At 38.3% G+C, this 133,929-nt stretch overlaps 3 protein-coding genes across 7 annotated transcripts; 1 reads left to right on the top strand and 2 right to left on the bottom strand.

Annotated features, from left to right (window-relative positions):
* Positions 1-17,708: 17,708 nt before the first annotated feature.
* GNB4 (G protein subunit beta 4) lies at positions 17,709-76,985 on the top strand. The gene is made up of 10 exons (XM_038583418.1): positions 17,709-17,837; positions 45,479-45,576; positions 53,019-53,057; positions 53,708-53,814; positions 54,968-55,031; positions 56,768-56,930; positions 58,080-58,146; positions 58,250-58,451; positions 70,535-70,751; positions 72,722-76,985. Exons 2-10 carry the CDS (start codon positions 45,520-45,522, stop codon positions 72,826-72,828), a joined length of 1,023 nt encoding a protein of 340 aa, XP_038439346.1. The 5' UTR covers positions 17,709-17,837; positions 45,479-45,519; the 3' UTR covers positions 72,829-76,985.
* Positions 76,986-77,205: 220 nt separating this feature from the next.
* MFN1 (mitofusin 1) lies at positions 77,206-109,490 on the bottom strand. 3 transcript variants are annotated; one of them, XM_038583415.1, is made up of 18 exons: positions 109,332-109,490; positions 107,750-107,866; positions 106,638-106,773; positions 105,111-105,273; positions 102,593-102,717; positions 101,122-101,230; positions 99,516-99,623; positions 96,910-97,063; positions 96,736-96,803; positions 89,605-89,726; positions 88,129-88,255; positions 87,762-87,866; positions 87,174-87,276; positions 86,810-87,039; positions 84,691-84,843; positions 83,639-83,835; positions 81,257-81,391; positions 77,206-79,251 (listed from the first exon to the last, which is right to left on the bottom strand). In XM_038583415.1, the coding sequence occupies exons 2-18, from the start codon at positions 107,859-107,861 to the stop codon at positions 79,170-79,172; spliced, it is 2,229 nt and encodes a 742-aa protein (XP_038439343.1). In that variant the 5' UTR covers positions 107,862-107,866; positions 109,332-109,490; the 3' UTR covers positions 77,206-79,169. The 3 variants fall into 3 exon arrangements, with proteins under 3 accessions (XP_038439343.1, XP_038439345.1, XP_038439344.1); XM_038583417.1 differs by lacking the exon at positions 109,332-109,490 and adding an exon at positions 109,015-109,033; XM_038583416.1 differs by lacking the exon at positions 109,332-109,490 and adding an exon at positions 108,364-108,610.
* Positions 109,491-117,617: 8,127 nt separating this feature from the next.
* ZNF639 (zinc finger protein 639) lies at positions 117,618-128,704 on the bottom strand. Of its 3 annotated transcripts, XM_038583411.1 has the most exons (7): positions 128,625-128,642; positions 128,010-128,060; positions 125,244-125,315; positions 124,542-124,610; positions 123,207-123,317; positions 120,778-120,912; positions 117,618-120,643 (listed from the first exon to the last, which is right to left on the bottom strand). In XM_038583411.1, exons 4-7 carry the CDS (start codon positions 124,597-124,599, stop codon positions 119,490-119,492), a joined length of 1,458 nt encoding a protein of 485 aa, XP_038439339.1. In that variant the 5' UTR covers positions 124,600-124,610; positions 125,244-125,315; positions 128,010-128,060; positions 128,625-128,642; the 3' UTR covers positions 117,618-119,489. The 3 variants fall into 3 exon arrangements, with proteins under 3 accessions (XP_038439339.1, XP_038439340.1, XP_038439342.1); XM_038583412.1 differs by lacking the exon at positions 128,010-128,060 and having other exon boundaries at positions 128,625-128,704; XM_038583414.1 differs by lacking the exons at positions 128,010-128,060; positions 128,625-128,642 and adding an exon at positions 127,486-127,846.
* Between the last annotated feature and the right edge of the window lie 5,225 nt (positions 128,705-133,929).

Below are 133,929 nucleotides of genomic sequence, written 5' to 3'. Positions count from 1 at the left end.
GTACCTTTAAGTGAGTCATTTCCATAGGGGACCCCTATTATTCTTTTGTGAAATGAAGAGTTGGGCTACATAATCCTTAGGATTTCTTATTGTGCCAAATTCTGTAATTCTATGACCTAAGAATATGCAGTATTTCTAAGGGATGCTAGAGCACGTCAGAACATTTGAAAACTATAATAATCTTGATACTTTCTATTTAAGAAGAGATTGTAACTGGGTTTTTTTTCTAGTGTGTACTCATACATTTGGCATTTAACTGTTTCTTCTACTTTTAATTGAACTGATTAACTCACAAGATGCCTTTATGTGGATTAGGAAAATGCTCCTCCATTAGCTTGGCAAAAATGACAGGAATTTTTTTGCAACATAGGCACTCCTTCCATCAGATAGCCAAAGCTAAATTATCTCTGTTTCGGGCTCTTGACCTGGAAAGCTGTGGCCCTATGGTCAATAATCTCATTTGATTTTCTCCCAAGTAACTTCTCAGCATCTACATGAAGTGAACATAAAAAGATTAAAAAGTCTGAGTAGTTATGTGACACAAACACAAGTCTTAGACCAGAAATCGGGCCAGCTAGGCACTTGGACATGTGTGTTGAGAGAACTCCAGCCATCTAAAAACAAGTTGACACCAGAGATTGTATAGAATCATTTGCTAGAATCTAAAACTGAAGTGTTGGGGATCCCCGGGTGGCTCAGCAATTTAGCGCCTGCCTTTGGCCCAGAGCATGATTCTGGAGTCCGGGATCAAGTCCCGTGTCGGGCTCCCTGCATGGAGCCTGCTTCTCCCTCTGCCTGTGTCTCTACCTTTCTCTCTCTCTCTGTGTGTGTGTGTGTGTGTGTGTGTGTGTGTGTGTGTGTGTCTCATGAATAAATAAATAAAATCTTAAAAAATAAAATATAAAATTGAAGTGTATCTTGATGTCTCATAAATTGACAGTATCATGGTACATATCCAACTTTATAATAGTTTTAAAGATTTCTTTATTCCTAGAAACATACAAACTACCAAGACCAAATCATGAAGAAATAGAAATTTTGAACAGATTGATTACTAATAAGTAGATTGAATCAATAATCAAACACCTCCCCCCAAAAACGTCCAGGATCATGGGGCTTCACTGGTGAATTTTACCAAACATTTAAAGAATTAATACAATCCTTCTCAAACTCTTTAAAAAAAAATTGTATCCTGAATTATGTGAGTAAGATGGTTAGGAATCTCAAAGAATGTAAGTTAGCTGCTTATGATTTCTGCAACAGAAACAATACCTCTTGAGTGCCTGCTAAGGACCAGGCAGATAAATTGAGGAATGGGAAGTTGTCCAGAAGGATGCCTGGGTGGCTACCCTGGATGATTCAGTGCTTGAGCATCTGCCTTTGGCTCAGCTCATGATCCCAGAGTCCTGGGATCAAGTCCTGCATCAGGCTCCCCACTGGAAGCCTGCTTCTTCCTCTGCCTGTGTCTCTCTCTCTGTGTGTCTCTCATGAATAAATAAATAAAATCTTTTAAAAAAATGTTGCCCAGAGCCACACAGCTCATAAGTGGCACAACCACGATTTAAATCTAGGCAATGTGACTCCAGAGTGACACCTCTGTACTGTGGTGCTTTTACCATCAGCAATTTGGCAAGAGAAACAGTCAGGTTTTGTCTTTTTGTTTTGTTTTAATCTCATAATCAAGCAGATATCATTGAAGAGTATTATTTTTTCAATTCTCAATGTTTTAAGTTTATGTTGAAACCTCAGCACATTAAAAACAACAGAGAAATTTATATCAATCAAGAGGCTCTTTTCCGCCCTCTTTCTCCTCACCCTTTCATCAGCTATGCTGAGCAGAGGATGTACCAGTACCTGGTCATTCTGTACAAAGGCAGACACTCCTTGCAAGATGCACTCTTGAACTGAAACTGCAACTAAGTGGTTACATTACGCTTTCATATGGTAAAACAAAGCATACAATATAACAGGCTGAGATTTCCTTTCAAGCATCTGACTCACTGGCAATGGTGGGTAATTAGGAAAAAAAATTATTGCCCTGTTTTCAAAATACAGAAACCAAAGGGACTGGATTTGCCTTTACAACTTACAACACTGCTGCTCAGCATGAATCTCACTCATACTGTTAGAATAAAGAAATTAAATCCCCCAGATAATTCATGTTTAAAAGTTGCATCAAGAAGAAATTGGGTGAAGGGCACAACGGATCTCTCTGTATTATCTTTGCAACTTCCTATAAATCTATAATTACTCCAAAATAAATTTTTAAAAGTTCCTTCAGTATGGGAAATGGACTTTTAACCTTGGAAAATTGCTGTTACATTGTTGAATTTAGCAGAAGAATAAGGAGAGGGATGTCTGCATTCAGACCTTTGTCATTTTCAGTAAGTATATTTGTGTCTGTCCATGGAGGGTCCCTTCTTCAAATGAGAGGCAGCACATAGAAAAAAGCAATAGAATATTCCATCAAAAAAATACTCCTTCCTTTTCCAACTCAAAGCTTGAAATCAGAAGCAGATTTCAAGGAGTACCAACTATATATTTTGTTTTTATTTAAAAATTTCCCCTAATGATAGAAATAATACATGTTCATTACAAAAATATGGCAAATATTGAAAGTCATAAATAAATTGATTAAAATTTCCCACAACTTAAAAATGGACAGTAATTACTACTGATATTTTGATTTTTTTTTCATGTAAATAGTTCTGTATAAAATTTGGGTCATTCTCCATTTTTATTTGGTGAGTTTACCTTTACATTTGGCATATTATGAACTTTTCCCGAATCAAAAATAAGTATTTTTATTGGCTGCATATTATGCTACTATGTGGCTAAATCATAATCTAGTTTATCATTTATTATATTGAATATTTATTTATAATTTCTCACTAATATAAATAGCATATAAAATTTTTTACTCATCAATCTTTCTGTGCATCTTTGTGCATTTTACATAAATTCTTAGAATTGGTATCAACAGGTCAAAGAGTTTAGTGTTCTTAAACATATTGCCAAATTCTCCTACAGAAAGGCTATAGTAACAAATACCTACATGAACTTGAAATTCTGCTAGCAATGGCCTCTCCCTTTGACCTCCTCAAAGTTTATTTTACCTGTCCAATCCACAGCTTTTTCATATGGGACTAATACCAATTCACCCTAAATAAAAGTCAGCTATAGTGACCAGGAAAGAACTTTTAATTATAGGCTGACATTCCTCATCCTCAGTACAGTGCAAGTGGGAAATATGCCATCATTTCCAGAACCTTCTTACAACCATATCACATTAGTATGTTTTTGCATTTTTCAAACCCCATGTTAGTCCAAATTATTACTGGACACTAAAGAATCTCAAATGATGAAGACTGAGGTGGAAAGAGAGAAGGAAAAATGATTTCCTAATGTTAAGGATCTTAGAATCCTCAGGGAAAGGACTTTATTGATCAATGCTTCTCAAATTTTAACGTACTTGTGAAATACCTGGGATCATTTTCTTAACTGAGGTATAGGTGACATATATATTTTTTTAAGATTTTACTTATTTATTCATGATAGTCACACAGAGAGAGACAGAGAGGCAGAGACACAGGCAGAGGGAGAAGCAGGCTCCATGCAGGGAGCCCGACGTGGGATTTGATCCCGGGTCTCCAGGATCGCACCCCGGGCCAAAGGCAGGCGCCAAACCACTGCGCCCCCCAGGGTTCCCTAGGTGACATACATTAAATTAGATGTATAACATAGTGATTCAATATTTGTATATATTGTGAAATGATCACCACAATAAGTTTAGTTACCATCCATCACCATACACAGAAATTTTTTCTTGTGATGAGAACTTTTAAGATCTAGTCTCTTAGCAACCTTCAAATATGCAACATAGTATTATTGGCTATAGTTGCCATACTGTACATTGCATCTGCATGATTTATTTATTTTATAACTGGAAGTTTGTATTATCTCACCCATTTCGCCAGCCCCCTCTTCCCTGTTTCTGCCAATTTGCTCTATTTACGGGCTTGGTTTGTTTGCTTGTCTTTGAAGGTTCTACATATAAGTGAGATTATAAAGTATTTGTCTTTCTCTATCTGACTTCTTTCATTTAGCATAAAGTCCTCAAGTTCCATTCATGTTGTTGCAAATGGTGAGATGTGAGATCTCACTCTTTTTTATGGCTAAATAATATTGCAATGTATATATATGCACCATATCTTCTTTATCTGTTCATCTACTGATGGACACTTAGGTTGTTTCCGTATCTTGGCTACTGTAAATAATGCTGCAGTAAACATGGCAGTGCATGTATCTTTTTGAGTTAGTGTTTTCATTTTCTTCCAATAAATACTGAGAAATGGAATTGCTGGTATTTCTATTTTTAATTTTTTGAGAAACTTACTTAGTGTTTTCCATTGTGGCTGTACCAATTTACATTCTTACTGACAGCACACAAGTGTTTCCTTTTCTTTCATATCTTTGCCAACATTTATTATTTCTTGTCTTTTTGATAGTAGTCATTCTAACAGATGCAAGGTGATTTCTTGTGGTTTTGATTTGCATTTCCCCGATGATTAGTGATGTGGAGCACATTTTCATATACCTATTGGCCATTTGGACATCTTCTATGGAAAAGTGTATATTTCGATCTGCTGCCCATGTTTCAATCAGATAGTTTGGAGTATTTTTCCTATTGTGTTATATGATTTCTTTATGTATTTTGTATACTAATCCTTATCAGATATATGATTTGCAAATATTTTATCCTATTCAGTAAGTTACCTTTTCATTTTGTGGATGATTTCCTAGGTATCTTTAAACAATTTTTTTGTAATATTTTCTTTTTTAAAAAAGATTTTATTTTTAGGTAATCTCTACACCCAGTGTGGGGTTCAAACTCATGACCCTGAGATCAAGAGTTGGGATAGTCATTTGGGTCTCTAATTTTGACCTGAGGAAATACAAACTTGGTCTTGTGCTTGGAGAAGCATAAAAAACTATTTTGTAGAAGGAATAAAAACAAATAGAAAGAGAAAAACCAGACAGATAGAGAAAGAATACTACCAATTTTCAGCTTCTGGTTTCTTCCTGAGGTAGTAGTATTTCTGCCTTTTGGTTCTGACTGAGCCAGTCAGATACCCCTTCTAGGTATCCTTCTAAAATGTAGATCCTATATTGTAGGTTTAGGGGACAAGGACTACAACCCTGAATGTGTAACAAACTCCATGGACCACTCTGAGTACAAAGTTATTTGGCTATTAAATATTTGGGGCACCTGGGTGGCTCAGTCAGTTAAGCGACTGACTCTTGGTTTTGGCTCAGGTTATGATCTTAGGGGCCTGGGATCCAGTCCCACATTAGGCTTGGCATTCAGCATGGAGTCTGCTTGAGATTCTTTCCCCCTTCTTCACTTTCTGCCCTGCTCCTGCCCTGCCCCCTCACACTCTCTCTCTCTTAAATAAATAAAATCTTAAAACAAAAAAAGATCATATGTTTGGGTATCAATTATTTAAGTTTATAGTAACCACGTGACAAATGGCTACGGTTATTTTCATTGTTATTACTAATGGGCACATTAATTCTTTCCCTCTCCTGCAGAAGCAATGGCAAATTTATTTTAGGAAATTGTCCTTGAAAAATATGAAAAATTTCCTCTGTTTAGAAGAGTAATATCCCACCATATGCTGGATGGCATTGTTTCTTTTCACTGTCTTATTTCCAAAAGACAGCACAGGATGGACAGATTCAGAAAGAAGTGAGCTTGGCTTCTATTTGATTTCCAGGGATGTCATTGTTTTGAATGACTACAGGCATTGCTCCCGGACTCTGTGAATGTACTATCCACTAATAAAACTCCTTCAAGAAATTAAAAAAAAAAAAAAAAAGATCTGTTCTTCCATTCAGTTAAATACCATTAACTCGTCATTTTTCTGCAAACCTTAGAATTTCAGTACAAGCTTTCTGTCTCTTTTCATTCATTGGTCTCTGTTTAATTCCATCTTTTTTTTTAATTTTTATTTATTTATGATAGTCACAGAGAGAGAGAGAGAGGCAGAGACACAGGCAGAGGGAGAAGCAGGCTCCATGCACCCGGAGCCCAATGTGGGATTCCATCCCGGGTCTCCAGGATCGCGCCCTGGGCCAAAGGCAGGCGCCAAACCGCTGCGCCACCCAGGGATCCCTGTTTAATTCCATCTTGATCTTTTTTTTTTTTCAGTATTTACAAGTGGGATTGGGTTTGGTAGGAGTCTTCTTTTTATTTACAATAGTTCTATGTACAAGAGAGAGGAAGTGAATCAATTTCTTTTACATAGATTTGGGAGAAAAAAAAAAAACTCAGAAAGGTACGAAACTCACACAGCTCATAAGTGAGAGGCACTATCTGAACTTAGTTTTCCAACCTCATACTTAAACTCATGTTCTTTCAAGCATGCCATGCTAAATCTCACATCAGAAAGATAAAAGAAACACACACAGATTATTATAATTTAAGCCAAAGTGAGTAGTAGTGATATAAGTACACAAGAGTGGTATAAACTGGGACGGACGCCTGGCTGGCTCAGCAGTTTAGAACCTGCTTTCAGCTCAGGGTGTGATCCTGGAGTCCCGGGATCGAGTCCCACATCGGACTCCCTGCGTGGAGCCTGCTTCTCCCTCTGGCTGTGTCTCTGCCTCTCTCTTTCTCTGCCTCTCATGAATAAATAAATAAAATCTTTAAAAGAAAAAAAAAAAAAAGAATGGTATAAACTGGAACACCTGGGTGGCTCAGTCAGTTTTAGTTGGGCATCTCCCCTCAGCTCAGGTCATGATCCCAGAATCCTGAGATCTAGCCCTATGTCAGGCTTCCTGCTCAGCGGGGAGCCTGCTTCTTCCTCTTTTTCTGCCTGCCTCTCCCCCCTGCTTGTGTGCTTTCTCTCTGTCAAATAATTAAATAATTAAATAAAATATTTTTAAAAAATGGTATAAACCAGGTCCTGCAAAGATCAGAAATAAGGGAATTTTTTTTTTTTTCAATTGGTAAGATAAGGTGTGGCTTTGTGGATGGGCCTCTGTGTGAGGTGAGGTACTTCAGTTGGTGAGAAAGCACAAGAAAAATGGGAAATCCCAGGACCTTTTCTTAGAAGTAGGAAGAGCCCAGTTTCAATGGAAAATAACAAGGAGATAAGGTTACACATACCAGTGATGCAGGAGTGTATAGTTCAGTAAATAACTTGAAATTGTTATAGATTCTTATCCAAGAAGTTACTTAAGCAGAGCTAGACTTTAGGAAAATAAATTTGATAGTAGTATATTGGATAGATTGGGGCAGTAAAAGTCAGAAAACTCTTTTTGGTGCCATGAAGGATACAAAGATGGTTCAGACTTGGTTTATTATCCTTACAACTCTTCTTACACAATCACTTTTTACAGAATTACACAAATTTCAATAAGAGGCAGAATTTAATAATGGTATTGAAATATACAAAATGCCATGGTAATTGTAGGTTGAGGAAAAGAAGATCTGGGAAGCTATTATATTTTTAGTTGGTCTTGGATTTTTAGACAATCATTGTCAGTAAGGATTAAAAAAAAACTACTCAGATTTCATGGAAAACATTTCAATTGAGGACATTTAACTTCCTTGAAATTTATATTTCAGCTCACATGTGGACCCAACCAATTAGCACACCATCCCCAAACCAAGCAATTACTTCCAAATATTAATACTCAAAGTCCTTTTTAAAAATTATATATTGGGATCCCTGGGTGGCGCAGCGGTTTGGCGCCTGCCTTTGGCCCAGGGCACGATCCTGGAGACCCGGGATCGAATCCCACGTCGGGCTCCCGGTGCATGGAGCCTGCTTCTCCCTCTGCCTGTGTCTCTGCCTCTCTCTCTCTCTCTGTATGACTATCATAAATAAATAAAAATAAAAAAAATAAAAATAAAAATTATATATTAATTAGGTCTGCAAAAAGACAAAGTTAAGAGTTTGGTTTTTAACATAAAAGAAAAAAGAACAAATTTACAGAAAGTTTTATTTTAGAGCTACTGCTTTATCAACTAAACCAAGATTAAACAGTTACTCATTAGATGACAAAGTTCTTTTTTTCTCCTTAAATTCATTTCTGAGCTAATACAAATCTGACTCATTGTCCCCAAAGAAGAGGAACCTTCTTGCAGAGACTTGTGCGGCTGCCCCATGGTCATTCTCTACAGAAAATATACTTATTTTCAAGTAATGCTAATAATGTAAATACTAGTTAATTGAATTCTGGGTTTGATTGTAACTAAATTAGATTTTCTAAAAAATTGATAAGTTAGACTAGAATTTTCTTTGAAAAAAAATGAGATTTTAAAAAATGAGGCAATCAATCTTGTTACTTGAGAAGATGCAAATTCCAAAACAGTGACTCATTTGCAATGAGAAAGTCCATGAAATTCTCAGAAAGTAAGATGGAGCAGTATAAATATCCGTAATGAGCAATAATGTCACTTTGCAGCAAAGGTAGGATTAATGTCATTCTTATTCAAAGCTTTTAAGCTAGGAAATCTATCTGACAGAAGGGATAAGAGCTCAAGTTTATTTCAGTTAAAGCAAAACAGGAAGAGCAATAAGTAGCTAATCCTGATAAGGGAGGGCCAAAAAGGAGTAGCAAAGAAGTTGATGTTCCCAAATCAAAAGAATTTGTGAAGTCTCTGAGATTTGGGTAAGTGTTGGAACAAGTTGGATGAGGGTGGAGTGGTTAAATTCTCCACCTGCCAGGTTTTTATTTATGTGCTACAATTGAAAAGAAGAAAAACTTCTGAAGCATTCATTAGCAGAAGTTTTGCCCTGATTTATTTAGAAGGAAATAGAATATTCAAAATGAAAGCAGTTGCATTACTGCTTGAGGGTAGGCTCCTAAAAGCATGGACAGGAACATACCTAAGAATTAAGTCAGAAAATTCTGACTCCATATGTCAGTGCTGCCATTAATTGGATGTTTGATTGATATATAGGAGGGTCTCAGAGGCTGGGGTTTTGCAGGAGGGACATGTTTAGAAGCTATATTTGTATAATATCTGCATAAACCTTTTGTTTTAGATTGCACAGTTACTGGGGTAGCTTTAAGGGCTATTGGAGATGGGGTTGAGGGAGGGAGAAGAAGCATGCCCAAGCCTTCAGGACCTTCCGCAAGAGTCCACCCTCTCTGAGCCTCCTTTGCAGAATGAGAATAACAGTATTTCCTCACAAATCAGTCGTCATTAGTCAATGAGGTAAATAATGTGACGTGTTGCCTCCTGAATACTCACTAAATGTGTATAAACCTAAAAGATATCAAAGGAGAAATGATGGATTATGATATCTGTTCCAAAGACCATTGTTTCTATTAGGAAAAGTCTTCACCCTGCCTTGTTCCTAGAGCATTTTAGACATTTATTTTCAATATTCTGCTCCAGTTGTTGATTTGCCCCTGCAAGGTACTTTAAAGAAGAGAAAAGCAATTTTGTTTGAACCATCAATACCCTGCTAATATTTTGGCTTAAATCAAAGGGCTTGGCTTTCCCACACAGCACTTAAAATCAGGTGATGATATCACACCCATTAGTGCACTCAGCACAGGCCATGAGAACAGAAGCTGGCTTCTGTCCAGTAGTTTTCTCCCATGCTTGGTCCCTGAGGAGAGTGAATTGCTCCAGAAACCCTTATTAGCTACTGTCATTAGGATGGCAAAGTATTAGAGCAGCCCTCCTGCCCCTCCCTACATCACGTTATGAACTATAATGACACCAAAAAGACATGTAAGCTGTGAAGGTAGCTTCATGCTCATATGTGACCTCAGAGTGAAGGAAAAGTGTAAACGGTTCCAAGCCCTAGAACTTGTTTCTTACTTCCACCCCAACTTGACCACCTCACCTGTCAGGAGAAGACTCCAGCTCCTAGAAGCATTAATGTCAAATCAAGCTTTTTGTTAGCCTGATTCTATTCATCCCTTAAGAGCTATGAAGATACCTTTTCATCTGAATGAAAGTATTCATCATTGAATACTTACAAATGAGTGAATGACCTTTCCAGTGACCTCTCCTTAGCACTTTGATTCATTCCTTCATTCATTGATCAAGGAGATGTGCAGATGCTATGCTAAGACTAGGGATATCATGGTAAGATAGGAATCCTCCAGGGATGCCTGGGTGGCTCAGAGGTTGAGCATCTGCCTTCAGTTAAGGGTGTGATCTCGGGGTTCTGGGATCAAGTCCCACATCAGACTCCCTGCATGGAGCCTGCTTCTCCCTCTGCCTATGTCTCTGCCTCTCTCTCTGGGTGTGTCTCTCATGAATAAATAAGATCTTAAAAAAAAAAAAAAAAAGATAGGAATCCTCCAGGAACAAGATTTTGGCATAAAATAGTCATGCAATTGCAAACCTCTAGATCATACAAAAGAATATATTATGCTCCAGTTGGTGTAATTATGGGCATAATAATTATACAAGGAGGAAGCTATGTAAATGTAACTTGAACACATCATACACTTGACCTGAACTGAATTTCCTATCATTAACAATTTCACTTGATTTCCTTAGAATTTATATAGGCTGGTCGAAACATGATTTGGATACTCTGGTCCACTTAGGATAGTTAAGGAAGCTGGAATTAATAACTCCATTTTAAGCAGAGCAAGTTCAGAGTCATTCCCTCAATCTTAGAGATTTGTTCTAAAGAACAGGTTCATTAATGATTGTTGTTACAGATACTGAAAATGATGTTTGTACCATGAAATAAAAATGTTCAGAGCAAAACTTGATTTATATATCTCCTTTTTAAAATATTTTATTTATTTACTTGTCAGAGACAGAAAGAGCTCAGCAGAGGGAGAAGCAGACTACCTGCTGAGCAAGCAGCCCAATGCAGGGCGTGATCCCGGGACCCTAGGATCATGACCTATACCAAAGGCAGATGCTTAACCAACTGAGCTACTCGGGTACCCCCACTTATCTCCTTCTCATTTTTTTTTAACCTCCTAAGCAAAGTCTGAAGTCCAGGCAAAGTGACTTGGTATCAGACCAAAGCAACTGTTTCCAGTAGAAAATTATTAATGTTATTAAGTTATTCTTTCTCAGCTTCCAGTGCAAAGGGAAGTGACATAATTGTTGACAGCTATCAGAACTCTTCATACTTTATTGGAAAGTCACTTGAAAAATTACCATATCATTAAACTCAAATCTCAAAAATATTTCAAAAATCTCTCCGAGAACTTCTAAGACAGACATCATATCATTACTATATATTCACTCTTTGCCTTCTAATGTTCAGACATAGGTAAAAGGGGAGAATGGGTTTGGGGAAGGAAATGTCTTAAGGTGAATACAGCATCAGGAAGAGAGATTAACCACCAACCTTGTTTTTTCTCCCCTCTCCACGGGAGAGGTGCCCAATAGAATCACTTGGAAAGTTATTGGTCTCTATAAGCAAAGGAGCCCCATTCCCTAGCTGGATGCCTGCCCAGTCCTGGATTTGCTCATTTGCCCAAGAGGGTCCTCTAAGAGCCTGGGCAGACTGTGGAGAGAGACCGCATGGCATTGCATAGTGGTATTCCAGGCACAGAAAGGGCAGGACAGTTTTCTTACATTCTTGGTTCTTGAAAGATAACAGAAGGAAGAATGGAAAAGCCAGTTTGGGGAATAGCACTGAGCAAGATCAAAAAGCAAAGAACCTATTCTCTGAAGAGTAAAACTGCGGAGTGGACTGAACAATCGAGCAGAGTAGTAAAAATATGGGCTTGGAGAGGTAGTTTGGAGCCAAATAAGTAAGACCTTGCATGCCAGGGCAAGGAAGGTATATTCAGTTCAGTAAATAATTGGAAACCATTGCACGTTCTTTGAGCCAAAGGGATCTAATCAGTGCTCTGATTCAGGAAAATTAATTTGACAGAAATGCATGGAATGGAGCTGGGCAGGAAAAGGCAGGAAATAACATGCATATGTGATGCTGAAGAAGATACAAAAATAAAGCACTGCTATGAGATATTGCTACATAGTTATTTGAGTGGCAAAATTTTAAAAAATATAAACTGATAATATCAAGTGCTAGCAAGGACTCAAGAGCATCTGGAACTCCCATACATAGCTGGTAAGAATGAAGAATGAACCATCCACTTGGGAAAATGATTTTGCAATTTCTCATAAGGTTAAACATATACTAACCATATACCCAATAATCCCACTCATGGTTATCTACCCTAGAGAAATGAAAACATGTGTTAATATAAAAACCTGTACATGAGTGTTTATAGAAACTATTCATAATTATGAAATAAGCATTATGAATCCCTCAAGATGGAAAATGTCCTGAATATTCTTGAGTAGGTGAATGAATAAATAAACTGTCATAGCTTCATACCATGGAATGAACTCGGCAACAAGAAGGAACAGGGCATTATAGTGAATGAAAGAAGTCAGTCAGGCAGCCCCGGTGGACCAGCGGTTTAGCTGCCGCCTTCAGCCCAGGGTGTGATCCTGGAGACCTGGGATCCAGTTCCGCCATGGGCTCCCTGCATGGAGTCTGCTTCTCCCTCTGCCTGTGTCTCTGCCTCTCTCTCTCTGTCTCTTTCTCTCTCTGTGTCTGTCATGAATGAATAAATAAAATCTTAAAAAAAAAAGTCAGTCTTGAAAGTTTTCATACAGCATGACTCCATTCACATAATATTCTTGAGAAAACAAAACTATAGGGATGGAGGACAGATCAACGATTGCTGGGGGTTAGAGGAGGGAGGTGAGCTAGTAATAACAATAACGACAATAATAATAACGGGATAACATGAGGAGGTTTTTTGGGGGTGATGAAACTATTTTGTATACTGATTGTAGAGGTGGTTACATGAATCTGCAGTGGTGTTTAAAATCATAGAACCATAAAAAAAATCATAGAACCATATACCAAGAGAATGAGGTCAATTTTGCATTATGTTAATTTCAAAAATTAAGAAAAGAAAGCAAAGCCAAACAAATTAGCAAGGAAAGCAAGCTATTTTCCTTTGTTTGAAATATCTATTGGGTAGAGCACATTAGCATAAGTAAGCAAAGTCAATGCTAAATGGGAGGAAGGAATGGAGAAATAGATTCTTAGATTGTGAGACTCATAGATTGATCCAGGGTTAGCAAATACGCTTGTTTGTGGAAGTCTGTATTTCAAAAAAAGCCTGTAACATTATGTGTCAGGCTACCTTGCTATTCCTCCATCAAGAAGTCTGTGTTCCTATCATTTGATTTGAGATTGCATACACCAAGAGAGTATGGTGAAAGCTGCCGTATGTGCTTCCTAAGGCTAAGTCATAAAAATGCCATGCACTTCCTCCTTGTTCCCTTAGAACACCTGCTCTTAGAACCCAGCCAGTGTATTGTGAGGAGTTCCAAGGAGCCCACGGAAAGACTTACGTGAAGAGAAATGGAGATATTTGTCCACAGCCCTGGCTCATCTTCCAACCAAAAGCCAGCACCAACTGCCAGCCATATGAAAGCCATCTTGAAAGTTAAACTAGGTGAACTGCCTAAAGCAGAGCCAAGTCCTGCCTAAATTGGCTACTCATGAGCAAAGTAAATGATTGTTGTTGTTCTAATCCACCATATTTTGGGACAGCTTTTTACACAGCAGTAGATAGCTAATAGAATATTTTTACCATCAACACCAATAGATGACACCTTCCTGGCATTCCTGGGATAGGTGAGCTTAGAGGAGAAAATACATGACTGATCAGTGAGGTTGTACATTGGGCACAGTACTGATGCTGGCACCAGTGCTATGTGCCTGTCCTGTCAGATCCAGCACTCTCATTTTATATTTGAAATTAAAGACAGAGTGCAGGTCAGTTGTGATCTGCTCAAAATCACACAGACATTTTGTACCAGAGCCAAAACTCTGAATCAAGTCTTCTGACATGCAGTTTAGTGTTCTTTTCATTCTCCCTGTCCCTTCCCAATAACAGATTCCAGAGGCCTGAACCACAGGATCTAGGGCAATAATATATGCCAGGTGCTTCTCCTTACCCTTTTCATGCCTGTTAGTTAAGTACAGCGCTCTCCTAAGGTCACTGATGAGTGTGGAGATTATAGACTCAAATTGCCATTAGAGAACCTGAGTACAAAGATGCAGGAGTTATAACTGATTTGTATCAAGAGTGTCAGAAGAATACAGTAAATGCAATCACAAAATTTAAGCTGTAAAATGATCTGATATGGAAATGCATCATGAATGAGAAAAAGAAAAGTATTTAGACATAACCACTTGGGATCAAGGATGTTTGAAATGACACATAAGCTTCTTACAGATTTGACTAAGGAATCACTTCCTACATCCATCCTTGAGGAAACTGTGGTAGATTTTATTAGACAATTTTCATTTAATATTTTAAAACTTATTTTGTAGGGTGTCTGGGTGGCTCAGTTGGTTGAGTGTCTGACTCTTGATTTCAGCTCAGGTCATGATCTCAAGGTAATGGGACCCAGCCCTGAGTCAGGCTCCATGCTCAGTGGGGAGTCTGCTTGGGATTCTCTCCCTCTCCTCCTGCACCCCCACTCTAAAATAAATAAATCTTAAAAAAAATACTTAATTTGTTGTTGGAAGAAAACCTGTTACTTTATTCTATCAAGTATATTGTATATATAAAATCTGGCCTCATCTGAATACAATAGAACTGGAATGCATACAACACATTCAACAGAGCAGTATGAGTGTATTGTACACATTGATGATTCTGTTCTTCATAATGCACTTGTCATTGAGAACAAAGCAGGCTCAGAAAAAAATATATGATTTCTAGGGTACAATCTAAAAGCAGAGGTTATAAAGACAGGGTACTGAGAATTTTAGGATAGCTCACTGAGGACCAGATTCTCAGATTCATTCAACATAGGACCAAGAGCAGAGCTTCGCTGAACTGGATCATAAGAAAACAAAACACCCTGCAGAAGCAACTGCAACCAAACTCCCAGAAAAATAATGATCACTCTCTCCCTTTCTGTGATTCTGAGTAGGGCATGGGGGTGGGGTTAGGTACGGAGATTATTTGAGTAAACCAAAATGGCCAAGTTCCTTCATTAATTCATTTGTTCACTGAGTACCTACTACGTGCAAGGTATTCTGTTAAACACTACTTGGAATACAAGGATGAAACGGGCTTTATCTTCAAAGGTTTTCTAGCCGGGACCCCATCCTCCTCTTTTAATAGAGTAAGATTTGAGAACATGAGCCTAATGAATTAGAAATCTAAGCATCAGCCAGTAGCACCCAAACATAAGAAAACTGGGTTTAAGCTTAGAAGCGGGATACATCACTACAATTGTCTATACAAATTAGCAGGCTTCAAAAATATTAACCCTTTTTTTCTTTGTTTCTTTCTTTCTGTCTTTCTTTTCTTTTTCTTTCTTTCCTTCCTCTCTTTCCCTTTCTGTCTCTTTCAACATGGATTACATTATCATTTGCAATATTACTAATTGCTGGATCACTTAGATGCATTACTGTGTTCTTAGGAAATTATTCCTGGTAATGAAATTCTTTTCATCAGTTCCACTTTCAGATTTGCAACACAGGCTTGTCCTTAACAAGTAAGTGTTCTTTTCAGAAAAACATGCAGCAGATGTGGCAAAACAGAAATATAATATTCTTGGAAGTGGGCTAGATTGGATAACAATTAAACTTTCATATTTGGACTTTATTCTTCCGGTAATTTCTCTGTCCACATCACATTTTCAGAAAGGTCGAAGTCATCCTTTTGTGTAACTTATTCTCAAATCTCCAAGCAAAGGTCAGTAAAAGTCTTGTTATAGCTTTTCAGATTTTTGTAGTAAGGAACTGTTGATTTATATTCCTCCATTCTTTTCTGGAATAGAATATCTCAGTACTCTCCACCAGGTTTTCATAAATACCAGCATCTTGTTTTTCAACTAATAAACTTAACCCGATGACTTCTTAAAGGCCTATAATATCTATTAAGATCCAGTGCACAAGAACAAAGAAAATATCTAAAGAGAGTGGGTTTTGAAGTCCATCTAATCTGGGTTCCATGCAGGCTCTGCTATTCCCTGTGTGACTTGAGGCAAATTCCTTAATCTCACGGAACTTCAGTTTTCTTATCTGTAAAATGGGGGTAAAGCGCACATCGCAAGGTCATTATGAGAACTGAGGACAATACAAGAAAGCAGAAAGCCTGGTGTCTAACAGGAGTTCCTTAAATAATCATTTCCCTTCGATTCCTTTTAAAAAATGACAGTGCAAACGTTCAGGATTTAATCATTAAAACACACAGGGACAGACGCAAACCAGTCAAGTCTCAGTCAACTTTTCTGACACTTTTGGGATGTCGAACATTTGACATTTCTTCTCTTTCTTCCTAATGGAAAAAGCACCCCACATAAGGGAAAATGAAAAAAAAAAATTTTTTTTGGGGGGGGGTAGAACGCCTACAATTTTACCCTCCTAGCGCTAGGATAGTTTCCATTTTTGTCACAGTCTGGCTTTTACACAAAACGGCCACATTTCCTGCACAGTCGCAATCAGACCGTGCTTCGCATGGCATCATCTCTTTTAAGGGACTAGGAAATTTATTCCAGGTGATAGTGGGAAGCTGCCGAAGAGGAAGGAATGCAGCGCTGCGGAGGTGTTAAAGTTCTCTTACATTGTTCAAACCTTTCTCCAGCACAGAACTCCACAAAGAACTCCTCTGCAGCGTTCATTACCCAGGGCGGTTTCTTTAAATTGTTTGACGTCAGAGGAGGAATGCTATAGCAACAGTCTGTCAAACTGGAATTAACTCAGAAGAAAGATGGGGGTGGGGAGAGGAAGGAAAACTGCTCCCGGGCGGCACCGACTTCAGAGGAAGCAAATTGGGTAGTTGCATTCATTTTATGACATTTAAAAACATAAAACACCCTGAGAAATGTGGAGAAAGGAGAAGAAAAAAAAAAAAAAGTCTGTTGAGACGTGTATGATGTTTTAACTCCTGCAGAGATGAGCGACTTGCCAGGGTTATCTGAGAGGCGACGACAGTAACAAGGACTTCCAAGTGGAGGTCATTTCTTCCCAGGCAGGCAGGCTCTGTGCAAACGGCGTCTCGGCTCACACTTTAGCACCTCTGGGAGGCAGGTGTCGTCGTCCCTGTTTTGCCCGTGACCAAGCGCAGTCCCTGAGACGTACGCGGTCACCCAAGCAAGCGACGCTAGCAGAGCTGGGATTGCAAGGCGATTCCGCGGGACTCTGGGCTGCCTCCGGTTTACTTTCTGACACGTAGAATTCCGGACTGTTCAACCTACGCGGGACCCCGGGGTCTCCCCCACCAGCCTCCCCCACCCCTCCCCTCCCCCACCCCACCCCACCCCACCCCACCCCTCCTCCTTGCCCGCGAGCAAACCGAGGCTTCCGCGGGGCCAGGAAGGAAACCGGCCACACCACTGGGGCGCAACTCAGAAGTGTGTGCTCCGGCGTCCAGGCGCCGCAACGACAAGAAAACGAAACTGCCTGGGAATTCGTGTTTTTCTTCTCCTTCTAGCAGGAAACGAGAGAGAAAATAGGAAGCAGAAGCGGCGCGCGCCCCCCGCCCCGCGCCCCGCGCCCCCCGCCCCGCGCCCTGGCGGCGCGCGCTCCAGGCTGCGCGCGTGTCCGCGGCGCGTCCCCGGCCGGGCCCGCGCGCCTCGTGCCTCGCGCCTCGCGCCTCGAGCCACGTCCCCGCCCCGGGCCCGGCGCGCCGCGGAGTCGGCTGCTGGGCGGCGCGGGCCTGGGTGTGGCCGGCGGCTGTCGGCGGCGCTGGTCTCGGCGGGGCGCTGCGCTCCGGGGGCTGCTGAGCTCTCCGCCGACTCGCGCCGCGGCCGGTCGACGCGGGCCCGGCTCCTCCAGGTGGGCGGCGGCTCGTCGGGGCGCCCCGCGGGGCGTGGGGGGCGCCGGGGCTCCCCGCTGCGGGGCGTGGGGGGCGTGGGGGGCGCCTCGGGGCCGCCCCGCCGGAACCCGCCCGGCGGCGGCGTGGGGACGGCCGGGCCGGGCGCCCTGGGCTGCGGAGCCTGCCCGGAGGCTCGGTGGACGGGGCGGGCGCGGGGCGGGCGCGGGGCGGGCGCGGCTGGGCGCTCCCTGGGCGGCTCGGAGCGCTGGCCCCGGGGGGCGCGGGGGCGGCCTGCGGGCCCCCGGCCGGTGCCTGCGCCCCGAGGCCTCGCGGGGGCACTCGGGGCTGGCGCTCGCGGTTGCCCCGAAAAGCGCGGTCCTGCGGGGCCGCCCAGCGGGGTTCCTGGGAGGGGAGCTCTGGGAAGCCTCGTAAAAGTTTTCCGCTGAGCGCTAAAAACCAGACTAGTGGTTTCGTGTGAAATTTGCTTTGGAAACGATATGCCCACTGTTGGGGGTGGGGGGTGGTAATGGATTACGAATTCTTGTAAATTCGGTACATGGTAAAATGTTTTCCACGTCTCCCCGCCTCCTTTTTCTGCTTCAAAGCAAATGATTTCCTTCTGTTTTGATACTTGTCGCTCTACGGTAAGGGAGGACTGAATCTCCAAAACTTCACGAACCAGACCCTCGTTTGTTTATAGAAGCGGTGCTTTGTTACTTTGCATCTCTCCCTGTGTGTGTGTGTGTCTCTTCCCTTTTCTCGCCCTCCTCCCCTTTCTTTCCTGGTAGGGGACGTGGATGCATCTTTCTCTCTTTCGGCCGCCGGCGGAATAGGCTCGGCGAGCGGATTAGCTCCCTGCGGGGAAGTTTTCTTGAGACGTTGGAGATTTAATGGTTGATCAGGACGCTTTATGATCATTCCTTCTTAGTGTTGCAAACTGAGATTGTGACCTTTGAGTACATCTTCTAGAACACAGGGCACACACTGCTTATTTAAGATGAAAGGGAGGTCTTTTCTAGTCCTGCAGGAAAAGAACGGTTTGGAGACCTAAAATTGTATGCTTGGAGTCTCTTTGCCATTGTACGTTTTAAGACTCTAAGGTGTGGGGCTTTTCGGTTATTACTGATCTGAGGCTCCGAAAGTTTATTGTGCATTTCAGGTATTTGGCCAGAGATCATTTTAGGATTTTCCATGTTGCATTTTGGTTTGTAGATGAATTTGAAACTGAAATAGAAACTTTTAAAATATCGTTTTATTGAACGAGGTTAACTGTTCTTGTGTATACATGTTTATAAAATTAGTTAATGTGGCTTGCAGGCTTTTAATACATTCAAGGTAATCTCTGAGCCATCGGCACCGGTTAGGAGGTTGTTCTGAGTCATTGGTCTTTTGCGTTAACCTGTAGCATCACTGCTTTATTGAGATGTAATTGACAAAATAACATGATAGAAATGTAAAGTATACAACAACGTGATGACTTGATATTCACATATATTGCAGAATGATGACCGTGGTAAGGTTGGTTAACACATTCATCACCTCACATAATTACCTGTGCATGTGCGGGCATGTGTGTGCGTGTATTTAGCAACTTTCAAGTGTAGGATACTAATCGTAGTAACCGTGCTGTACTTGACATCCCTGGAGCTTACTTACTCTCTTATAACCAGAAGTTTGCACCATTTGATCAGCATCTCCCCAGAATTGTTTCTTTTAAGTCATTGGTGCTTTAGTATGTCAGCACATATTTTTACACTTTAAAAATAGATTCTGGGACATTTTGAAAATTGAGAATTGGAACAAAGTATCGGACATTTTTCTGCCCTTACCAAGTACTGCCTGAGATGGTGTGATTTCTCTGATTTTTTTTCAGGCGTGTTACTAAAGTACACTTTGTTACTAGTTCTTTACCTTGCTGACTGGTTTACCCTGAATCTGTTATAGGAACTAATTATTAGACATTTGTTCTGGGCCAAGGGTGATGCTATATGTTATTCTATTTATATCCTTGGCAAAGGAGACATTATCCAGTTCTATAGGTAAGGAAACTATGCCCCTGAGATCTTAAATAACTTGCCTATGATCATGTAGCTGTTCAGTCATTCAGCGGGGATTCAAGGCCAGACCTCTCTGAATCTGAAGTCCACTTTCTCTCCTCTGTGCGGCATTGACTTTGGGCCAGGACCTGAGGAATGACCCTCTATTTCTTGTAAATTTTCCAACACGTGCCAGAGATGTGGATTTATTTTTCCAGCATGATCGTTACTGTCCATCTATGTTATTGCCACTCTCGTCTTACCTCTCTGTTCCTGGTTCAATGTCTGGCCCCAAGTTTAAGATCGCCCTCTTAGGAGGGCAGATTTTCTTCTGTTGACATTAATAGGTAGTGAAAGTATGATTATCCTTCCAAAATAATAACCCCATTTTAATGTGGGTTTTCTGGAACCATATAGATACAACTATTTTGGAATGGCAGTCTTATTTTGGAATATGGGAACCCTCTGATATTCCTCAAATTAAATCAGAAGATATTTTGAGGGATCCCTGGGTGGCGCAGCGGTTTGACACCTGCCTTTGGCCCAGGGCGCGATCCTGGAGACCCGGGATCGAATCCCACGTCGGGCTCCCAGTGTATGGAGCCTGCTTCTCCCTCTGCCTGTGTCTCTGCCTCTCTCTCTCTCTCTCTCTCTGAGTGACTATCATAAATTAAAAAAAAAAAAAAGTAGAAGATATTTTGATATTTTCCCTACTCTAAGGATAGATTATCCTGTCTCTACTATAATTTCAATTCAGTTTCTACAGAATCATCTACATTATTATACATTCTATTATGTCTCCCATCTTAAAATTATTTTCTTGATCTAGTATCCTGCGCCACTTCTCTCCACATTAAGACTTTTTTTGAGAAAACATACTTTTTTGATAGAATAAAAAATAAATACAAGAGAGGATAACCAGAAACTCATTAGTTACCTACAGGGAAGGCATAGTGGAGGAAACGGCACTGCTGTGATTATATCTTTTTTATAGTTTTGAGTTTTGAAAACTTGTTTGTTTTATATGTTCAAAAATAAAACTAACAAGGTTGAAAGAAAAACCCTGCAAAACTGAATGCAAACAGCAGCAAATGAGCCAACTGTATTTCAGTGAATAACATGAACTCTCTGAAGAAAAGAAATATCCAAGTAAGTTTTTAACACAGTACTTTGGCTATCTACCTTTAATCTAAAGATAGAAAGGACTGCAAATCCACCCCCCCCAAAAAAAAACCTTGAACCCTTGTAGTAAACTGGTTTTTTATAGTCCTAGAGATAAAGCAATTCTTGAACCGTTTTGTATGTATCATAGGAATGAGCATGAGTAAATTCATTGATATTTTTTGAGATAAGGTTTTCACTGTGGAGAAGGGAAATAAAGATATGAAATGGAAGAAGGCACTCTCTGGTGTTGGATTAGAATGAGAGTTATATATTTCCTAGCTTTGTCTGATGGAAAATTCTAGAAGCGATGACACCCCTCGGGGCAGTGAGCACAGGTAATGCCCAGATCTAAATGTCTGGAGGGCAAGGAAAGTAGATTAGCCTAGAACGCAAGGTAAGTGTTATCCAAAATAGTGATAGCACATCCAAAAGATGTAGGAACTAACCTGAACAGCCAAATCTGGGAAAATTTGAGCCTCGAATGAATAATGATAGTAATGGATTATAACCCATTGAATAAAATAAGAATCCACAAGTTCATAATGAAAAAGGAGAATGAATTCTCTAGTAGATTGCCAATAAAAATGTAGAAGGATCAGTAGAATTAGAAAAGTGACTAGCTTGCCACCATTATGGTCATGTTGATCGATGCAAGTGTTGCTAATGGAGAAACTTTGGTGGGGAACAGAGTACTAATATAGGTTCCAATGGTCTTTCCAGAGATTACTGACCACAGGGAAAAGGAATAACTTCACAGTGCAGAAATCTAGCAGACACCATCTCAACCAAGTGATCAAAGTTAACATCAGCAATAGCAGGATAAACAGGTTCCTCTTGATGTGCTTGAACTGGGCACATCATTGCTTTTCTGTGGTTTTTCTAAAATGCATAAACAAAATCTACATAGAGGAAACAATTGAGGGACCTTAACTGAGGATTGTTCTACAAAGTAATTGGTTTGTTCTTTTCCAGTACGTTAACATCGTGAAAGACAAAGGCAAAGGAAGTGTTTTACATTAAAGGGAGTTTAAAATACCTGACAAAATGCAACACAGATCCTGATTGGAAAATCTTACTGACCTAAGACATTTATCCGGACACTAGCAAAATATGAATATGCACTGAAAATATTGAATAATAATATTGCATCAGTGTTAGGTTTCCTGAAATTGATCACTGTACTATGGTTATTTAAGACAATACCCTTGTTAGAATATACACAGTGAATTATTTAGGAGTAAATGGTCAAAATATCTTCAACTTGCCCTCAAATGGGCAAACAATAATAATTATGACATATGAAGAGAGACTGATAGAGCAAACCTGGCAAATATTAACAATTAGTGAATCTGAGAGTATTTATTCACTGTTCTACTTTTTTCAACTTTAAGTTTGAATTTTTAAAAAATGAAATGTTAAAACTTCAAAAAATAATAAAGCTACTTTGTGTCCATAAACAACAGCAAAAATCCTTGCAAGAGTCTGTGTAGGCTACATCTACTTCTCAACTCCCAATCTCCCCTCTTCTGAACCCACTCCAGAGAGACTTTATTCTTCCTGTGGTATGAAAAAAACTGTTCTCAAGATCGCCAGTGACATCAGTCTTGTCACATTAGATTTCTCTTAGCCACATTTCACACAGGTGATAGATAACTCCTTTGTATTGAAACATTTTTCCTTGGTTTCTGGGACTCTGATTTTCATCCTACTTCACTGGCTATAGCTGCTGCTTCTCCTCAGTAGACGGTGTTATCATCCATCCGGTTGCTCAAGCTAAAAATCCTGAGAGTTATCTTTAATTCTGTTTCACTCACCCTACATCCATTCCCCCATTGGCAACTGTAATGGGTTCTAACATTATTTTTCCAAATTTGGCTATTTTTTATTTCTATTGACACTACCCCTGCATCAAACCACCATCTTCCTGGGCCTGGACTACAGCAGTAGCTCCTAACTGGTCTTTCAGCTTCCAGTCTCAGGCAATAGAACTCATTACTGTTAGATAAAATCTGAAGTTTTTACTGTGGTCAGGAGGCCCTCTTGATTATGTGGTTGGGCTCCTTCCTACCCCCTCTAATCTCTTCTGTTTTGCTCATTCCCCTCTAGCCTCACTATCCTCTCTGCTGTTGATTCATCATGCCAGGTTAGAGTTTCTGCCTCAGGACTTTTGCATTACTGTTTATTCTTCCTGGAATGCTCTTTTCCCATTTAAGGCATGGATCATTCGATCATTTCATTCAGGCTTTACAGATTAATTTATTTAAAAATAGTCTTCCTGGGGCAGCCCCGGTGGCTCAGCAGTTTAGCGCCGCCTTCAGCCCAGGGTGTGATCCTGGAGGCCTGGGATCGAGTCCCATGTCGGGCTCCCTGCATGGAGCCTGCTTCTCCCTCTGCCTGTGTCTCTGCCTCTCTCTCTCTGTGTGTCTCTCATGAATAAATAAATAAAGAGTAAAAAAAAAAAAAAAAAAAAAAGTCTTCCTTGCTGCTGACTTCTTGCAGGTTTTTTCTCCTGCATAGTACTTATCTGTACTTGAAACTGTTGTTTATTTATGTGCTTTATTATCTGTCTCCTAGACAGATATATAGAGTAAAGCTCCATGACAACAGGGCCTTTTGTTTGTTTTGTTTACTGCTAAATCCCTAGAGCCTGGAATGTGCATGGCATGTGGTCGTAACTTAGGTATTTGTTGAAGGAATGAATAAGTGCATGAATTAATGGTTGCCAGCTTTTTTGCTGTATTTTATCTAATACTATTTCCAATGGAGAAGACTGTCTCAGAGAATCCTTTAATGATAGTCCTGTTTAAAGTTTCTTGGTGATATTGCTAATGCTTCTCTGGAAGCTAACAAAGTTGTTAATTTTGTTTCCCAGCTTCGTCTTCCTTTTGTCTGCCCTCTGGTGGAGGTAATACTACCGAGCAGCAGATGAATACAGTAGGTCACTAGGAAGAAACAAAAAGAACATTGATCACAAACTGGAAAATTAATTTTAAAATTACAAAGATTAAAAATTTTAATTTTTGGTAAGCTTCTAAATTAACCATATTAATATTGGAAAGAATGACAAGAAAAAGGACAATATTTAGATTTAAAGAGATCTGGTTTAGGATGGAAAAAACCCTACTTCGCTCCAAAATGTTTTGATTATTTAAAATAATTCCTGCTTAAGTATACTTCTTTCTCTTAAAATATTTTAATATTTTTCCATTTTTAGTTTATAGACACTTTTTCCTCAACTGTAATATTAATTTCATTTAATCTTTTGACTTTTCAATATGTCAGTTAACATATGCCAGTGTAGAAGCCAGTATCCAAACCCCAGCAATTGGGTAGTAGAGGCAGCACTCTTAATTATTATGCTACACTACAGCCTTGCTACTGTCCTAGGGATGGTAGAGGTACCAGAGAATTTCCTTTGGTGCCATAATGATGAACAAAAAATGCTTGATAAATTTCAGATACATGTTCCTCAATACCATTTTTCCAGTATGCAATATAGAGAGCCTTCTAGAATTACTGAACATTATGTCTCATTTAAATTGTTTTGAAGTAGCCATCACATTAAATGGTTTTAACACTCATGTGCTACTGACTTGGTAAAATGATATAAACTTAAAGTTTCTCTTAATGCCCACCTTTAATATTTAAAGCTTAAATTAGCAGTATACAGCTTAAATTAGCCCCTTCTCCCATCTAGTTTTGGCCTTAACAGGGTTGTTTCCTGTGCTGTTTGGTTATTACCAAGGAAACTTAGTATATACCTTGCTGGGTAAGGTCATACTTCCACCAAAATGCGTATTTTATAGTTGGAACCCCAAAGGGAGCATTTGTAGGGGTGTCATTAGTGCTGGCATCTTTGCAGGTATTTAGAGCTCTGCGGTTGTCATCTTTACAGCTACATAATATTTTGTTGTATGGATGTACCGTATCTTCTCTCCTGTTGATTTATGTTTCTAATTTTTTGTTACATAAACAATTGAATAGTGACTATCCTTAAACATTCATTCTTATTAAAAAATACTGTTTTCAGAAGTCTTACTGTTTCTTCTTCATCATGTAACTTGTAATACATTTTTAGCTACCGAGAAATGGATAGAATTAATACAGTAGAGAGAGAATACTACTTTGGAATAGACAAAGATGAGGACAGTGGTCCCTGTGTTCAAAGAGCTATTAGTCCCTGGGCTTGTATGTAAGGATGTTTGATATATTTGTTATGGTAACATTTAGCAATCACTTGACTCATTTTTTTTCCTTCAATTTTTATGAGTTCCCCACCTACACACCATTACCCTGAAATTGTTTAAAGAGTGAAAATTGGGCTTTAACTATTTGGTAATGTGAAATTAAAAACTCAGTAATACACCTTAAGCTGAAATGAGACTTTGTTTAACTGGCGTGCAACATAGATTATACATTGTATTTAAGATAGTTAAGAAGGGGGATCCCTAGGTGGCGCAGCGGTTTGGCGCCTGCCTTTGGCCCAGGGCACGATCCTGGAGACCTGGGATCGAATTCCACATCGGGCTCCCAGGATCGAATCCCACGTCGGGCTCCGGGTGCATGGAGCCTGCTTCTCCCTCTGCCTGTGTCTCTGCCTCTCTCTCTGTGTGACTATCATAAATAAAAATAAATAAATAAATAAAATATTTTTAAAAAGTTAGTTAACAAGGCTTATAGTGACCAGGTTCTAATAAAGAAGTAATTTAAACTTAAAAAAAATTTTTTTTTAGACTTCTGTAAATTAAATTATGTACTTAGTAGAAAAATGGACAGCTAATTAAGGAAACTGAAATTGGTCAACAAGGGATCTTCATTATGTGCATTACTCGTGAAATAGGTCTCTGGAGAAGCTGTAGTGGAAGAAGGAATAAACTTTTTGAAAAATGTGTCCTTAGGGCACCTGTCTGGCTTAGTCAGAAGAACATGTGACTCCTGATTTTGAGGTCATGAGTTTCAGCTCCACGTTGGGTATAGAGATTACTTAAATAAATTAACATTGAAAAAAAAGAAAAATGTGATTTTTCTTGTCATATGATATAAAAAGCAAAAGCAGTTGATATCTAAAAATTTTTAAACATAGATTTTAGTTTTCATGGTTATATGTTTACCTTTATGGGAACTAAAATTTACCATGGGATTTCATTATTTAATTATTAATACGCTACTAGGGAAGATTTTGGCAGAAAAATATTTAAAAACACACCCAGAAATACTCCTGCATGATTTAGGATATAAAGAAGGGGAGAAATGTTGCTATCTAAATTTCACCTGTGGTTATGTGCTAATTTTCAGTGAGGAAACATCTTTGTACAGTTTTTAGAGGTGATGGTGGGACACGTGGAAGAGGGAGTGAAGCATCAGGAGTAATGTGTGTTTCCTCAGCAGTGCTGAAGAGTGATATTGGTGTATGGGATAGTGAGTGTTGCTGAAACCCTGTTTAAGCCACCTGGGAGAGAGAAGACCCTTTGGATTGATGGATTTTGAGAACATTAGTGGTGGAGGAAGGAGTTGAGGATGGAGTGGAATCACAAATAGCTAGTGTGGGTTATTAGCTGTTAGTCTGAACCCAAGAAAACAATTATATGATATTTTGGTAAATCAAGTGTGATCCTAAAGTAGCATTGGTGAAGATCTGTTCCTCTCAGACCAATACTGCAGAGGTGAGTTTGCCTTCTAATTAGTAAAATCTCCGAAGTTTTACCTTCTGCTTCAGTATTATGACTTTATGTTAGGGAGAAGGAGATCTGTACTGGGGGAAAGACACTGGGTGCTGCACTCTATTTCTACTTATTATTGGTAACTTTAAGATAATTTTCCTTTTTTTTTTTTTTTAAAGACAATTTGCTTTCATTAAAGCTGTGAACACAAAATTGTAGCTACCTCTCCATGAATATGTTAATTGCATGTCACATTTTGTCCTGCAAAGCCAAATTAGCAAATAAGCTAGATCATGATGCCTGTTGGGCATTTATTTATTTATTTTAAAGATTTTATTCATTTATTCATGAGAGACACAGAGAGAGTGGCAGAGACACAGGCAGAGGGAGAAGCAGGCTCCATGCAGGGAGCCCAACGCAGGACTGGATCCCAGGCCTCCAGGATCACACCCTGGGCTGAAGGCGGTGCTAAACCGCTGAGCCACCCGGGCTGCCCCTGTTGGGCATTTATAGACCTTTGTTGAATGAAATTCTGATAGCTACAGTTGTCATATTCTCATCCTTTAGTGGTGGTGTTCATTTAAGCATTTTTTAGATATAATCAAGAGTAATATGTAACCAATTCTGGCAAATTTAAAGGGTTATTTTTGGCTAAAAAAAAACCCCCTAAATTATGTGACTTTAAAGTGATCTAAGAATGTGTGACTTAGTAATACAAAGATGAACCATACATGGTTCTATAAAAAAATCCAAGAGGTAATAATACTTGAGTGAAATCACCTGAGAAAAAAAGAGTCTGAGAAAGTTATGATTTGTAATTTACATAATCATAATCTTCCTAACGTCTGGGTCACAGCGTCTTAGAAATACTGAAGCTAGAGGCTTTTCAACTTAGAGAAGGTAGTTTTAGGGCTAAGGAAAAAGAAATTCTCTGCCATTTTACAGAGCTGTCAGTGAATTCATAGAACTTGTTGCTTTAAGAGGTGCAGCTAAAAATATAAGCATACTAGAAACGGTTTCAGTTTAAGGGAAATCCTAAATATGGAAAGTTCAGCCATATTCTCAGGAAATATTTGGTTTTGCTGACAGCATTTTAAATATGGGCTCTATTGCGGCCCTTACATCCTGATAGAATTTTATTATCAGTTTCTCCTGAGAAGATGAACTTTTCTGATTGGGGTGGATCTGTGTGGGTGCCTAGGGCAGGGTAAGCGCTAAACACGTGTTTGTTGAGTGGAAGGATGAATCACGTGATGATTTGGATTGCCAGTAGGTTGGGATAGTGTTCATTTCTTATATAGTTTAGGACTACAGCTAGGAATAGTACAGGAAGAAAAATCTTTTTGAAAGCTTTCCTAAATGTTGACTAGAAAAAAAGCTAACCCTCTTCACTTAAAGCTTCCGTTTTCTCTCCAATTCTGTATGTAGTATACACTAAAAGAATGGAAACACATGCACTCTGTATTTAAAAGAATCACTGCATGAGGTTTTCATGTAGTATCTGATATTACTATAATTTTAGGTTTTGTTACTACTTTTGCCTCCAAGAGTTCCTCCCTTCTTATCCTTGATTTAAAGGATACTTTTATAATTTGCAATTTAAAAATCAAACCTAAAAATAAAAATAAAATAAAAATCAAACCTAAGGAATTTATGATTGACACTCAGCTTTTATAACTGGCAAATAGCCTAAAACACTGCAGTTGTCACAAATTTTTTTTTATAAATGTTTTATTTATAACACACAAATGTAAAAATGTGTAGGAATGAAGCAACAAAAACCATTTGCTTTTAATTTCTTTTTTTATTTATTTTTATGCATGACATTTTATTTTATTTTTTTAAAGATTTTATTTGTTTATTCATGACAGACACACAGAGAGAGGCAGAGACACAGGCAGAGGGAGAAGCAGACTCCATGCAGGGAGCCCAACGTGGGACTCAATTCTGGGTCTCCAGGATCAGGCCCTGGGCTGAAGGCGGCACTAAACCGCTGAGCCACCCAGGCTGCCCTATGCATGATGTTTTATTAGGTTGTGGAATTTACCACCTTGGTTTAGATTTCTGCCAAGATGACAAATCCTGTTCAATAAGAGATCTCCTAATTCTTATCCAAAGTGTTTACTCCCAATGGATCAGTTTATGATACCTGGATAAAGAGTTTGTTTTCTTGGTTGATTTATGAGTGTGTGGATGGATCATGTTGTGACTTGTTAACAAAACTTAATCACAAGTTCTTTAAAAAAAAAACAAAAACAAAAAACAATGTAATAAGAGCTACTTTTGGCAGTTGAGAATCTAAGTTCCTTTTTTTAGTTAACCTGAAACACTATTGGGAATTTTCTCACACACTTTGCTACTTTAAAAAAGATTAATGCATTTAAGCCTTAAAAACTTTTTTTGAGTATCTCTCTTTTCGGGTGTCATGGGTATATCCTGATAGAAGATAGCTGTGTTTCCTAAGCTCTCCCTTCAATTCTTGAGTTTATTTCATTCTTACATTTAAGAGTAAAAGCAAGCAATCTACAAGTAGATTATTTTAAAGAAGGTAATGGCTGCCAAAAAAAATTCAAGTTTTTGCCAGATGCGTTGTTTCCCCTGAGGAAAGGGAAAATAACACCTGATATATGTCAAGGAATTGTTAATGATTTCTTTGTAAAAACATTTTTTAAGTTGTGAATGTTTGAGAAGTAGGAAATTTATATGGGGAGAGTCTTTCTCTTTTCTCTCTTCCCATTCTACAGGCATTCCTCAGGAAAAAATTCAAAAAATTTTCACAATTCAGATATGGGAAATAATTCTGCCCTATTTAAAAACTGATAAGAATGGGAATAATTTTTTTCTAACTATGTATTCCAACTAATATCTTTATTTTTTAAAAAGTATTTAGATGTTATGTTTCACCAGGAAGATAATATAAATGCCATTTAGTATTTTTTTTTTTTTTTAGGAACTTTTTTTTCTAGGATTTATTTAGAGAAAAAGAACATGGGGGAAGGGGAGCAGAGGAAGAGGGAGAGAATCTCAAGCAGACACCATATTGAGTGCGGAGCCCCATTCAGTGCTCAGTCCCACAACCCCAAGATCATGACCTGAGCCGAAATCATGAGTTGGACACTTAACCAAGTCACCCAGGTGCCCCAGTTTTTTTTAGGAACTTCTTAATATGTGAATACACACCTTTTTTTTTTTTTTTTTTTAAAGTAATCACTACACTCTATGTGGCCCTTGAGCTCAGAACCTCAGGATCATCAGTTGCATGCTCTACCGCCTGAGCCATCCAGATACCCCATGAACACACATTCTTTTTTTTTTTTTTTTAAGGTTTTATTTATTTGAGAGAGGAGGGTGGGGAGGGGCAGAGGGAGAAGCAGGCTCTTCACTGAGCAGGGAGCCCGTTGTGGGGCACGATCCCAGGACCCTGGGACCATGACCTGAGCCGAAGGCAGAGGTTTGACTGAGCCACCCAGGTATTCCTAAATGAACACAGATTCTTGAGCCTTCCTTCAATCAGATGGTTTTAGTTTTGTTTCCTATGTAAACGAGAGTTTAGACCTGTGGTTCTTAAACTCTGGGAGGCACCAGAATCACCTGGAGTGCTCGTTAAGCACTGATCACTGGGTTTCCCCCCATTTGTTCTTTAAGCCTGGAAAAGGGCCTAAAAATGTGCATTTCTAGCAAGTTCCTCAGTGCTGCTGCTCGTCCCCACACTTTGAGAACCACTGATGAGGCTACTTAGTTGGATCAGTGATTATCAAACATACTTCTTCCCTTACACATCTGGAGATATAACAGTAACTGCTTCAATCTAGGAGTCAAGGCATTGGAGTGGAGGTGGGCAGTATGCTGGGTGGGCCAGGTACTGATATCTTCATGAGGTGGGTATAGCTTGAGAAAGGCCTTCACATGATTGGATGTTTTCTCTCCTACGCTCTTTGCCCCTTTGAATCTCTCTTCTCTCCTCCCCAGTCATTAATTAGAGAGTCCTGGTCTATATCATAGGGAATTGGCATAAGGTCCTCTCCTGGCAGACAGAAGAAGATGGTCTCCAGAGTTCCCAGGAAGGGAGCTTCAGCGCTCCTCAAGGGGTTACAGAGAGAGCAGAGGGGCTACATTGCAGCATAACTGGGATGCTGAGGCCATGAAAAAAATTCTGGTAATAATTGTATTTTTGTTTTTGTTTTTGTTTTTGTTTTTAATTTTTTTTTTTAAATTTATTTATGATAGTCACAGAGAGGGAGAGAGAGAGAGAGGCAGAGACATAGGGAGAAGCAGGCTCCATGCACCGGGAGCCCGACGTGGGATTCGATCCCGGGTCTCCAGGATCGCGCCCTGGGGCCAAAGGCAGGCGCCAAACCGCTGCACCACCCAGGGATCCCTTCTTTTTTGTTTAAAGTATTTTATATTATATCTTTGACCCAGACCAAGATACCAGTCTGAGTAGTGTTTCCGGTTAGAGTGCTTTTGTATATCCCTTGCTGGGCCAAAGTAGCCCTCACTTAAGTGCCAAGGACATTTTGTGAATGTGTATGTTCAGTTCCCCAAACAATCCCATAGGATATTTCCACTCTATTGATGAGGAAATTGAGATGCAGAGCAAGTAAACCGTTTCTAGGATCACGCAGTAAGTATACTGCGAGTGAGTCAGCGAGCTATTAGGTTGTATGAGCTCAGGTAAGCGTGGTCACCTCCATAACATTTAGTTTCCTCACCTATGGGATGAGGATGATATTAGCCCCTATCTTCTGAGGTCGATTTGAGGTTGTTAAATGAGTTACTGTGAAGAGTTTTGACACATAATAAGTGCTCAATAAATGCCATCTCTTGGTTGGCTAACTCTTACTAACTTCTCAGTTCTGGGGTCATCCTGACTTTATGCCACATAATCTTCCTCTTAGCTATTACAGGTCAATGGTCTCCCAGAATTTGAAGATCTAGAATGCTATGAAAACTGCAGTTTTTTTCACACATCACTTAGTGGCAGAACTGTATGTGATTTGGACTCCTTTCATGCCACAACCTGGCCTGACATGAAACTTGCTAGCCTATTTTTTCCCACCTAGTTGTGTATATATGGCTTATGCTCTGTGGCAGAAATACTCCTTGATTATATGGGGTGCTGCTCCAGGGTCCACTCCTTTTTAAAGTCTGGAAACTTCCCAAATCTGAAATACACGTGGTCTGAGGGCTTCAAATACCTATGTGAGAATACACTTAAATGTCTGTTTTCTTGCTTAAACTGTGAACTCCAGGGGAGCTGGGCCTGTCCTAGTCGTGTGTAGCCTCAGGTCTGTGACATGATAGGCATTCAGTAAATGTTTGGTGAAAGAACAAACCGTGCCACGACATACCAGTTAGGTGAAGGGAACCAGACTAAAGAGCAGCGCCTTATTTATTTTTCTGGAACACAGACAAAACAGACTGCTTGCAGTTCACAAGAAGTGGAATTTTTTTTACTTTGGGGGCATTTAAGTGCTCAGTGTGATGAAAAATAAAAACTTAAATCTATGCTACAGTTTCAGCAGCTCTAGCGTCCATTTTTCTGTCCTGTCCACACGCCCCATGTAGCCCCAGGCTTTTCGCTAACTTCTTATGAAAGCCACATGGGGATGTCTGTATATGGAATACTTGGGGTGGATAGGCAAGTGTGCTTTTAAATTCCATGCTAAGAATGATCGCGAAAGCTTTAAATAACTCATTATGAGTTTGAAGTTAGGTTTTTTTTTTTTTTTTTTTTTTTTTTAAAGATTTTATTTATTCACTCATGAGAGAGAGAGAGAGGCAGAGGGAGAAGCAGGCTCCATGCAGGGAGCCCGATGTGGGACTCGATCCCAGGAATCCAGGATCACATCCTGGGCCAAAGGCAGGCGCTAAACCGCTGAGCCACCCGGGAATCCCTGAAGTTAGGTTTTTAAAAATTTTTTACAAAGTACAGGAATTGACAAAGATTACAGAAAAGCAAGACATTAGAGATTATAATAACTTGAATTTTTCTGATGAATAGACTTAAAGGAAAAGTCTATTTTTGTTTTTAAATTTACAACTTAAAATATTCTTTCTTTAAAAAATATTTTATTTATTCATGACACACACACAGAGAGGCAGAGACACAGGCAGAAGGAGAAGCCGGCTCCCTGTAGGGAGCCCGATGTGGGACTTGATCCCAGGACCCCAGGATCACGACCTGTGCCAAAGACACGCTCAACTACCAAGCCACCCAGGCGCCCCTTAAAATATTCTTTCATGGCTTGCAAACTTTCATGATCAGTATGAAAATTATTAGCTAAGAAATATTCATATTTCCTTGTTGCATATAGATGAAAATGGCTGTTCACTAACACAGCAGTATAATTGTACAGGCTACATAATGCGTTGCTTAGTAAAAATTCTGTAGACATTTTAAGAAGTGGAGAGAGAAGGCTGTTTGAATTATGCAACTGTATTTTTTTAATTGGTATGAATACAGTGGTTCATTGATATTTTTTGATATGTGTAACTGGCACAGCTGAACTTTTTAAAAGATAACTAATATGCTGCTTTCTTCTCAACTTACAATGCTTTCACTATATAATAATTTCAATTGTGTTAAATGAATCAATTCATGTTGGAAAGAAAACTTAGTCAAGAAGTTATGGTGACTGAAAGCCACTGTGTTTTTTTTTTTTTTTTTTAAATTTTTATTTATTTATGATAGTCACAGAGAGAGAGAGAGAGAGAGAGAGAGGCAGAGACACAGGCAGAGGGAGAAGCAGGCTCCATGCACCGGGAGCCCAATGTGGGATTCGATCCCGGGTCTCCAGGATCGCGCCCTGGGCCAAAGGCAGGCGCCAAACCGCTGCGCCACCCAGGGATCCCCACTGTGTTTATATTAAGCTAATTTCTGTTAAATTATTAGTTTAAATTTCTTTAGTCTGCAGTTTCAATATCACTTCAGAGATTATGATGAACAGCTCCAATTTGACCTAGAGTAAAAATCACCATTGGTGAAACTTCTTCTTCTTCTTATTATTATTATTTTTTTTGTGAAACTTCTTAACTATACTGTACCCTTATGAAGTTTTTTGTGTGTTTTGTTCTTGGTTGTGGTTTTTCATGTATATGATTTTTAAAAAGCAATTTTAAGATTTTATTTTTAAGTAATCTCTACACGCAACATGGGGCTTGAACTCATGACCCTGAGATCCAAGAGTCACCTGTGCCACTACCTAAGCCAGCCAGGCACCCCTGTGGTTGGATCCCTTTCCCTTTCCCTTTCTTTCCTTTCCCTTTTCTTCTTTTCTTTTCTTGTAAAAGAATGGAGATGGCTCATATATATCTCCTATTCCTCTACCTTTCCCTCCTCCCAGTAGGAAAGTTGCTTAAGTAGCTGGCTGAAGATAGACCCTGAGAAATATAGGTGTTTAAGAAGTGAATGGGGGTGGGAGGAGACTGCAGAAATACAGTGAAACAATAGTCCATGAAGTACAAGGAGAATCTAAGAAGTTGAGGTCATGAAAGCCACTGTAATAAAGTGAATAAGGAAGGCAGTATTGTCAGATTCAGCAGAGAAGTCAGAGCTGCCCCTCCCCCTTTTTTGAAAGATTTTATTTATTCATTTGGGCAGGGGGAGGAACAGAAGGAGAAGCAGACTGCCCCTTGAGCCAGGAGCCCAATGCAGGGCTCCATCCCAGGACTCTCAGATCTTGACCCCAGGGGAAGGCAGATGCCCCACCAACTGAGCCACCCAGGCACCCCGATGAGCTGCTCTTTGAAAAGAGGCAGTGTGGCAGGGTAGTTGAGATTCTGGGTTCCAGAGTCCCATACACACTTGGATTCACTTCCCGTAGTTGAGATTCTGGGTTCCAGAGTCCCATACACACTTGGATTCACTTCCCAACTGTGCTTCTAATCTTAGGCAAGTTATTTAATCTGTCTGAGCCTCTGTTTCTTTTTGTCTTTATTTTTATCTCATTCTACTTATTTTTTTTTTTATTGGTGTTCAATTTACTAACATACAGAATAACCCCCAGTGCCCGTCACCCATTCACTCCCACCCCCCGCCCTCCTCCCCTTCTACCACCCCTAGTTCGTTTCCCAGAGTTAGCAGTCTTTACGTTCTGTCTCCCTTTCTCATTCTACTTATTTCATGGTTCCCAGTGGACTTCAGGTGTGTTAAGAGATAAAATGAAGTATATTAAACAGTTTAAGTTTTTTGTTTGTTTTTTGTCTTTTTTTTAAGCAAAAGTCCATTTGGATTTGGCATAGGTAGGGGCAAGATTTTTATGGGGTGACTGGGTGACGGGCACATGATGGGATGAGGACTGGGTGTTATACTATAAAAAAATTTTTTTTTTATTATTTATTTATGATAGGCACACAGAGAGAGAGAGAGGCAGAGACACAGGCAGAGGGAGAAGCAGGCTCCATGCACCGGGAGCCCGACGTGGGATTCGATCCTGGATCTCCAGGATCGCGCCCTGGGTCAAAGGCAGGCGCTAAACCGCTGCGCCACCCAGGGATCCCGGTGTTATACTATATATTGCCAAATTGAACTTTAATAAAAATATATATAACAAAGATTTTTATAAAGAAGGAAGCAAAGCAGGGAAATTATGTGATTAGCTATAGCTGTGTGGTTGCCTTATTTGGAAAGCCTACTTGGCTGTGGTTGGTTGTCCTTGGGTTTTACAGACTTAGGTTTGGTTTTGCTTACACAGTTTGCTAAGGTATTAGAACCACCTTAGTCTAATGGTCTTCTTGTTTAATTTAGTGCAAGACGTAGATTATTTATTGTGGATCCATGTAGGACTCACTTTTATATGCTTATATTTGCTTGCTTATTGGTAACATAAACACTGAAGTAAATACCTAAATCAGAAATATCAGAAAGGGAGACAGAACATGAGAGACTCCTAAGTCTGAGAAACGAACAAGGGGTGGTGGAAAGGGAGGTGGGTGGGGCGTGGGGGTGACTGGGTAAAGGGCACTGGGAGGGGGCACTTGATGGGATGAGCACTGGGTGTTATGCTGTATGTTGGCAAATTGAACTCCAATAAAAGAGTTCAATTTGAACTCTTTCAAGGAGTTTGAAAATTTGAAAATTAACAGGAATTTTAAAATTAACAATTACTTGCAACTATTGTACTTGTGTTCTTCTTCCTTGTACTGTTTTATTGTTCCCTTCAAAAGCATTATATTACATATGTGTGCATTCCTAAACAGTTTTGTTTTTTGAGTTTTATAAAAAGAGTATTATGCTAGTATGTTCCAGAGGAGTCTGGAACTTGCTCCACCTCCCCCATATTATTGTTCAAATTAATCTACATTGTATGTACTTGTAGTTCATTTGTTTTCCTTGCAATATAATAATTCAACATGAAAACATTACAATTATCCATTCTGTTGATGGGCATTAGCATTTTTAGTTTATTGCTCTTACAAGTAGTACTATATGAATCCAACTCTTTAGCACATGTACTTGAGTTTCTTTTAGGGCTTATATACCCAGAAATAGAGTTAAATCTTTTTTTTTTTTTTTAAATAAACTTTTAAAGTTTTATTTAAGTCAAGTCCATCCCACATGGGACTGGAACTCATGACTGCAACATCAAGAGTGGTATATTTTACCACCTGAGCCAGCCAGGCACCCCCAGAAATGGAATTGTCATATTGAAAGAGATACCATCCCATTGTTAGATATTAGCCACGTTGCTTTCCAAGAGTTTTTCTACCAGAATGAGTTATACCATTTCACCCCTGACCTTGCCAATTCTTTTTTTTTTTCCTTTTTAATTTATTTAATCAATCTCTATGCCCAATGTGGGACTTGAACTCGTGACTGGAGATCAAGAGTCCCACACTCTACTGACTGCCCCAACCTTGCTAATTCTTGGTTGAGATATAATTTTATCAATCTGATAGATATGAAATTGTTTTTTTAATTTTCATTGCCTTGATTACTGAGGTTGAGTATCTTTTCATTTGTATATTGGCTTCCACAATTTTTCCTGCTGTGATTTGCTGATTCATATCTTTGCACATTTTTCAATTCGATCATTGGTCTTTTTTATTAGTTTGGAGTAATCGCTTTTAAACACTGGATGCTGGGACGCCTGGGTGACTCAGTGGTTGAACGTCTGCCTTCAGCTCAGGCCCCAATCCCAGGGTCCTGAGTTGAGTCCCGAGAGAGCCTCCTTCTCCCTCTGCATGTGTCTCTGCCTCTCTCTCTCATGAATAAATAAAATTTTAAAAAAATGAAAATTTCTTAAAAAAAAAAGTCACACAACTCTGGATGCTGATCCTTTATCTTAACTTTAGCTTGCAACTGTCTTTTCCCTATCTGTGTCTTGGTTCCCCTGTCCCTCCTCCCCCATAGAAAAGAAACTCTCTTCGTTAATACACTGTCTTTACACAACCGAAGATGCTAGCTAGCTCTTCTAGCGGACCTTTTCTCAGCCTTCTGGTATAGAGGGATAATTGTAAGAATCATTGTCAACAGTTGTTGTTGGGGTTGGGGGGTTGTACAGCAGTCCATTGGGCTATTTTTTTTTTAAAGATTTTATTTATTCATGAGAAACACACACAGATAGAGGCAGAGACACAGGCAGAGGGAGAAGCAGGCTCCATGCAGGGAGCCTGACGTGGGACTCGATTCCTGGGACTCCAGGATCAGACCCTGGACTGAAGGCAGGTGCTAAACCGCTGAGCCACCAGGGTTTCCCCCATTAGGCTATTTAGTTGGCATTGAGGTTAATTCTGCTCCCATATATTGGAAGCTCTTAAAAAAAGGGGGGGGGTAGTGTAATTGATGCCTCTCTGCCTTCAGCTTTGGGGCTGCTCACTCTGTCTGAATTTTCAGGAATCCTACTCCATTTTCTGTTAGATGTATGACCAGTGTACACCGAAACCTTAATTTCTGTATATAATTGTTTCCCTTTTTGGACATTAATTCAGGTAAAGTCTGATCAGTAAGAGAATATGTTTTGGTTTACTCCCTTCTCAGGTCGGGTTCTTGATTATTTTAAACTTTAAGGAAGATTTGGAGTTACTTTATGTGGCAGTTCGCCTGGCTATACCCAATAGAGGCTTTTAGTGGTGGGTGACCATTTATCTTGCTGGCTTTCTTTCTCCTGACATTACTTTTCATGTTTCCCCTCCACACTGAATTCGCAAAGTTGTTGTGTTGTGTTTTTTTTAAAGATTTTATTTATTTATTCATGAGAATACACAGAGAGGCAGAGACACAGGCAGAGGGAGAAGCAGGCTCCAGGCAGGGAGCCCGACGTGGGACTTGATCTGGGGTCTCCAGAATCAGGCCCTGGGCTGAAGGTGGCGCTAAACCGCTGAGCCACCCGGGCTGCTTCTATAAACTATTTTGCCATTTCCCTGGTTTTCATTCTTAACTGGATGTAAAGGAACTGCAGGAAGGCTTAGTAGTTGAATGACTTTGCTCTAGTCAAATACATGCCCCTGGAGGATCTCACTTCCCTAAATTTGAGTATGTGTTAGATACATGGTTTGAGGGAGAAACTTACTAAACTGTACGTCATGCAACAGTCTCATTTTCAAGAATTCAGAACTTTTATAGCTATATTGCATACACAGACCATGTCAGTACACAGATTGGCCACTTTTTGGACCTTAAAACATAATTAGAATTTATTTTACTAGGTTTCACCTGGGGGTATCTTATAGCCTCATTTTAGCCTACTCAGCCTCTAGGCTCATACAGAAGTAGTTTATAATCTAGTCTGTGCTAGATGTGTTCCTCATTAATAGTCTCAGGAATGTAGCAATTGTCAGGCGGGTAGAAGAGGTCAACAGTTTGTGTCATCAAAATATTCTTTTTCTGGGCAGCCCGGGTGGCTCAGCGGTTTAGCACCACCTTCAGCCCAGGGCCTGATTCTGGAGACCCCAGATCAAGTCCCACGTTGGGCTCCCTGCGTGGGGCCTGCTTCTGCCTCTGCCTGTGTCTCTGCCTCTGTGTCTCTCATGAATAAATAAAATCTTTTAAAATATATGTTTTTCTTTTCCTTAGTGACAGAACCAATAAGTTCCTTAAAAAGTGAAAAACTAGTTCCTCCCTTTAGCTGCAGGTAATGGAAGGTGGGGGAAGGCAGTTTCAACATTTCTTTTCAGGCATCTGGAGAAAGTTTGCAATAGTCTCTGTAGGGAGGAAAATGATTTTCCCTTTTACCCTTCTGAGTTCTTGGCTGAGACCCCCTGCAATAAAAGATAATTGGGAAAAACAAGTTTATGAACGTGTATGTATTGCTCGGGTATACTTGGGCGATTCCCAGCGGGGAAGAGTGCGTTGCTCCCTAAGGTTGCCCAAGGCACCAGCCAAAATGCGGTCTTCAGCCAAAGACGGAAGAAAGTGTGCCTCTGCGGGGGGGCGGGCGGGGCCGTCCCGAGGTTATCGGAAAAGGCAAGGGTCACCGGGGTAAGGTTTGTTGTGGTGATTTCAATCGGTGCCTTCTCCGTCGGTTAAGATTCTCTGGTGATTTAGTGTCCTTCACTTCCTAGTATGGAGAGGGAGACAGACACCCTTACAAATGGAGGTTTTCTTTATAAATGTAAATTTCCACGTTGGAGGAGGGACTTCTCTTGTTTTCAGCGTCTCCCGCGTCTGCTTTGTCTCTGAATGATCCTTTGCCGCCTCCTAAGGCCATGTTTGGGGTGGCAGATTCACCTTTCATTTGCTCCAAGCATCTCAAGGGTTCTAATTTTGCTGCTTAGAAACTTTTCTCAGACAGCCCTGCCTTCTGACTGCCCCCTCCTTTTCCTTGGTGCCTGATTCAACTTAGCTGAAGTCGGCTGGACATGAGTAGGGCCTGAGAATTCAGAAATCCATGTGAAGAAATGGGGTCATGTACAGGCAGCTCTGAGAGTTCATAATGAAGGATTGAAAAAGGAGGGTCCGTGATAGTAAAATCAAGGGCTTCTGTTTGTTCGTTCTCTTTGCTTTTCTGTTCTGTTCTCTTCTTTTCTTTTCTTTCTTTTTCTTCCCTTCCTCCCTTCTTTCTTTTCTTTCAAACTTGGGCATGTTTAACCCTGATAGAAAGGATCCAATTCAAAGTGAAAGGTTACCCACAGGTGGTGGTTTGCTAGATGAGAAGTGAGGAATTACAACCTTAGAATGGACTAAACTGTTAACACCTGAATACACTGACCACTTTCAGCTTTACAAATAGTGTCTAAACAAACCTTAAGTTTGTTCTGATTTATTATAATACGAAGTCTGCCCTGTTACCTGAAAGTATTCCTGCCAGACACATTGCATATCATCTAGCCTGTAGATCTAACTTATTTATTGGCAATCTAGAGGATAAACAAGTTAATACCCTAAGGAAGTGAACAGAATGTAGGGCATCCTCTAGGACAAGTAGCTCATTCTATCCAGTCAGTATTCTAGGGGTAACAAAGCAGGCAGTGGATAACTTCTAGATGGACAGACTTAGGAGATCTAACCAAATATATTATGTAGTCTTTAATTGGATCTTCATTTGAATAAATCAGATGTAAAAAGACATTGGTGGAATAATTGGGGAAATTTGAAAATAGACTAGATATAGGGCAGCCCTGGTGGCGCAGCGGTTTGGTGCTGCCTGCAGCCCCGGGGCATGATCTTGGAGACCCTGGATCGAGTCCCACGTGGGCTCCCTGTGTGGAGCCTGCTTCTCCCTCTGCCTGTGTCTCTGCCTCTCCTTCTCTCTCTGTGTCTCTATGAATAAATAAATAAAATCTTAAAAAAAAAAAAAAGAAAATAGACTAGGTATATTAGCTCCTGAATAACTACTGTTAATTTTGGTAGATCTATTAATTACCATTACGATTTAATAGAAAAATGTCCTGATATTTTTGGAGATGTATGCTGACATATTTCAGAGTGGAATGTCTTGATGTCCGTGACTGACTTTAAAATACTTGAGCAAATGGGGTGCTTGGGTGGCTCAGTGTCTGCCTTGGGCTCAGGTCATGATCTCAGAGTCCTGGGATGGAGCCCCTTTTCAGGCTCCCTGCTCAGCATGGAGTATGTTTCTTCCTCTCCCTTCCACCCCTCCCCCCTGCTTGTGCTAACCCATGTTTTCTCTTTCTCAAATAAAACTTTCAAAATACTTTATGAAAAACAAGAAGTAAATATAACATTAACAATTTGTAAATCACATGGTGGATATTATGGGGGTTCGTTATACTGATTTCTCCACCTTTCTCTGTGTTTGGAATTTTTCCTAAAAGACTAAAGCAATGGAGGAAAAATGAGAGCTTGAATGTTCTAGAAGAGACAATCAGAAGTATAAGATTACTGAAAAGATAAGAGATAGGATTTAAATCATAGGTGGAGGAATTGGACCAAATGAAAGAAAAGTCTCTTCCTCTCTTCTGATAAGAGAATGTGGTGAGTCATTTAAGTTTGTATAGTTTTATATATCAAGTAATAGAAAAAAATAGAAAAGCATTCATGTCTGATGGCTTCTGCTTTTTCTGTGATGCAGAAAGCAAGGTCATTTGTAGGAGGGAGTGTGAAAGGTCAGAAGCTTAAAGAGTTCAAAGGAACTGAAATAGTTGATAGAGTAGAAGTGATGAACAAAATGCTGCATAGGGTTGAGAGATGGTTTTGAGGGTCTTGAGATGGATGAAATGAATTTGTAGTATAAATAATACACCCTTTAGTTTGATTTTTGATCAATGGTCACTTGAGTTCTGGCCAAAGAAAAAGTAGGTAGTTGGGTTCATACAAGATTGTGATTTTTTATCTATTGAGTATGACAACATTAAAAGGTAAGGCAAGTAGGATGCTGGCAAAATTGTGGATGAAGTACTGGGCCTGGAATGTAATCTGTTTAAGAAGGGAAGTGCAGCTTGCAAGCAGAGGAAGGATGGAGTTCTGGAGATCTAATGTACAGCACAGTGACTGTAGTCAACCACACTGTATTATATACTTCAAAGTTGCAAAAAAGACTAGAGCTTAAATGTTGTCTCTACAAAGAACAGTAATTATGTGATAGGATAGTTAACTCTTTGGTAATCATATTGCAACATAAATGTCAAATCACATTCTGTAACTAAAACTTATACAATAATTTACCCAATGTTCTATGTCAGTTATATCTCCATAAAAAGAAAGAAGAAAGGTACCACAAACTCACTACATTTCACGTTGAACTCCTCATATCTCTTATGAACCTTCTCCCTCAAGGACTTCAAAATGTCTGGGATTTTAACTACTTACCAGCCAGGTAAGTCAGCCTGTTACTGGCTCACGGATGCTCACAATTGACCTGAGACTCCCTGGTCAGAGAACAAGGAGTTTATTCCTTACAGCACAGCGAGTAACCTCTCCTGATGTTGGTTTGTGTTAATTCCCTCATGTTCCTCAATTCCTATGGGGTGAACACAGGTGGGCCTAGATAGATACCACACGCACATTAAATTTGTGTCACAACCCAGAAACACTGAGCTTGGGGAATTTACCACTTTTATAGTAAGTGGGAGCAAGCCTGCTCCGTCTTAGAGGGGAGACATTGTCTCATCCCTCAGGGTTGCTTGCTCCACATGCACCCCTGAGTGAAAAGTGAAAGTGATTAGGGCCTTCTATTTTGACACGCCCAGGAAAAATATAGTGATATTCAGGGCCCATGGCCTCTCCCAAAAGTAACTGATTCATAGAGTGGTGGTGATGAAGGAACTGCTTTTTGTTTGCCATTTCTATTCATGGTACTCAATCCTTTTGGGCAGCCAGGCTGGAAAATCTCCTCCATTTGGTACAGATCATAGTATATATCCTGAGTAGCCGTGTTGCCTGAAACTGGATTTGCCTCTTGGTGAGTGTTGAGCCAAAAGACAACGACCAAGCCAAAGAAAAGGAAAATGGAAAGGTTTTACTTCCAGCAAGTAAAGGAGAATACTGTTTTTTTGTTTTTTCCTTCCCCAGAGCATTGGCTCCCAGAAGGATAAAATTGGGAACTTTCTAAGCTAAGGGTACATGTTGACGAAAGGGCTTGGGCAGTGTGGAATGCAGCATGGAGTTGAGGCAAAAGTCCTCTTGAGGTGATGGAGTCCAGGTCAAAGTCACAAGGAGCGAGGATTGGCAAAAGCAGAGGTCAGCATCATCAGTTCTCTGGCTCTAGTTGGACTGGTATCTGAGCGCTCAAAGGGATTTAGATCCTGCAAAGATAACTCAAGAGTGTGGGTCTGGTCAGTCAGCTGGCCTGATAGTGGCTGTTTGTTCTCACATTCTTTCACAAGATGTCTGGGGACCTAAAACAACTTTTTAAGAAAGCTGTGTCTGTTGGTCTTTTGGGGGGACCCCTTATTCTTTCTGCTTACAGCTGCAGATCAGCTCCACTTTAGAGAGTCAGTTGTTACGTGGGTGGTTCATAGGGTGGAAAGGCAGTAGTGGGTAGGTAAATGGTGGTTTTGAACACCCTGAAACTAATAAGGTCTGTTAGGGCCCCTTGATACTCCTTTTTAGTACATTAGCAACTCAGAGGTTTATACCAGTTTTACTTAGGATTTTTTTGGAACTCAGAAAAGGAAGCATCAGAACCAGAGTTCTTAGGATGTGGGAACAGTGATGTCTTCAGTACAGTCCAGCAAGGGTAATTAAGGTTGTGAATATAAAGGACCTGAATTGAATCTGGGGCACCCGGGTAGGTCAGTGGTTGAGTGTCTGCCTTTGGCTCAGGTCGTGATCCCGGGGTCTTGGGATTGAGTCCTGCATCAGGCTCTCTGCGGTGAACCTGCTTCTCCCTCTGTGTCTCTGCCTCTCTCTGTGTGTCTCATGAATAAATAAAATCTTTACAAAAAATTAAAATAGGGACACCTTGGTGGCTCAGTGGTTGAGTGTCTGTCTGTGGCTCAGGGTGTGATCCTGGGTCTGGGGATTGAGTCCCACATCAGGCTCTCTGTGAGGAGCCTGCTTCTCCCTTTGCCTATGTCTCTGCGTCTCTCTCTGTGTGTCTCTTATGAATAAATAAATCTAAAAAAAAAAAAAAAAGAATAAATAAAAATACAGAACCTAAATGCTACTATCTTCAGTTAGGTGGAGTGTTATTCCAGATTGGCTGTAATCTAACCAGCCTGGTACTCTCTGAGGAACATAATTTGTTAAATAGAACTTCATCAAGAAATGGTTAAGCCTTTTAAAGAAAATTATCAAAAATTGCTGAAAATTCAGATAAGTGGAGAGCTGTATTATAACAGTAAGTTGGACATGGAATGTTGTTTTTTTTGGGACATGGAATATTAGAATGATGTCAGTTCTTATTTTATAGCTTAATGCCATTGCAAGCAACCCCAATAGATTGATGTGTTAATTTGACAAAATAAATTCAAAGTTAACTGAAAGAATAAAAAGATACTTGTACTGCAGTTGAAGTGAATGAAGGGTAGACACCAGAAACAAATTCTTCAGGGAATCAAAGTGTTTCATGGGGATTCTTAGTTGTGGTAAGCATTCGGGTCTCTAATTTTGACCTGAGGAAATACAAACCGAGTCTTCTGCTTAGAGAAAGAGAAAGTTATTTTGTAGAAGAAAAATAAATAGGAAGAGAAAAATGGGACAGGTAGAGAAAGAATACTACCAGTTTTCAGCCTCTAGTTTCTTCCTGAAGTAGTAATATTCCTGCCTTTTGGTTCTGTGATTCATCCTAAATCCTCAGGGAAAAAATTTCCTTTATTTATTAAGCTATTTCAGATTATTTACTGAAGTGTCTTCAGTGCTAGGGATGTAACAAAAGTAAATTGAACAGAGCCCCTCCCTCAAGGAGCTTACATTCTTCCAGGAGGAAACTGACAACAAATAAACAAAAATATGCCAGATGGTGTTGAAATGTCTAGTGGCCTTACAGGATAAGGCCGATGCCTGTGTGCTATCAGCAAAGGTCCTGCTGAGGATGTAACATTTGAGCAAAAGTCAGCAAGCAATGAAAATATCAGGAGTAAAAGCATTTCAGGCTGAGGAAAGAGCAAGTATAAAGACACTGGGGCTAGATCCTACTTAGTGTGTTCAAAGGACTTCAAGAAATGGCTGGAGCAGAGTGAGGGACAGCGTGATTGATAAGGTCAGAGAAGGGTGTGTGTAAGAGATTGGGTAGGCTCTATAGGTCAAGATAAAGGGTTATGTTTTCCTCTGAGTGGAAAACCTTGTAGGATTTAAAGCAGAAGAAAGACTGGGGTTTTAAAAGGATGACTCCATTGCTAAATTTAGGATAGATGGGGCTGTGGTTCAGGGCATTAGAAAGGAGACAGGTGAGAGAAGGTGGTGGCTTAGACCAAGGTAGGCAAAGTGGCAAAGTGATCAGAATTGATCAGATCCTAGGTATTTTTTCTGAAGGAAGAACTGGCATGTTTTGCTGATGGGAGTACATGTAGGGTGCAAAGAAACAAGGATGACTCCCAGGTATCCTGGCTTAAAGGGTTGACAGGACTGAATTTCCATATACCCAGACAAGAATGGGGGGGGGGGGTTCACCTTTGAAGTATGAACTCTCAGGTGCCTATTAGACATCTAAGTGGAGATAAATAGGTATTATGGGTGCTCTCTAAAGTATGGTAAAGTATTTCTCACTGTGGACTGTGTTCTAGTACTAACAGTCTATAATTGAGTCTTGAATACTACAACTCAAGATTTCTCTTCCATCCTCCAGTTATGTTCTCTATTAGACTCTTTGGTGAGTAATCTAGATCTACAACTTGGAATTGCTAGCTCACTTGAGTTTCAGAAGGATCAAAAAGTTCTGTCAGTAGTTTAAAACATAGATTAATACATAAATGGAGAACTGAAACCAGCTTGTTTTGTTTTTATTTTTGTTTTGACAGTTGCTTTCACTTGCTAATTTCGAAGGCAAACAAGTTAAAAGATGAGTGAACTGGAGCAGTTGAGGCAGGAAGCCGAACAGCTGCGGAATCAGATCCAGGTAAGAGCAAAGTTTCTCGTTTTTAAATTTAACACTTTTTTTCTTTTTTTTTTTTTTTAGTACCACCAATGAATAAAACGTGTTCATTTTTGGACCAGTTTACATATATTAAATTTATAAGTCTTGAAATGGTCAGTTTGTTTTTATCGTACCTCTAGGGTCCTCTCTAAAAATCATTCCTAAGAAATCTGTGTGTGTGCTTATAGGCTCTGTGTCCCTAAGAAGTTAATATTCTAGATGTAATTCCTGCTGAAAGACAAACATAATTCTCTTAGTCACACACCTGGAATTGTAGGTGTTTGGTGCAATGTAATGAGGCAGATATTATCACATTGTAAAACACTAGAAAAAAATATGAATCTCTAAAATATTAGATTGCAGAAAAGCATTAAAAATTATTAATGGCATAATAAAGACATGTCTGTCATCTTTTACTCTTGGAAATCAACTCAAAACAGCAAAGATCTTAAGAAGTAAATACAAGTTCCATCTGGCAACAAAATTAAAAGACATTTAGAACTTCACACCCAGAATCAGAGTGATGCATCAGGGTATGGAAAGGCTCAGAGGGAGGGTTTCTGCAAAGTGGGTAGCATTCCCTCCGCAAAAATACCGGTAATCCTCTGAAACGGTGGAAACAGAAGTTTCCCTGGATGGAGGAATATCAAGGAAGGTAGAGATGAAAGATGGCACGTCTGTAAACCTTTATGCTTAGGGAGCCTCTTTGGTGCACAGGGTAGAGGAAAGAGACTGAGCTGTAGCCTGGCTCTGGCTGCTTACTGCAGGGACAGCAAGGGCTGAACTAGTAAGAGATACAATTGGAGAACTTCAGCAGAAAGCCAGGAGGAGCCCTAGTAGCTTGCAACACTGCCTGTCCCTCCCTTCCCCCTCCCCCTCCTGCAGTAGCTGTTTCGGAACCCCTCTGATGCGGTAAGTGAAGAAGAAGAAGAAAGGATGAGGCACAGGATCTATACGAGGGCATTACTACAGGCAGAGAGGAGAGGAGCGAGAACAGGGACGGCTGAAGAACACCAAGGAACTGTTGATTCTGATTGGATTGAAACCCTAACCAAATCTCACTACCAGGAATTCAAGGAAGTGAATGATGTAGATGTGCATAGGAGCTCTGGGTTGGATAGTTTAGGTGTCTGAACCAAGCTGTCAGAATGAAGGAGGGATATGTTTTGCCTGGGATGAAGAAGGCTTCCTAAAACAATCTCCGAAGTAGATGCTTCACCAACACCAGGTTGGATTCTCTGTGATCTCCATGTTGTGTCACTTGCTCCAGAAGCTAAACAGGACAGGCTGATTGGCCAAGCACATGGCCACATGGTGGTGTCATTGAAAAAGAATTGGTCTTAAAAAAAAAAAAAAAAAAAGAAAAGAATTGGTCTTTGTAAATATGAGCTTGGCTTTTTTTTTTTTAAATTATACAGAAATGAGATCATACAGTATTTGTCTTTGACTTCTTTTAATCCCACAAGGGATTAAAGGCCCACAAGGTCCACCCATGTTGTCTTTAATAGCAAGATCTTGGGTTTTTTTTTAATGGCTGAATAATAATCCTGTGCATGTGTACATACCACATTGTCTTCATTCATCTATTGGTGGACACTTAGGTTGCTTCCATAGCTTAGCCATTTAAATAGAGCAGCAATGACAGTAGGTGTGCATATATCTTTTTGAGTGAGTATTTTTGTTTTCTTCTAATAAATATTGAGAAATGGAATTGCTGGATGACATAGTAATTTCATAATTTTTTGAGGAACCTCCGTATTGATTTCTGCAGTGGCTGCACCAGTTTACATTCCTACCAGCAGTGTAGGAGGGCTCCTTTTTCTCCACATCCTCGCTAACACTTGTAATTTCTTGTCTTCTTGGTTATAGCCATTCTACCAGGTGTGAGGTGATATCTCATTGGGGTTGTTTTATTTTATTATTTTTTTAAAGACTTTATTTGAGAGAGCGAGAGCGCGCACACATGCACACAAAAGAATACAAGCAGAAGAAAGAGAGGGAGAAGTAGGTTCTCCACTGAGCAGGGAGCCTGGTTTGGGGCTCAATCCCAGGACTCCGGGATCATGACCAGAGCTGAAGGCAGATGCTGAACCAACTCAGCCACCCAGGCTTCCCTCTCATCGGGGTTTTGATTTGCTTCCCTGATACTGAGTGATGTTGAGTGTCTTTTCATGTGTCTGTTGGCCCTCTGTATGTCTTCTCTGGAAAAATGTCTGTTCACATCCTTTGACTGAAATTTTTTGATCAGATTGTTTTTCAGGTGTTGTTGAGTTATTTAAATTTTTTATATATTTTGAACATTAACCCCTTAAGGGATAAATCTTTTGCAAATATCTTCTCTTTGTTAGTAGGTTGTGTTCCTGTTTCTTTTTTTTTTTTTAAACAGACTTTTTTTTTTTTTTAATTATTTATTTATTTATGATAGTCACAGAGAGAGAGAGAGAGAGAGAGGCAGAGACACAGGCAGAGGGAGAAGCAGGCTCCATGCACCGGGAGCCCGACGTGGGACTTGATCCCGGGTCTCCAGGATCGCGCCCTGGGCCAAAGGCAGGCGCTAAACCGCTGCGCCACCCAGGGATCCCTGTGTTCCTGTTTCGTTGGTTTCTTTGCAAAAGCTTTTTATTTTGGTGTAGTCTCAGTAGTTTAATTTGCTTTTGTTTCCCTCGCCTGAGGACACCTATCCATAAATATGTTGCTAAGGCTGACATCCAAGAGGTTATTGCCTATGTTTTTTGTCGGAGTTTTATGGTTTAAGGTCTTCACATTTAGGTCTTTACTCTGTTTTGAGTTTTTGTGTGGTATAAGAAAATGGTCCAGTGTCATTCTTTAGAATGTTAGATGTCCAGTTTTCCCAATACCATTTATTGAAGGACTGTCTTTTTTCCCCCACCATTGCATCTTTTGATTAATTGGTCAGGTTTATACATGAATTTATTTCTGGGCTCTATACTGTTCCATTGATCTATGTGTCTGTCTTTGTGTCAGTTCCATACTGTTTTGATTATTATGGCTTTGCAGTATATCTTGAAATCTGGAATTTTGATACCTCCAGCTGTGTTCTTCTTTCTCAGATTGATTTGGCTATTCAGCGTCTTTTTTGGTTCCATGCAAGTTTTAGGATTATTCTGATTCTGTGTCAAATACTTGGTGTTTTGATAGAGATTGCATTGAATCTGTAGATTGCTTTGGGTAAGGGGGTACATTTTAATAGTATTCTTTCAATCCATGGGCATGGCATATTTTCTGTTTTTTAAAATTGTTTTGCTTTTGAGTTGTCTGAGTTCTTTATTTTGGATATTCTCCCTATCAGATACAGTTTACAAATATTCTCTCCCATTAAATAGTTGCTTTTTCATCTTCTTGATGGTTTATTTCCTTTGCTGTGCAGAAGCTTTTTAGTTGGTTATTCTTGCTTATTCTTTCATTGTCTTTTGGTGTCAAATCCAGAAAATAATCACCAAGACAGATGTCGGGATTTACCACTTATGTTTTCTTCTAGGAGTATTATGGTTTCAGGTGTTAGATTCAAGGCATTAATCCATCTTGCGTTTATTTTTGTGTATGGTGTAAGATAGTGGCCCAGTTTCATTCTTTTGCTTGTGGCTCTCCAGTTTTCCCAACACCATTTGTTGAAGAGACTGTTTTTCCCTTATTGTCATAAATTAATTGACCATATATGCATAGGAACATTCTGGCTTCTCTGTTCCATTGATCCATATGTCCCATTTTTATGCTAATACCATACTGGTTGATTACTATGACTTTGTAATGTAGTTTGAAATCAGAGAACATGATGCCTCCCGTTTTGTTCTTTAGTCTCAACTTCTTTGGCTATGCAGGATCTTTGGTGGTTTCATACAGATTTTAGGATTACTTGTATTTTTGTGAAAAATGCCATTTGTTGTTTTTTTTTAATGTATTCATGAGAGAGAGAGAGAGAGAGAGAGAGAGAGAGAGACAGGCAGAGGGAGAAGCAGGCTCCCTAGAGGGAGCCAGACGTGGGACTCAATCCCAGGTCTCCAGGATCCCACCCTGGGCTGACGGCAGTGCTAAACTGCTGAGTCACCCGGGTTGCCCATGCCATTTGAATTTTGATAGAGCTTGCATCTGTATGTAAGGTGCCATGTACTTCTCAGTTTAATCATGTCATGCTATATTTAAAGACCCTCTCTTTCCCCCTCACTTCTTGAATTTGCTCTTTTTTTTTTTAAGATCTTATTTATTTATTCATGAGAGACAGAGAGAGAGAGAGAGAGAGAGGAACAGGCACAGGCAGAGGGAGAAGCAGGCTCCATGCAGGGAGCCTGACATGGGACTCGATCCCAGGTCTCCAGGATCCCACCCTGGGCTGAAGGCTGTGCTAAACCGCTGAGCCACCAGGGCTGTCCCCTAGAATTTAACCTAACTGTATATGTCACTGGTATAAACACATGACATAATAGAAATGTATGCAATATGATTTATTTTTTTAAAGGTAGAGACAGAGAGGCAGAGGCACAAGCAGACGGAGAAGCAGGCTCCCTGCAGAGAGCCGGATCTGGGACTTGATCCCAGGACCTGGGACCCCGGGACCACGCCCTCAGTGAAAGTCAGATGCTCAATTGATGAGCTACCCAGTCATCCCAATATGATTTATTTTAAATTAAAAAAACAGCAATAGAGAAAACCGTATTTATCTTTTGTAATTGTTTCTTGGAGTGAAAAATATGTCACTTTTCTCTTGCACAAAGATGTCTTGTATTATGGTGGACAATGTGGAGTTGAACCTTTAATTGGAAATAATTTTTTATTCAGTTTTATAATGGATGAGTGTTCATAAGGGTAAATTCTTCTGAATGTGAGTAGAATCTTTGCATGACTTGCAAGTAACTGCTATTAGTAGAATGCTTATATTCCAGTGTTTTAAATTTTTACCTATTTGCAATAGTAATTTTCACTTACAGTTTAATTACACTGTTAATATTACAAGCCCTCTATGAGGGCTGGGATTTCTGGTTTGTCTGCTGTTAAACTGTGGTGCCCAGATTAGTACCTGACACAGTGTTCAACAGATTTTTTTTTAATTGAGTGATTGAATTAAATAAGATGACCTAAACAATGATAGTTCATATTCATAAAGTTTAAAACCAGAAAACCCTGTTTTTAGAATTTAGTCTTTAACTCTACCATTTTTGGAACTTGGCTCAGGCTATCACTATCCTTTCTGGAAATTCTTTTCATTGTAGGAAAGGTGGACTTAAATTATTCCTTGCCAAATGAGGTTTCTCAACCCACAATTTGACTGAGAATTAAAGAATCAAATCATATGTTTGTGTAACTACTTATGAACATCCTTACATAGAAATATTCTAAGTGTTATAAATAGGTGGAAAGCGCAGCTAAAAAGGTTGTGTGTTCCATCTAGTCTCTGCTACGAGCAGAGGCAGGCATTTTTCCCTTGGCTGACTGGGACAAGTTGTCCATTTGGGGCATTTATTCAACAAATACTGTGTGCTTCCTCTTTGCACAGGAGTATGTTAAAAACAGTAGGGAATAAGTTGAAGAGGATACTACCCTGACCTTTTTTTGTTTTGTTTTGTTTTATTGTTTTGTTTTTTAAAGATTTCATTTATTTACTCATGAGAGACACAGAGGCAGAGACACAGGCAGAGGGAGAAGCAGGGTCCCTATAGGGATCCTGATGCGGGACTCGATCCCAGGACACTGGGATCACAACCTGAGCTGAAGGCAGATGCTGAACCACTGAGCCACCCAGGAATCCCAGTGCTATGTATTTTTAAAAGTTTTCTGAAATGACCTGAGTATGCTATAAATATCCTTCCTATCATCTCAACTTCTGTATACCAGAACAAACCAAAAGGGAACTCTGAACATTTTTGCTGAAGCTTAGTAACAAATATAACTCTGAATACCATGGTCTTATTAAATCAACCTAGTTCATTTTTACTCATGAGGATGCAATTAAAAATTTTTTAATCATAAACCAGAAATATATTTACACAATGGAATAGAATTGAGAGTCCCTAAATGAACCCATATATCTAGGGCCGATTGATTTTTCATCAAGGATAACAAGACCATTTAAGAGGGAAAGAAAGATTTTTTTCAACAGATGCTGCTAGGACAACTGGATATCCACATGCAAAAGAATGAATTTGTACTCCCAGCTCATACCATTTATAAAAATTAACTGAAAGTGGTACCTAAATATAAATGCTAAAAGTGTAAAAATTTTAGAACTAAACATAAGCTGTTAATCTTTGTGACCTTGGATTAGGTGGCAGTTCAATATGACACTGAAAGCCCAAACAACAGAATAGATAAATCAGACTACATTAAAATTAAAAACTTGTGTAAGGACACTGGTCAAGAAAATGAAGAGACAGTCTACAAAATGGGAGAAAATATTTGCAAGTCATACAACTGGTAAGGATCTAGTGGCCAGAATATATAAAGAGCCCCCACAATTCAACAATAATGCAATTTAAAATGGGCAAAGGATTTGAATAGACCTATCTCCAAAGAAGAGGTACAGATGGCCAATAAGCACATGTACAGATACTCCACATGAAAAAGATGCTCACCATCGCTAATCGTTAGGGAAATGCAAATGAAAACTATAATGAGATACTACTTCATAACCATTAAAGTGGCTATAGTAATAATTTTAAAAAGGACAACAGTATGAGTGAGGATGCAAAGAAGTTGGAAAGTTCATAATACATTGCTGATGGGAATGTAAAATGGTACAGCTGCTATGAAGAAAACAATTTGACACTTAATTAAAAAAAATTAATCAGAGTTACCACATCACCCACCACTCCTAGGTATATACCCAGGAGAATTGAAGAAATGTATACACAACTTACACATGAGGTTCACAGCCTCATTATTCACAGAAAAACAAAAATTGGAAACAACTTAATGTCCATCAGTTAATAGGTAAACAGTCTGATCTATCCATATAGTGGAATATTACTCAGCCATAAAAAGAAATAAGAGTACTGACACATGCTATAACATGGATGGTCCCTGAAAACCTACATTAAGTGAAAGAAGCCAGAGACAAAAGGTTGTATTATAAGATTCTATTTATATGAAATGTCCAGAATGGGTAAACCCATAGAGATAGAAAATAACCTAGTGATTACCAAGGAATGAGGAAGTTGGGAGGCATGGGGATTATTTTTTGTTTGTTTCTTTGTTTCTTCTTCTTCTTTTTTTTCTTAATGATAAATGTTCTGAAATTGGTGGTGGTAGTTGTACAGTGTTGTAAATGTACTAACCACTAAAATTTTAAATAGATTGTGTGGCCCAGTGAAAGATATATTTGTAAGTCCACATTTTCAACAAAAATAGTATTTTAGGTCCTATCCAGAGATTTCCATGTTTAAATGTATTATAATCATCTTTCTTTACTTCAGGATGCTAGGAAAGCGTGTAACGATGCAACCCTTATTCAGGTAAAGTGGTTTTTTTTTTTTTTTTTTAATCCATTTTAGTAAGTCACATGAAAGAGCTTGACACGGATGCAAATGACATTCAGATGGTTTTTATTAGTATTTAATTGAAAGTGAGATCTGTATTTAAAAACACTTTGCCAGATGCTGTACATGTGCTTTTTAAAGCATACTTGTTAAAATAGAAGCCTGTGGAAAAGCAAATACTGTAAAAATATGTAGATTCATATGTATTTTTAAGTAACTTCTGATTCTTTTTGATATGTGCCAATTATGCTTTTTTTCCTTAAACTCTTAGATTGCATTAGTTTAATATTGATAATTTTTATTAAGGAAAATTTTATGCGCTGAATGAAAGCTTTTACTCTTTGATCATCTACTTTTTGATTTTTACTTGTAGCTTTTTGAAAACTAAAGTTGGGAGGTATGTCTCTTAAAAGTTAATCTGTAATAGATATTCTCAATGGAAAGTGCAAATAGGATCATTTTAAATCATACCTTTCCTTCAACTTACTGATCCTATAATGGCTCTGGAATTATTTAAACTACCTTCAGTTGCTGTAAATTTGTCTTCTGTTTTATGCCTGTTGTTTCTACTTTATTGTCTGAGCTATGTCTAAGGTAAAGAATAACATTCTTGGTGCTTTCTGAAGATCACATCAAATATGGATTCCGTGGGCCGAATACAAATGAGAACGAGACGGACGCTGAGGGGTCATCTAGCTAAGATCTACGCTATGCATTGGGGATACGATTCAAGGTTTGTACCTGCCTATTTAAAGAATTTATTTCAGAGGCCCCTGGGTGGCTCAGTCAGTTAAGCATCTGACTTTGATCTCAGGGTTGTGAGTTCAAGCAGGTGTGGAGTCTACTTAAAAAAAAAAAAAAGAAATTCAGGTTCTGCCACATACCTTACTGTTAACTTTTCCTTTCATAAAAAGTTGGGGACAACTGCTACCTGAATCCCTGCTAATGTCATTTACCTGCAGGGAAGGGATCTGCGCAGCTTGGTGACAGGGACAGGAAGGTGACTTTTCCCCCCAGGTAGCTTTTTTTGTATCTTTCGAATTTCATACGATAGTGAAAATGTCCAAAGCGAAACAAAGTTCAGTAACTAATAGTTGTTTAGTTAGGAGTTCCCATTTAGCCAGCAAACCAAGCTTTCTGCTGTTCAAGCCCAGTCCGGTTTACTCAGCCATTATGCCCATTTCTCACACACTTGATGCAACTGGAAAATTCACAGTTCCTGATACACTCACTGTGTTTTTCCTCCCCTTGTCAATGAACATACCTTCCTCACAGAATAGACTTCTCTTTACCTTTAGCTTACAAAATTCCATTTTTCAATATGCATTCTTTTTGGGAAGACTGATTCACTCAACAAACAGGTATCTTTCCCCTATTACTTTCCTGTGACATTGATTTTATACCCCCCCTCCTGACAGTTTTCACTTATCTAACATCTTGTAAACGTGTGAATACCTTCTCTCTGCCTGATGGTAGAGGCCTCAGAGGCAGGAGGCGTGTCCTGCGTCATACCCATCACACGGCCTTGCATTCACAGGCTCTCGATTTAGATGGAGTGAAATATGATTGTTGGACAAGTCAATAAATAATAATCTATCAGAATCTTGAATAAGAATGTTGTCACCATAAAAAAGTTGAATCCTTTAAAAAGTTGAATCATAACCAGAAGCATTTTTAGTAAAATGTTGGAATTTTGCTAAACTCTGTGTCCTATTGGAAACTTTGGCATGCAGAATAAATTTTATTAAATTGGGAGGATATTTTCTGGTGTTAAGTTTTTAATTAGGAAAATTATATTTTTGGAACTGTTCTACATTAATGCAGTGCATGACTAATTGAAGCTACTTTTTTCCTCTGTCAAATTATTTTTGTGTTTGTTCTTCTAGGCTACTAGTCAGTGCTTCCCAAGATGGAAAATTAATTATTTGGGATAGCTATACAACAAATAAGGTAGGATTTCTTAATTTTTCTCCTTAACCTTTTATTTGGTCTAGGGTCCAACAGTTCTTTCCTTTATTCTATTATTTCAAACTTTAATTTCCTTCACAGATAAACTGATTCCATTTATTTTAATCTAGATTGTCTCTTAGGGCTTAGTGTTTGCTTTTAATATTAACCCCTTTTATGTTCTCAAGAACAGATGTAGGACTATTATTCAGTGTGTTTTAGTTGTCTTATATATTGTATTCTAATATTAGAAAAGTGCACCAGTTTTACATACTCATGATTTATTATTTTTTAAAGTTTTATTTAATTTCTACACTCAATGTGGGGCTCCAACTCATGATCTTGAGATCATGAGTCACATGCTCTTCTGACTGAGTCAGCAAGGCGCCCCTATAAATGACTTTTCTTAAATTTCCCATGTGCTAATGTGGCAGCAACCCTGAGATTTTTATTTCTGTTGTAACTAAGCCTGAAAGCTTCTCTAAGGCTTTTCTCTGGTCCACTCTAGGCATTGATTTGGGTTTCTGGATTGCTTAGGAGATGCAGTAGATTGGAGGCAAATTCCAGCTTTTTCCCCATCTCTTGGAGAAACCCATTGGGTTCTCCTAATGTGTCTACTGCAAAGAATCCTTGATGTAAAGGTGTTGAGTGGTAGCAGAAAAGCTTCAAGAAAACTTACACACATCAAATACCTTTTAGGTTCTGTGTGTACTTATATCACTTTTTATTAAAGATTTAAAAGTACTGTTTTGTGAATTAAACAATAACTTCAACCTGGTTGAGATTTATTTATAACAGTTTTTATATTAATTGGTTTTCAAACATATTTTCCTAGAACAAAAATAGTTTTAAAAATATTTTAGGTTTAGGGACACTTGAGTGGCTCAGCAGTTGATCCTCCACCTTTGGCTCAGGGTGTGATCCCAGTCCGGGGATCGAGTCCCACATCGGGCTCCCTGCATGGAGCCTGCTTCTCCCTCTGCCTATGTCTCTGCCTCTCTCTCTGTGTCTCTCATGAATAAATAAATAAAATCTTCAAAAATTATATTTTAGGTTTAAGTGAGAGCATAATAGTAACAACGTATATGTTGATTCTCTGGACCATTCAGCCTTGACTTTTCTACCTACTAGCAAATGATTGGTATTGATTGGTATTGAGTAAGGCACAGAGTGGTGTGGGCAGATCAGCACAAACTATGACCATTTTTAAAATTTGAGTGCAGAGTATATATCCTATTAGAGGGACACAGTGCCATCTCTTCATGGAAGAACCATTTTATTTTTTTATTTTTATGGAAGAACCATTTTAATTGGCTCTGACACTTGCCTTGTTTGGTATTAGAGGAAATTCCTCCTTTGAATGCTATTACCAAAACAAAGGATTTTATTAAATTCTTAAACATTTTGCACTTAATATTTTGAATGGATATATTAGCATTGAAACATCCTACATCCTTCTCCTAAAATAATTTCTGAAAAGGAAAACTTAAATCCAAATGAATTGGTGACACATGCTAACATGCCTATTATTTTTTCTGTGTAATTATAAGTATTTTATTTTTCATTGTTCACTTAAACCGTTACATTTTTAATTTAGCTTATTTTTAGTTAGATGCATTTAATTTTTAGTAATGCTTGCTTCATTGTAAATCGATTTGAAAAATGAAAAAAAAAGATTTGAAAAATGGACTGTTTTTTACAATATTAGTAATAGTTTTTGCATGTTATTTGTTGTACAGATGCATGCTATTCCTTTGAGGTCTTCCTGGGTAATGACCTGTGCCTATGCTCCCTCCGGTAATTACGTGGCATGTGGAGGGCTGGACAACATCTGCTCTATATATAACTTAAAAACCAGAGAGGGAAACGTGAGAGTGAGTCGGGAGTTACCAGGTCACACAGGTGAGCTCCACAAAATACTGTCCTTTCTAACTAAATATGAGGACTCCTGAGTGAGCCAACCAATGAGAGCAAGGGATGAACTGTGCTCAACTGTTAAAGCTTGAATATTAATCAAGTGAGTAGAAATGGCTATGAATCTGGGATGCACCAACTTTGTAGTTCTACAAATGATGACTGTAACTTTATTTTTATTTAAAAAATAGCACTGTTTTGTAAAAAAAAATGACAGATTGATTACAAAATATTCAAACAATAATAATAATTTTAAAAAGCAAATACAGAAGCACCTGGGTGGCTCAGTCAGTTAAGTGTCTGACTCTTGATTTCAGTTCAGGTCTCTATCTTGGGATCATGAGTTCAGGCCCCATGTTGGGCTCCATGCCCAGCATGAAGCCTACTTTAAAAAGAAAGCAAATAGAATTTTCTGTTTTCTCTGTAACCGTATAACAATATGGGATTTTGGCATCTGTACTTAGTAATTGAAAGTATGTATTAGGTTCATAGTAGGAAACACTTCATAAATGTGGTAGTGCATTGCTTGATTTGCCAGTATGCCACCATAGTGTGTACACAATAGTATAGTATTTGGTTGGCAGTGTTAGTAAGGAATTTATTGCCACTCATCAAGTTTCTAACTCTCTGAATTCTTGGTAGTACTATTTGATCATGCTTTTTTACAAAAATCTCTAATGTCCTTGTCCTGCCATTTCTGTATTTTGAGACACTGGTGAATTCTGAGCTTTCAGGGAACACCTTTTCTATGAAGCCTTCACCAAGGTGGTTGTAATTTCTCACAGTATTATTAAAGGATTCCCAGTGTACTGAGCCCAGTCTGCCATAGATGATAGAGATTTGTGTAATGGAATCTGTTTCAGGTCCTGCTACCTGTAGCAGGTAGAAGGGGCTGTGTCTTAAGTTTGTCATTTTCAGGGTGTCCAACACGACACCGTTGACAGTAAATACCTGAGAGTTGATAAAATTTAGTTGCAGACAGCATAGAACTTGAAGTAATTAGAAGTAGAGCTAGACGTTATAGTAACAAAACTTTGTTGCCACGTATTGTGCTGTTAAAAATGCATATTACTATTTCACATGGTAATGGAGGTACTCAGTCAGTGATAACCTAAAATGTGTTGCTCTGTGCTGCAGGCTACTTGTCCTGCTGTCGTTTTTTAGATGACAGCCAAATTGTTACCAGTTCAGGAGACACAACTTGGTAAGTGTGGCCCACAGGAACACTGATTTGGGGATTGAGGGTGGTAGTAGGAACTAACATAAAAGACGATACAGTCATCATTTTAATATATGTTTAATTATAGTGCTTTATGGGACATCGAAACTGCCCAGCAGACCACCACATTCACTGGGCATTCTGGAGATGTGATGAGTCTCTCTCTGAGTCCTGACATGAGGACATTTGTTTCTGGTGCTTGTGATGCCTCTTCAAAATTATGGGATATTCGAGATGGAATGTGCAGACAGTCTTTCACTGGACACGTGTCAGATATTAATGCTGTCAGTGTAAGTAAATCGCATTTCTAAGGAAAATTTATTATGCATACAAACTGTTGAGATCTATAACCTGATTTTAACCCCAAAAACTCCAAACAGGTAACCGCAAATAGATTAAGCCAAGTAAGTACTCAGCGTATATGAGAATGAACTGGTTGTATGAAGTATAATTGTCCCATGTAGATCAAGTGCTAAACTGTACAGGAACAACTAGGATTTCCAAAAGTACTGTGAATGCAAGTGCTTATGTGTATCAGACACTCCTAATTTTGTGAGAAGTGTGTTTGAGGAAAAAATTGGTTACTCTTTATTCACATATTGAAAGCCATTTTTTATAATTTTGTTGAACATCTGAGAAAGTAAATACTGTTACCGCCTGCCCCCGCCTATTATCAGACCAGCCTGGTTAGAAGAATAGAGATTTAAAGCAGGTTAACCTTGTCTTTTCCATCTCTCATTTTATCACCTTTATCAGGTTGGTGGTATTCTCTTTTCCTAATTTGCTTACATTTTGTCAGGGATGAGTGGAGTTAAATGCTTTTTTCTCTTCATCTATTGAGATGATCATGTGATTTGTTTTTTTAGTCTGTTAAATGGTGAATTCACATTGATTTCTTTTTCCCCAAATATTACCCCAACCCTGTATTTCTGGGACAAACCACACTTGGTCATCTTGCATAATTGTTTGTAAATATTAGTTCATTTGATTTATAAAAGTTTTGCAACCGTGTTCATAAAAGTTGTTATATTTTTCCTTTCTTGAAATGATTTTTCTGGTTTGTTATTTAGACCAATGCTGGCCTTGTAGGCAAAGTTGGGGAGCATCCCTCCTCTTCTGTTTTCTGGGACAGTTTGTGTAGGATTGGTATTATTTCTTCCTTAAATGTTTGGTTGGACTTCTCTGTGAAAGCTCTTTAGCCAAGGAGTTTTCTTTGTGAGAAGAGATTTATCTACAGATTTAATGTCTTATTTAGATATAGGCCTGTTTAGATTATCCATTGAGTCCTAACCCCCCACTATGTCAGCATGTGACCTTATTTGAAAATAGGATCGTTGGAGATGTCATCAGCTGTGTCATACCCAGATTGGAGATCCGTCATATGACTAGTATCCTTAGAAAAGGGGGATATCTACAAACCAACAGGCAGAGGAGGTAAGCAGTGTGAAGAGTCACAGGGAGAAGACTGATATATACAGCTCTTAGACACCTTGACTTCAAGCTTCCAGCCTCCAGAATTGTGTGACCTTAAATCTCTGCTGTGTAAACCATCCAGTTTGTGGTGCTTTGTTAGATAGATGGCATTTACATTTGGTAGAGGTTTATCTGTTTATCTTCTCAACCATCTTTTGGTTGGGACAATTTGCTCTATTTTTCTGTTTTATTTAGTTGATTTTTTACTGCGATTATTTCTTTGCTGTGTAGTTTGGTTTCATTTTCTTTTTTTTCTTTTTTTTTTAATAGTTGTTCATCTTCTCATGATGAACAAATAACTTCAGTTGTTTTTTTTATTTTTTTTTAAAGATTTATTTATTTATTCATTCATGATAGACAGAGAGAGAGAGAGGCAGAGACACAGGCAGAGGGAGAAGCAGGCTCCATGCCAGGAGCCCGACGTGGAACTCGATCCTGGGACTCCAGGATCGCACCCTGTGCTAAAGGCAGGTGCCAAACCGCTGAGCCACCCAGGGATCCCCTCATTTTCTTTTTCTAGGTATGGAAGGCAGAAGTTGATCCCACTGATTTGAAAACAATTTTTTTCTTTTTTAATATTGAAGCTTAAAGTGATTCATTTCTAAACATTGCTTTTGGTGCATTCCACAGATTTGAATGCACTGTGTTTTCATTTTCATTTAGTTAAAAATTCTTTAAAAATATTTTTGATCTTGGGCAGCCTGGGTTGCTCAGCGGTTTGGCACCGCCTTCAGCCCAGGGTGTGATCCTGGAGACCCAGAATCGAGTCCCACGTTGGGCTCCCCGCGTGGAGCCTGCTTCTTCCTCTGCCTGTGTCTCTGCCTCTCTCTCTCTTTCTCTATTTCTCATGAATAAATAAAATCTTTTAAAAAATAATTTTTTTTTATCTCTTTGACCCTTGAGTTTATTTTATTATTATTATTATTATTTATTTATTTTTTAAAGATTTTCTTAATTTATTCATGAGAGACACAGAGAGAGAGGCAGAGACACAGGCAGAGGGAGAAGCGGGCTCCATGCGGGGAGTCCGACGCGGGACTCGATCCTGGGTCTCCAGGATCACACCCTGGGCTGAAGGCGGTGCCAGACCGCTGAGCCACCCAGGCTGCCCTTGTGTTTTTTTTAGAAGGGTGTTATATAGTTCTCAAATATTTGGAGATTTTCTAGATATTTTTATTTTTGTTAGTTTTTAATTTCATTTTATTATGGTCCAAGGATATACTTTGTATGATTTATAGGATTCTAAAGTTCTTGAGACTTGTTTTATGGTCCATAATACAGTCTGACCTGGTCATTTTCTGCACTTGAAAAGAATCTATTCTGCTGTTACTGGATGGAGAGTTCCACAGATAACAGTTATCTCAGGTTGGTTAATAGTATTATTCAGCTCTTCTGGATCCTTACTGATACTTGTCAGTTCTGTTCTTGAGAAAGGGCTTTTGAAATCTCTAATTGTGTAGTGCAGTTTTCCTTGCAATTTATTAGTTTTTGCCTCAGTGAGTATTTGAAAGCATAAACCTTTAGGATTGTTCTGTTCTCATGGTCAGTTGATTTCATTATCATTACAAAATGTCCCTCTTTATCGCTGGTATTTGCTCTGAAATTTTTGTCTGATATTGATAGAACTACCCCAGTTTCCTTTCATTAGTCTAAGCATGGGTGTTCTCTTTTTCCTTGCTTTTACTTGCTATTTATATTTTTATATTCAAAGTGATTTTCTTATAGAGCAGTAGTTGGGTCTAAAGAATCCTATTTCAGGGCACTTCTGTGGCTTGGTCAGTTAAGCATCTGTGTTGGGCTCAGGTCAGGCTCCCTGCTCTGCAGAGTCTGTTTCACCCTCTGCCCCCACCCCTCTGGCATGTGCTTGCTTGCTCACTCTCTTTTTTTTAAAGATTTTATTTATTTATTCATAAGAGATAGAGGCAGAGATACAGGCCGAGGGAGAAGCAGGCTCCATGCAGAGAGCCCTATGTGGGACTCGATCCTGGGTCTCCAGGATCATGCCCTGGGCTGAAGGCAGCACTAAACTGCTGAGCCACCCAGGCTGCCCCTCACTCACTCTCTCAAACAAATAAATCTTAAATAAATAGAATCCTATTTCTGCTTTTTGTTTAGATCATTTACATTTTATGTGATTATTGTATCGACATGATTAGGTTTAAATCTACCATCTCGCTCTTTGCCTTTTGTCCTGTTCTTTGTTTTTCTTTTTATGCCTTCTTTTGAGTTTAAAAAAAATAAATAAAAAGGGGGATGCCTGAGTGGCTCAGTGGTTGAGCATCTGCCTTTGGCTCAGGGTGTGATCCCAGCATCCTGGGATCGAGTCCCACATCAGGCTCCCTGCGTGGAGCCTGCTTCTCCCTCTGTCTGTGTCTCTGCCTCTCTCTATCTCTCTGTGTTTCTCATGAATAAATAAATAAAATCTTTAAAAAAAATAAAAATAAAAAAAAGAATTTTTTAATTTCCTTCTTAGTTTTTAGCACGATTTTTGTTGGTTTTGGGGGTTTGTTTTGTTTGTGGTTGCAGAGAATTTGTAGTATACATCTATAGTTTATGGCAGTCTACTTTTAAGTGATCTTATACCAGTTTTACGTATATATAAGACCTTTTACCTGGATTCTCCCATTTCTCCTGTCCCAGCCTTTAGGCAATTATTGTCATACATTTTACTTTTATATGTCTTAAACCCTACAACACATTGGTATTATTTTTGCTTTCAAGAGCGGATGCTCTGGGATGCCTGGCTGGCTTAGTCAGTTAAGCATCTGCCTCTGGCTCAGGTCATGATCCCAAGGTCCTGGGATCAAGCTCCATGGGTTGCTCCCTGCTCAGTAGGAAGTATTCTTTCTCCACCCCTCCTGCTGGTTCATTCTTTCTCTCTCTCAAAATTTTTTTAAAAAGGAGCTGATGCCTTTTAGGGAGATTTAAAAAATAAAGTCTTTTTGTTTACTAACATAGTTACTTACCATTTTCTGTGCTTCTCATTCTTTTGTTTATAGATTCAGATTTTCATCCATTTTTCTTCTTGAAGGGCTTCCTTTAGTGTTTCTTAGAGTGCAAATCTGTTAAGGTCCTTCAGCTTTTCTGTATGCAAAATTTTGAAAATTTTGCCTTCAGTTTTGAAAAAAATGTTCACTTCTTTTTCTTCTGTTGATACTTTAAAGATGTTATTCCAATGTCTTCTGCTTTATGTTGGTACTGATGGGAAATGTGCTGTCATGCTTATATTTGTTCTCTATACAGTAGGCCCTTTGTTTTCCTCTGGCTACTTTAAATATTTTCTGTTTTTTTTTTTGTTGTTTGTTTTTAAAAGGAATGCTCAGATTTCCTCCTCCTTCTTTTTTTTTTCTTAAAGATCTTATTCATTTATTTCAGAGAGAATACAGGTTGACCCAGGGGGATGGGAGAGGAGCAGAGAGGGAGGGAGAGAATCTCAAGCAGACTCTGGGCTGGGTGCAGAGCCTGATGTGGGGCTCGATCCCACAACCCCAAGACAATGATCTGAGCTGAAATTGAGAGGGGCAGCTGAACTGACTGAGCCACCCAGGTGCTCTCTTTGTTTTTAAGCAACTTGATTATGATATCTTTGTATAATTTTCTTCATATTTCTTGTGTCTGGATCTGTGGATTATAGCTTTCATCCCATTTGGAAAATTTTCAGCCATTATCAGTAAAGTATATTTGTGTCTGTTCTCTTGTGGGTATTCCAAATGCATGTATATTAAGATGCTTGAAGTGTTCCCACAGTTCACTCATGCTGTGTTCATTTTATTTTCCAGTTTTGTTTTCTCACTGTATTTCACTCTAGGTAGTTTCTGTTGATATGTCTTCCAGCTCACTACACTTCTTCTGCAATGTCTGATCTACCATTAAACCCATAGAGTGTACATTTTAATCTCAGACATTGCTGTTTTTCTTCTGTTAATTCTGTTATCTGTGACATTGCTGGGGTTTGTGTCAGGTGAGTGATTTTTTTTTCCCACCTAATTATGGGTCATATTTTCTTGCTTTTGCATGTCTGATTTTCATTAGATGTGATGCCAGACATTGTAAATTTTACCTTGTTGGGTGCTGGATAATTTTGTATTTAGATAAATACTATTTAGCTTTGTTCTAGGGCATAGTTATTTGGAAATAATTTGATCCTATTAGGTCTTACATTTCAGTTTTTTTTTTTAAGATTTTATTTATTTATTCATGAGAGACACAGAGTGAGAGTGAGAGCGTGAGAGAGAGATACAGGCAGAGGGAGAAGCAGGCTCCAGGCAGGGAGTCTGATGTGGGACTCGATCCCCGGTCTCCAGGATCATGCCCTGGACTGAAGGTGGCGCTAAACCACTGAGCCACTCGGGCTGCCCACATTTCAATTTTGTTAGGTGGGACCAGAGCAGCACTTTGTGTATGCTTAAATTTGTCCCACCAGTGAGGGAAAACCTTATGATCTCTCTTCCCAGTGAATTGTGAGGTTCTCCTCCTTGCCACAAGGCACAGGCATTATTCCTGGCCCTGGGTGAACATCAGGTTTGTTTCCTGTTATCTTTAATGGGAAATTATTCTGCTTGAATAGTTTCCTTAAACACCTGTGATCAGTACTCATCTGAATACTTGACTGGCCCCTTATCATCTCCTGACTTTTCTGTCTACTAAGTGTTGTCCTCTCTGGTGCTCTCTGGTGAACTCTAGCTGCCTTGGACTCCCTGGATTCTTAGCTGTCTCCTCAACTCTGAGATACCAATGGATTCCATCTGGGTTGCCCTTCCCAGCACCGTGACCTGTAAAGGTCCAGGCAGGAAGGTGGTGGCAGTTACGCGGTTTACCTCATTTGTGCCTTGTCTCTCAGGGACCAGTCGTCTTTAGAACCATGTTTCAGATATTTTATCTAATTAATTAATTTATCAGCATGGGGTAAATGTAATCACTGTTTACTCCCTTTTGGCTGAAAGCAGAAGGATATCAAAGAAATAATTTTTTTAAAAAGAACTGAAGAGTGAAAACAAAAGGGCTTCCCCAGTATTTTTTTTTTTTTGCTTCCCCAGTATTTAAAAGTAATTTAAGAAGACCAACAGACATCCTTTTGAATTTAAGATATCAAAACATAAGGAAAAACAATTCTAGAAATATTCAAAATGAAAAGTAGGTTACCTAGATACAAAAGATTAAAAAAAAAAGGCTAGCCTCACACTTTTGCATAATAGACAGGGCTGGAAAGCTTCTGAACAATACCCACTTAGTGTTGAGGGAGAAATACTGTGACCCAAGAATTTTAATTATCAGAGGTCATATTTTTTGATGGGGAGGGAAAATTCCAGTAAGTATAACATAGGATAAGAGATTAAGACCACATATAATAACTCAAGACAATAAATGTAAATGGTCGCCACTATTAAAAGTTACACCATTAGTCAAACTGTATGTTGTTTACAAGAGCTTCATCTCAAACTAAATGGCCCAGGAAAGCTAACAGTAAAAATGAAAGAATGGGCAAACGATAAACTAAAAGAAATCTATAGTAATATTACTATATTTCTATGAGACGAAGTACCAAAAGCCATCAAGGAGGAGACTTTCATATACACCTTTGAGGTATTGATATCCTAAGTAGGCAAGAAAAAAGATTAAGGATTTGAAAAATGTAGTTTAATGATGTTGATGGAATAAACATTGCATTCTGCACTGTACAAATGTTCTGAAACATAAAAACCAATTGCACAGCAGGCCACTAAAGAAATCATTAATCTAAAAAAAAAAAAAAAGAAATCATTAATCTGAAGTGAATAGCTCAGGACTTTGGAGGAAAGAACAGTTCACACTGGGAGAGAGAGGAGGGAGCTAGTAAGGAGCAAAGCAGAAATATGGATTGAAGTGAGAGCCTTTACCTGAACCAGCAGGTCCTCTACCATCTACCTTCTGCCCCTTACCTGTAGTCTGTCCAGCTCTTGAGCTGCAGTTCTGACATCCAGTAAGTTGTGAAAAACGTCTTCTCCCCTAAGAATAGCATAGACATACTCTGTGGCAGGGAGCTGTTTGTAGTCCTTACTTAGCCCACTTGGTATGACTGTCACTGACCTTGCACTGCTGTGTTTATCACAGCATGCCGCTCCAGGCCCAGTGGAGTTGTAGTTAACACACAGCATATTCCTTTTCTAAAATCTGAATGACTGTAAGTTCTGAAAAACCACAATTCTGAAGGGTTCATATTGGCCTCTTGGGGACTGTGGACCTGTGGTCACCCATGATCCACGCTGCCTCTTTCTCTGATCTCCCCAGTCCTCACTCCACCTCAGTCACATTGGCCTCCTTGGCCACCCCCCCAATGGCACGTTTTCTACCAAGGAAGCTATCACCCTTACTGCCCCTCCCCACCCCCCAGAAGCCCATTGCTTCACTTCCAGGGTGGCAGGGAAGGGGTGTGGGGGAGTGTTCTTTAGTAACTACTTGTCTGTGAAGCCTTCCCTGGACACCCTGAGCTTTTACCCATGCTCCCTTTGCCCTTTTACCAGACTTATTTTTTTTTCCTCTCCTTAGTACTTACCATGATCTAACATGCTTATTTTTTCTTTGCTTTTCATGTTTATGGTCTGCTTCACAAGAATATAAGCTCCATGGAGACAAGAATTTTTGTCAGTTTTGTTGACTTCTCTTGTATAACCAGACCAGCATTTAGAACTGTGCATGATAGATACAGTAGGTGCTTAATGAATATTTGTTTAGTGAACAAATATAGATTTTATAATAGAGAACTATTAGAGTACTTGAATTTTTAAATTTTCTGAGACTTGATTAAATCTCCGGTAAACTTAAGAAGGATAAATGTTGTAGATACACAAAATTAAGAGTAGGGGTTATATTACTTACAAAAGATTTTTATTAAAGATTTAAAAAATCATAAGAAATATGTAACTTATGGTAATTCTGTTTTCCAAAACTGATTCAGTAAGTGAAAACTTGAATAGCTTGATAGTTTTTTTAAAACTATTTTTTAATTAAAATTTCAGAATTATATAGTTTATTGGCAAATAACTACTACTTTGAAGGAACAGAAATTTCAGCACTATTAAAACTGTTCCTGAACAAAGGAAAAGATTAAGAGTTGCCCAGTTTAGTGTCTCAAACTAGCATTAACCGTTACACCAAAAAACAAGAAAGGGTCTCTCTCCAAACTAGATAAAAGCATCTTATAGGGCCCCTGGTTGGTTCAGTGGTTGAGTGTCTACCTTTGGCTCAGGTTGTGGTCCTGGGATCAAGTCCTGCATCGGGCTCCTTGCAGGGAGCCTGCTTCTCCCTCTGCCTGTGTCTCTGCCTTTCTTTCTGTGTGTCTCATGAATAAATAAAATCTTTTAAAATAAATAAAAATTTTTAAAAAATCTTTTAAAAACATCTTTGGACTAATTACAAATCAAATCAACAACGTATCAAAGTAAAAAAAAATCAAGTAAAAATTCTAGGAATGGAAGAATGATTTAATATTAGGAAATCTATTAATAAATTTTACCAAATCATTTTGTCAGTATTTTGGATACTAAAAGATATCTGATAAAAAGCAAACAACCATTTTTAAAAAATGAAAAATTTTTGGTACTAGAAAGCTCTTCTCTGTTATTAAAAAGAAATGCAACTTAAATCAACTGCCAACATCACACACACTTTCCTTTGTATGTTAAATCTGCCAGATGCATTTAAATATTTCCTCTAGTTCTGGGGGCCATCTTAAGCTCCCAGGCAATTAAAACTGGTTCATCATATGGATAAACTGAGCATATATCATACAAACTAGGAAATGTGAAACTTTGAGAGTGAAAGAATGCTGTTACTAATTTTGCCAAGGAGAAGGGCATAAACGGGGAGGATCCTATGCAAAATGGGAGGTCTGGTCTTCCTGTCTCTTGAACATAGACTGTTGGCATGCCATGCCCCGTAGAGTGAGCAAAAGGGGTGCTCTTGATGATTGGGTGTTCTGAGCTGGGAGTCCTTTACTGCACAGTTCTGTTTCGGTCCATGTTAGAGAACAGGTTTAACCCACACATGCTGATAGAGTATGTAAACGGTATTGCTGGACTTCCTGCAAATAAACAGCGGAGTATCTTGCTGGCTGTTAGAATGGAGGATCTTGGTCAGAATCAGTAGTCTCTAAGTAGTCAGTGAGGGTTTGGTGAAGCCTCTCACTTGCTTAAGAGAAGGGCCACCTTTACAAACTTTACTGTAGCCTGGGATGACCAATGATTGGATGCTTGGTAGATAAAGGAAATTATGGATAGAAGTTCCCTATTTCCTTTGGGAATTTGAAAAGGAAAAGCAGTTCCTTGTTTTTGATGCGGAAAAAGCATCTCCACTGGGCTTGAACCATCCCTAAAAGCATTAAAGTACCTGTATCTCTGAGAACCTGTTAGCCTGTTATCACTGCCTCCCTCCACTATCATCCTGAGTGTAGGGGCACTTCTTAACAGTGAAAACACTGGAGGCATTCTCATTATATTAGGTAACGAGATGATAATACCATTACCATTGTTTAAATTGTTGTGAAACTTCAGCTGGTATAGTTGGACCCAAAACTGAAATAAAAGCTGAATTAGAAAGTAGAAAAAATATTACTTGCAGGTGATATAATCTGGCTATCTAGATACCATAAAGAGTTTGGTGTATTTTCTGGGTTACAGAAATTACTTTAAAATCAATAACTCTTTTATATACACCAATAATAACCAGGTAGAAAACAGGAAGAAAATCCTCTTGGAAATAGCAACAGAAATTAGGAAAGAGACAAGGAATACATTTAGCAAGAAACACACAGACTCTTTATAAAAAATTGTTTCGAGGGCAGCCCAGGTGTCTCAGCACTGTAGCACCGCCTTTGGCCCAGAGCCTGATCCTGGAGACCCTGGATCAAGTCCCGCATTGGGCTCCCTGCGTGGAGCCTGCTTCTCCCTCTGCCTGTGTCTCTGTGCCCCCCACCCCTCTGTGTCTCATGAATAAATAAATTAAAAAAATTTTTGTTGAAACATTTTTTAAATTCCGTATACCTGAGGCACCTGGCTGGCTCAGTCAGTGGAGCATGACACTTCTTGGTTTCGGGATTGTGAGTTCAAGCCCTATGTTGGGTGTAGAGATGACTTAAAGATAATCTTGGGATACCTGGGTGGTTTAGTCAGATAAGTGTCAACTCTTGATTTCAGCATGGGTCATGAAATGGAGCCCCCCACCTCGGCTCCTTGTTGGGCATAGATTCTCTTCCTTCTACCCCCCAACTCTTGCACTCTCTTTCTCTAAATTAAAAAATAAATAAAATCTTTAAAAAAATACTACAGTGCTGAATGAGAAGACTGCATATTATAAGCCAATACATTTATCCTCAGGTGAATTTTTAGGCTTTTTTTTAATGGTTTTATTTAATTGTCAAATCAAACTTAAATGAAAACAAATAGAAAAAAAGGTTTTGTTTATTTATTCATGAGAGACACAGAGAGAGGCAGAGACACAGGCAGAGGGAGAAGCAGGCTCCCTGCGGGAAGCCCAATGTGGAACTTGATCCCAGGACCTTGGGATCACGACCTGAGCTGAAGGCCGATGTTCAACCACTGAGCCACCCAGGCGTCCCTAATTTTTAGGATTAATACAAATTTTAATCAAAACCCAAATGGATGGGTAGCTGGGTGGCATAGTCCATTCAGCGTCCCCAACTCTTGGTTTTGGCTCAGGTTGTGATCTCAGAGTCGTGAGATGGAACCGTGCATCTGCAGAGAATCTGCTGGGATTCTCTCCCTCAAAAAAAAAAGTGGATTATTTAAATTTTTGTGTTTTTTTTGTTTTTTGTTTTTTTTTGAGACAAGAATATGAAGAAACTTGATCAGATGTCTGTGAAATTCAAGCGGGGGTCTGAGTGGGGGAGGAGAAAACAGATTGATCTGAATCCGCGTACCATGAGTGTTTTGCCATGTGAGATAGAAAAAATTTACTATCAGGTTGTGATTTTTAAAAAGTGTGGTACAGGTACAAGAAAGGATAGACAACATTTTTGTGCATACAAGAGTTTAGTGAATTAAAGATTTAACGACAAAATCTGTAAAATGATTATTTGATCAACAGCTGGGACAGCTGTTGACTACTAAGAAAATTAAGTTAGATCTTTATACTGAATGCTGTATATCAAATATATCCCAGATAGATAAAAATTAAGACATAAAAAATGAAATTAGAAAAAGATATTGAGCATCAGTCAATAAGCTTGAGAAAGGACTTTATTCATAAAAACAATGGAAGAAATCTCAAATGAAAGATAAATTTGATTACATAAAATGACATACTGCTTTATATTTTTTAAAAAGGAAACAAAAACAGTAAAATTTGAAAAAAAATTTTTATAGTCTTATTTCTACAAATCAAGTACTAACAGCATAGTAAAAAATCAATAAAGGTCACGAAGAATAACTTCACAAAATACAGATGGCCAGTAGGTACAAGGGGGACAAAAAGTGTTTTAAAAAATCCCCGTTGAGTAGTAGTGGCAGATTCTGAGAGAAGGCGACTGCCCACCACTGCGGCGTGCTTTACCACGAGCCTGCCTGGGGTGGCTCATGCTCTTTTGTAGAATCTTTATTTCTCATGATGGGGTTCTGGGGGGTTTAAGACCGCACATCTAGAAATTCTGTAAAGGGTAATGTTTGATTTAAACCCGCTGATGAACCGTGTGGGGGAGCGGGCCGAGCCGTGGAGCCTGCAGCCGCGCGTCCCTCCTAAGCAGTGCCCGAGCCCGGGCCCGGCCGGGTCCCACCCGCTCGCCGGCGCCCTGCCCTGCCCTGCCCTGCCCTGCCCTGCCCTGCCCTGCCCTGCCCGAGCCTGCCCTGTCCTCGCGCCCGCCCACGGCCCGTGCGCCCCGGTGGTCACGGCCCGCGCCTTTGCTTTCCAGTTTTTCCCCAACGGATATGCCTTCGCCACCGGCTCGGACGATGCCACGTGCCGCCTCTTCGACCTCCGCGCCGACCAGGAGCTGCTGCTCTACTCCCACGACAACATCATCTGCGGGATCACGTCCGTAGCTTTCTCCAAAAGCGGCCGCCTGCTCCTGGCTGGCTACGACGACTTCAACTGTAACGTGTGGGACACGCTGAAGGGAGATCGTGCAGGTCGGTGAGGAAGTCGGCCGTGGGTGCACTGCGTGGGGGTGCGCTGGGGGGCAAGCAGGAGGAGGTTCTGGCAGCGTGTGGCCTCCGGGGCCTTAGCGCTGTGGGCCCAGCACCCTGGCCGGGCTCCTTCATGCTCCCTGTGGACTTCCCCACTTTGCAAACAGTAACCTCAAGCTCTGTCTTGTCCTCGTGTTTGGTAAGTTTTGCTCTAAAGACGAACAGTGAATCAAATTCAGCGTGGTCTTTTCCAAGTTACAGTTTCTTCTAACCTGACCAGAAACACTGTAATTGCTGTGAATCCTCTTCCTTCTGGAGATCTTGCCTGGACGGTCTGTAGACCCACGGTCGCCTCAGAGCCAAGCTCAGTTCTCCCGTGTAGCTTCCAGAATGTTAGTGAATGCATCAAGTCACACTGGTTACTGCCATCAATAACAACTTACATACAGTCATTTTAAGTATTGTTAGAATCAATATTATACATATGAGAATCAAACAGGTACATGGCTTGTACCAAAACAGCAGTCCTCTGGCCCCAGCTCATGTTTTCTGTGCCCAAAGGTAGCTCCTAAGTCGTATCTTTAAATAATACCCTGTGTTGCTGTTGCTTGATTTGTGTGTGTGTGTGTGTGTGTGTGTATGCACGCACACATACATGCACGTATGCACACTCCAACACGGTTTTTAGTATTCACACTGGGGTGCTCTGGGAGGAGTGGTGTTAAAGCTGAACCCTCAACAGAGAATGCCTAGTTTTAAAACAATTCGAATGAGTCATTTTTTAAAATTTTATTATTATTTTTTACTTCTTGGCGTTCTCTTTTGAGGGCTCAGCTTTAACATCTGTCTTCCCACCACAGCCACATCCTTCCTATCTTTTAATGTCTCCCATGTGGAGCGGATTTTATTTAGAACTCAGTCAGTGTTTACATAATTAAGACTTTTTAAAATCAGTATTAGGTGTTTTGCCTGGATTGAATCACTTAGCATCCATAACAAAATGTGTTTGTTTTCCATATTTTAGCATGTGCTTGAGTTAGTTTTGCTCTCCCTACAGCTGCTTGGTTTCAAGTTGGCTCAACTTGATAGTTTCACAGTAAAATTGAATGACGACTTTGTGAATTGCTAATTCACTTTCCTTTCCAGTGTGACTTAGAGTATTTAGTCACAGTGCTCATTTTTTATTTCAACCCGTAATTGTACATTTGCCTATTGCCAAACATTGCTGTGCTGGAGACACTACAGAGAATATTAATAGTTTCAGACACGATGAACTTTTATTTCTGAGGTTGGGTGAAAATGATTTTGCTTCATTATGTACAGCTACTGAAAACTCAGACACAGTTTATTAAAGAAAAAATTCTTGAATTTGATATATTTTTCTTGTACATCTTTACATTTCTCATTTTCCTTGCAATTATTTGGGAATGCTCGTTTTTATCCCGTGTAGTGATCTGAATATCAAACGAATTTAATATACAAAACTAAAACTAGATGAGTTGGATGGTTTCATAAGTTAAATCCAAAACATTTAGTATTTGCAGTTTAACAAAGCACGTAAGTTATGTTGGTATTTCTGCAAGGCAAGTAGTGATATCAGGCAACTTCATTCCTACATTCTTATTGTTGTGATGAAAGGCTACTTATCACTCGAAATTTTGTTTTGAAAACAGCATAGAGCACAATGGCAACATCTGGTGGATCATGAACTTATATAAAGTATACATGCATCTGTTTTCCTAGATATAAGATGACTATAAAATATTTCAAGTGATAAGCATGAGCTGATGTCCATGTCAGTGATTCATGTAATGCAAATAATTGTATTTGTGCACACATCCAGCTTACCCCTGGAACCCAGTTTCCCTTTTTAGGTTTTAAATACTCTTCTAGATCTTTTATGCCTATAACTATTCAATTCTGAAAGTTGCCTGCTGTTAACTTTTTCTTTTTCCTAAACTTTTGTTTTTCAGGTGTTCTTGCTGGTCATGACAACCGTGTCAGCTGTTTAGGTGTAACAGATGATGGCATGGCTGTGGCAACAGGCTCTTGGGACAGTTTTCTTAGAATCTGGAATTAATAGTACATGCAGGTTTTCTGTTCTCCATTGCTATCTGGAGAAATCAGTGCTACAGCCTATTGCTGTGAGAAGAAAATTCTACCTTATATTTGCAGGTGAAGATTTTTCTATTGAGATTATTATATACAAAAAGATTTCAGTAAACTACAAAATTGGGGAGGGGGGCGTGGCAGCAAGGGGTGCTTGCTGACATCAAAAGGACCAGTGCATTAATTTGAGGAATTGAGCTAATTTAACCTTGATAAATTCTTGCTTGTACTCAAATTCTTTATTTTCTTTGTATAGGACAGAATGTACACATTATAGCCGGTTATCATGTTTGATTGTGTTTGCATTTTTTAAGAACTACATTTTTAACTTTCTATACATAAGAAATAACATTTTTCAGTTTTGTAATGGAGGAAGTAAGCACAGTAATAGATGGAAGTGATCCTTTATGTGTGTGTACTTCCGTTTGAAGAAAGTCTCCTTGATTTCTGATCTTCCTTTTAAAAATCTAAAAGAGCTTCTGGCTGGTCAATGTTTAAGAATGCTAGCAGGCCTCAGTACCTCTGAGGGGAGTCCCCTGTTGAGTATCCTTCGTTTCTGGTGCATCCTTTGCCATCCTATGAATTTAAATAAGTGCTCGTTTTCAGTCCTTGGAGGAAGAGCTAATCTGAAGGCTAGGGAATTGAGATTTCATTCTGAAATTTTAGACCTAGATAAGAAACTCTTGTATTGTTAGCAGTAATTGCATAAAAATGGTTGACATTCAGAAAATGTGGTTATGATCAAGTGACGCTTTGAGTAGCTCTCTCTGTAAATGATAAGCTTTCCTAGTGATTTCATGTTCTAGACATGAGTTCACAGGGTCCACTCATTATTTCACATTAACATTTGGATTATCCTTGCATCTGAAGAATTTTCTCCAGTGTTCTCGATATACATACATGTAGATAGGAAATATAATGGTGATGCCATTATGCTGTTGAAAGAAGGGTAAAATCTAACCAGTCACTAGACTTGACTAGTTATAATTGTGTAGCAAGGTAGCTTTATGAATTTGCTCATAGTTTACATCAGTTCACATTTTGTATTATCTGCAACTTAAATTTTAAAAAGGAAGCATTCAGACTTTGTGTTTTTCTGTAATGTTTCTTCCCTTGGCATAATATGATTTCTAAGTGATTTTGCCTCAAAGAATGCTTAGATCCAAGTGATTCCTCTTTAAAGCCAAAAGAAAAATTCCAGGAGCAGTCCTCGAAGGAGTCAGAGGAAAATACTAAGCAATTCCTGTTTGTCAGTGATAATAATGTATCTATTACTAGAATGCCCCTCCCCCCAAATAAAGATACTTTTCCTGTTGGATTTTCTCCTGTTAACTAAAGCTAAATGATTGACAATAGAAGATTGTTAGTCTTGCTTGATGATGAAGTCATTGGTTACTCTCATATATAGAAGTGCATTGTTTTTGTAATTTAGTGAACTGTGTCTGTTACTGTTGAGATAGGTCTCAACTTTTGATCACATATAACTCTAAATACTCCCCAGATTTTACTTGTGAATTTTCATTTTTATATTGTGAATGTGCTAGTAAGTGCATCAACTATAATGAACTCTGTACCCGTTTTTAAGATCAGCTGATAATAAACGAATACTAAGATAAAGGACCAAAAAAAAAAAAAAAAGACTATTATAGATGGCAGGCATGAATGTATATTTATAAACACATAAGATTTCTATGAACTTTTTTTTGCAATTAATGTTTGTGGACTGTCATAAAGAAGAGCTCTTTGAGGTAAGGCAAGACTATTTTAAAGAAACTTTAATATTCATTAAATTCAAAGTATTCATTTCCCAAAAAGGTGAGGGTTTGCCGTATAGTTCAGTAGTTCCTTCCACAGTTCCACAGTCCTGTTGAAGCAGCACCTCTGCCATGTGCAAAACAGCCATATATATATGTGTGTGTGTGTGTACACACACACACACTGTATGAGAATATCTCCTCTGCTTTGAAAGTTACCTAATCACAAGATACTTTTGAGAGGCTGGGACTACAGGAATTCTCTGGTCTTCAGCATGTTGATAGAATGAGTTAATGTTAAAAGTCTTTATAGAGAAGTTTCAGAGCAGTTCCTGTAATTCAGTATGGACTGGACAACTATGAACCAACCACTATGGTGGCTGTTGACACATTATGACCAAATGGTGACCTCATTACCACATTAACTTACTAGCTAAACCTTTGCTCTCTAGTAATAACAGGCTCCAATTGCTAAATATATTTATTGCTGTTTGAGTTCAGCTGATAGTCTTAAGTATTGTGCATAAGACTTGTAACCAGTAAGAGTAATGTAGTAGTACTAGTTTTAAAGAATGTGTATCAAGATTGTTGCATTTATCTGGTGCCTATTTGCTTTTACCTTATAAGAAACATTTAAACATACTATATGCCTCAGCATGTTTGTTTATAGATTCATCAGTCACTTCATAAAGAGTGGGGTGGTTTTTCCTTTTCCCAGATCTGGCAAGAATAAGAGAACATAGTCTTCTCTAAAAAGTGGTAGTGACTGCCATGTGGTTCAGCTCTTCATCCCAAAAGCTGATAGCAAGGACCTCTCCACCTTGAGGCAGGCCTCATTTTTGGCAGCTGTATTAAGGTTTAGACTGAGTATCGAAGGTCCCTCCCTACCTACTCAGATTTTTCTAGTTGTGATGCCATGGTTCCTAGCACCACATTGAGTTCCATCTTCACAGAGGCAAAAATTGGGGTTTACTATTTCAAGAGTCTAATAGGCCATTTTCCTTATTTTAATGTAGACTCAGCTAAACGGATACTGCACGAGGGATAGTAAACTAGTCTAGACATATAGATGTAGGTGCTTCTGGAATGTGTTAATTAATCTGTTAAGAGAAATGGATCTTGACTTCTCCAGGTGACAATGGAATTTTTATTGCTAAAACATACTGTGCCAATATTATAACTGACTTTCTCCAACACTGTTGCGGTCTTAGATTTAATAACTTTAACCTTTTTAAAGTGAAAGCATTCAGGGAAATTTTATGCTTTGATTACTGTTGAATGTTTCACATTTTAAATTACAAGGCAGTTGAATACTTGTGGTTTCTCTTGATCAGAAAGTTTAAATCAGTTTAAACTTAAGGAAACTGATTAAGCAATCTTCTAAATGGGCCTATCATTTTCACAATATTCTCTAGAATCTTTAGGGTAGAAGTCATGCTTAAAAATAGTTGCTTTTAAATCAAGTACTATATTCAGCTTCAAATTTCCCTTTTGCCCTTATGAAAAGCAAAATTTTAAACTCTTACCTGTTAAAGTTTTTAAACACCCTCAAGGTTAGACCATCTTTCTCGTGAGAAAGAGTAGCACAGTGAAGAAAACTGGCATTTTAAATTAGATTAAGTAGGTGAATTGTTTCAAATTTACTAGTTTTTCTTCCTGTTAGGGTTGCCTTAAATTTTGTGGTATATTCTAAAAATATTGGTTATAATAGGCACTCCTTAAAATGGTTTGTAGCTAAATGTCTAAGCTAGCAGTGTACTTTTAAAACATTTTGGTCACAGATTGATGGTACACCTTGTATTTAGCAGATTTGTTTGCATGATGATAAAATTTCCTGAGTCTTTTTTCTTAAATCCAATTACTGATCCTATAAAAGTTAATAATGCAGCATCATGAAAAAATTGGTTTCGTGTTTCAACTGGTGTTAAGTGTTCAACAAAATCTTACATATTTATTTTTTAATTAATGGAACTTCAGTGATACTTGGTAGATATTTCAAGCCTTTTGTCTTTTATACAATGGTGCTCTATTCTGTTGTTTTCGAAGAAGCATCTGAACACTTAGATTTGCATATTCTTATCCAAAAGCATTCACAGAAGTGGGTTTTTAAAGCTGATTAAAATGTTTTTCTTCACCTACAGTGGTTTCTATAAACTTGTAGCCAATTGACTCTGAATGTCAGTAGTATGACTATGGGAAAGGTGAACATAGATTAAAGCTCTTATAAAAGCTTTAAAGCAAACTATGGACTTGTACCGTGACTTAATAGTATTGGTTCTTTCTTGCACAATGATTCATTCCTCTATTTGTACAGTAGCTCTGTGAAATGTTGCTGTGAATTGATATTGTAATCAATAAAGTGCTTTTAACCAGATTTCATGTAGCAGGCTTTAATTTTAAAAATCACATTAAAAATTAAGCCTCAGAAGTAAACATATTCTTTACCCCTGTGAATGCTATCTACTGTTAAAAGGCTACAACATTATTTACTGCTTTCGTTTCATCACCACATCCTTGGAGAATGAGGAAACTTCTCTTGGCCAGATGTGTCAGCCAGTCTACCCAAGATACCTACCACAAATATTAAAACTCACTGTCAGTATAAATGCTACATTTATCAACTATCAGGCAAACATTTATTTTCACCTTGCATACTTATAAAAACGTAGTTTTGTAAAAAGGTTATACAAAGTTATAGTCCTGCAAACTTAATCTCCAGGCATCAAGGCTGGGTGTCCTTATTTTAGTGTTCAACATTCATGCATTTTCAAACTTGATCAAGGTGGTGGAACTGCATTCAACTGGTGATGGAAAAAACTTCCTAAAGATTTACTAGGAACAGCAGTCCACACTTTAGCAAGCATGAGGATCACCTGGAGGGCTTGTTAAATTCAGATGGTTGGTTCCCAGACACTCCTGGATGCAGTGGGTCTTGGTAAGAACCTGCAATATGCACTTGTCAGAAGTTCACAAGTGATGTACAGTTAATCCAGGGACCAGACTTTGACAGCCACTGTACTATTACTAATGAGGTGATACCAAACCACTATTTCAAAAGTTCAAGTGCTTTCATGTAAAGATTAAGGTCTTGAACTTCTAAGTTAGCAGTACCCAGTCTCAGACATTAGTTTCACGTGGCAGTTGCTACCTAATCCCGGTTGTTGGCAGCTTGCACTATATTTTGGTTATAAAGCAACAAAAGCTACAAACTAGTAGATGGATTTTGATACTGCATCCTAGTATCTGATCTGCATAAAAATATATTTTTGAAAGGCTTCTGTGACTTAAATGTTTTCTCAAAATATCCTGAAAAAAGTGCTGCACCTGCTGTGAAAAGACTGAGTAGCATCCAGTAGCCTTAAATTAAGGCACAAAAAAAGGAAACAGTATTAAGGATAAAAGAGCCTAACGTATTATCCCTCTATGGAAAAGCAGACACTATGCTTGGCCAAATGCACTGTTGTCATGCATCTAACAACCACCTAGATGCTGTTACTCTGGTGATCCTCAAGACTACATTTTGTGTAGCAAAGCTCTAGAATGCCATTTTTTGGTGTTTCCATATATATTTCAATTAGTTTTTACACAGAAACAGACACAGTACTTGAACTCATGAACATTTCATTAAGTTAAGAAATACAATATTAACAGTGCCCTGGCAAATTCATACAATTACATAAAAGTAAAAGCCACCTGGGGGGACAATCCAGCAGTATCCTTGGCGAATATCTTCTGAAGAATAGCATTTGTACAAGACCATAACCACCAACAATTCAGAGCACCCATATCTTTGGCTATTTTTGTCAGTTCAAACTTTATTCCTAAAACTGAGCTAGAAAGGTTTCCTTGCTGTAATCATTGCTGAAGCAGAAAATGTTTCTTTAGAAACAGATCAAGCAACTATTTATTCAGACCCAGATACTTTTTTATAAGAGACTTTATAATAACAAATCCTTACACTACTTTTACATCAGTTTTAATGGGAAAAAAGAGGGAGTAAAAACAGTATATTTATTAGTGGTTTACTTACCAGCCAGGATGGCAAAAGTGATTGTAACTTGCATAAACAATACGCTCAAGAACATTCCACCACACTCCTCGATAGAGCAATGAAGTTTATGAAACAAAAACAAATGACTATACCCATTAAGGTAGGCATCAAAAATTAGTTTTGAGAAAAAGATGAAAGCATTCTCTAACTCCTGGATGCCAGGAAGCAGAGTTTTTCAGAATCAAAAACAAAGAGAGCCCTAATTAAGAACGAGGCCCCACCCCTCAGGGGTCACATAGTTGGTTCTGTTGCTTTTAACTAATTCATCATTTTTAACACAATTTAGCCTTTGCCCAAATTTAAAACTAAGAAGATATCATAACACTCTTCAGAAATGCAAACACCCTGAGATAGATCATTACCAGAATCTATACAAGGATTTGCTATTTAGATACAGTTAGTATAATTCACATTTAAAGTCATTTCATGAAAAAAAAAAAAAGACAAAAACTGTCCCAGTCTTCCAAGTTCCATTTTCTCCTATGATGATCACCAAAGCAATCTCTGTTAAGATTTTTCTTCATTGCTTGAATGTAGAAACTGCTTAGTAAAATTCTCCAGCTCATTTTCAAGTTGAACGGCTTTATTTCTAATTTAAAAAAATGAATAAAATACCAATCTGATTATCATAAAGGCCAATCAGAAAAAAAATGCATTCCATCCAATTTTAAAATCATTAGTCAGCTGGTGCTGCATTTATTTGAAATGAGATTAAGCTATTATCAACCTTCTAAGAATATGTATATATGCTATTATACTCTGCTGTAAACACAGAACCCAATGTCCAGAACTTTAAAAAGGTACATGGGGATAAAACCAAAACCTTAAAAATGAAAATCGTAACAGACAATGGAATCCTATTACCTTCTTGGGAGTTATATCCTATGTCACACACAGTCATAATTGTCCTTGAATTCCCTTTTAAGTTTAAGCATAAAGTATAGAACAACTGGTTTTGTGTATATATAAAGCAGCTGTCAGATGTCAAAGGACCATGGTATTCCAAGAGTTTTTTAACACCAGAATACTTGACAAAGCCAAATACCCTAACAAGAGGAAAACAGGAACAAAGATCATGTCTCCCATTCTCCTACCATGCCAGGGTACACACACATACTTGAATGAGCTTCTCTCTTTTCTCTTGGTCTTGTACTGTTGCTGGGTACACATGGCAGGGGTCATATAAGTTAATGTACATACAGACTCCTCTGTATGCTTCTTCAGGCAACTCTCCTGAAGGATTAAGTAAGTGTTTTACCTGAATTGCTGAGCCTAATCTAGTTAACAATGGAGTTTCTAAAAATTATGGTATTTATTATTCCTGTTAGACAAAGGATTAGCAGCTCAAAACTATTCATACTCAAGTCAGTCCTGCCAAAATCAAAAGGCTAAAGTGCCAATAATATCATTTACATTTTACTCCAACAAGACAAAACACTACTAAAAACAATCTAAGTAAATAATTCTAGGTATAATTTCAATATATTTGAAAGGCTGTATTTGAGATGATTTAACTTAAAACATGATAGAATAAGTGAAATTTACTTGGGTGTGTTTGTATGGATAAGGAAGTCGGGGTCTAAACAACAGGCAGTCGTCTTTTCCAGACATTATGAAATTGAGGAGTGATGACAATGTCACTGCAGATCAGATTAAGATACCATGGTAGACACCACTTCAGTTGTTTTAGATGTCCCCAAATTCAGCTCACAAGGATAGCCTCTACAATTTGAAGACACTGCAAGCTGCTCTCACATGGGCAACTGCATGTAGCACATACCCTGGGGTAAGTAGTAGCAGGAATTAAATGATGCTTAATGGTACTGGTAGGTGAGCCAGCTAATGGGGCAAAAGCTGAGTTAGGACCTACCAAAGTAGTCACGTCATGGTGACACTTCTGGTCAGGTCCCCAAAGGCAAACTTTACTTAGACCCCACAGAATCCATGATAAATTCTACTATACCAGAACTGCATGTATTAGGATATCTTGTTTTACTTGCATTGCTTTAAATATAAGCATACCCAACAGTCCCTCAGTGAAAATGGAAGTTAAGGGTCTTGAATTCAGGGGACTAAAAACTTGCACTTTTGCCCCCAAAAGTGGCTCAGTTGGTTGAGTGTCTGACTCTTGGTTTTGACTCAGGTGACCTCCTGGGTCCTGGGACTGAGCCCCACATCAGGCTCTGTGCTCGGTGGACTCTGCTTGAAGATTCTTGCTCTCTGCCCTTTCCTCAACTCACATAAGTGTGCAAACGCATGCCCTCTAAAATAAATCTAAAAAAAAAAAACCAAAAAAAAACAAAAAAAAAAACCTCACACACTTTTAATTAAAAACTTCTGCTCTGAAAAGGAACTAATATGGCTTAATAGAGTTTTAGATAAAGATCTGAAAGATTCCTTTTACTCTTTTAGATTTGCTTTTATTTGTTGAAATTAGCTTTCATTGAAAATGAAAAACATTCAGAATTAAATACGAAAAATAATTAAGCTGATGCAGAAAGTTTTAATACAAATTCACAAGTAATGTTACATAATTATATTCAGGTAATGAGACCAATAAATATTCATATTATTGAGAAAAAAGGTTCAAATACCTTAAGAACTTTGAATTGTTTTGTATTTTCTCCAGTTGATCTATTTCTTTGGATAATCTAGCAATTTCTTCTTCCAGATGTCTTTGTGTAATATCAACTTGTTGGCACAGGCGAGCGAAAGTGGTTGCCATTTCCCTTAAAATAAAAAATTATTTTTTTCAGCAGTCATGAATGTCTTTTAAAATAAATGAAGCTTTAATTTAAAGCTTATATAGAAAGACTGCAAGTTTAAAGTATACCTAAAACAAGATATCAAAGAATATTACTATTAAGGAGGGTACGGCACTTGTAGGCTTAACATCACTTTGGGCTTAATTTCATCTGGCCTTAAGACAAATGCTCAACAGGCAGTATCAATCTCTAGAATATGGTTGTGAATATGACTAAGCTATAAAAAGGCAGAAGTTGGGAATATTTCTTCAGAAGCACAGTAAGCCTTACGTGTCCCTTGCCTATAGAAATAACAATTACTGAACAGGTGAGAAAACTTCATGAGCTTATGTGACTCAGACAAAAAATACTTTAAATCTTAGTAATACTGAACCATGTTTCTACAACCAAACCAATTTGTGTGCCAGTTAATATATTTGCTTTGGTCAACATTTTATTTTTGCAACTGGGAGCATGCCTGATATAGATGTTTACCTCTGGAATATTTATGATTAACTGACATTTTTTTTGTAACTATTCTCCTGTGCATACTCATCTTTCCCATGGTCTCTTTTTCTTTCCACGCTCAACCCATTCCACCAAATATCAGTATTACACAAATTAAGCATCTTTTATTATTTTCGTATTTCATTAAATCAATATTTAGCTATTATTTTAACTGAGCAATAATTTAGGCTGCTGCCATTAGGATGTAAAGTCCTCTAAGAAAGAGATCTCATTATCTATTTTTAGTTTCCTACAATCATCTCTAGCATAGTTATTGGCAAATGGTAGACAGTTAACAAATAATCAAATGAATGCAAAGCTTCATTAACCTTGTTTTACATATGTGACCTCAGCTGATTTCTTTGGGATGTCTAGGTACCTCCATTAGAGAAAACATCTTTCTTAACATAAATAAATCAAAACTATTTAAGGCAGGAGCTTAATAAGTATTTGGCAAATATTCTCCAATCTGTGCCCTCATTGTTTCCATTCCCTACAACTCTAACCATGTTGATCTTGTGACTGAAAGCTGAATCTCCCTGCAATTCTTGTCTCCTTAGCCTAAACCATCCTATACACTACACCACTGCAGTTATTTGTTCTAGAGCAGGACTCCCCATCATCCAAGGTCCTGTCTTAGTTTTAGGTTTATATTTTAATTTACCCCCCCACACCCAATATACAAATCTGCCACACTGAAATTCTCTATTTCTGAACACATTTCTTTTCCCCCCTACTTCCCTTCTTTTGGTGTGTTTTCTCTGCCTACATCTTCAAATTCTGCACACTCAAAACCCATTCGGCTACTCTTCCTTGGAAGAAATCTTTTTTTTGACCCACTATCTTTCATGATTTAAGATTCTAGAGCTTCATGTTATGAGGCTTACTTACCACTTATATTACTTCTTTTCACTTAAGATTTATTCATGAGAGAGAGAGAGAGAGGCAGAGACATAGAGAGCCCGATGTGGGACTCAATCCCAGGACCCCAGGATCATGACCTGAGACAAAGGCAGGATGCTCAACCATTGAGCCACCCAGGCGCATCCACTCTTCACCTTTTATTGTAATTATGTACATGTTATCTCTTCCATTAAATCACAACAATCATCTTCAGCTCAGGAAACTTTTTAAATTCAGCTCTCAGCAGCAACCAAATATAGATTATTATGCATTGCCTTAACTGAAATCTAATATTTTTATTAATGAAACAAATTTTAAGATACATTAAAGAAACTAGTGTACTCCAGTATTCATTATAATAAAATCCTCTTAAGTTCTAAAATAATTATGCCTTTAAACTTGTAAATGTGGTGGGAGCACCTGGGTGGCTCAGTTGGTTAAGCATCTGCATTCAGCTCAGGTCATGATCCCAGGGTCCTAGGATTGAGCCCTGCATCAGGCTCCCTGCTCAGGAAGGAGTCTGTTTCACCCTCTACCTCTAGGCCTCTCTGCTACTGCTCTCGCTCTCAAAAACAAAAAAAGCCTTAGGCTTGTAAATCTGGGCTGTGACAGTAAAAATAAACTACACTTGCCATGATGCATTTTTGAGCCTTGTTTGGTTTTACTCTTTTTTCACCTTGGTGGTGATCACAAAATGTGTTCATATCACAAGAATATTGTGATAATTCTTTTGAGCTATGCTCATTTGTGCATTTTTTTACATATATGTCATACTTCAATAATGCTTAAAAAAAATCAACAAAGACACATCTTTCAACTTACTGTTGTACTTGATGGCTACAATTTGCACTTGTGAAGCTAACAATCATCTGCAGTTTCTCAGTTGCATAGTTCACAAACTGCTGTTTAAAGGCTCTCTCTTTAGCACGTGTGGTCCAGGTCAGCCTCTCATAAAGATACAGAGCTCCATACATACTTAATGAAACAGATATGAGTTTCCACCCTACAGTTTTCCAGATCTGTAAGATAAATTCACAGGTTACTTCAAGAAAGAATAACACCACTAGGGAGATTGTATGTTAAGGCATTTTAACAAACTTATCAGCTCCCTACAGATCTGAGTCAAATCCATTTTTTTTTAAAAAAAGATATTCTTTCTCCATGAGAAAATGTGAAGTTACTAGAAATCAACCAAGATGAAAAAGGAGTACATAAATATCAGGCAGGAACTTTCATAACCTGCCAGACATTTGCTAAGTTGATATATCTCAAAAAGAGATGTGAATTTTTTTTTTAGGTCAGAGATTTTAAAAACCAAACTAGATAACCCTACGTTGTTAATGAGGTGAAAACAAAAAAAATTAGCAGTTAAAAAGAACTACTACTAAAAAATAATCTTTAATGTTTTAAGGCAGATCCCTTTGTATTCAGAGAAGGCTAGATAAGGGACTTGAATCATCCTTGTTACTCCAAAGTACAAATATCATTTCTTTATAGGCTGTGAAGTGAAAGAAGGGAACATTGTTTTAAGGTGTAGCTAATTGGTGGTATTTTTTTTTTCTAAAGCATTCGTTAAAAATTTATACTATGGCAATCACTTTGCAATATACGTATATCAAATCATTATCTTGCATGCCTGGAACTAATACAACGTTATGTCAATTATATTTCAATTTTAAAATAAATTTATAGTTTTAAAAGCTTAAGATTAGACCGGTGCAACTCATCTTTATTCACTAATTTTAACCAACAACTTTTCATGTCATTTTACAGACTATCCTGGATATAAAAGTAAAATACACCTTTCTTTTCATGATCTAGCAGACAGCTTTGCAAAAATTCCAATTTTAATTATACTAAGAAGGACTTCTTACCACTCCTCCAACAACAATGATGCCCATAGAAGTTCTAGATGTGAGAGAAGCCAATCCTGTTATTAAGGTAACCATGAGTTCTTCCTGTGAGGCACTGTCTGGTGTTGCTGGATTGGTCGGAGCAGTGGGAGTAGAGGCTAAAGATCTGGGGAGCTGATAAGGTTGGGGGAAAAAATTATTATTACAATTAAACTACAAATGGAATAGTTACATTTATAAAGTTCTATTGTATTTCTTCTATAATTACAGTAGTAAATCCATAAGAATGACTCCAATGAGTTTACCATAAATATATGAAAAAAAAAAAACGGTCTGAAAATTATTTTCTACAATACTAGACCAGTGATATGATGAATAATGAATTTTCATACTATATGATTCCACCTATAACTGTAGGCCCTCAACTCTCAAGAGCAATTGAAACTGTATCTTAAAAATCTCAGACACATCCTTACAAAATTTTTTTAAATTAAAATCTACACTTCAAAATACACTATAAGAAAATTGAGACAAGCCATAAACTAGAAAACATATCTGGAAATCATGTATCTGACAAAGGATTTGTATCTAGAGAATACATAAAGAACTCCTACAATAAGAAGCCAAATACCCAATTAAAAAATGGGCAAATGATCTGAAGACATTTCATAAAATACATAAATGGCCAATACAAGCACATGTAAAGATGTTCAAAATCATTAGTCATTAGGGAAACACAAATTGAAACTATATGAGGTAGCTCATCACGTCCACTAAATAAAAAGGACAAAAACAAGTCTTGATGAGAATGTTGAGAAACAGAACCTTAATATACTGCTGGTGGGAATGTAAAATGAGGTAGCTGCTTTGGAAAACAGTTTGGCAGTTCCTCAGAAAGTTAACATGTAGTTATAGTGTGGGCCAGCAATTTCATTCCTAGGCATATACTCAAGAGAAATTAAAACAGACGTCCACATAAAAATAGTACATGAGTTCATAGCAGGGCAGCCCCAGTGGCGCAGCAGTTTAGCACTGCCTGGGCGTGCTCCTGGAGACCCTGAATCGAGTCCCACATCAGGCTCTCTGCATGGTGCCTGCTTCTCCCTCTGCCTGTGTCTCTGCCTCTCTCTTTCTCGTGTCTCTATGAATAAATAAAATCTTTAAAAAGAAAAGAAAATAGCAGCATTATTCATAATAGCCAAAGAGTAAAAATAACTCCAGTGTCCATCAACTGATGAATAAAATGTGTGATATCTATAATGGAATATTATTCACCTATCAAAAATGGGAGTATTGATATATATTACAACATTCATGTACCATGATGATGAACCTTGAACATACTATGCTAAGTGAAAGACGCCAGTCACAAAAGGCCACATATTTTTACTATTCCTTTTATAGGAAATGTCCAAAAAGGGCAAAATATGGCAGTTACAGAAAGCTGACCAGCAGAGGGCTGGAGGTAGAATGATGATTGACTGCAAATGGCCACAAGGGTACCATTTTGGGGTGACAGGTTCTAACTGGATTGTGGTGATGGCTTTATAACTCCATAGATTTTCTGAAAAATTGCTGATTTGAGAAATTCAAGTTTTTTCTAAATGCTTACATTTCCTCTAGAGTCAAAACTTCAATTTTATTTGAAAACAAAAGCTTTTAAGGAAATGGAACACCTGGGTGGCTCAGTGGTTGAGTGTCTGCCTTTGGCTCAGGGTATGATCCCAGGGTCCTGGGATTGAGTCCTACACTTCAGGCTCCCTGCAGGGAACCTGCTTCTCCCTCTGCCTAGGTCTCTGCCTCTCTCTCTCATGAATAAGTAAAATATTAAAAAAAAAAAAACTTTTAAGAAAAAAAAAAGGTTCAAAACTGAATGTAGAACCACCTACAGAGACAGTACTAAATGAAAACACTGGGATTACCTTTCCCTTTGCATTTATACCTAATTCAGAAATGGCTCTCCTCAATAGGTTTTAGCTCATATATATGCAAATTGGACACAACTAGTTCTATTAGAGAAATCACCTAATAAGCAAGATAAAAAGAATCTCAACTGGTAGAATCAAAGATGCATAACTGAGCAGTAGAGCAATACTAGTATCAAAATAAAAAGCTTATTCCAAAAAAAAAAAAAAAATACCTGGAAGATAGGCTCTGATAATCCTAGCAGCACCCTCTGAGCATTCGTTGGGCCTAAGAAACGATGAACAAGGGAAGACCAGCCCAAGGAAAAGCGAAATACAATATCCTCTTGAAAATCTGAACATAACTTGTGACAATTTAGGTCATAGCTGAGATCAAATTTCTTGCAAGGAATCAGTGTATGTAGCTTATTTTGTATACCAGTTGGAAGTAATGGCTTCAAATTTTCTAAACAAAACGAAATTATGATAGTTAAGAAACAGTAAATATTTTACATTTTATAAAACACCTAAAGGAAAATAAATCATTTCCCAAGGAAATAAATAAGAAACTACACATGAACTGGTAGACATAAACATTACCAATGATTTCTTGCTGGGATTGAAGCATTGAAGCGTTGACTTCATTGGTGCACCGATCAGCCAAATTTCTTCCCATACCATCTTCTATATGCTTATTTAATTCCTGTTAACATGGTACATGTATCCATTACTTTTTCTCTAGAACATGTACAAATTTTATGAAAACTTTAAAAATGTAGTAAACACTAAACGATCTTATTCTGGGATGCCTGGGTGGCTCAAGTGGTTGAGCATCTGCCTGTGGCTCAAGGTGTGATCCCGGGGTTCTGGGATCGAGTCCTGCATTGAGCTCCCTGCAGGCAGCCTGCTTCTCCCTCTGCCTGTGTCTCTGTCTCTGCCTCTCTGTCTCTCATGAATAAATAAAATCTTAAAAAAAAATAAAAAATAAAACCTTATTCTAAGAGGATCACTTTTCTGTGTACTTTACATACAAGATAATTTACATTTATCACAAGAGTGCATAGGAGATTTAACAGTTCAATCATGTACTGGTTGCCATGAAGACACTAAAATGGCTAAATCACTAAATAAAAATGTAGAAAAAGTGAGGAAACTATCTGAGTCACTTTTAATGACAATTTAACTTACATTTTTATATACTTTCAATACGCTTGGAGTGGGATGAAACTCAGAACAAAATTCATCAACCAAAACAGACAGTCGACAAATTTCATCTGTCATTGCACATGAAACCTGAAAATATGAAGTCAAAAAAAATTAAGATTACTACTCAACCAAATTGTAAAAAACTTAACAAAATGTGGGTAACAGGGATGACATTTTTAGGATTATGAAAAATATTTTCATTCTCAGAAATTTATTTAAAGATTTTATTTTTCAGTAATTCTACACCCAATGTGGGGCTCAATTCACAACCCAAGATCAGGAGTGGCATGCTCTGACCGAGCCAGCCCCTCAATTCCCAGAAATTTTAATCATACGGTCACCAACCCACCTTGTTTGCCACCTCTTCTGTAACCGCCCTGATTTTTTTCTTAACATCCAGTGTTAAAAGGTTCATCTGGTTTCGGATAAAGTCCAGTCTATCAATTTGATCTTCCCTCTCTTCCAATGAATAAACCCTATTGTAGTATGCAGAGGAATTAATTCTCAGGATATATTAAAGTCCCAAAGCAATTAAGCTAGGGCACTCACTTATGTATTGAATCATCTGTTAGCATGATACAGGGAAAAGAAAAAAATGAATCTTGTATTTCAACATCTAAAAGTATTCAAATAATATTTCTTTTATAAAATATTTCATAGATGATCAGATATAAACTACTTTGTCTCTCTGCCCATGTGACTCTGAATCCCCCAAAGAATTAAAAGGATTCTCCAAACACAGATATGAATTGTCACAATAAAAATATTGGCTTCATTTATCACATCTTCTTTGTGCTGTGTTTAGTTCCAATGTCCCGTATTTTTAAATTCAGTAATATTAAGGTCAATGGGTGGACCAAAAACTCACTTTGGCTACTATAATAAAGCAACTGAACTGGAGGAGGTATAAATGACAACACAATCTCATACAGAAATAGTGGATTGGGCCTGAGATCAGACTGAGTTATCACTCTTGTGTTTCATATATTGGAAATGTTCTCATTTTGTATATGATGCATTCCAGCAAAAGTATCAAAATTGCCTAATTTTGTTGCCCACAGATTTAGGTATTTGTTCCCAGTAAGATTTTAATGCATTTAAAATTTCCAATTTAATGTCCTCTTAAGCTCAATCTCTGATGCTTTATATCTTTCCCTTGATTGGCTTAAGCCCACTAACAGTTCAATTAAGGCTTAACATCATTACATGTGTCATATCTAGTAACATTCTCATCTTTAAGTGTACCACATCTGTGAAAACTACCCTTTTCTTCAACGTTAGCAAATTCATGTATTTATTTTCATCTTTATAAGGCAATAAATGGAATAAGAGTGCAGGACAATGACACATGGGATAGTGCTTACCAAACTGACTTTCTAACTTGCAGGTAATACCACCTTGTTTGTTTACCAGTTGACAAAAAACAAATACAACTGGCATCAAAGAGAGATTTTAAGGTATCAATGTATAAATATATGAAAAATGGGTCATAGGTTAAATTGAACAAAAAAGAGGGTCACCTCTTTTTCAGACCTCTTCAAAAAAATTCCACTTGAAGAAATGGTCCTTCCACTGCTTTAAAGATATTTTAAAACTACAAAACATGTTAAAATCACAGCTCAGAATACTGAGATCCAAGGAATGTAAATGATGTATTTAAGGTTGTAGAATAAAGATTTATAATTTCAAATAGTCACTTAAAAACACGCAAGGTTGTTGACTTTAGTGTGAAAGTATTTTAAAAATAACAATTTAAAACCTTAGTCTAAGGAATTTATACTGACACAAACTGACATTTTTATTTTGCAATAAAATGAATTCATACCTTTTCTCTGCTGCTGCCACGTTTATTGAATCCATTATGCTTTTCACAGTATCTAGTATCTGTTTAGCTCTGATAGTGTGCTGTTCAAACTTTGTTTTCACTGCTGACTGCGAGATACACTCCTGCGAGGGGCCCAAGCCATAACACATTACTGTAATTCCATCCAACATTTTCAGGAATTTAAACACAAAAACTTGCTGTTTGTAATGATAACCAAAACATAAATAAGGACAGAAAATAAATGCATGATAAACACAACTTAAAATAAAGGTCAACAAAAAAAACTACAAGAAATCAAAAGTAAAAAGGGCCTTAACAGCAAGTTCGTATCTTTTGTGTAATTTTACACAGTAATGTGCAATGGTTGTTTGACTATTATTTTTAAAAACAAATAGATACAGAGGGTACTGTTTTCATGTTAAAGGTTTCTCTGCTAAAATTACTAATTTTATCTGGACTGCCTTTAAGTTACTTCTGGTCTGTCTTGATTTTTCTCATGCTTACAAAACAGATAACCTAATGAAGTTCTTGACTGAGTTATACATTAGAATCCCAGTTTTAAGAAATTAGCTGAATGATAGGATTCACATAAGGTTAAAGACTTGTACAAGTTAAAACTTGAACTTGAAAAACACTCTTTAGCAATGAACAACCTAAATAATATTTTAGTTTAGAAAAATATCTACAGCTATTTAAAAGATAATCCTGTTATTGGTCCTTGGTCTACAGTCTGCATACAGGTCTGAATGATGCCCTATCTCATTTGTTTCACCTTCAAGCTAATTGTAGCTCATAAACCATTCACAGCTGTACAAATCAGTTTCATAACCAGTGTTTTTAATACAAAAGAATACATTATAATGCATCACATATAGTAATGGATATTTATAAATTATTTGTTTCAATACATGTCCATACAACTTATTTAAAATATTGACTGTGGGGATCCCTGGGTGGCGCAGCGGTTTAGCGCCTGCCTTTGGCCCAGGGCACGATCCTGGAGACCCGGGATCGAGTCCCACGTCGGGCTCCCGGTGCATGGAGCCTGCTTCTCCCTATGTCTCTGCCTCTCTCTCTCTCTGTATGACTATCATAAATAAATAAAAGTTAAAAAAATAAAATAAAATAGACTGTGAATTCATAGCTGAAAGTTCACAGAATTATTACATTAAAACTGTCCTTTCAAAAATAAATAAATAAATAAAACTGTCCTTTCCCTCTTTGTATTAAGTTAAATTCTGCACTGATATGACATCTAAAAACAAGTACAAGTGTTCATAAACAGGAAGGGCTATCTGGTCTTTGAACAATCAAAAAATGCTTCTCTGGGCCACAGCAGCAATAACTATAAGAGGTGTTTTGTAGGAAGCCACATTTATTCCCTGTGATGAATTTTTAAAAATTAGGGATGGTAGGGATCCCTGGGTGGCGCAGCGGTTTAGCTCCTGCCTTTGGCCCAGGGCGCGATCCTGGAGACCCAGGATCGAATCCCACATTGGGCTCCCGGTGCATGGAGCCTGCTTCTCCCTCTGCCTATGTCTCTGCCTCTCTCTCTCGCACTGTGTGCCTATCATAAATAAATAAATAAAAATTAAAAAAAAAAATTAGGGATGTATCCCAACTTTCCATGATTTCCATGAATTTATCTTCTTGAACCTCTTTTCACTGTAACCAGTATAAACTGTGGTAACTATCCTTTGTCACAATAAATGGCTTTCAAACTTTAAAAGGTATTCATTTAATACTATAGTATTTATTATCTTGAAATCGTTAGTATGTTACATATTCAATACACTACTTATATATAACCTATGCTTAGCCTTCACAACTCTAAAATGATTATCTGTTCAATTTAGTTAAGTTAGAAAAAAACTTTTAAAATTTCTTTTGCCATTTTAGCTGTCCTCTGCAGTACTTTGAGGTATAAAAAATAAAGCAGGTTTGCTTCTTTAGCTATAGGACATTATGAGAGTAATTCATTTAGTCAACAGGTCATAAAGCCTTAACTTTAGCCCATTATTTTCTTTCACTGTGTAGCTTAACTTTTTTTCATGGTTAAACTTATTTATACATCACTCAACATCAATAATCCTGAAAAGATCAGTTGTAGAAAAATACAGTAATTCCCTGTTCTGTATTTGCCTACAAAAAAACCACCAATAACTACACAATATTAAAGTATAAACTGCTTATTTTTAACCAAAAGCAAGCTCTGATTTTCTTTAAATAACTTTATCTCATAAACTGACAAATTAATCTCCATAAAAACAATAATAAAAGCATAAAAATATTTTTAAAAGAAAAGAGGTAAAAGAAATTCTATGTTCCTCGATGAAGCAGATCTAGGTATCAGCAATGAAGACCCAAAATTTGTAGATAATAGCACAGTATTAGAGCTAGACCAGAAAGAAAATATTTTCACAAGTTATTAGGCAATGTAGGAGTTATTCCTTGATTTAAAAATATACTATCATGAATAAATATAAAGAAAATAAGCAATCTTCTAGTCAAGAAGTATCCCACACTGATGTTCCCACTGGTCAAAAAATATCAAGTCAACCTATAAAAGAAATACTCAATTCTGAAGCGTGGGAAACTTTAATTTAAATACAGGTTTTTAAAACTGAATTATTTCTCAGAACCCTTACTACACTAATATTAATGTTTATGAACAAAATAGTGAGCAGCAGTTTCCAGACTTACTTTATCAGAACTCTAATTTTCCTTAGGGAGACAAACCGTGAGACTCCTAACTCTGGGAAACAACAAAGGGTTGTGGAAGGGGAGGTAGGAGTGGGGGTTGGGTGATGGGCACTGAGGAAGGCACTTGATAGGACGAGCACTGGGTGTTATATGCTGGCAAATTATAAAAAAAGTATTATGCAGGCACTTAACCACTGAGCCACCAGGCGTCTCTTTTCATTTGTTTTTATTTAAGTGCCTGCCTTTGGCCTGAGCATGATTCCGTGGTCCTGGGATGGAGTCCCACATCAGGCTCCCTGCATGGAGCCTGCTTCTTGCTTCTCTCTCTGCTTGTGTGTCTGCCTCTCTCTCTTTCATGAATATTTCATGAATAAATACAATCTTTGGGGAAAAAATAGAAAAAAAAAAAAAAAAACAACCCTCTAATTTTCCAAGGAGGTTAAAGTACTATGCCAAATCAATTTAAATGTCATCTTGCCAGAATATCCTATAAACTATCTTAAAACTTATTAAGGATGTAGAACCAAAGCAATAATCACATCTCAGTTAAGATAGTTTTCTAACTTACTAATAATATCTAAAGAAGCCTCCTGGTAGTTAATTATAGTTATAGATTTATAGATACTAGCATTTATGTGTAATTAAGACATAAAATGGCTTTGTCAAATCCTCTTAACAGACCTCAAACACCCAATAACATGATATTCATCATTCCTAACTTATTATTTTGATAGATTTTAAACTGACAGGACAAGTGCAAAAAAACCCATTAACGTACAATAGAACTTCCCCATTTGTTTACCTTTCCTTCTCCCTCGCCATACACGTATGTCTATATTTAGAAATGTACATATATTTTTATACATATTTTTTTCCTGAACAATTTGACAGTTCTTTGCCACCATCACAACTGTACTAATAAATATATTAATGTGGGTCCCTAGAAATGGGGTCATTTTCCTATCCAATAAAAAAAAAATTACTGCATTCACTGGAGCAATACTATTAATGTAACATACAATCCATTTTCAAATTTTACCAGTTGTCCCAGAATGTCCTTTACAACAAATTCACTGACATTTTAGAGAATTATTTTACCTCTTTTTTCATCTTATAACCAAAACGATTAAGAATAGCTAATGGCAAAAAAAAAAAAAAAAAAAAAAGAATAGCTAATGGCCAAATATTTGAGCAAAGAAATTTAGATTTCTAAATTATCTTTACATTATACACTTGTTCAAATACAGATTTAAAACATTAAGAAACATATTGACAGGATTAACGCTGATTTTCTTGATTGATTTTAAGATTTAATTTTGAAGCCTTATTTAACTTGGTACTCCAAATGTTCTCACAGTGTTTTGTTCCTTTGGAACCAAATGAATCTCAAAGTTTATGGCAAAGAGTAGACTACTAAAATGCTAACCTTGGTACAACTTTTCACAAAAATCATTTTCTAAGACTCAAAAAAAGATGAATTCTAATAACAAAGACAAAATGTTTATAAAGGGCACATTCTCTGATCACAATACAAAGAAACCAAGAAATAACCAAAAGTTAGATGAAGAGAATCAAAACACCTGATTCTTAACAACTCCTATATTGAATAGGACATGCCAACAACTATAATTAAAAACTATTAAACAATAAAAACCAAACTGGATACCGGAACCCTGGAATATGTCCAAAGTTACATCACAAATTCACAGCCCTAATTTTTTTCCAAAAGAATAAAAAGCAAAACACAATTCCACTTAAAAAAAAAAAAAAAAAAAGGAATACAAAAAGCAAAAGAAACTATGTTTAAAGATTAACATAGATTTTAGTGAATAAAAACTAAAAAATTGGGGATCCCTGGGTGGCGCAGCGGTTTAGCGCCTGCCTTTGGCCCAGGGCGCGATCCTGGAGACCCGGGATCAAATCCCACGTCGGGCTCCCGGTGCATGGAGCCTGCTTCTCCCTCTGCCTGTGTCTCTGCCTCTCTCTCTCACTGTGTGCCTATCATAAATAAAATAAAATAAAAAATAAAAATAAATAAATAAAATTAAAAACTAAAAAATGCTATTTATGAATGGAAAAAGTAACCAAGGGCTAGAGCTACATGTTTGGAGGATAAAGCAGAGCAGTTAAATCACTGGCAAATCCAAATAAGAACAGAAATTAAATGTGTATATATATATAAGAGTGTATGTTTATATAGAAGTGAAAAAGAATATAGAACTTTAAAAAATGAACAGTTTGGGGATGCCTGGGTGGCTCAGGAGATAAGCGTATGCCTTTGGCTCAGGGTATGATCCTAGAGTCCCGGGATCGAGTCCCACATCGGGCTCCCTGCATGGAGCCTGCTTTTCCTTCTGCCTATGTCTCTGCTTCTCTCTGTCTGATGAATAAATAAATGAAAATCTTTAAAAAAAATACATAAAATAAAAATGAACAGTTTTATCCAACAAAATTACAGGAAGTCATAAATTATCGAAATTGATTTAAGAAGTAACAAATTTCAGCTCTGGAAAAAAGCTGAATAGAGTTGTCAATGTAATCATCAAAAAATGCTTTGGCAACCAAGACAAGGCTTTTTTTTTTGCCTATCTGATTACATCTTTAGGTAAGTTCAAATTAATTTCTAGCTGATTCTCTTATTAAATCTATCATACTTTTAATTCAAAATTTCAAACTCTATATAAAGTCTGACATTCTCCATAACTTTATGTAAAAGCTCTTGCACAGTTTTTTCCATACATAATTTTTAGACTCCCAAAGAACTATTACAATAAAAAACTGCCAAGTTTCTTCTAAAAACATTAGAAACAGTAATTCCTAGATCTGATTAGTGCAATCACATGGGGAGCTTTGTATATATACACGTATATACGGATTGCTAGGTTCAATCTAGCCCCATTGGATCAGTCTCTGGGATAATTCAGTAGTCTGCAGTTCTCTAAAGCACCTCATGTGATTCTCATGATCAGCCAAGGTTTAGGAGCCAGTGCTCTACAGCACAGCTTCTATTTCTTCTCATTCCCACTTCTTCAAGGAGATATTCTGTCTGGGTAGCAGGAACCAATATGAAACAGGTTATAAATGTGTAACAGAACAGTATGATTTGGTAGGAGAAATCAATGACAAATATCTAAACACACACATAGAAAGAACGAAAGAAAGAAAAGGTCAATAAATAAGACAAAGGGAGACAGAACAATAGATCCTCTCCCAATATTTTCTCCATGGATGAAATAATTGATAAAGAATGAGGAGGGCACTGCATCTCTTTGTATAGGCAAAAGGGAAAGAATATAAACAATAGTCTGACTGGCACTTCACGTAATCTATGGTTTAGCTTGGGACAGCATATGCTAATATCCCAGGGGCCTCTGACTTTAGAGTGATCTTACCAAGATAGCCTCTAACGGGCTTCCCTTCTTTAAATACTTTGTCATCACCTACTTAATAGTCTATCTCCAACTCTCCAAATTAAAGATAGGGGATAGTGAGCAAATGTTTAATTTAAAAAATTCTGCCAAGTACATTCAACATTTATGTCCTTATTACTAAAGCTATTCTGACTTCTAAGGAAGAATAATTACAGAAAGAAATGTTTTCAGTTTTGAAGTCTTCGTGTTCATTCATGGGTGAAGAGGGAATATGCAATATAAGCAGAGCTAGATTAAACTGGGCTAAATAAGAGTTTGTAAATATAAAGAACTCTTCAAACATAGGATGAGTTTTAATGTCTCTGAATGAAATACCTACACCAAAATATAAGGAAGTATGCTTCCTTCCCAATGCTGCAAATACATGAGCTATTTATGTGCCCTAACAGTACCTACGGGATTCCTAAAGCACAGGATACCCTATATCCTAATTACTTTTGTATTCATTTGTTTAGGATATTTGACATAAAATGTAGAGAATAAACAGGTGACAATACAGTTTAAAATGTAATAAACTTCTGTCAAATGACATTAACTACATTCCATATCTATAAATAGTATGGTACAAAAGAAAAAGACAATCATCTTCACTTTGCTCTATTACCCAAATCTACACTTGATCTTAGCCAAAAGGCAGAGAAGCAATTTATTACCCATTCTAATAGCAATTACATTTATTTAATCTTACCTCATATTACTGAAGAGAATTCCACTCATTGCACAACACATGCAATATTAGAAAATAGTTTCTCATTTAAATACAACTACGTAAGAAAAAATAAGAAATTACAATCTTTAATTCTCAATTCTTACAGATCATCCATTTTGCAGGGACTTCCTTTCTTCAAACTTGTTTCACTTGCTGTGGCAGTAACTACACTAAATAACAGCAAGCAAAGGTTATTTGACAAAAGAAATAATGGAAACAGAAGATTATCATCATTCTCCAACCAATGCTAGGGTTTTATATTACTCAATGCATTCACAAAATTCCTACCTCAAAGATTTGTTCAAAATTCTGAAACTCCTGTAATCTTGCCTGGAATCCTTCGGCAAGTGCCCCACCTGTAATATTTAGGTCAAGAGTTTATACAAGATAAGATTTCTAGCACATTATTTCTACAATTGTACTTGTATTTCAAAAGACAATCCAATCTATAATAATACATACCACCTTCTGGCATCCCCTGTGCTTTCTGCTTTCTAGCACTAAGAACTTCCTTTGCTGAAACAAAGAAAATACGATTCTGTGCCTCTAACGGATCCACAACTTTAAGTTCCTCCACCAAGAAATGCAGACATCTCTCCATGTGCTGTCTGCGTACCTAGAGAAAACAGTGTACTGAAATAATTCTAGTAATTAAACAATTATAACTGATAGCTACAGACTTATACTAAACGCCATTTATAGTGATATCATAAGTAGTAGTTTCCATGTACTTAAGTCCAAAAATTCTAATAAATGAAGTCTGATACTTGTTGACAGGATACTGACTTACATGACTATTTGACCAAAAAGGTAGCATGCAAGTAACAATCAGACTGGGTGGCATTTCCTTATGCTTATTTACCAAATTATTTATTTATTCATTTATTCATTTATTCATTCATTCATTCATTCATGAGAGACACAGAGAGAGAGGCAAAGACATAGGCAGAGGGAGAAGCAGGCTCCATGCAGGAAACCTGATGTGAGACTCAATCTCGGGACCCCAGGATCATGCCCTGATTAGGGCTTAATCCTGATTTGGGATTAGAGTTGCAACGTTAGGTTTAAGATCAGCACTTTGGTATTAATGTTAGGACTAAGAGGGGAGCCTAAAAAAATAATTAAAAAAAAAAAGAGGGGAGCCTGGCTGGCTCAGGGGGGTATGTGACTCTTAATCTCAGGGTTGTGAGTCCAAGCCCCACGTGGGTATAGAGATTAAATAAAACTTTATTTTTTTTTTTTTTTTTTTTTTTTTTTTTAATGATAGTCACAGAGAGAGAGAGAGAGAGACACAGGCAGAGGAAGAAGCAGGCTCCATGCACCGGAAGCCTGATGTGGGATTCGATCCCGGGTCTCCAGGATCGCGCCCTGGGCCAAAGGCAGGCGCCAAACCGCTGCGCCACCCAGGGATCCCCTAAATAAAACTTTAAAAAAAATAAAAATTAAAAAGAAAATTAGGACTAAGCATTAGAAACTAGTTAGGGTTTAGTACTAGACTTTAGCATTGTGGCTGTGGTGAGATCTTTATCTTAAGACTTAATAAAAAATTAAGCTGGGGACACCTTAGTGGCTCAGTGACTGAGTGCCTTCAGTTCAGGGTGTTATCCCGGGGACCTAGGATCAAGTCCCGCATCAGGCTTACTGCAGGGAGCCTGCTTCTCCCTCTGCTTGTGTGTCTCTCTCATGAATAAATAAAAAACTAAAAAAAAAAAAAAAATATTTAAGCTAAGCAGGAATGGAAAATAAAACAATCTGTGGATGATATTTCCTAATTCTGATGATTAAATGAGACTTCAATTTGAAAGAGGATAATCTCAATCTGTTTGGGAGTATAAACTGGTACAAGCACTTTAGAAACTCTTTGGCTGTGTTTACTAAAACAACATATTCTTTACCTATAATCCAGCAATTCTACTGCTAGATATATACTCACAGATTACTGATCTCTGCAGTACTGACATTTTGAGTCAGATAAATCTTTGGTTGGGAGGGATGTTCTGTGTTATGGGACTTTTAATAGCACCCCTAGCCTCTACCCAACAGATGCCAGCGGCATACTCTTAAGAGTTGTGATGACTAAAAGTATCTTCAGACATTGCCAAATACTCCTGGGGATCAAATCTGCCCAATCCCTCATGTTGAAAAACCACTGATATACACCACACCCAACAGAAATACATACCCATGTGCACCAAAGAGACATATGTAAGAATATGTACAGCAGCACCTGAATAACAGCTAAATATAGGAAGTTTACCCAAATGCCCAACACTGGCAGAATGAATAAGTGAAATATACTTACTCATATAAGCTAAAATACTACACAGTAATGACAACGCACTTCAACAATGCACAAGGGTATGGATGCATATCACAAATGTAACGTTGAGCAAAAGAAATCTGACATAAAAGTAGATACTACAGGATTCCATTACATAAAGTTGAACAACCAAAAAATTAATCAAGGGTGTTAGAAGTCATGGTAAGCGCTCATCCCCGTGAGGGAGGACAGACTGGAACGGGGAGCTGGGAATGTTCTGCTTCTTGACTGGATCTTATCAGAGGTTCGTTCAGTTTGTAAAACTCACACTTATGATTTGCACACTTCCTGTTATACTTCAATAAAAAATTACAACAGTTTCAAGATCTAAATGATTAAATAAATAAATGATTAGATAGCACATCTGTAACCATTTTCCGAAGCAGCTTAATATTCTAGTCTCTATCACATATCCACTTCAGGTTTTTTTTGTTTGTTTGTTTGTTTTTTTATGATAGTCAGAGAGAGAGAGAGTGAGAGAGGCAGAGACACAGGCAGAGGGAGAAGCAGGCTCCATGCACCGGGAGCCCGACGTGGGATTCGATCCCCGGTCTCCAGGATCACGCCCTGGGCCAAAGGCAGGCGCTAAACCGCTGCGCCACCCAGGGATCCCCCACTTCAGGTTTTAATTAGTCTTTTCCAAAGTAAAAGAACAGCTACTTGTGATGTTCCATAAGATACACTGTTTTCTCAGATAACAATGTACATGACTCTTTCACAACTTAAAAGAAAAAAAATAATAACTTACGTCTTCCATATATTCTGGCTCTGATGCAGAGGCATCCCAACGATTATTCAAAATGAAAATATTAGGCTTGGAAAGTCGCTCATTTACCTTGTGAAAAAACTGCTTTTCCTAAAAAACATCAAATACCCAAGAGTATGTTCACTTTAAACAGCTATTTTATATTTACATTTATAATTGAAGATCTAACCTAAAAGTCTGAACCATTTAGACAATAGTGATTAATCCCCATTGATAAAGAATCCCAAAGCACTCTGAACATTTGGCTTCTCAAAGATGTGAAAATTAAATTACAAGAAGGCAAAACTGAAGATTTTCCTGATCCTGCCATGAGTTTTTTCTGAAATTCAGTTTAACAAATATTTATGTCTCTACTTTTGGCAGAACACAATAGATACTACTGGATATGACAGTAGTCCATATTTTCAAAAAGCTACCTCAAATCTTTTTTAAGATTTAGACTAAGTAAATTAATAACAATGTAAGACCTATATATATCATAATAACAGAGAAAGCTATGTGCCCTAAATGCTATAGATACATGCTGTGCTTATTCAAAGGAAAGAGACACTGTATCTATTTGGAATTAGGAAAAGCTCCATAAAGAAAGAAGTGGTGATTTAAAAAAAAAAAAAAAAAAAGAAAGAAGTGGTGATAAAGATATGCTTAAAAGTACTGGTAATGGCCTTCTGAAAGATGAGAAGTTGGGAGTGAGGGAAGAATTGTGGGCAAAGAATAGCATCAACAAAGACTCAGAAATCAGAATGTACATCAAAGCTTGTTTATCATTATCAAAATAATGGGCATTATTCTAACAAAGATTTTTTTTTCTTAAGATTTTAAACATTTATGTTTCTTGTATAATCTGACATAAACAACTGTCTGTGTTGTTGCAGCAGCCTGGTCCATGTGATATAGATCTGACTGTACAAAAACTAGTAACACAGTGACAAAACAGAGCTCTTGCTGGTAACACCTAGGTTATAATGGTGTTTAGCCATTTATATGTTTATGAGGGATAACAACTTTAAAAAATCATACCATAGTTTTGCATATTGGAGATCTATAAATTCTGGAGTTTATTTAGGATGAGTCTGGCTCTAGACACATAAATCTAATCTATTAAGTTTGACAGCAGCTTAGAATGCACACAAGTAAGGTGGAACCTAGAATGTACAAAAGTAAAGCTGGGAAAGGTTGACAAAACTAGAAGTATGAAAAGCTTTGTCTGCCAGATGTGAGGGGTAGGGGAAGGGTAGGAGGGGGGGAGTGTTAAACTTTATTCAAAAGACTTAAATCATCATCCTAACAATTCTGGTGCCCATTCCTTCTGAAACTGGCAAATAACCACAATCAATGTCAACAACACACACGTATCACACCCTGAAGTTAAAGATTCACTAGAAGCTAGAGCCATCAAACCCTAGATTCCCAATGATACTTAAGACACCAGAATCAGCTCTTCTGGTCCGACTGAAACACAAACTCCTTTGTTCACCCTTGATATTAGAGGTTCTTTCTAATCCATGATTTGGACTTTCCTCACTTTTCAGAGTTAACAGACACTATCTCATTTCCTACCAAACATAACAATATGATTAAATCCTACCGTGTTCATTAGTGTTGATTCAGAGTTTGCAACCAAAACGAAGACATCAGCATCTAAGCAAAACTTGTCAATCCAGCTATCCAGCTCTGTAGTGACATCTGTACCTGGACTAATGGAAATAAGATAAAATTATATTTTTTTTAAAATGTATTTTATAATAGTTTTTTAAAATTTTCATTGTAGAAAAAATGTGTAACTTTTATGAACTGAAGTCTAAAGGACAGGATTTCTACTGGTTTTCAGCACAAAGCCTATGAGATTTATCTTCTCACCTATAAGAGTACTTGTGTCAAGCTGAGTCTGTTTTACATACTTCTATATTTATTCTGCTGACAAAGAACTCCCAGAGCCTATCCATTTGAAAACAAATGCTAAAAAAGTTTATTTACTAAAAACAAATAATCTTGTGATGTTTGATAAGGAAATGGTCAATATTTGATCTTTTAAATCTTTATGCTTTGGAAGGGTGAAAATATATAACCAAAATCAAAAGTGCAAGCAGCTATGTCCAGTACAACTCAAAATATTTAAGTACTCATGAGCATAAATAATAAAATACCCTATGCTAAGACCTAGGTTTAATATACCATCTTACTATAAAATTATAGTGCAGCTGTCTACACACTGGCTTAATGTACCCCATGATAACGTGGCAAGATGAGAGGCAAGGGTCAAGGACATAGTCTGGCCATGAAATAAAGCAAAATTAAAAGCCCATCACCAAAACCAAAATGGTTTCCACAAAACACTGAAATTTTAACTGAAGAAAACAAAAGAGCATACCAAAATTTTGAAAAATCATGTAACTACCTTTTTTAGTTAAGGACATTGCTTAGCATTATCATTTTACTTAGCACTGATGTAGTAAAAAAACATATAATAATAAATATACAATTAATTCTTGAACAATGAAAGGCTATGTAAATTGCCCAGTAAAGTTACTTTGGGAAATTTGGTCTCAAACATAAATTTATTAGTAGGGAGCCTGGGAGGCTCAGTCAATTAAGCGTTGGACTCGGTTGGACTCAGCTCAGGTTGTGATCTTAAACCCTCCATCAGACTCCATATTCAATGCCAAGTTGGCTTGAGATTTTCTCCCTCTCCCTGTGCACTTGTGCACTAGCAAATAAAATCTTAAAAAAAAAAAAAATTTATCACTAGTTAAAAAAATTTACCTAATCAGTGTTACCTATCTAGTTATCTAGAATTAGACAATCTCCAAGGCACACCTATTTATCTAAACTACAGTCAATCTAGAGGAGGGAAAAAAAGTTCTTTTCTAATATAATTAGACTAAGAAACTGGTACTTTATGTAATAGTGTAAAAAACAAAAACCTACACTTTTTTGTTCCTTAATCTAGCAAATGAGAACAAAGCAGCAACTGTTACGTATTATATGCTAAAGCACGCAGTATTATTCTATCAAATAAACCTTTATGAGGAGAAAATACAATTCATATGTAATTTTACCTGTCTACTAAAACCAGGTCATCTCTCAAGAGGGCACATTTTGCCTTTGGCCAAAATACATGTACAAGGCAGCCAGCTTTCAAGTCTTTGTCCATATGAAGGGCATGGGCCAGCTGATTGACTGTCTAAAGTGGAAGGGAAAGAAAAAACAAACTCTGCTTGTATTAAAACTCAGTAAAAAATTAAAAAATCTATGATTTAATACATTTATTTTTGCAAAACATGTACAAAAAAACAGAACTTTAAATAATTTGAAATAAAACCATCTCAGCAATCTTGAAAAGCTGAGTTTTAGAAACCAAGTGTGTGTGTGTGGGGGGGGGGGGGGGCGGACCTTAAAACAGTTTACTCATCCATTCTGCAAAAATAATCAGAGCTGGTAACATTCTAAATGCCCAATAAACTCTGGCAATGGAATCCAAAGTAACACCTGAAATTGATATTGTACGTATGAGAACAAATTTATATTAGGAGAAAGAAGGTAATCAAATTGCACGTGTGAAGCCATTTTGTTTACAAAATACAGAGAAACATACATTTAACTCTATACCACAAGGGTTTCCACTAGTTTTAGGAAGCATGTGAATTTGGAGTTTCTTTTTGCCCATTTGTATTTTCTGTTCCTTCTAAAATCTACCGCTTAGTAAGGGGTGAAAACAGAAGAAACACTTACTAAAATAGGTTTTAAAATACCAGACTAATAAGATGAAAACAATACAAGAAGAGCTCAATGCGTATTCTTTTAATAAGATTTTTCTCAGTAGGTAGTTACTCACATAAGCCTGTCAGACATCAAGGACTATGCCTTCTCTTTCTATTTGAATTCACTAAAATATTTCTATTTCTCCAGATAATTTCTGACATATGCTAATTTATTAACATATTACTTTAATACCTTCACATATGTGTTAAATATACAGTAAATACAAAGTGCTTAATATAAAAGTAATATTCAAGGAAAGGACACCAGTACACATACAAATGAACTGTAGAGGTATCAATTTTTAAAGGGCAACATCCATTTTCAAATGGGCATGATAGTCCTGATTAAGGTTGAAGTGAATCTCCATAGTGACACTGTTAGCTAGATTTTATTTTTGCTTGCTTTCATAAACTTTTTGATAGAATTATAAATTTGTACTAAAATCTTGATGTCTGGTCTATAACATTAAGGTAATAAAAGCACCTATCTGACAGAGTTGTGGTGAGGTTTGAGTTACTACAGGCACTTAGAATACTGCCTGGTACTTAGAAAGCGTACAATGAAATATTAGCTGTCAATGTTGCAGTTCTTTTACTAAGTAAACTAGTGTAGCACGAGACTCAAAGTCCGTACCTTAAAGCAGACCACTACTTGAGGTCAACAATTTAAATTTTGGAGTAGGGGAGAGGAGTGAAAAGGCACGAAGGAAGAGGACTGGAAGTAGAGATCACCGACCAAGAAAAAGGAGAGAATACTTTAAAATATCATAGTACATTTTACTTTGAGGATCTAAAGCCACAGGTAGTTTGAAACATCATCTCCTTTATTAGTTCCTCATAACTAATCTGAAGGATATTACTACAGATTGAGTTACCTGAGCTAAATCAAACAGCAAACTCAGAGAACAGGAATTAGACTCGTGGATTCAACTGTTTTGCAAAAACTAAAATGGCATGGATATTTAAACACCGAATTTTTCCATTTGTGGGAGAGATTTTAAGAGAAAGTGGGGGAAAAAAGACAAGAGAAAGTGAAGATATTGAGAAACACCTTTTTTCCCTCTTTTGGCTAAAGGAACCTAGTGGCACTAAATTTAAGAAATTTTTGAAAGGAAAAAAGAAATTTTTGAAAGGTAGGGAATTGTCATTGGCCTTTATCTGATAAAACTATTTCATTTATTCATAAAACGTCCTCACTAAATATTCCAAAAATAAAATAGTTTCTAAAGGCACAGACGTAAGTCAAAAACATTCCAGGGCCCAATTTTTTAAGCGAAGTTTTCTTTCAAAAAATGAAATTAGATTTGAGATTAAACACTCAATGTTTAATAGCACTTCAATGTTATTTTCACTGGGGACATTATTTTTTAAATGTAATAAACTGGGCAGCCCCAGTGGCACAGCGGTTTAGCGCCGCCTGCAGCCCAGGGAGTGATCCTGGAGACCTGGGATTGAGTTCCATGTCGGGCTCCCTACATGGACCCCGCTTCTCCCTCTGCCTCTGTCTCTCTCTCTGTGTATCTCTATGAATAAATAAAAAAAACTTTAAAAAAATAAAAATAAATGTAATAAACTTTTAACTCTAAGGACAAGTTTTATCCTTCTAAGAAGGTATGCTTTAAAGTATATCCTAATAATTTAGCTCTGAAGCAAAAAAAATTTAGAGTATTCAAAATATTAGTGATGGCTTTAAAGCTACAAATAGAAACATTAATGGTTCTTCTACTTCTAGCAATACAAACATCTGACAGAATTCTTTTTTAAAAGGAACAAGGACATTATTTCAAGAACATTATGAGGCTAACAAAGATTATACCTTCACACTCTTTTTTTCATCTGATCCTTCTGTCATAAGATAGGCTTTATCTCCATCAGTTCCTTCAACACTCAGGAAGCAATTGGTTGTATGGCCAATCCCACTAGGAAGAACTTTATCCCACAACATTGCATTGATAACAGAGCTCTTCCCACTGCTTGTCCTAAAGAATGAATATATAAAATCATAAAGACAAAACAGTAAAAACCTTGTTCTTTCACTGGGTCTAAGGACAACTTTCTTAGAATTCAAACTTTGTTTACATTTCATCAGATTGCACTTTTTACAAAAGTTGCCAACTTGGTTTACACAAATATCAGGAATGTACACATTTCTGAAAAATAGAGGAAAACAAATCCTACCTCCCCATAAAGCTATTCTTGCCTTTTTTATCTTTCTTGCTTCTTGTGGCAATTTGAAATCACAGCCGCAGATTTTTCCCATGATGAGATGTGGTCTACTGTCCTCATGTCCTTAAATCTGAATTCCATCTTTTTCACATTCAAAGCAATTACCTATTTCTCCTTATCAAATAGGACAACTGAGTCATCATCTCACCAGGAGGCCTCTTCCTTCTCATTCCCACTCCACCCTAATCTTATTAGGGCCTATTTATGCACCTACCTCATACTAGACTCTGTAAGGCCCTGTAAGGTCAAGCAGGAGAAGTAGACCAAAAAAAACCCCTATGACACCCAGCTTTGTGGAAAAAATTAAGGGTATAAACAGGGCACTTTAGAATAAAGTAACTGAGAAAGAATACTTTAGACAAAGCAGTCAGGGAAGGTTAATGAGATTGTTAACATTTAGAATGAGATCTGAAGAGTGAAAAAGAACCAGACATAGATAAAACAAGATAAAGGAAATTCTAAATATAGGAAATTGCAAGTGCTAAAAAAAAAAACCCATAAGAAGGGCTTAAAAGGCCTATAACGTTAGTTTAGTAAGTAAATGCTTCCGTTGATACACAGCACATGATATTTGAGCAAACAGGCATGGACCTAGTCATCTGTCTTTGCATCCCTAGGGCCCACCAGAGTGTAGAGTACACAGGAAGTTAACAATTGATTCTTAAATGAATATATGAGCTGTAGCAGAGATCACTCTACCACTCCAGACAGTTATGTTAACAAATGGCACTTCCTATTCTCCCTCTAGAAATCACAGGGCTGAGAATCCTTTTGGAAGGGACACCTGATAATTAAGAGAAACTGAAAAAATCACAAATTATGCATATCATTTATCTATATTTCAAGTCTTAGAACTGGCTAAGAAACCAATTCTTAGAGATGAGCATCTTTCAAAAGTATAAATATGGGTGACCTTTAGAAACCTTCATTTTATACCTAGAGCTAAAATGAACAAATGCTTTTCATGCTAATAGCTTTAGCATTTAAGAAAGGGAGAAACTCTTGGGGCAGAGGGGGAGGACCATCACTTGCTGAAAAATCAGAAACAAAAGTTGGGGGATATGACAGGAAAGCTGATTACTGGAAACTACCCTTAAGAGAAATAAAAAAGGATTACCTGCCAAAAAATGCCACTTTCATATGTCTCCGAGACAGCACCTCACCAATGATGGAAAGCTTGTTTTTATAACCCTGTATTTCTATCAAATCATCTTCAGTAGCTATTTGATCAAGTTCTGGATTCCTGTATGTTGCTACAAAATTAAAATGGTGTTAGAAAAAGTGATAAAAAATGAGTATTAAATTGATTATACAATAGAATATCTAAGACTATGCACGTATTTTGGCTTTGCTCTATATTCACATGGCCATTTGAAAAGTAAAAATGCCACAGTTATCTGAATATTTGGTAAAAGGTGAATGCCTTGTTCCATAAGGGGGTCGTAAGAATCCTGCCCCCAAAATTTCAAAATTATTAAAAAATTACAGGGGCTATCCTCAAGCTAAAAATCTGGTGAGGTACGGTTAGGAAGGACAAGAAAAAATGTTTGACTCTACTAACCTACCGAATGTTTCCCCACTGTCACTTTAGAAGTTTACAGAATCCCTCCCTTTTCACTGTACCATTAATAGTCATGTGATATTAAGAACCAGAAAAGATTTCAAGTTGCCTCCAAAGTAGTATTTCCCCAGTAAGATATTCCTCACCAACACAGTCTGAGCAGTTACACTCCCTTTTGCCCTTTCCCCACCACATTCCAGCCTCATTTGAGAAGATAAGATAGGTCTGCGATCTAAGCTGACTGCTGACTCGGGGAGGAGATAATGTATAATGGCTTAAATGTGGGCTGCCTGATTTTTTAGTCCGGGCATTAACTGATCACAAGCATGATGCTTAAATTTTCTGTGCCTTGGTTTCACCTTTAAAATAACTGCAATTAAAATCTGTCCCAGCGTGGATATGAGGATTACATGCATAATTAACGAAGTGCTTAGTGCTATCGTTCATACAACCATTTATTTCTTAGGTTATTAATACCATTTAGTCTTCCTCCGTCGGAAGGCAGAAATGGGTTTTATTTGTTAGGGCATCTCTCCTGGAATATACTGCAATGCCTTATATACTGAACGCGTTACACTGAATGCATAAGTTCAGTAACTACGGGTGAAAGGATAAAGCCCCTGCATATATTTTCAACCTTATTATTTTTAAGACTTGGAGAAACTAACCTTCAACAAAATGGGATCCTTCAGTAACAAACTCCAGTAACTGGTCAAAGATTGCAGTAATTGCCCTCTTAGCCAGCACAAAGTGCTTCAGTGGAGAAGCAGATTCTGCCATTGTTACTGGGGGAAGAAAATTAAAGTTAGAAAAGCACGAATTAGGGGTGCCTGGGTGGCACAGATGGTTGGGCATCTGACTCTTGGTTCCCACTCAGGTTCTGATTTCAGGGTCCTGAAATCCAGCCCGGAGTCAGGCTCCATGCTCAGGGGGAAATCTGCTTAAGATTCTTCCTCTTGGGGGCAGCCCAGGTGGCTGAGCGGTTTAGCGCCGCCTTCCGCCCAGGGCGTGATCCTGGAGACCCAGGGTGGAGTCCCACGTCGGGCTCCCTGCATGGAGCCTGCTTCTTCTGCCTGTGTCTCTGTGTCTCCCATGAATAAATAAAATCTTAAAAAGAAAAAAAAAAAAAAAGATTCTTCCTCTCCCTGCCCTTAAAATTAAAAAAAAAAAAAGTTGAAAAAAGAAAAGCACAAGTTAGACTGTATGATAAAGACATGCAAATTAATGACAGCTGCCTGCCAAATTAACTCCCCAGTGAAATAAACTTAAACGGCCAACATACTTTCAGATAATTGTTTTTTGAGAAGTGTTTTAGACGGGCAATTAAAGACAACTTTTCCGGTGGTACTCCATTAAAATAAGTCAACTCTATTGGACAAAATCCTGTTTGCAATTTCTACTTTATCTTCCTTTGGTGAAGATGAAACTCATCGTGGCAAACTGCGACAGCACAGGACGCTTAAGAACTGGGTCAGCGAGCAGAAGCAAGTTCGCCAAGAAGTTTCTCAACCTGGAGCTCTAGTGGGTGGAGGTGCATACAGAGACTGAGGAAATAAAGTTCCAGGATCATCATGTTAATACCGAAGTTTAAAAAGGAAAGTAGTTCTCATCCGAACAAATAAGCAGACAAGGCTTGAGGCGAGAATTAACGCTTCCAGCCAAAGTGCCAAGAACTTTAAAGAATGTTAAGTTTAGGGGGAAAAAATTATTTTCTGGCAACTTCTCATGGAAAAGACACCCCCCCCCCCAAAAAAAAAAAAACGATTACACGCCAGTCTACACCCGGTGCGTACGCATGTGGCATGGAGCGGAGCGGTCATTAAAAAAGGCCGAGCCTTTCGGAGTGTCAGGAAAGGACTCGGTGAACGAGCCGGGTGGGAAGAGCAGGGTGAGGGCAAGGGCCCGGCTGGACCGCGTGTGGGCACCTACCCACCTTGGGGACAGGCCTCCGCCGCCCGGCGCCGGAGCCCCCCCGCAGAGCCAGGGACCCGACCCACCGCCGCCCCGGCTGCGCCAGCCCCGCCGCACAGGCTCCTCAGCCTCGGGGCTCCGGCCTCGCGGGCTCCGCGGGCTCGACCCCGCCGCCGGCCGGGCTCGCACACCGGCTCGGAGCTCCTTTCCCGGAGCGCCGCGGCGGCGCCTCGTCACAGAACTCCTGCGCACGACTGCCCCCCCGCCCCCGCCCCCGGCCGCACGAAGGTCACCCCGAGCGAAGCGAACCGGCCCGCGGCCGACGCAGCGAGCACTCACACCGTCCCGGCTCCGACCCGTCACCCGGCAACCGCAGGCCAGCCTCAGCCTTCTGGCCTCCTCATCCTCCCGGGAGACGCTGGGAAGCAGGGAGGAGGTGGGAGGAGCGCCAAGGGGGCGGTCACTTCCGGTTTCTTCTCCGCCCCGAGCTTGTTTGGCTCCGTGGCCGGAAGTGCGTCTACGCCGACCTCCATTTTTCTTAAGGGCAGGAGGCCGGTTGACCCTCGGGAAAGCTACTGGGATGCGGTTGCGTCCATCGCTTACGTCTGCCTCCCGTCTCTTCGCCCATCACAGTCTCCAGACGTTTGCCTGGTTTAGGCATAGTTAGCTCCCACTTTAGTGAGAGAGATCTTAAAAGGAGGTGGGGTGAAGTGGGATGAGGTGGGGTTAGGGCTGCCAGACAAAAGGGATTTCTGTTTGCCCCACGATCCCCAGTAAAGGAGAACCTTTTGGCCGCTCCACTATCTTCTGTTGTGCGATTGGCTTCCTGGGATTGGAGTACAGCCCTGTGTGTGCGCGCGTGTGCGCTCGTTGAATTACTTTAGAGCGAGACTTAGGAAAATGATACATTGTTGAGTGTTCTTCGAACTTTATACTTCTAGGACCTGTGAATCTTGCTAACCTGCGCATTCTGATTCTTTGGGTCGGAGATGAGGCCTGAGAGCGTGCATTTCTAGCATCCTTGAAGAGCTGCTGCTGCTGCTGTTCTGTACGTGGCTTAATTAATAGAGAGTCTGGAGATTTCATTCCAGAGCTCATAAGTGCGATACAGTTTAGCAAGAGAAGTCACTTCATCTTTCTGACCCTCAGGCCCTTCATCTATCAAACTGGCATTCTAATGATACCTACGTTATGGGTTGTTGTGAAAATTAAACGGGTCAATAGCGTGTGAAGTGCTTATAACACTGTTGGGTATACAGTTAGAGCTACATTAAAGAAATACTGATGTTCTTTCTATTAGAATCGATGAATATCAAGAAAACAAAAGAAATAAGAGATCGTTTCGCATGTGCTTTGTACTCTAAAAAGGAAAAAATGACAATGGGGACAGACTATCTGAAGAAAAATGAGAACTGAACCACATAGGGTGATCTTTTCTGGGGAGATATTTCTTTGATTTTTCTCAGGAAGCCAATCCTTGGACTATGTGGAGGAAGAATGCCCAACACAGACGGAACAGGAAGTCTAAAGGCCTATAGGAAGGAGAGTGGTATGGTGGATGATAAAAAGGCCAGCGTATTTGGGATGCAGGGAGGGAGAGAAAATGTGGGAAGATTAGAGAGGTAGGTAGGTGTAGAGTCATATAAGCCAAGATCAAAAGTTTGAATTTTATTGTAAGTGCAATGGCAAGCTGTTTTAAATTTGGGAACTGGTTTGATTGACATTTTAAAAGGTCACTTTGGTTGGACCCTATCAAGATTCCACACAATGTTTATTAAACAGCCCAGTCCATTGGCTGGAAATAAAGCCATTTCATTTGAAAAATGCCTTTTAGTATTAGTAATCTACTAAAGCCCTAGGCATAATTGCAAAATAAATTGGAATCATTTGACTTCAGTGTTACATGCTTTTTAATCCCTTATCTTGTTTCACCGCCCTTTCTCCACACCATAAACACATACACACAAACAGTACGCTAATCATTCTAAGAATCCTTATATTGTACTTCTATCAAAATTTGTTTTGCAATAAAGATTTGCTGGGGCACCTGGATGACTCAGTTAAGTATCTGCCTTTGACTCAGGTCATTATCTTAAGTTCCTAGAATCTCCCCTTGCTCTGAGGGGAGTCAGTTTCTCCTCCCTCTGCCCCTCCCCACCCCTCTTGATCTCTCTGTCTCAAATAAGAAAAAATCTTTAAAATTTTTAAATTTAAAAAAAATATATTAAATAAAAATTTTAAATTTAAATTCTATTAATTAACAGGTAATGTATTATTGGTTTCAGAGGTAGAGATCAGTGATTCATTAGTCTTACATAATAACCAGTGCTCATTACATCACATGCCCTCCTTAATGTTCATCACTCAGGTACCCCATTCTCCTACCTGCCTTCCCTCCAGTGACCCTCAGTTTGTTTCCTATGACTAAGAGTCTCTTATGGTTTGTCTCTGTCTCTGATTTTGTCTTGTTTTCAAATAAATAAATAAATAAATAAAATCTTTAAAAAAGGTGCTCATTATTATTTTTTTTTTGGTGCTCATTATTATTATTAAATAAAGTTACAACCAAATTCTGTGATAAGATAAAAGAGCTATTAAGGACACTTAATTCCTTAAGTTTATGTCATTCATAGCAGATTATATGATTATTTACATTAAAAATTGAGCAAAGATACCTATTAGAACTAAGAGGACTAGAACCTGAAAAGGTGTCTATATACAAAATCAATGTTTAAGATTTTATTTTTTTAATTTTTATTTGTTTATGATAGTCACAGAGAGAGAGAGAGAGAGGCAGAGACACAGGCAGAGGGAGAAGCAGGCTCCATGCACCAGGAGCCCAATGTGGGATTCGATCCCGGGTCTCCAGGACCGCGCCCTGGGCCAAAGGCAGGCGCCAAACCGCTGCGCCACCCAGGGATCCCCAAAATCAATGTTTAAAAAACCAGAAGCCTTCCTATATACCCGTAATAACCCATTAGAAAATAAGCATGCTAAAGCAACCCAAACTGTAAAGAATCAAGGCATTGACTTAAAAACTAAATATGACCTTCATGAAAAAAATTCAAAAGAACATTAAAAAGAGACCTGAGTAAATGGAGATATATGCAATATTTACAAAAGGAAAGGTTTTGGGATCCCTGGGTGGCGCAGCGGTTTGGCGCCTGCCTTTGGCCCAGGGCGCGATCCTGGAGACCCGGGATCGAATCCCACATCGGGCTCCCTGCATGGAGCCTGCTTCTCCCTCTGCCTGTGTCTCTGCCTCTCTCTCTCTCTCTGTGTGACTATCATAAATAAATAAAATCTTAAAAAAAAACAAACAAAAGGAAAGGTTTTAATGTTGTAAAGATGTTAATTCTCTCTAAAATGATTTATAATTTAAATGCAATTACAGACTTTAGATAGAACTGGAACTAATCTGGGCAGCCCCGGTGGCGTAGCGGTTTAGCACCGCCTGCAGCCAAGGGTGTGATCCTGGAGACCCTGGATTGAGTCCCATGTCAGGCTCTCTGCATGGTGCCTGCTTCTCTCTCTCTGCCTCTCTCTCTCTGTGTCTCTATGACTAAATAAATAAATAATCTTAAAAAAAATGATCTGGAGCTAATCCTAAATTTACACAGAGGAAGAAAAAGTCTGCCTAGGACTAGCACAATTCTCCCAAAGAAGAATAGAGGGAATAAATTTATACCACCTGATACTAAGATACGTTGCAAAGCCCTAATATTTTAAGCACACTGTAACTGTTAAATCCTGGGCTACTGTTGCTAGAACAGAGAAATATAATGAGTATAGACACAGACTCATATGCCAATTATGCCCATGGCATTTGATATATGATAAAATTGGTATGCATACTGAGGGAAGATGAATTACTTAATAAATAGTATTAGGGAAATTGGTTCATTTGAATGATACAACAACAACTTGAATCTTACCAACACATAGAGAAACTCAGATCTGGACAGGCAAGGTATAACCAGAAAATTATTAGGAGAAAACATAGGAAAATAATTTTATGATATTGGGGTTAGAGAGGGTTCTGTAGACAAGATGCAGAAAGCACAACTAGTAAAGGGAAAATATAACAGATCTATCTACATTAAAGATTTCTGTTCAACAAAAGACATTAGTAAGAGCTAACAATCTGGGATTTTTTTTCAATGTATATAGAAAACAAAGAAAGGACTGATATTTAAAATTTACTAAGAACTTTTGGAAGTCAACCAGGAGAGGCAGTTCACAAAATAAGAAATCAAAATGTCTCATAAGCATATTAAGATATTTTAAATCCTTTTAGTGATCTGATAATGCAAATTCAAACAATAATAATGTACTACTTTATGCCCCTCAGATTTGCAGAAAATTAAAAAGTGGTATGATACTAATTTTTTTTTAAGATTTTATTTATTTATTCACAAGAGACACAGAGAGAGGCAGAGACACAGGCAGAGGGAGAAACAGGCTCCATGCAGGGAGCCCGACGTGGGACTTGATCCTGGGACTCCAGGATCAGGCCCTGGGCCAAAGGCAGGCTCTAAACCACTGAGCCACCCAGGGATCCCAAAGTTACATGCTTTTTTTTTTTTTTTTAAGATTTTATTTATTCATGAGAGACAGAGAGAGAGAGAGAGAGAGAGAGAGAGAGGCAGAGACACAGGCAAAGGGAGAAGCAGGCTCCATGCAGGGAGTTCCATGCGGGACTTGATCCCAGGTCTCCAGGATCTGGCCCTGGGCTGAAGGCGCCGCTAAACCACTGAGTCACCTGGGCTGCCCATGATATTAATTTTTGTTGTAGGGAAATATGATCTACTGATGGAAATATAAACTTTAGCAATTTTGTATAATATTTTGGAAGTATTTAATCACAAGTGTATTATGTGTATATATAACTCAACTCACCCAAACACCCGCAAAGAAACCCAAAACAAACCCAAAACACCTCAACACGTACAATAATGTTCTGGTAGCCTTGTACATAAAACAAATACTTAGAAATGCAGAAATCACTCACTCTGATATTTAACCGAATTGACTTCAGAAATGTGACAGTTTCCTGCCTTATATGGTAAAAGTCTTTGAGGACAAGAACCATAGTTTATTTATCCTCATATTCCTAAGCACATGGCTTAATAGTAGATATTCCATAGCTATTTGTTAAATTGAAGAGTAGTGAAATAGAAATTGTTAAGGAGTTGCAGAGTCCATGGACTGTTTGAGAAAAATTTAGCAACATTACATCTACTGTCCATGGTTATAGTCACACAATTTAGCTGGCAAACAGGGATTAAAAATCACTCATGATTTGGTCCAGTACTCTCCAACCTGTCATTTTCTCTCCTCAGATATCTAGTGTAACATTTTGTGGGGAAAAAAAATAGAGTACATTTTAACTTTTTCTAAAGAAAAAATTTTGAAGCTTAGATAAGAATTTTGTATCCTCATTTTTTTAAAAAGATTTTATTTATTTATTCATGAGAGACACACAGAGAGAGACAGAGACACAGGCAGAGGAAGAAGCAAGCCCCATGCAGGGAGCCCGATGTGGGACTCCATCCCAGGTCTCCAGGACCACGCCCTGGACCAAAGGCAGGCACGAAACCACTGAGCCATCCAGGGATCCCTGTATCCTCAAATTTTAGTCTTTCATGTATCACCTACCCAACTTTTTCCATGTGCATGTATCATTATTTGTTTCATATTTTTCTTCAAATCAATTTGCTATTTTCTTAAAAAAATGTTTTGCCTAAGAAAAGATATTCATGAATCAGATTTGATGTGACAATTAACATAGTTTATAAACATGAACCATGAAAATAAAACTTGTGCCACATACAATTATTTTTATATGTTGTGCAGTTTATGAGTCTGGATTAGATGACCTCTGAGATCCCTCCCAGACAGACTAACATTCTGTCATTCTAGGTTAATTCCTCTGCCTCAGTATTTTAATTATTCAGTAAAGGACAATGAATCAATGACATAAGGAACTTCACTATAATCTTGTGACCATAAAGAAGTATTTATTAAGATCTATGCCATGATATTCTGCTTCCTAAAATTCAAGATAGATACGCTGAAATATATAAATTCAGTACAGCCAAACTGCTGTCAGACAGGAACATGTAAAATATTTATAGGGCATAGAACGAGTGATGTGGTATATGGTGTGAAGGAAGTAACGTAACAGTTTGGAGGATAGAAGTAAAGAAAACATTTACCCTCACTCTGTTAATTGCAAAAACTTGAATCTTATGAGACTTTCTGGAGACTCAAATGAGGTGCAGAAGAGTTCCAAAGATGAAGGTAATCAACCATAGATTTTGTTTGAGGAATATGTTTTAGAAACATGAATAATGCCATAAAAAGAAGAGGTAACCCTAAATAAAATGAACAGGGTAGACAGGAAAAGAGAATTTAATATTTTCAAACTTTAGTCAATTCAAATTCAGAGCAGAATGGTGAATGGCCTTTCAACAGAGGATTAAATAAGGAAAAAAATACCCACCAGAAATTATATTTGATGGATATGATTCCAATTCCTGCTCTCAGGTTATTCTGAAAAGAAGGGCAAACAAAGTTATCAGTTATTTCAACTATGTTTTTTGATAGTGGACACTATCTGGGTAAGATTAAAAAACTAGAACTTTGAGTTTTCATTCAAAACATACTTTTCATTACATTTCTCAGAGTCTAAGTCATTCAGCTCAATACTTAGAGCAAGACAAAAGACTATCCAAGTTTTATTTGCCTTTTTAAGACCAAAAATAACATTTATAAGTAACAAATTCCTTTAAAGAAAAAAACTAAATAGGGCACCTAGGCAGCTCAGTGTTTGAGCATTTGCTCTAGGTGGTGATCCCGGGGTCCTAGGATCAGTCCCACATTGGACTCTCCACAGGGAGCCTGCTTCTTCCTCTGCCTCTGTCTCTGCCTCTCAATCTGTGTCTCTCATGAATAAATAAAATCTTAAAAAAAAAAAAAACTTAAAAAGTTTAAAAAAACACTGTAAATAATCACCCTTCTTAAACTGTGGGAATACTACTAGTAGATAATATTCCTATGTAGCATTGTGAAAAAATTGTTTCATTTTTTAAAGGATCTTATTTTTAAGTAATCTTTATATCCAACATGGGGCTTGAACTCACAACCCTGAGATCAAGAGTCTCATGCTCTAATTGACAGCAAGGAGCCCCCACAAAATTTCCCTTTTAGGATGAAGAAATAGCTTGTCATAAATGTGATTTATTTTGGGTTTGGGTAGTTACCAATTTAACACCAAGATTACTAAGGAGAATGAACTTAAGGAAGTTGTGGTGATTAATGCTTTAATACGGGAAGTTTTTATCCAGAAAATTATTTTTTTGATTGCTGGTATGAAGTAGCTTCAAACAACTGTCTTAAAATTTTTAGTTTTTAAAAATTGAAGCTTGACAAATTGAAGCTTGTCATATAAATTAATGTAAATTACATGACAACTTTTAGCTTTATGAATTTATATTTTACAACCCAAATGTACACATTTCTTTCTCTTAGATTTGAATGTTCTCTTAAAAGATTAATTTATGGAAAGCTAAACCAATACAAGGAGTTATATGTAGATCAATAATCTAAATGTCATGAACAAAAACTCTTGTAGATACTCTATCTTCAGTCATCAACACTGAAAGTTGTAGGCAAAGGAATATGTATCCTCAAATTTCATCTCAATTTGAGGGAATGAGACTGTGTTAATTATAGGATAAACCTGACCAACCAAATTTGTTTCTCCATTGGGATTAATGTTTGGTCTTAACTATTTGTTTTGACTTAAATTCTTAACGAGTATTGATTTTTTGGTAAAGCAATCTGCTTCCCAAGAGGATTGTGGTCATTTGATTTTTATTAGCTTTTTCAAATTTGTATAAGCCATAGTGCTTTTTAGGTATTAAAATTCCATTAAAAATGAATCATAGTAATTTGGGAAACATATATTAAACTTCTTGCAAAAGGTAGTAATACTGACAAAACAAGCAAGGTAAGGTTAATGGTAAAGTGCCCGGAATTAATACAATGCTTTGCAAATCAGATTCTAAAATTAGGAATAGTGTTAGTACTGAAAAAAAAAAGCCCACCACATTACATATACTACACCTGCCAACAACTCAGCAATCACCTAACAATAATAGGCCATGGGCCATGTGAAATGGAGAAACTGGTTAATATGTGAGGACACACATTCAGGAAATCTTAGAGGACTTAAACGGCATAACTAGAAAATTTACAAGCAGGAAGAGAGGCTTTTGAGTAGTGCACAACCACTTTCAAATTTTGGAGTACAGGGGAAATGTGGAATTTTGTAAGTAATAATTTATTGTGAGGTGAAGATAAAAAAAGGAAAGTCCTAACACTACTGCCAAGAATTCTATTGTAGTGCTAATAAACATCACTATCAGTTATGTATTCTCAGACTTGAACTGTAGTTCAAGTCACAAGAGTTCAGTGGAAATGTTTGTTTTTGAAGGGGAAAAAACCCAGAAGCAGTTAGAAAAATCTTTTTAGGTAGGGTTGTTTTTTCAAAGTTCTCTAAGCTAAAAATATAAACTATCTACCCAAGCAATTTATGGGTGTCATTGACTTATTTGAAAGTTGAGCCAAAGCAAAAAGGATTTTATTGGACAAACTGTCTGTGGAATATGGCCTCAAGAAGCAGATTTACCAAAAAGTACAAAATTATATGGTTGTAAAACTTGGATTAATATCTTGAGGTTTCATTAGTCATTTTGATTACTAATGTGATCAAATGTAAAGCAATATAGAATTGAAAAACAAACCCACGAAGGCATTATTCAGTTTCCTAAAAATAAAATTCTTAAAAGTGGATGTATATAAAAAAGACATAAAAACAGAATTACCAAGAAGGTAGCAGAACAGCTAGGTTAAGTAGTCATGAAAAACACCCTAAGGATAAAGCTTAGATTTTAATGTAACATGATGTAATGGAAACATTATTAGACTGGAAGCCAAATAACTTAGATTCCACTCCTGTCTGCTACAACTGGTTTTGTGACCTTGGCCTATTTCTACAAGAAACTTTAGCGGACTAGAAGGTTTAGACCAGTTGATTTCTAAGGTTCTCTTCCAGATTAAACCACTCTAAGTCTCCACAGAAACATTTCTATCAGGTAGCTCTATCTGGAATGTTCCAATCAGATGAGTTTCTAGGAATAAAATTATGCACATATGACAATAGTAGAGCTAAAAATGATCGGAAAAAACTTGTTGCTGTCACCATTCTCAAAATAGACTAAATTTCCATGGTTCTGGTAGTGGGGAAACCATAGGTTGTAAATGGATGTCTTCAACTAAATCAGTATTCCTGAACAATACTGTTAGCAGCAGTGTTTATTAGAGTACGATAGACAAAATCTTATCTTTGTGATACTTTTTAAGAAGCTACTATTGAATTGTGATTATGTCTGTTTCTCCTATCCCCCAATCCATATATGTTGAAGTCCTGAGCCTCAGTACCTCCAAATATGACCATATTTGGGGACAGGGTCTTTACTAGGTTAAAATATGGTCATTGGATTAGCCCTAATCCAGTATGAGTGGTGACCTTATAAAAAGGGGAGTTAGACTTGCATACAGAGTCAATGTGAATGAAGACAGCCATCAACTAGACAAAGAAAGGCTAGAACCTTTTATCGCCCATATCTTCCTAATGCTATATTAATAGTAGGTTTTCTCAGTCAATAAATGATTTGACATCAGCAGTTTGGGCTCACTTTGCATAACTGAAAATGAATTGTGAAAAGGTTGTTATGAAATTTTACTTTTTATTGTCTAACCCCTTACATGTTCCTCCTCATTCCCATCTTAAATCATTTAATTTGTAGATAGGGGCTAAAATAGAATGAGAATTAAAAACATAAAAAAAAAAAAAAAGACTGCCAACAAAACTGGATCTTCCCTTCCTACTACTATAACACTTGCCTCCTAGTATTATTAAAAGAATTACGCAGGTGGAGAGTCCACCGATAGTCTTAGGGGTAATTCCTGATGGGGAATCAAGAGGAGCGTCTGGGTTCTTATTAATAGGAATATCAGAGGACTTAATTGTATGGTATGTTGCATTTAAGTTTTGATCACGCAGTAATGATTTCATACGTGAAAAACTGAGTTTGTCTGGAGTTTAAAAAAGTTAATAGCACCCATGGTTATGGAAGGAAAAATATAGTCTAGTTTCTTTAGTACATGTTTTCCATCAATTCATGAAATCAAAGCTTATGTAAGAAACAAGACAACAGACACCAAGACTGGTTAAAACTACCATACACTGAAAATACCACATTCACATACCCTTGTATACTGAAAAAATGTAGCAATGCCAAGAAAATTGGACAATTAAAAAAATCTTGTTAAAAGCAATTCTCATAAGTTGTGTTCAAAATCATCCATTTAACATATCCAAAAAATTTTATTATTTTACATTAACATTGTGGCAGTTAAAGAAAATAATCAAGTTGTCTCATGGACTGGAAGGTGACTTATTAATTCCCTCTCATTTCCAAACCTCATCAAGCAGTCACTACATTTATGAGGTAAGTCAGCTGAATGCTTGAAATCCAGATGAATTTTAAGATCTTCAATTTGTCCTGTTGAATATTCACAGTATTGACATAAATAAATCCCTTCAGATAAATGTGAATTTAAATGTTTGCAATATTCTAGCATACTTGAAAAGCCTTTCCCACAGTCATCACAAACATGAGGAAAAATTTTAGTATGTTCAATAGCAACATGCCTGTTAACATTTGTATGAAGTCTACTCCGAAAACCACATACTTGACACACAAAGAAGTTTTTACATTTGTCAAAGGTAATTTTGCTTAACAGGCTGTACTGTCCATGTGCTCCATTGTTATACTTATCACTTAACTCAATTAATTTACATGCATGTTCATTTACCACATGGCTATGCAAGTCTTCCGGATCATTCGTTTCATGTTCACAAAACTGACACAAGTACTGTTCGTCACAGCTGTGCTCCTGGAAATGTAGGTAGAGTTCACTGCTTGATGAGAACTGTACATCACACTGCTCACACCAGTAGAGGTGGTCACTAAAATGGGTGTCTGCAATGTGCTGGCTGAGGTTCTCAAAAATTACTGTTTTATAATCACAGTATTTACAAATGTAGGGATCCTCTTCATGCAGTTTGGCATGTTCGATCAAAAGCATGTTAGTAGAAAAACTCTCCTTGCATACTCGACACACATTTGAATCAGTACGCTTATGCTTCAGGATCATATGCTGCTTTAAATCAGAAAAATATTTGCTGTTGAACTCACAAAGTTCACACTTATAGAGGCCACTGCTATTAGCTCTCAGTAAAGGCCATTTCTGTTGGGCAGTCACATTCAAAGCCTGGCTCTTATCTAGAATTTTGCAAAGTTTAGCTGGTGGCTCTTCATCAGTTTGGTCTTGGAGACTCTCCGAGGAATTGTTTTCGGTCTCTAGATCATAATCTTCAGAAATTGCATGCACTTCTGCAGCAATTGGAACATCTTCAGCAGTGTGAACTTCTATAGGACTCTCCTCTTGAGCTTGTTGGTTGACTGACTCAGGTGAGTCACACTCATCATCACAAATTTCAATATCAGCAGATTTTTCTGAAAAATGTTAACAAGTCTATTATTATTACTAAATAAGACCTATTGAATAACTGGCAAAACATTTATTTTATACATTATTTTTTCATGAATCTACATAAAATAAGCAAATGCTATTAACTGGTTTCCCTAACCTGTAGAAAAGGCAGTGTGGTCTAGAATTCTAAGTACAGGGCTGGGAACCAGGTAGTTCTGATTTCTACTTCTGGCCTTGATCCCATCTGTAAATTTTGGCAAGTCATTTGATGTTTCTGCATCAGAATCATCATCTGTAAAAAGAAATTTGGAAAAATACTTATTATATATATCAAAGCATTAACTATTAATTATTATTAAACAAAGCACTAAATGTTTTAAATATAATTTTGAACTCCAATAGGAACTAAAGGACTTAGTCAGAAAATGGATGTTATCCTTGTTCCACAGTCACACACAAAGAAATCTGTCCAAATAATCAACTGCTTTTGCTTCCATGCCCCATTTGGACTAGAATATACTTTTTAAAATTACTTAGGAATTTTAAGTTTAAATTACTAAGTCTGAATAAGAGTGTATTCCCTCAGCCCAGTCCCAACGTTAAATTTAGCATGGGGAAACTGAAGTACAGGTCATAAAAAACTGGGCTGCAAATCATGTCACTGCTGTTTTTAATAGATTCATTTTTTAGGGGAATCCCTGGGTGGCTCAGTGGTTTAGCGCCTGCCTTCAGCCTAGGGCGTGATCCTGGAGTCCCGGTATCGAGTCCCACATCAGGTTCCCTGCATGGAGCCTGCTTTTTCCTCTGCCTGTGTCTCTGCCTCTCTGTGTAAAAAATAAAATCTTAAAAAAAAAAAAAAAAAAAAAAGATTTTTTAGAAGTTCCCAGAAAAAATTTGGATAGTACAGAGAATTCTCATATATCCTGCATTCCGTTTCTCCATTCTTTTTTTTTTTTTTCTTTTAAGATTTTATTTATTTATTCATGAGAGACACAGAGAGAGAGGGAGAGGCAGAGACACAGGCAGAGGGAGAAACAGGCTCCACGCTGGGAACCCAATGTGGGACTCAATCTCGGGTCTCCCCTGGTCTGAAGGTGGCGCTAAACTGCTAGGCCACCCAGGCTGCCCAGTTTCTCCATTCTCTTATAACAATAGGGTACATGTGTTCCAATCAATATCCAATACTGGTAAGGTGATATCAACTCAAGTCCACACTTAAGCTGATTTCCTTAGTTTTTACCTAATGTTCTTTTCCTGTTTCAAGATCCTAAAATTCCACATTACATTTAGCTATCATCTCCCTCTAGGATACTGTTAGCTGTGGCAGTTTCTCTGACTTTCCTTGTTTTTGATGACCATGATAGTTTTGAGGAGTATAGGTCAGGTATTTTGCAGGGTGTCCCATTAATGAAATGTTTTTTTCATGATTAGACTGGGATTATGGATTAATAGAGGTAGACCAGAGAGGCAAACTGCCATTTTTATCACAACAGTCAGGTTTCTCTGATGTAAAGTCACTCTTTTACTTTCCATATTCCCTGCATACGGGGAAGGAAGTCCCAGTATGCAATCCTCATTTAAGGAGTGGAGAGTTATGTTCTACCTCCTTGAGGGATGAGTACCCACATAAATAATTTGGAATTCTTCTGTAGATTTTCTTGTTTATTCATTCATTCAATCACATCAGTATGGACTCAAGAATATATATTTTATGCTTTGGGTGATAATTCTTTTTTATCCCCCTCAAATCGTTTCAGCTTTGGCTACTGGGATCTCTCTTAGTTGGCTCCTGTGTTCCTTTGGTATACCTGTATCTTATATATATTTCCTGCCTCAGAATTAGAATCAGCCACTTCTCTAAGTAATAGTTCTTTTTACTGGAGAATGGTTTTAGAAATCAAAATCTGGGCTCACTTCTACTGGGGTGTCATTTCTTTTAGGCTTTCTCAGCTAACAGAGTAAAAATGCGTATACATTGCTATGTATGCACAGACATCTATAAATGTCTCTATATGGAACCATCTGTGTCTCTATTAAGCCAAACATGAGTTTATGCAAATGTCTCCAACTCCTTGTTTTTTTTTTTTAATTGTGTTTCTGTGCCTATGATAGGAGCTCAAGGAAATTGGCAGTTTTGATGGTCACAAAGAAAGAATAAATGCAAGTTGTTATCATTTATTCAATGCTCTTGAAAAGAGTCAATACAAGATGCAAGACTGAAAAACATCAAACCCTTCATCCTTTGTTCCTTCCATTTAGCCCTCTGGACTATACCTTAGTGGAAGAACTGTGTATAGCACTGTTCCTAACCTTTCATCATAAATATGCTCCCAACTCCAGGTCAGTCTTGATTTTCTACTTATTCCTGGCCACCTAAAATAGACTTAGGAGACTGTGCTTTTTTATTTATAGGTCTAAAATAATGTTAAAAATTAAACATTCATATTTGCTTTCTTATAAAAACCTCATTTCCCTACATTTAGACAAATTTGAATACTTGCCCATTTAGAAGTCATAACTTTTACCCACATTCTCAAGAATATAAAAATACAACTTAAAGGATATTTTGGAAAATATTATATATACCTTTGTTGTCAAAATATTTTAAGTCTGGTTGTCTCATAGAACAAACACTATAACAATGATCAGAAAAAATTCCATTGAATCCATCTGCAATCCTGCTTATTCCAGAGGAATCTGAAAATAAGAGCAAAATTTTAAAACTTTCAAGTAAATATATATACATTTAATAACAGCCATCCCTTAACATATACACTTTCAAATTTGTAATAAAGTATTAATATTTCCCTCATTTCTGAAAGCTTCTATATTTCAGATTTGATATTGACATTGAGCTTTGAAAAAAACCACAAACTACACGATTTACAAAATAGCACTTGAAGCACACAAAGATAGATTTGCCTGTCAGAATTCTATAAGTTATAAACATTGAATTGACTACCAAGAAGATCTGCCATGTACTGAAGAGAAAGCAAAAGGCATACAGACCCTCTCAGACAGTAAACCAGGCTTGATTTCCTCAGATACGAAGAATGTGTAGCTTGGGTAGGCTAACAGGTATGCCAGAGACTGTCTTAAATATATATATATGTGAGATTAGTTATAGGTGGCCACTAAGACCTCTTTTTTTTTCACTAACATATACTTTATTTTCTTTTTAAAAAATTTATTTAAAATCAATTAACATATAGTATATTATTAGTTTCAGAGGAAGAATTCAGTGATTCATCAGTCTTATATAACACCCAGTATTCATTACATCATGTGCCCTCCTTAATGTATATCACCCAAGTTACCCCATCCCCGCCCCTCCTCCCCTCCAACAACCCTGTTTGTTTCCTGTGATTGAGTCTCTTAAATCTCTGATTTCGTCTTATTTTTCCCTCTCTTCCCCTATACTCCTGTTTTGTTTCTTAAATTCCACATATGAGTGAAGTCAAAGACCTTTCTTACTGCCAAGATAGCAGGGCCAACCTCAACCAGAGGACCCAAAGGAACACAATAAAAATAAAGTTCATATTTCTGAAAATAATGTACAGGATAAAAAAAAAAATTTCCCCAATAATCCAAATATCTTCCATCAAGGTTAATGCTGTACATTAAGAACAAGCTTGGAATTACACAAATCCCAATTATGCTGTGTAAGTGTGGAACTTTGGATATCTGTTTTTAAGTATCTTTCAACCATTAAGTTTTAAGTATTAAATAATGTCTGTAAAGTTCTGATGTGTACCTAGCACATGGTAGACAGATGAATATACATTCAGAGAACTTGAAGTTTTCTCTTACCTAAAAATTGACCCAGATATTTAACTGTTATCTGATCATTTATGAGAAAATTGATAAAAATGCAATTGCATGGGAATTAATCCAGGGTCCAGCTTTAAAATAATCACTGACCTGAGTAACGAGAAGGGTGTAATGTCTTCCTTTTTCTTTTTTTAGGATATTCATTCATATCTTTTCAATCTAAAAATGGAAAAATTTAACAAAAATACCACAAATGAATATTGTTAATATTTTATAGAAATTCATCCTAAACAAAGAATTTATTGGTAATAAGAAATGTGTGTGCCACTTGAAAATCTACTTTGTAAGAGAAATGCCTCCATTTATATTTTAGGTTTATTTTTTCTGATCAAGTTTAAAGGCAGGACACCAAAATCTGTTTTTTTTCTTGGTGACGTTGAGAAGTCCACTTCAGATGTTGATGTAATTGTGAGAACTGGATAATTACACTAAGCTATACTCTTATTTTTTATTTTAAAAAATTGCTGCTATGGCATCTTTTTAAGAATAAAACAAGTATATTTCTTATAAATGGGAGTATTTTGATGCAGTTTTCAAGCTAAAAGTGTATATATTTCCTTAAAAAATATTGTCACAAATCTGTATCTATCCCCAGGCTTCCAGAAAATATATTCATCACGTAGAAGCTCAGAATATAATTTCCAAGAAAAAAAATACTTTTCTTACTTGTAAGGTCATATTCAACATTCTATTTAGGACAAAGCAGGTAACAACTTTTGTTTAATTTTTAAATGATTAGATTCCCATGGACTCTTATAAAATTGACTAATTGGTTTTCCACATTCCACTTACATGGTATAATTCTTAATACTGTAGGGAGGAGAAATGAATTACAAGGAAGTTTTCACAGATGGTAAAAAATGCCTGTAGAAAAAAAAACACAACAGAAGTCATACAAGCAAAAATGTAGCTCACTTCTGAGACTCAAAAATACAATGGCACCAGGTCTTTAATTAACTGGAAAGTTACACGGAATTAACTCAAGTATAAATAATCTTTTGAATATACCGTATTAAGCACTAAAAACTGATAACTATGTGAGTGTATACATGTGTCATTGTTCTTTGAAATGAATTTACTTTGTAAAGCTTAAGCTATAATTTAACAGCAAAATAGGAATATAAATCTGATTCATTTATTCAGCCATAATGAAAGCAAATACAATGAAAGTGAACCAAATCAGACTTTATACTCAGTCCTTATAGGTTATTTAACAATATAAGAACAATGACCATTTATTTAACACCTATCATGTGCCAGGCTGTGCACATACTTTATCTTATTTAATCCTATAACATGAAAAATATACAATATCCTCTCAAAATTATTTACCTTTTACAGATGAGAAAACTGAGGCATAGTAAAATTAAGTCAAGGCAATTCTTAATAAGTGGTAGGGTTAGAACTGAATAAAGATCTATTTTTAAAGCATATACTTTGGAAACAAATAGGGAGATAAAGAGATTACTCCAATTCAAGTAACAACTTAGTGTCAGAATCAACATCTCCTCTTCCATTTCAGGCTAGTGTTCTTTCACAGAAGTGGGCAAGTAAGGGATGTCAGAAAAAGAAACATGTTTTCTCCACTAGCATTATATGCTGCTTTTCTTACTGTCAAAGTAATATACATGGCAGGTATAACTTGGTATCATTACTGAGCTCATCTTGTTTTTAATGGTAAGGAACTTCAGGTGCACACACTGTTTTTGCTACTTCACTAAGTTCTGGCTATATTAATTAGCACTATAGGTGATGTGATCATGCAGTAATAAGATAGTGCTTTTTAGTTTATTGGGCATTTTCCTCTTATTTTATTTGATCTTCACAACAATCCTGTGAGGTACATTGAGGGGCTACTATCAAACTCACTCCAATTTCACAGATGAGGAAGCAGATTCAGTGAAAGTCCAGTCAACTAAGCGGCAGAACAGAACTGAAAAAGCCTGTCTTCTGACTCGAGTTTCGAACAACTCTGTGTAATTTTCATTGCTAATCACTATTACCAGCAAGTTACATCTTCCAGTTCTTATTCCACCACCAATTGGGAGAAAGGGAAGGGAATCACCCAAAGAAACCAACAACAGTGGATTTATAGAAATAGTCTCTCTCTATATAAAGGCTCACCTGAACACAAATAGCATTCCTTAAACCCTTCCCAATCAAGTGCATTAAGAAAATAAAAATTTTCTTATTATATAATAAACTAAAACTTCAAGACTTATTCCTAATACCTCTTCTGCACACCTCTAGAATTTATACAGCCCAGAGCGCTACACTTCATGTTTTAAATGTTCTAAAACTATCAGGGAGAACAATGAAAACTGTCAGCCAAACATTAAAGTAACCTCTTGCTATTTCAGAATACACTTTAAATTCTTTCCAACTTGAAGAATGAAAAAGTAAGGAAAGGAAAGCAAGTATAGCATTAGAATTAACATTGCAAGCTGGCCTGGATTCAGACTGTCGGATGAGAGGAACAGGACAGGATCACCTTGATCAGGGAAGCTCTGACTACGACGTGAGGCCGAACAATATCCAAATATTTATCAGACTTCCTTTTAGCATGAATGCTAATATGCCTACTCAAGACCAGAAATACTATCCTTCATTTCAGCACATATTCTTACGTGCTTTTTGTATACATAACTGCCCTGATGAAGAAGTTTGGCTTTTTACTAAAAGATGTCATATGAACATTTTGCTCACTGGTCTTCCTCTCATGGGGAAGATTCTGAATCTCATGGACCTAATCATTCACTTCCTTTTCCCCACTTAATGAATTACACATAGAAGTCCTCGCTTTGGCAGCACATATAATAAATTACACATAGAATACATGTCACTGCAGGAAAATGAGGAGAGAGGTTAGAAAGTAATTCAATCACCTCGAATCTATTCACGCAGAAAAACCACTGCTAACATTTTGATAGACATTTAGACAGTTTCCTATGCCAAGGTATCCATATATATTTCACATTTACAAAAATGACACCATGCCACATGCAGTACTACTTTTTTTCAAAAAGCAACTTACAAAATACATATTGGCATCTCTCCACCTGTCATTTTTTTCCCCCCAACAACGTGCAAAATGCCACAAAACAGGCAGTCAGTATCTTCACCAAAGAGATCAACAGCCTTTCACGTAATACAAATATTCTCTAAGTGGTACAAAAATAAACCAAGTATTTACAATCAAAAGCTTCATCTTTCCAATAAGGTTTTCAAAGCAAGTTCTTTTTCACCCTCATTTCAAGATAAGTATATGCTCTCCAGAGTTTAAAATAACAGAAACATGGGCAGCCCGGGTGGCTCAGCGGTTTAGCGCCGCCTTCGGCCCAGGGCGTGACCCTGGAGACCCCGGGTTGAGTCCCACGCCGGGCTCCCCGCATGGAGCCTGCCTCTCTCCTCTCTCTCCAATCTGTGTATTCTCATGCATAAATAAATAAAATCTTTAAAAAAATAACAAACGCAAAAACGTTTCAGGAGAGGTCTTGAACCAGAGCCCACGGTACGTCCGACTCCAGTGTCAGCATTGCCAAAGGACACGTTTTTTACCTCTCTGCAATGAGATGAACTGCTTCAAACTACTCGCGTCCCTAGGTTGTACTGAAAAAAAAAAAAAAAAAAAAAAAAAAAAAGGAAAGAAACCAGAAGGGGCGTCTGAGCACCGCGAGGAGGGCCCAGGGCTCCGGCCGGGCCAGCCGGGCACCCGCGGTCCCGAGCCCAGGCGCCGCGGGCCGCCGAGGGGCGTCCGTGCAGGAGCCGCCGGCCACGCGCCGGGCCCACGGGCCGCCTAGGCGACCCCAAAGCAGCCAGCAGGAGGGCGGCGGGCGGAGGCCCGAGGCGTCCTCCGCGTGCGCGCGCGTGCGGGGAGCGGGTCGCGGCTGCCTCGGCCCGCGGGGCGCCGCCATCCCGCCCGAAAGCCGAGGCAGGGTCTCATTTTAAAGGACGCCGTCGGGCCTGCGCCGGCCTCTCCCGCGGGAGGCTGCGCCGCACGCTCCCTGCGACCGCGGGGCCCGCCCGACCCGCCCAGCCGCGGCGGCGCCCGGGCGTGGGCGGAGGGGCCGCCGGCCCTCGCGCTCCCGGGCGCTCCCGGGCGGCCCCCGTCCCTCCGCGCGCCTCTCGCCCTGCCCGCCAGGCCCCAGGCCCAGGCTCGCCGGCCGCACTCACCGCCTCGCTCCGCGCCTGCGCCGCGCACCTCAGGGGCCCGCCGACTGCGCGGGGAGGGGCCGGGGGCGGGGGGCCGGGGCGCGGCGGCGCGGCCACGCTGCACAGCGGACCTGGGAGGGACCACCGGCGGGAGCCCCGGGGGTGGCTCGGCGGCCTGCGCCCCCTGCCGGCACCTGTGCGCCGCCGCGGGCTTCTTCCGGGCGGGGTCCCGTCCCTCCGGAGCCCGGCGGGTGACTCCACTTCCTAGAACCGCTCCGGGCGAGGCCGCGGACGGAACTCGCCCCCGCCCCCGCCCCCGCCCCCGCCCCGCCGCCCGAGGAGCGGGATAGCGCTGCAGCTCGCGGCCCCTTTCCCACCCGGCTGCTCCTCCAGGGGGCGCGCGACAGTGGCCTTGCACGGGGAGGCCCGGCCGAGGGCAGCTCCGCCCGCAGAGTGGCAGCCGCCTGCCGGGCACGGAAAGGCGACGGCGGGTTCAGGGTTTTCCCCGAGGCCCCACCAAAGAACGACGCTGGGCTGCGAGCGCCGTGCCCAAGGGCAGGAGGCTGGAAAGCTTGAGGATCGCGAGTCATTATTAGGGCTTCCTTGGTTCCACGAATCCCGGTGGAATGAATGTGAACTTATAGGGGATTCGGTTAGATGATTTCGTTCCTTTTCGGATTTTTGAGCTCCTATGAGCAGAGGTGGAGAGGATTAAATTGAACAAGCATACGGGAACCTGTGAACACGGTTTCAGAAATGAAGATGCCTGTCGAAGTGTGGTCATATGTTTGATCTCTGATAGTGAATTGAAGTTGTCAGTCCCAGTTAACACATTAGAAAAGCGAGGGTCTAAAGACTAGATCTTTTTTTTTTTTTTTAAGATTTTATTTATTTATCCACAAGAGACACAGAGAAAGAGAGAGGCAGAGACACAGGCAGAGGAAGAAGCAGGCTCCATGCGGGGAGCCCGACGTGGGACTCGATCCTGGGACTCCAGGATCACGCCCTGGGCTGAAGGCGGCGCTAAACCGACTAGGTCTTATTCATCTTTGTACCCTCAGCGCCCGGGTTCAAATAATTGTTAAGTAGATGAAGGAGGCCCATGCGGGTTATCACGTGCTCAAGGTCACTTTGAGAGTAGGGGCTGCAATCGATGTCTTTTCATCCACATCCGCGGTGGCTTTTCTGATCACCGCATGCTACCCAACCAACCACACCCTGGAGAGCAATAATCACAGACCTTACTCCCATACCTTCACCTCTAGCCCAGAAGGTAAAGCCACATTTTAAAGAGACACCAATTTGCGATGCTCAGTCTTTATGACCTCAACTTCTGCGTGTGTACTCAGCCCGAAGAAGTGAATATTCACGAATGCTGGCATGGCCTGGATGAAGTACAAGAGATTTAGTGGCATTTTAAAATTCTAGTATAGTTAGTACCTGCCACCGAGTAGGGAATGGACACGTGTTTGTTGAATTTATGAAGAACGCTATGCATGCTTAGCTGGTTGGGCTGTTCCCCGATGTGACACAGTGGAAGCCACAAGGGGGTGGTATGGGATCATTTTGAGTTACTGTGTTGCTCATCCGTAGCCTCCTGCCAAAATCTTTACATTCTAGGCTGAAGTTTTATTTAAAAACATTCTGCTGTAAGAGCAAACACGCCCCCTCCCCCAGCCCAGCACATTACTTGAATTAACAAACCAACCCACCCTATCTTCCCTTCCCAGAGAAATAAATGAGAAGAGCATCACAATGCTTACTTGTCCTTTAGCATAATCACAGGTCAGAGGCTATTTTGATTAGCTGGAGTACATTTCCCAGTTTCATTTTTGCATCCGTCTCTTCCTTTCCTTCCTTTTAAGGGACGGTGGTGGCTGCACGGATGAAACCCTAAAATCTCAAAAGAGAGTACGGAGTTGTAGAGTTTGCTATCTTCTAATATAATTTTGGCCAAAGGGGTATTGAATCATTTTTTAAAGAAAGATTGTATTTATTTATTTGAGAGGGAGAGAAAGAGTGCAAGAGCAGGAGGAAGGAGAAGCAGACTCCCCGAGGAGCAGCGAGTCCCCACCTGGGGCAGAATCCAGGATGCTGGGATCATGACCTGAGCCAAAGGCGGACGCTCAAACAACTGAGCCACCCAGGTGCCCCTTGAATCATCATTTTCTCCAACTTTTTTTTTTAAAGCCACACTTATAGTGTAGCTTAATTTTTAAAAAGATTTTATTTATTTATTCATGACAGACACAGAGAGAGGCAGAGACATAGGCAGAGGGAGAAGCAGGTTCCCTGCAGGGAGCGGGATGTGGGACTGGATCCCTGAGCAGAAGGCAGACGCTCAACCACTGAGCCACCCAGGCATCCCTAGTTTAATTTTTTCTTAGAATAGGGATACGTCTTTATCACATAATGGAGACAATATCAAAGTACAAATAGCAAAAGAAAAAGTTATAATCCTACAACCCAGAGCTAACCAATGGTAGCATTTTGCCCAAGAGCTGCACATTATTATTATTATTATTTTTTTTTATGATAGTCACACAGAGAGAGAGAGAGAGAGAGAGAGGCAGAGACACAGGAGGAGGGAGAAGCAGGCTCCATGCACCGGGAACCCGACGTGGGATTCGATCCCAGGTCTCCAGGATCGCGCCCTGGGCCAAAGGCAGGCGCTAAACCGCTGCGCCACCCAGGGATCCCTATTTTTTTTTAAATCTATATCCATTCATTCAGAATTTGTTTTAAAAATTAAAAAAAAAAACAGCCCCTTATTATCGCCTGAATATATTTTATGCTATTAATGTTAATGGCACCTTGGAATTCCACTATAAGCAACCATACAGTTGTTTCTATCTTTAAACCATGGTCTGCTAATTTGGTAAATAAAATATAGTATTCTATTTTAATTTGTATTTGTTTTTGTGAACTTGAATGTTTTCTCATGTGTTTATTGGTCGTTTGTATTTCCCTTGAGAATTTTCAGGGAATGTCCTTTGTTTTTTCTACAGGCTGTTAATCTTTTTAAGGAAAGCTAAAATTTTTAGCTTTTTACCTGAGATAAATGTTCCATATATTTCTTTCTAGTTTGTTTACTTTTCAATTTTGTTAATGATATGTTTTGAATTGTGAAATCGAGTCTATTAATCTTTTCCTTTACAGAGTCTATTATTCACCTTATGCTGAAATAATCTTTTCTTCTAACCCAATATATGGTTGAATTTTTTACTTTAACTTTTTAGCTTATTTGTAATTTATTTTGAGGTGTGAGAAAGAGAACCCATTCTCTTTCTGTCATAATCCTTTTCCCCCCTCATTTCTATCTTGTATAACAGCCTGAAATTAAATTTGTAAGGACAGCTTCATCTGCTGCTCAATTAACTTCCTAAGGCATTGGTTTTCAAATTTAACTGCATTAGAATCACCAGCAGTTCTCTATCTGTGCACCGGTCCCAGTTTCTAATTGGATAAATCTGGGCTGGAGTTGAAAAATGCTGATGTTGTTGCCCCAGGATCACACTTCGAGAGTCACTATCCTAAGGCTTTCCCTGCCCAACCCTACATTAGCCAAATAGCACTTCTTACTATTCCATAGATAGGCTCTATTCTCACCTGTGTGTTTCATTCAGCATGTTTATTCCACCTGTAATTTATTTACCTTGCTTCTGTCTGTAAGATCAAGCTCTTGATCTTATCAAGATCTCTTGATAAGAGATTTATCTCTTATTTATTTGTCTCTTCTGTGAAATCTTTGATTTTTCCTGGCAGAGATCTCTGATCACTCTTTAGAGACTCCACAGTATTTTTGGTACATTGGTCTACCTATCATCAGACATGAATTTACTGTGAATGAAACAAAGTATAGGCTTCAAGTCCCCTCAATTGCATGAACCTTTTCTAAGATGAGGTATTTATAATCTGATATTCTTGTATAATTTTGTATTTAAATAAAATTTTGTATTTATAATTTAGTATTCTTTTTCTTACAATTTAATTCTCCCAATTCGCATAAGCTTCTGTCCTCACAAAAATTGGCTTCATTCTGTTTATCATATTGTTTTTCCACAGACCTTGAATTCCAGTCTGCTCCACCTCTCTGCTTAGCAGTGTCTTATATAGACCACCTTCTTTCTTTCTTCCTTTCTTTCTTCCTTTCTTTCTTTCTTTCTTTCTTTCTTTCTTTCTTTCTTTCTTTCTTTCTTTTTTCTTTCTTTCTTTCTAAAAATATTTTATTTATTTATTCATGAGAGACTCAGAGAGAGGCAGAGACATAGATCGAGGGAGAAGCAGGCTCCCTACAAGGAGCCTGATGTGGGACTCAATACCAGATCCTGGGATCATGCCCTGGGCCAAAGGCAGAGGCTTAACGTCTGAGCCACCCAGGCGTCCCATCATTCATTTTTAAAATAAAATATTCACTACAGGAGCGCCTAGGTGGCGCAGTCAGTTAAGTGACTGACTCTTGGTTTTGACTCAGGTTGTAGATCTCAGGTTCATAAGATTGAGCCCCAGATGGGGTTCTGAGCTCAGAGTGGAGTCTGCTTGAGACTCTCCGTGTCTCTCTTCCCGCTTGCCTCCCCCCTCAAAACAAAAACAAAAACAAAAAACAAAACTGTGTATGAATTGGGTGGGGAACAAAAAAATAAAATAAAATATTCACTGCATATGTACCTTGGGTCCAGAACTATACTAGGTAACTGGGAACACAATGTGATCAAAATAGATCTAGCCCTTGCCTTGCTGCTCCTTTTAGTAGAGTAGGGAAAATAGGCAATTAAACAGCACTTGCATGTGATAACTAAACTTATATAAAATAAGTAAAGAGTGTTACGGGAGCATATGACAAATGGCCTCACTTGGTCTAAGGAGGATGGAGCAAGTAAAGAGTATAGGTATTCAACTTGTTGAATGAATTGGTAAACTCTGTCCTGGCCACCTAGCTTGCTAACACTAGTGTGGACCTGACTGAGCAGCATACTCCTGACTCAGACATGAGGCAGCTGCATGCCATAGCTTTGAGTCAGGGACCTCACGTCCCCAACAGAGATACCTGGACTCCATAATTATGAGCCACTCAGACAGTAGAGATCCTCCAAGCAGCCACAGGGCTTTCAACGCCAGCAAGTCCAGATCCAGAGAGCTAGTCAGCCCACTCAAACACTGATTGAGTTTTCCCTTTCTTGTACCTTAACACTGAGAGTCTACCTTGACTCTATTCTGGATCAAGTTCTCTGCTTGGCTATCAACTTTTTCACTCAATGCTGAATTTCCAATTGCTATTAGTCTTTATTTTTTTCTTTAACCAAATAAACTAATGAATGGATAAAAT

The sequence above is a fragment of the Canis lupus genome, chromosome 34 (assembly GCF_011100685.1).
Source record: "Canis lupus familiaris isolate Mischka breed German Shepherd chromosome 34, alternate assembly UU_Cfam_GSD_1.0, whole genome shotgun sequence".
NCBI classification, from domain to species: Eukaryota; Metazoa; Chordata; class Mammalia; order Carnivora; family Canidae; genus Canis; species Canis lupus.
The sequence above is the reverse complement of the archived record's forward strand: the minus strand, read 5'-3'. Positions and strand labels throughout refer to the sequence as shown.

What these genes read in the sequence shown, in the direction of transcription:
- GNB4 (XM_038583418.1), top strand. Translation starts at nt 45,520, where the DNA reads ATGAGTGAACTGGAGCAGTTGAGGCAGGAAGCCGAACAGCTGCGGAAT. An exon ending in CATTGGGGATACGATTCAAG is followed by an intron (nt 53,815 to 54,967) that starts GTTTGTACCTGC and finishes TTGTTCTTCTAG; the next exon opens with GCTACTAGTCAGTGCTTCCC. An exon ending in CAGATATTAATGCTGTCAGT is followed by an intron (nt 58,452 to 70,534) that starts GTAAGTAAATCG and finishes TTTGCTTTCCAG; the next exon opens with TTTTTCCCCAACGGATATGC.
- MFN1 (XM_038583415.1), bottom strand. Translation starts at nt 107,861, where the DNA reads ATGGCAGAATCTGCTTCTCCACTGAAGCACTTTGTGCTGGCTAAGAGG. An exon ending in GACCTGGTTTTAGTAGACAG is followed by an intron (nt 101,231 to 102,592) that starts GTAAAATTACAT and finishes TATTTCCATTAG; the next exon opens with TCCAGGTACAGATGTCACTA. An exon ending in ATTTTGAACAAATCTTTGAG is followed by an intron (nt 89,727 to 96,735) that starts GTAGGAATTTTG and finishes GGCCCCTCGCAG; the next exon opens with GAGTGTATCTCGCAGTCAGC.
- ZNF639 (XM_038583412.1), bottom strand. Translation starts at nt 124,599, where the DNA reads ATGAATGAATATCCTAAAAAAAGAAAAAGGAAGACATTACACCCTTCT. An exon ending in AAAATATTTTGACAACAAAG is followed by an intron (nt 120,913 to 123,206) that starts GTATATATAATA and finishes TTCTTTTTACAG; the next exon opens with ATGATGATTCTGATGCAGAA. An exon ending in CCACACTGCCTTTTCTACAG is followed by an intron (nt 120,644 to 120,777) that starts GTTAGGGAAACC and finishes AACATTTTTCAG; the next exon opens with AAAAATCTGCTGATATTGAA.